The 143,351-nt window shown below is 44.8% G+C and overlaps 4 protein-coding genes and 1 long non-coding RNA gene across 6 annotated transcripts; 3 read left to right on the forward strand and 2 right to left on the reverse strand.

Annotated features, from left to right (window-relative positions):
- Positions 1-14,548: 14,548 nt before the first annotated feature.
- WNT8B (Wnt family member 8B) lies at positions 14,549-19,154 on the forward strand. The gene is given in 6 exon segments (XM_047762374.1): positions 14,549-14,575; positions 16,000-16,138; positions 17,172-17,297; positions 18,219-18,361; positions 18,576-18,995; positions 18,997-19,154. Coding segments are annotated over 6 exon segments (969 nt in total). The 5' UTR covers positions 14,549-14,560; the 3' UTR covers positions 19,123-19,154.
- A 4,105-nt stretch (positions 19,155-23,259) lies between these two features.
- SEC31B (SEC31 homolog B, COPII coat complex component) lies at positions 23,260-56,193 on the reverse strand. Its single transcript, XM_047759651.1, is given in 29 exon segments — positions 23,260-24,342; positions 24,568-24,639; positions 25,093-25,209; positions 25,499-25,645; positions 25,956-26,014; positions 26,261-26,575; positions 26,990-27,167; positions 31,974-32,135; positions 32,634-32,758; positions 32,761-32,806; positions 33,508-33,653; positions 34,027-34,123; positions 34,125-34,154; positions 34,411-34,589; positions 35,105-35,204; positions 35,547-35,645; positions 35,906-35,980; positions 38,180-38,410; positions 40,297-40,431; positions 40,965-41,126; positions 41,250-41,349; positions 42,192-42,334; positions 42,693-42,836; positions 43,754-43,849; positions 44,063-44,188; positions 44,190-44,259; positions 52,282-52,405; positions 52,761-52,847; positions 55,326-56,193. Coding segments are annotated over 28 exon segments (3,537 nt in total). The 5' UTR covers positions 52,840-52,847; positions 55,326-56,193; the 3' UTR covers positions 23,260-24,162.
- Positions 56,194-58,170: 1,977 nt separating this feature from the next.
- Positions 58,171-65,284, reverse strand: NDUFB8 (NADH:ubiquinone oxidoreductase subunit B8). Of its 2 annotated transcripts, none has more exons than XM_047759653.1 (5): positions 65,220-65,284; positions 64,724-64,850; positions 61,557-61,656; positions 60,926-61,081; positions 58,171-58,357 (listed from the first exon to the last, which is right to left on the reverse strand). In XM_047759653.1, exons 1-5 carry the CDS (start codon positions 65,242-65,244, stop codon positions 58,265-58,267), a joined length of 501 nt encoding a protein of 166 aa, XP_047615609.1. In that variant the 5' UTR covers positions 65,245-65,284; the 3' UTR covers positions 58,171-58,264. The 2 variants fall into 2 exon arrangements, with proteins under 2 accessions (XP_047615609.1, XP_047615608.1); XM_047759652.1 differs by having other exon boundaries at positions 65,129-65,264.
- On the forward strand, positions 64,875-65,648 carry LOC125115550 (uncharacterized). Its single transcript, XR_007132133.1, has 2 exons — positions 64,875-65,355; positions 65,459-65,648. It is a non-coding gene; the product is annotated as an uncharacterized LOC125115550 (long non-coding RNA).
- Positions 65,649-68,315: 2,667 nt separating this feature from the next.
- On the forward strand, positions 68,316-79,169 carry HIF1AN (hypoxia inducible factor 1 subunit alpha inhibitor). The gene is made up of 8 exons (XM_047760174.1): positions 68,316-68,543; positions 68,816-69,066; positions 72,425-72,573; positions 75,860-76,005; positions 77,070-77,176; positions 77,592-77,655; positions 77,890-78,000; positions 78,858-79,169. Exons 1-8 carry the CDS (start codon positions 68,367-68,369, stop codon positions 78,900-78,902), a joined length of 1,050 nt encoding a protein of 349 aa, XP_047616130.1. The 5' UTR covers positions 68,316-68,366; the 3' UTR covers positions 78,903-79,169.
- The last annotated feature ends 64,182 nt before the right edge of the window (positions 79,170-143,351 follow it).

Genomic DNA, 143,351 nt, shown 5'->3' on the forward strand with positions numbered 1-143,351 from the left:
CAGAAAGGCAGAGGAGAATTCATAGGGCCTAGAGAAAGAGGTCAATACAATTTTTCTGAAGACAAACCCTCATTTTTCAGAAAGCGGATTTTTCTTCCTTGGTAAAAGATCAGGCTAGGTTAACAGTTGGGGGAACTCTGAGCTTGGTTCACATAAATAACATTCCTCACTGCCTCCCATTTGAAATATACCTACACTCTGAGGGCCTCTCGAAAGAAACTACCATCCACTTTGGACAACTCTCATAAGCCAAACTTTTATGGTTTGTTTTTCTCAATCTTTATTGTCGGCACTTGTTATTGATCATATCATTTCACTGTATGCTTCTAAGGTCAAAGTTTTCTCCAGGCCAAGAGAAATCCAACCATAGGGGGATCATTTTAATTCACCATTATCTGACCAGTTCGAATTCACTTTTCTTAATAGGTTGTTTTCCAACTGCAGCATCCTCTGGTTCCAGCACAGTACAAGGCTATGTGCCAGTAGTTTCAATAAGACCCTGTAAGTGAACCATTAGTTCAATCTTTCTATGCTACTCCATAGATGAAATCCTTATGTTTGCTAGGCTAAGCTTAAACCAGCCAGTATTAAAAGAAATTTCCCTTCATTCAAAACTGTAATTCTTTTTTGCTACCATAAATCGCAGTGCTTTTCTTTACTCAGGCTCTCCAGATTCACTGTATCAGACTTCGAAGGTTTCATTTCACACTAATACCCAAGATAATAAATAGTGAACCATTTTATTCTGTTCGGCATTTCTTCATGTTAATCCAAGGCATCTGGTGGAGCCTAGATTACACAGAGTATTGATTCTGCTCAGATTATTAATTCTGTTGTTTAATTTTATATTATGAACATTTTCACTTTCTTACAAAGACAGAACAGCATACATAATGAACCCCCATAGCTCAGTTTCAACAGTTATCAACCGTTGGCTAATCTTATTTCATCTATACTTTTTGTAGCACTGTCAACTGCATATGTTTCCCTTTGTCTAAATCTTCCAAATGTTACCATGGTTCTAAATAGGAAAAAGAAGGATAGGAAAAGGAAACTTGAATTGAGAGAGATCTTGAGCCAGTAATTAGAGTGAATCTTGAGGACATCATACAGATATGACTGCCCTTGGGGGGGGGGGATCAAGAATAAAAATTAATAAAAGAGAATTTATTCAAATACATATTTGAGCTTATTTCTGTTTGAGCGTGTAGCTGGTTAGTAAAGGCATCAGAAAATTGATAGTTGGGTCAGATTGAGGAAAGAAAAATTCTACCATCCATTTGGATTTAGTAGTGAAAATGGTACCAAAGTGCCAAAGCCTGTCAATTTTGCTACCTTAAACTGGTCATCGGGTTGTTTTGTAGGATAATTCTTAGCTTGGTATAAACAGACTGACTGATCCATCAATGCAACTGAGAACATGAATATTTTCTAAAGTTTGCACCATAGGAACCAACATTACAGTATCTTACAAAAGAAAGAAAGAAAGAAATCCTTTGCCTCCATAACAGTCTGGAAGAGGTTCCTGCAATCCCATGCTTTCTGGGAACAGTGGTTTTAGCTGTTCCTTAGAAGCTTTCTCTTAGAGACCCCGGAACAGAGAATGAGTGCAGCTTATTCCCAGTTAGAGTCCTCATTGACATGCTAAGTGCTGAAATGCTTTTTTGTAGCTCAGTGTTTCTCAGCAGAGTTTGCTACAATACAGAAAGAAGGAAGGAAATGAGGACACGGAATGACAGCCTATCGCTCTATAAAATATCCTGGAATACAAATGACTTTTCAGTTTCAAGGGAAAAGATTATCCCTTGAAAGTTTGTGATTTGCTTGGGAAGGAATCTGCCTGAGAGCCTCATGGTACACAGTGGCCTGTGGGCCATTATATGGTCTTTGCCGGTAGTTACTTGGCAAGGGCTAGACTGGAGATAACATAGGATTTTAGGATACGTAAAGACAGCTGCTAAAACTGAGGCATCTGTTTAACTTTCTTAGCTAAGTGGTTTACAAGACTTTTTTCCCTAATATTTTAGGGTACTGCCTTATAATATAGAAAATTTACATTTCTATAAAACAGAATTATTCATAGGGCTGAATTCCTTTTGAAGAAAGGGAATTTAAAATCAGTGAAATTAATTATGGGGATATGGCTACAACTGCACATTTGTTAATTTGTCCTTTTATACTCATCTTGAAAAAACCTTCACTCAGCCCCATTCTTCACTGCATCATTTCTCTTTCCTTTCACATCTGTATTCTTTCAATGGACGTATACTAGCTCCTTTCATTTCATAACTGCTTCCTTGCTTTACTCTGGCCTCTGTTCTATTTCTCGATCGAAACAGATCCCTCCACTGATATCACCTTTGTCCCCTCTTGACAAATTTTTAAGTAGGAGGAAACTTGTCTTTGAAATTCTGAATACTTCTCTTCCCTTCAAGACTTCGGCTATCTTGTGCCTTCTATTTCCTAATCCCTTCCCCTAACTAAATAGGAAAGAGCCTGATTTCAATTATTTCTACTTTACAATGGATAAGAATCAGTCATGCTGGTCTCTCTTAGAAAAGCTGCATCTCTCTCTAATTGTACAGTGAATTGTTTCTAGCTTAAATATCCTCAGGCATTGTCAACAAAGCTAGCGAAAATTTTGGGGCCAATGAGATATTATTTCACAGTCATTAGTAAGGCTTGCCTTCTATGTACATAACTGTGTGTGTGTACACATCTGTGTGAGCGTGTGTGTGTGTGTGTGTGTGTGTGTGTGTGCGTGCGCTCTGTCGGTGAGACTAGAGTCACAGTGAAACCAGCTCAGAAAGAGCTGTCTTTGGGCTTTCCACGTCCCAAGGCATCTCATGAGTTCTATGAGGTGAAAAACCTAGCCATCAGGCATTTATTCTAAGAGAAAGTTGTTTTACTGGAGCACCTTCTGCTGCAGCTCCAGGCAGCTCCCCTGCTCTGGACTCTCCCCTTAATCTTTTCACCCTTTTCCCCTATACTTTCTGTGCCAAATCACCAGATGGAGATCTGTACCTACATTTATTCAAAACCACTTCTCCTTTCTCTGGGCCATCACCCAAAATTGTAATATCAGAAGATCCCTCCTAATGCAAGCCAACTAGAGCTTCATGACCCAGAGACTTTTATGGCCTTCCAAGGGTAAGGAGAAGCCCAACCTGTTATTCAAGGACTCGTGGGGAAAGTGAAGGGAGACAGAACAAAGGATGGGATCAGAGGGTGCTGAGATGCAAGTCCTGGGCGTTAAGAGGAAAACAAGTTCTGGAGAATTACATTCAGAACCTTTGCTTTTTAAAATATGTAGGGGGAAGGAAAAGGGGAATCCTAAGTTAAATGGAAGCTACATCAACCACTGGAATTCGAATGTATCTGGGAACACTTGGCAAACCGAGTAAGGCTAGCCTACAAGAGGCTTTCCTGGGAGGGAACTCGGATACTGAGAAAAGAGGGAGTCATGCACATAAACTTGGCCCAGTAACAAGGTCCTGGTCATGCAAAGGGAGAAGTAAGTCTGCAGATAGCACGGTGCTGGGGGCTGCTGGTCCTGTGCCTGTCTGTGCCACGGGCTCTACAGAATCGGGCATGTGTCCTCACCATGGCTGCCAAATGGCTCACTGTACAAGGTGCTTCATGGGCTATGCTGGCTTGGAGAAAGCCCCCCAAAAGGAAGATATGGGTCAAACTAATTAGATAGTGGCTTTACCAGCTCGTCCATAATTAGCCATAACTGACAGAGAATTGGAACTTGCACTTCCTAAGGGGGTAAAATAAATTTCTTCAAATGGTATCAGATGAAGAAGGGCTTTGCAAATTTGAGTGTATGGATTTATGGGTAATAAATGTTAGTTAAAAAAAGATAAACAAACAAACAAAAGAAACTTGGAGGTTTTCCAAGAGCTAAAAGAGAAGCTGTGGCATTTGTATTTGGGTTAATCCAAAGTCCCTCCCCTCCTGCCCCAGCTCCCTGGGAAAAAGTTTTGCTGGTGATCAGGCTGAATTGTGCAACAGACAATTCAGGAGGCCATGTTGCCCAAGAGAAAAAGCTGTACATGGTTGAAAGCTATGGGTGTTGGTGCCCTAGATGAAAGAATTTTGAATTGCGGTCAGATTGTAGCCAGATTACAGCCAATGAGGTGAGGCAAGGCTAGAAGATCTCTAGATTAGAGAAGCAATGGGAAAAGGAAAGTCCACAGGGCTCTGCTTTAGCAGTCAGCCACAACTTCAAAACCATTAACACATGTATGTGTGGATGGTTCCTTAACCAGCGTTCAAAGATATTTAGTAACGAAGAAAATAGCAAGACTTAAACACACATTAAAAGGAAGTGGGAAGGAACTTTTAATGTTGCCATTAGAGGACCTGTGGCTACAGGTAGTGAAGATAGGACAACACAATTTGGCCAACCTGCCCAGATGGGAGCAAGTGACAACGAAGCTGCTTATGGTGAAACAGTGAAACATTACTGTGAGAGCTCAGAGTGAATGACAAGTAGAGGAGGAGGGAGAGGGAGGCAGAGAGAGAGAAAGAGAGAGAGATCAGATTGCTGTCTCAAATTCTTACTGTTGGTAAATTAACTTGGGAGAAGAATAAAATAGCATTAGAAGCTTGTAGGGAAAACCGTAGATCAAAAAAAAAAAAAAAAAAAAAAAAGAGCTAAAGACTCACTGCAGGGTTGATTAAAGACTTCCATGAGTAGAAGTAGTTAACATATTTCCTAGAGGACAGAGAGCCCTGGACAAAGATTCAGAATCCTTGCGGGCATTTTCCATCCTCCCCAATATTTGTGTCTTGGTATGGGAATGTGGGCATAAACAGGGCAGCTATAATTGCCAGGAAAATACTATAGAAACCAAGGAAAAAACAGCAGGGAAGGAAAGAGGTCCACAGTTTTAATGCTGAATACAATCAGAGACTCAGTCCCTCAAGGCAGTGACCAGTGAGAGCTTTGGAAGCTACAGAAAACAGAAGGTGCTCCATCCAGGTACAAAGAAGAAAACGTCTACCTATTTGTTACTGTTGCAGTTGGAGTAGCCATTTTCCAGAATAATGAGGCAATAATTTGAGCTTTCCAGGCCCTCACTTTATACCTAGATATCAGATGCTTGTAGGTACCTCCCTCTTCTCCCTCTGAATCAATGTTCCTCAAGTTGGACTCTCAGAATCATCTGCAATATAATTATCTCAGGAAAATGTGCATACAGATTCCTACCACCTACTCCCCCATTACCACTGCTCAGCAAAAGTCTCTGGAGCTGGGGTCTTTCATGTTTAATAAATTCCCCAGAAGAGTCTCATGCACTCTACAGATAATATGTCCAGATTGCTTTCCAAATGCCTTTAATGAAGTCCATTCCCCAAATCTCTGGCACTCCAGATTACATATATCTGAATGTATGTCACATTTTTATTTTTACATAATTACAGATTTGCAAAAGGGTGCAAAGAAATGTACAGGGAAGCCCCAGGCACTCTTATAATTGCTATAATAATTATGTGAGCTTAAAACATGTAAAGCACTAAAAATAGTAGTTTGTGTGCAAAGAATAAATACTCAATAAGTTGTACAGTTATATATGTATAAAAATTGAAAATGATGATACAGGTTAAGCACTCAGAAGAGCTCCTTGCATAGCCAATAAATGTTAGATATTACTGTGTGATAGAAATTAAATTTTATATGGTATCAGTATATATACTTGGAATATTAACAAAAGGAGAAGAAATAATTATAAAATTTTTATTTGGCAGTATGAAAACAAAATTAACTACAGTTATTTATGTAAATTGCTTGCTACATATGCCTACTTACTATGAAGCCCAATGATAATTATATATGGCATTAAGTGTGTCAGATTAACTTTGCTAAAAGTTTTGATTATAACATCAGCCTCTGTGTATATATGCTCTGTGTTTATTGTCTGTTGCTCTTATGGAACAATCTTCTGGTCCTCTGCTTACAACGCTAGACAACTAATGGGAACACTGCCTCGCCACAAACCTCCTTGTCATATCTACCCCCACCCAATCTTTTTTCAGTCCGTATTATCCTAGAAATTTCTGTTGATTCTGATGATTCCTCCATTATTTTTTCAAAACCCTTTAATTTGTTTTTATAGAGAATTTACTATGTTCAGGTACTATATTGGGAGGTGGAGGAGATACAATAATAATTAAGGCAGTCCTACCTAACATTTATTGAGATATAATTCACACATTATAAAACTTACCTCTTCGAATGTACAGATCGATGGGTTTTAGTATGTTCACAAATTTGTGCAATGCTCATCACAATCAATTTTAGAACATTTTCAACACCCTAAAAAAAACCCATATCCATTATCAGTCACATGCCATTCTTCCACCCCTCAACCCCTGGCAGCTGCTGATCTACTTCAGTTTCTATGGAATTGCTTATTCTGGATATTTTGTATATAAAGCTTTTTGTATCTGGCTTCTTTCACTGAGAATACTATTTTCAAGGTTTATCCAAATTGTAGCATTTGTCAGTACTTGATTTATTTTTATGGCCAAATAATATTCCATTGTATGAACAGACCACAATTTACTCATCCATTCATCAGCTGATAGACATTGGGTTGTTTTTACTCTTTGGCTATCATGAATAATGCTGCTACGAATGCTCATGTATAAGTTTTTGCTGGACCCATGTTTAAAATTTTCTTGAGTAAATACCTAGGAGTGGAATTTCTCAGTCATTGGGTAACTCCATGTTTAACCTTTTGAGGAATTGCTAGACTGGTACTGCAAAGCAGCTGTACCATTTTTGTAATCCCACCAGCAATGTATGAAGGTTCTCATTTTTCCACATCCTTGACAACACTTGTTACAGTGTTGGTTTTTTTTTTTTTTTTAATTTTAGTTTAGTGGGCATGAATTCTGATTGTATTTTTATTTGTATTTCCATGGTAACTAATGATGTTCAGTATCTTATCATATACTTAGTGGACATGTGTATGTCTTCTTTGGAGAAATGTCTACTCAGATCCTTTGTCCATTTTCAAATTGGGTTATTTGCTTTAAACATTCTTTGGTTGTAAGTGTTCTTTACATGTTCTAGATACAAGTGTCTAACCAGATATATGATTTGCAAACATTTTCTCCCATTCTGTGGGTTATCTTTTTACTTTCTTGATGATGTCTTCTGAAGCACTGAAGTTTTTAATTTTGATAAAGTCCATTTTATCTATGTTTTCTTTGGTTATGTGTACTTTTGGTATATCTAAAGCACCATTCCCTGACAGGACATGAAAAATTACACCTATTTTCTTCTCAGAGTTTTACAGTTTTAGCTCTTACATTTAGGGCTGTAATCCACTTTTAGTTAATTTTCATATGGTGTGAAATAGGGGTCCAACTTCATTGTTTTGCATGTGGATATCCAGTTGTCCCAGTGCCAATGGTTAAAAATACTAAGAAGAGATAAGATTTAACAGAACAGGAGTTCCCGTCATGGCGCAGTGGTTAACGAATCCGACTAGGAACCATGAGGTTTCGGGTTCAGTCCCTGCCCTTGCTCAGTGGGTTAACGATCCGGCGTTGCTGTGAACTGTGGTGTAGGTTGCAGACGCGGCTCGGATCCCACGTTGCTGTGGCTCTGGCATAGGCTGGTGGCTACAGCTCTGACTAGACCCCTAGCCTGGGAACCTCCATGTGCCTCGGGAGCGGCCCAAGAAATAGCAAAAAGAAAAAAAAAAAAGATTTAACAGAACAGCATGAGCAAATGCACACAGGCATGAATGCATGGATTTCTAGGAATAGCAACTTGTTCAATTTGACTAGAAGATTGGACAATGAGGGATAGTTAATGGGAAATGAGGCTGGAAAGATACATGGGTCAGATTAGGGAGGGCCTTGAGCATCCAGAGCTGGAGAACAACAAAAGATTCTTGAGCAGGATGACATCAGAATTGGGCTTTCAGAAAAGTGATCTAGCTGTAGACTACACACTGAATCAGAAAGGGATAAAAACTGTAAGTAGAGAGGTTAGTTAGTGGAGCATCTGGGTCAGAGGTCACAACTAAGGCTGTGATAATGAAAGTCACTGAGACAGTAAGGAAGAAAATAGGGAAATGGTACAGAGGTAAGATACAGGTCTTAATAACTGATTGCATGTTAAGAATGGATTCAGAGAGAGTTAAGACAGTAAAGTCAGAAGGGGCCTGGTTTGACAGGGAAGAAGAGTTAACTTTTAAACATACTGTCCTTATAATTTGAAACATTTCCAGTAGAGAAGTCTAACATTCATTTGACAATGCAGACCTGGACCTCAAGATCAAAGACAGGGCTGGAGGTAAAGATTTGGGAGACGTTGCATAATCATGGCGTAAGACTTTGGGCATGAATGAAGGATTCTCTCCTTTCCCCCATCTCTCTAGATTGCTGTTCCTTCTGAGTTTCCTCAGATGATACTTCTTCCTGCTCTCACCCCTAAATGTGAGTTCCTTTGCTCTTTCATTCAACAAATATTTACTAAATGCTGACTATCCTCAAGCACTGTTCAAGGCATTGATAATACTTGGTGAATAAAACAGACCAAAAAACTCACAAGAAACTGCCTAATGAAGCCTACAGTAGAGTGGAAAGAGACAAAGAATATACAAATAGAGATGTAAAACCTAGTGTTCTAATGATGAAAAGTGCCATGGAGGAAAATGAAGCAGAGAAAGAGGGTGGGGAAGTTGCAGTTTTAAGTGGATGATTCAGTAAAGCCTTAGAGAAAATGACACATTTGATTAAGAGGCAGCTGCAGGTGGAGGAACAAGCTATGTGGATATGTGAGTAAAAAGCATTCCAGGCAGAAAAGGCAGCAAGTGAAATGGTCAGAGGCTGGAGAGGGCCGGGTGTTTTGGAGGAACAAGGGCACCAGTGCAGTTGGAGCAGAGTAAGTGAGGGGAGAGGGGAAAGTACCAGGAGATTAGGCCAGAGGCATAACTGGGGGCCAGACTGCATAAAATCTTTTTTTTTTTTTTTTTTTGGCTGTGCCCATGGCATGCAGAAGTTCCTGGTCCTGGGATCAAACCTGTGCCACAGAAGTGACCCAAGCCACAGCAGTGACCCAAGCCACAGCAGTGATAATACTGAATCCTCAACCTGCTGAGCCACCAGGGAACTCCCAGATTGTATAGGATCTTATAAATCACAGTAAGAATTTGTTTGCACTCTATGTGAGATTAAAACACACACAAATGAGAGGATTTTGAGCAGAGATGGGCAAAATTTGACATATTTTAAATGGATCACTCTTTAAAGGGACAAGTCATTTTGAGCACAGGATATGTGAGAATAGGATGGAAGCTGGGAGATCGGTTAGGAAGCCTTAACAATAATCCAGGTAAGAAATGATGACAACTTGGACCAAGGTGACAGCAGTGAAGGTGTGAGAACTGGTTAAAATATGAATATATTTTGAGCCGGAGCTGGCAAGAGCTGGTGACAGATTGTATACAGGCTGTAAAAGGAAGGAGTCAAAAATGACTCTAAGATTTTTGTCTGGCAGCTGGAAAAAGTAATTGTCCTTTCCTTAGATGGGGAAGACAACAGAAGGAGCAGGTTTGAAGTGGTGGCAGCGAAGATCAGGAGTTCAGTTTTGGATGTGTTAAGTTTGAGCTGCCTATTAAAGACTAAAGTGGAGATATCAACAGTATAGTTGGATACGCAAGTCTGGCATTTAACCAAAGGTCTGAAAAGAGTTGGGAGGGTCCAGAAGGACATATACCTTTTGACTGATACCCAACCTGAGGGGTAGGACCATCAGCAAATGTATATGGGGGAAGGGGAAGCTTGTGCATCTATTGAGTAGTATACTGCTTGGACCATGTTCCAAAGAGCTGCCTCCATCTTTCACTGTTTATTAACATCTTTCCTTTAATCATATAACTGTCCCTAGGTGGCACCCCTACAAACACTTAAATTCCTCCTTCTTTGACTCTCCTCCCACCTTCTCACATTACACACTCTCTGTGCTCTCCGTAACCTTAATCTCCAAAAGGACATCTTGCCACTGTTTGATTCACCAGCAACAAAGTCCTCTTCCTTTGGTGATCAGGCCAAGGATATACAGTCTTTTCTTCATAATGGATATTTTGGATAAAAGTAACGCCTACCACGTGTTTCAAATATGTCTACAAATACCTTGGGGGTTAACAACCCAAGTCAACTCATGGGAATATTTTTCCATATAAGGCCTACAGTCGTGTCCCATGGCAGATGCTCAATTAAATCCGACTGATTAATCAACTGGGCTAGACCAGCATATTGCACAAATCTTTACATACTGTAGGATCTTCAAGGAAAGAAGAATCCTCTAGCATCTCTGCCCATCACGCCGCGTGACTCCAACTCAGTACCCTCTTACGGGAAGTTCCTTGACCCAGGCTCATAGCAAAGCTTTTACCTATGGTTGCCATTCAGTTTTTGTTTTGCTGCTCTGTTTTCCTTCCTTATACTGTCTTGTGGAATGGCAACCAGCCTCTGTTTGGCCTGGAAATGTCCAAAAGTCTTTGAAAGTTATCCCTCACATAAAGATTGCCCTTCTGAGCCATAGTAAGCTCAGGTTCCTTTCTCTGAGGCACAGGACTTGGCTGACTTCTCTGATACCAGCCTTTAAAGATCAGAAATTTATCTCCATGCAAAAAATTACTTTTAGAAGAGATAAGCAATGAAGTCCTGCTGTATATATAGCACAGAGAACTATATCAAATCACTTGTGATAGAACATGATGGAAGATAATATGAGAAGAAGAATGTATATATATGCATAACTGGGTCACTCTGCTGTACAGCAGAGATTGGCAGAACATTGTAAATCAACTATAATGAGAAACTTTTCTAAAAAAGGAAATAATCACAAACAAGAGCACAAAAAGAAAAAAAAAAAGAAAAGAAATTTATCTCCAAACCCATAATGGCTTTGGCAAATATGAAGTCATTCAAATCGTTTTGAATTTATTTTTTGTGCTCTGCTGGTGCTACTGCCCCAAAGATAATAGTGCTTCTTTTAATTCAACTTAATTTTGCGTGCCAAGCTTTAAAAAGTAGGCCTTGGTTTGGCTAGACTCTAGTCTTTTGTGATTTTTCTAAAATTCTCTTATATTTCTTTCTGAATCTTTTCCATCTTTTCTCATATGGCAGCCCCACAGATCATCAATGCTGTTTTTCAAAAACTCCCCACACTTTAGGTGTTGTGTGTGTTCTGTATGAAGCCAGCCAAGCTATTTTGGCCCCTGATGAGAGACTGAAATTTCTCATTTCCAATTTGCTTTCTGATAATGGCCAGAACCTTACTGGCCTTTAGACACACAGATTACACCAACTTTCACGGAATAATACATAACGATTCCCATGTTACTTTTTATAATAGAAAAAGAAAGATAATAGGTGGCATATTTGGATTAATTTTCAAGTGCCCATACTGAAGTTCATTTGCCAAATCTCCAGCACTCTTCATTATGTATTTAATTTTTAATTTTATATAATTATAGATTTGCGGAAGGTTGCAAAGAAACATGCAGGAAAGTCCCACACACCCTTCCACCAGCCTCCCCCAGCGTTAACATCTTACAATGGATAGAACGATATCCGTGAAGTTTATTCAGACTTCACCAGTTTTGCATATACTCACTCATTTATGTGTGTATGTATATATTAATGTAGGTATGTGTATAGCTTAATGCAACTTTGCCACATGTGTAGCTTTGCAAAACCACACCACAATCAAGACACTTTACTATCGCCATAGACTGTCTGGTGTTACCACTTTATGGGGGTATCCACCCGCATTCATAACCCCTAGCAACCATTAATCTATTCTTTAGCTCCACAAAATGATGTATTTCACTGCTGTTACATAAATGAAATCGTGCAGTATGTATCCTTTTGAGATTGGCTCAAATGACAAGAAAGTGAAACGGCCTTATTGTTGATATAGAGAAAGTTTCAGTGGTCTGGATTGACGATTAAACCACCCACAACCCTCCCTTAAGCCAAAGCCTATCCCAGAGCAATCTTACTTTTTTTAATCCTATGAGGGCTGGGAGAGGTAAGGAAGTTGGAGAAGGAAAGTCCAAAGCTAGCAGAGGTCAGTTCATGAGGCATAAGGAAAGAAGCAATCTTCATAAAATAAAAATGCAACAGGAAATCGCAAATGCTTACATAGAAGCTGCAGTAAGTTATTCAGATGCCAGATCAAGGTAAGAAAATTAAAGAAGGAAGCTACACTAAACAATAGATTTTCAATGTAGAGGAAAGAGCCTTCTACTAGAAGAAGATGCCATCTAGGACTTTCAGAGCTTGAATGGAGAAGTCAATGCTTGGCTTCAAAGCTTCAAAGGACAAGCTGACTCTCTTGTTAGGGATTAAGGCAACTAGTGATTTTAGCTAAAGCCAACGTTCATTTACCATTTTGAAAATCCTAGGGCCCTTAAGAATTATACTAAACCTACTCTGCCTGTGGTCCATAAATGGAGCAACAAAGCCTGAATGACAGCACCTCTGTTTACAACATGGTTTACTGAATATTTTAAGCTCACTTTTGATAACTACTACTCAGGAAAAAAAAGACTCCTTTCAAAATATTACTGCTCACTGACAAAGCCCTTGGTCACCTGAGATCTCTGATGGAGATGTACCATGAGATGAAGGTTGTTTTCATACCTGCTAACACAACATCCATTCTGCAGTCCATGGATCAAGGAGTCACTTCAACTTTCTGGTCTTATTTAAGAAATACATTTTACAAGGGTAGAATTGACATAGATAGTGATTCCTCTAATGGACTTCAGTAAAGTAAATCAAAACCTTCTGGGAAGGATTCACCATTCTAGATGCCATTATGAACATTCATAACTCATGGGAAGAAGTCGAAATACTAATATTAACAGGAGTTTGGAAGAGGTTGATTCCAACCCTTCTGGATAACTTTAAGGAGTTCAAGCCTTCAGCAGAGGAGGTAACTGCAGATGTGGTGGAAATGGCAAGTGGAAATGGCAAGAGAACTAGATTAGAAGTGGAGCCTGAAGATGTGACTGAATTGCCGCCATCTCAGGATAAAACTTGAATGGATGAGAAGTTGTTTTTTCTGGATGAGCAAAGAAAGTGTTTTTTGAGTTGAAATCTACCCAGGATAAAGAGGCTGCGAAGATTGTTGAAATGACAATAAAGGATTTAGAATATTACATAGACTTAGTAGATAAAACAGTGGCAGAGTTTGAGAGGATTGACTCCAATTTCCTTTTTTGTTTGTTTTTCTTTTGACTCCAACTTTGAAAGAAATTCTACTGTAGGCAAAATACTATCAAAGAGCATTGCGTACTACAGAGGAATCATTTGTGAAAGGAAGAGCCAATTGATCTGACAAAATTTATTGTCTTATTTTAAGAAATTTCTGCAGCCACCCCAAGCTTCAGCAACCACCACCCGGATCAGTCAGCAGCCATCAACAACAAGTCCTGACCCTCTATTAGGAAAAAGATTAAGATTTGGAGTTCCCTTTGTGGCTCACTGGTTAACAAACCCAGCTAGGATCCATGAGGATTCAGGTTCAATCCCCGGCCTTGCTCAGTGTGTTAAGGATCCGGCATTGCAGTGAGCTGTGGTGTAGGCCGGCAGCTACAGCTCCGATTGGACTCCTAGGCTGGGAACCTCCATATTCCTTGGATGCAGCCCTAAAATAGCAAAAAAAAAAAAAAAAAAAAAAAAAAAGAAAGGAAGAAAAAAAGATTAAGACTTGCTCAAGACTCAGATGACAGGAGTTCCCATTGTGGCCCAGTAGAAATGCATCTGAGTAGTAACCATGAGGTTGCCTTGCTCAGTCGGTCAAAGAAGACTCAGATGATGGTTAGCACTTTTTAGCAATATACTTTTTTTTTTTTCTTTTTAGGGCTGCACCCGAGGCACATGGAAGTTCCCAGCTTAGGGGTCAAATCGGAGCTACAGCTTCCAGCCTACACCCCAGCCACAGCAGCCCAGGATCCGAGCTGAGTCTGTGACCCATACCACAGATCACGGCTACTGATCAAGGCCAGGGATCGAACCCACAACCTCATGGTTCCTAGTCAGATTCCTTTCCACTGCACCACAATGGAACTCCACAATAAACTATTTTTAAATTAAGGCATGTATATTGCTTTTTGTTTGTTTTGGCTGTGCCTACAGCATGTGGAAGTTCCCAGGTCAGGGAACAAACACATGCTGAAGCAGCAACCCAAGCCACTGCAGTGACAATGCTGGATCCTTAACCCACTGTGCCACAGGAGAATTCCTGTTTTTTAAAGACACAATGCTATTGCACATTTAATAGGCTACAGTATAGTGTAAACATAACTTTTATATGCACCGGGAAACCAAAAAATTCATGTTACTGGCTTTACTGTAGTATTTGCTTGATTACAGTGGTCTGGAACCAAACCAGTAATCTCTCTGAAGCACGCCTGTATATTTGCTGAAATAATCCTTTTGGCAGCAGAAATGAATTGGTGTATCTCTTTTATGCTCTGTGGTTTTTTTCCCTTCTAGGTCAGTGAACAATTTCCTGATGACTGGTCCAAAGGTAAGAAAAAAATTCCTTTGATTTATTTGGATTTCACTCAGCTGCTGCTTTTTTTTTTTTTAGGGCCTCACCTGAGGCTTATGGAAGTTCCCAGGCTAGGGGTCAAATCAGAGCCACAGCCACAGCAATGCAGGATCTGAGCCACATCTGAGACCTACACCACAGCCCACAGCAATGCTGAATCCCTGACCCACTGAGCAAGGCCAGTGCATCTTCAGGAATACTAGTCAGATTCGTTTCCGCTGCACCACAATGGGAACTCCTCATCTTAGCTTCTTAACCAGAGACTATACATGTCAATTTTTCTTCATTATATCCATACCTCTTATTATGCTGGATATATTATAGGGAGAAAAACTGTCGCACAGAAAGCGTTAGGGACACACTGCAAACCACACAGCAAATTAGTGTCAGAGCTAGGACAAGAACTCAGGAATACTGATTCTGAATTTATGGCCAGAATTTCCAGAGCCAGAAAAGTTTTCTTTTACAGTGTCAGGTTACAGTTGGCCATCCTTCTCAGCGCTGGGTGGGATGCAGTCTTCCATCTTTAAAACACTGGTACTGGTGGAGTTCCCGTTGTGGCAGAGCGGAAACGAATCTGACTAGGAACCATGAGGTTGCAGGTTTGATCCCTGGCCTCGCTCAGTGGGTTAAGGCTCTGGCATTGTTGTGAGCCTGAGCTATGGTGTAGGTCTCAGATGTGGCTCAGATCCTGCGTTGCTGTGGCTGTGGTGTAGGCTGGCAGCTGTAGCTCTTGATTCGACCCCTAGCCTGGGAACCTCCATATGCTGCAAGTGTGGCCCTAAAAAAAAAAAAAAAAAAAAAAAGATGCTGGCACTGTACTGCATGATCTTTAAGTACATTTCCAGCTACCAATGCTCTTTTTTTTTTTTTTTTTTGGTTGCTCCTGTGGCACGCAGAAGTTCCTGGGGCAGGGACTGGACCCACACCACAGCAGCAACCCGAGCCACTGCAGTGACAATGCTGAATCTTTAACCCACTGAACCACAAGAGAACTACCAAAATGCTCTTTCTAAACTAGTAATAGAATGAGAACACCTAAAAATTTGTGAACGATGTAATTGGGGCTCATTTTGGAGTGACAGAATACTATAGTGAATAGAGGTAGTGAGATCTAGAGTCTAACTGAAACCGATTTTCATTCCTACTTCTACCATTTGCTAGTGGTGGGACCTTGAGCAAACTGCTTTACATCATTTTCCTGAGCCTCAGGTTTCAAATCTATAAAATGGTACCTATTTCACAAGGTTATTTGTGATGTTAAATGAGACAGCATATGGAAAGTGCTCACTCTCCTAACTCTGGAGGGATGGGAAAAGCCCAGGAAAAGCGCTTGGTCACTTTAGTGCAAATGCCTCCCAAGGTCAGCTGCTGCAAGTCTGAAGTTTGTGTCCCTGCAGGCTTACCTGATCTACTCCAGCAGTGTAGCTGCTGGCGCTCAGAGTGGCATTGAAGAATGCAAATACCAGTTTGCCTGGGATCGCTGGAACTGCCCTGAGAGAGCCCTGCAGCTGTCCAGCCATGGTGGACTTCGAAGTGGTAAGGAAAGCCTTGGCCACAGCTCCCTGGACCCCCTGGCCACAGGTTAGACCTCCACTCTCCAGGGATGGCCCCCTGCCTCCTCTCTCCCCTTGTTCCTCAGCTGGTCTCTCCTCCCAGGTCATCTCCCTCTCTGGGATCTTCGGTTCCTTCTCCAGGTCCTCCTTCCTATGTATAGGGCTTTTTTCTTTCTTTCTCAACACCCTCACTACTCAACAAGTGGACCTTGTCTCAGCCCCAATCCCATACATCCTCAGCCTCCCAGTTGGCTAAAGGCTTTCTCAAAATATAACATCAGGAGGTAGGTAGGGGTCATAAATCTCCATGCTTCTTAGCCTCTTTCTTTTTTTATCTTTTTTTGTCTTTTTAGGGCCGCACCCTCAGCATATGGAGGTTCCCAGGCTAGGGGTCGAAGCCACAGCTATGCCACAGCCACGGCAATGTGGGATTCCCAACCACATCTGCGACCTACACCCCTGCTCACGGCAACACTGGATCCTTAACCCACTGAGCGAGGCCAGGGATCAAACTTGCGTCCCCATGGATACTATTCTGATTCATTTCCACTGAGCCACAATGGGCACTCCCTTAGCCCCTTTCTTCCGCAGGCTCAGCAGCAAGGTACAGACAGACAGGGCAAGTGGGAACTGACTTGGAGACCAGGTTCCCATGGAGAAGAGAAAAAGTGGCCAACTGGTTAGTGAAAGAGCTGCCAATCAGGGATTCTTTTCAGGACTAGTTACCACCTGCCTCTCAGACTTCAGTGTTCCAGGAGGAATTGGGGATGGGTTCTTCACAACCTGGCCTTCAGAGTCTCCCCCATTTCTTTCTCCGGCTCTTTCCCACCTAAATCCCACTCACATGAACAACAATCTAGCCACCTAGTCATAAAAGATGGAAAGGGAAAGGAACAGGGCTGGAGCAGAGGCAATTAGGATGGAGTAGGGAAAGGAGGGTATCAGGATGGTATTAAAGGCATGTCTTTGGGCAGTAACTCCTCCCTCTAACTCGCTCCATTTTTGGTTCCTGCCAGCTAATCGGGAAACGGCATTCGTGCATGCTATCAGTTCTGCTGGGGTCATGTACACTCTGACTAGAAACTGCAGCCTTGGGGATTTTGACAATTGTGGCTGTGATGATTCCCGCAATGGGCAACTGGGTGAGTAGTGATACTGGGGGTGGGGAGGATGGCCCAGTAAAGTCCACCTAAGGAAAAACTTGGTGGGTACTTGGTGTGGTGAAGAAGCATTTTATTCTTCTAAATCTGAGGAAAATCAGGGCGAACCAGTTTGGCCTCAAACCCTACAGGGACAAACCAGGCTAAATGTAGGTGGGGGCCCTTCTCTGACTGTGTGGTTTCCCTAATTTAAACACAATAATGATAAAAGAACACTCTCTGCGGACTCTATCCTAGTATGATCTCGAACATAGGGGAAACGAACGCCCTTCTACGCCGCCTCTCGCTGTCTCCTTTCTACTGTTTACCTTCACTGCCTTGTCCAATCCTCTGCCCTCCAGCTCACCTTCCAACTGCTGCTCCATACTATTTCTTTTTTTTTTTTAATTTTTTTATTGTTATTTCCCCAATACAGTTTTTCCCTACTGTACAGCATGGTGACCCAGTTACACATACATGTATACATTCTTTTTTCTCCCATTGTCATGCTCCATCATAAGTGACTAGACATAGTTCTCTGTTCCATATAATTTCAATTGCGCCTCTCTCTCCCCCTCAGGACTCGCGCTTTCCTCACCTTTTTCCGCGCCATTTTGTCCTGGCAATCCCTGGCGGAGCACGTGCACGCTCTGCGCAAGGGCCGGAAACACTTAGGAGGGCGGGCAAGCACCTGGCTGAGAATTCCCTTGTCAGCTACTTACGTCATACGGCCCTGCGCAGGGGATTGGCTGAGGCTGGAAATAGGAGCACAAAGGTGGCAAAAACAAATCTAGGGTGACCGTAACCTGGAGACAGAGCACTCGCCCCACCTGAATCCTTCCCCAAACCCACTTAGAATCAGTAGCCCAGGAGGCTCCGCGCCCGCCCGCCGTAACGGCCTTTTTTCCCACCGCACGCTTCCAGGGGGCCAAGGCTGGCTGTGGGGAGGCTGCAGCGACAACGTGGGCTTCGGAGAGGCAATATCCAAACAGTTCGTAGATGCCCTGGAGACAGGACAGGATGCCCGGGCAGCCATGAACCTACACAACAACGAGGCTGGTCGCAAGGTGAGTCCCGCAGCCCCTGGAATCAGGCAGCTGGCTCCATGAACCCACTGCCAGAGCTAGGTGCGGACAGCTCATCAATTCATTTATCAGACTGGGGAAATGAGGTACCAGGCCGCTGGCCACGTAGACTAGCTAGACGCTTCGCAACCCCCTTGAGGCCGAGACTCCCCACGCGCTTAATTCCTGGCCTGCTCACTCCTAGCTCTCTCCTCAGGCAGTGAAGGGCACCATGAAACGCACATGTAAATGCCACGGCGTTTCTGGCAGCTGCACCACGCAGACCTGCTGGCTGCAGCTGCCCGAGTTCCGAGAGGTGGGCGCGCACTTGAAAGAGAAGTACCACGCAGCACTCAAGGTGGATCTGCTGCAGGGTGCTGGCAACAGCGCGGCGGGCCGCGGCGCCATCGCCGACACCTTTCGCTCCATCTCCACGCGGGAGCTGGTGCACCTGGAGGACTCCCCGGACTACTGCCTGGAGAACAAAACTCTAGGACTGCTGGGCACCGAAGGCAGAGAGTGCCTGCGGCGCGGCCGGGCCCTGGGCCGCTGGGAGCGCCGCAGCTGCCGTCGGCTCTGCGGCGACTGCGGCCTGTCGGTGGAGGAGCGCCGCGCGGAGACAGTGTCCAGCTGCAACCTGCAAGTTCCACTGGTGCTGCGCGGTCCGCTGCGAGCAGTGCCGCCGGCGGGTTACCAAATACTTCTGCAGTCGCGCGGAGCGGCCGCCGGGGGGCGCGGCTCACAAACCTGGGAGAAAACCCTAAGGGCCTCCTCTCTCCCTTCTTGTTTCCTTATTTGTCCTTGGCTTCTTTTAGAGACCCCAAATAGAGGAATCTAGGGAATAGGGACCCCACACTACCAAGGCCAGGGATCCCGAGAGGGAGAGACTCCGCATTCTCTCCGGTGCTTGCCACTTCCCAACCTGTTTCCACAATTCCTCTGCGCTCTCCTCGAGCTATCTGCATCGTCCGCTCACCACACTTAGCTCTGGGAACCGTTTTGAGAGTCTGAGCTAGTGATTTTTCTCAGACTAGGATGTGTACAGGCGTTCCTCCTCTCTGTCCTCGTTGCCCTAACGCCTGTGGATCTTAGGAACTGGAAGAATGCTTCTGAGATATGCAGGGTCCGGGAAAGCATGGCTTTTCACATTTACTCATCTCTCCCCGCCCCAAGTTTCTGCTGAAAGGTCTCCACTGTAGCCACGTCTTCCTTCTGCAAAGGCCCTCCGCTGGCACAGGCTTTCCAGGAATCTCTGCTTTCTCCCTTCTTCTTCTTCCCTCTTTCCTTGAAGGGATACTGAGGAAACTGACCCAGGCATAAGCATGTCTTTGGGAGTTGGTCCCCAGAGGGACGGGCTGAAGGTGGAGGAGGTGGGGACCCTACAGTGTGGACTTGCAGAAAACCAAGGATGCCACTTGTGATAACATGCCTCTACGGGACTTTGCCAGTGGGAGAAATGACCTTCCTAGACAATCACCCAAGGTGCTCCAGACACATCCCCACATCTAGGAATGATGTAAGACCAAACTGTCAGTCATTTCCTACCCTTTAAAGTAAACTTCTTTATATTTCTAACCTATATCCTCCTAGCAATCAACTTTACCCCTTCTTTTCCCCCCAAGTATCTTATTCCCCTGAGTCAAGACTGAGATAAATAAAGGCAATTTCCCATTGAGAGTTTGCACCTCTGAAGACAGGTCATGCAGAAAGAGAAGCTGTGACCCCTTCCTTTTCACTAACCTGATTCTCAAACAGGCAGGATTCAAGGCATTGGATACCTTCCTTCATTAGGTAAAACCTTGCAATAAAACTGTTGCTAATAGGAATTTCAGCACCTTGAACCTTAATTTATTGCAGTGACTGTGATATACACATCCCCCCCACTCCCTAGGTATTGAACTTGTTCTTGGGGATATAGGGAAGGGCACATGTAAGACATAACCTCTAGGCCCTCTCCTCCCTCCAACCCTGCCAGGATACCATCCTCCCATAAGCCTCACTTCCCTGATGGCCTAAGTAGTACTCCTGGCCTGACTGAGGCTAATCTGCCAAGGTTTAACAAATCATCCCCATAAATCTTCCACTAATACATTCACTCAGTAGTTAGGATCTTGCTGCTTGTGGTGCTTGAGTTTTCTGGTTCTCTTCTCAGAAGGAAGCAGTGCACCAGGGACTTGATGAAATAGGGCTCTGGGAAGGGACAAACTAATCCCTGAAGGACCCTCTGCAGCCCAATGAGCTTCCCAGTCATCTTCCCTCCCGGAGATAATTCCTGAGTCTAGGCACCAGGTAGCTCTTCCAGAGCAGAACTGGTCAAATGCTAGACACCCTCATCTCAACTCTTGCAGAGGAGAGGCGAGCATAGAGGAGGTATGGCTCCAAGTGGCTAAAAGGGGCAAAGGCTCTAGGGGCCAACCTGTGAGAGTGGAAGGGCTGCCATGTTCCGAATTGAGAAACAGCCCAAGCCCCTGGCCTCATCCCTACACATCTTCTGGTCCCACTAACACCGAGGAGAGAGATTCCCCTTCCCTCCTTACAGGGGACACACTAGGGACTCCTAGTGCTTCATTTCCAGTTCAGCCAGCAAAAGGCCTTTTGCTCCTTCTGTCAACTTTGATCTGGGCCTCTTGAATCTCCCAACTTGCCCTCCATCCCTCAAGCAGCTGTTCCACTTGGCAAAATTACTTGATAGTGTACAGTAAGAAAATCTGGCAAGGCAGCTAGAAAATATAAACATACAATGTTGGAAAGGAAAGCTGCATTTTCCAGGAGGTCTCTCAGCATATAAGTAGGAGAACTACTGTGCTTCACATATGATAACTCCAGGTGGTACTCAAAACATGTCATGCTGTCATAAAGTTCTTTCATTGGTTCTTGTTTTATATTCCCAAATGGATATGATTGATATGATTCATTTGCATCTATAAAGAAAACATGACTGAGCTACCTTAGATCTGGATTGCTTTTTTCCTCCTCTTGCATTATCCATTCATTTATTCATTCAACAAACTCTGGAGTGTAAATACAGTGGTGAACAACACACTGACCTCCTCTTTCACGGAGTTTAGATTCTCTCTTATAATCAGTCTCCTGTGCTATATTCTCCTTTACAAATGTGGACAACCAGACCGGTTGCTTGGGAAGACACCTTCGTGGTCAGCTAGTGAAACCTGTTTTACAGATTTTTTTTTCCTTTTTTTTTTATTTTTTTTATTTTTTAGAGCTGCGCCTGTGGCATATGGAAGTTCCCAGGCTAGGGGTGGAATCGGAGCTGCAGCTGCTGGCCTGCGCCAAAGCCACAGCCATGCCAGATCCAAGCCTCGTCTGTGACCTACACCACAGCTCATGGCAACACCGGGTCCCTAACCCACTGGGAGAGGCCAGGAATAGAACCCACATCCTCTCGGATGCTAGTCCAGTTGTTAACCCACTGAGCCACAACGGGCACTCCTGTTTTACAGATTTAAACTGTCACTGAGAAAGATGTGTGGCTTGTTCCACCAACTAGTAAGTAACCATGGGGTGGGTCCTGGAACCCAGGCCCCTTCCCTCCTCCTGTGTGTTCTTTGGTAGAAGTCCATCTGTCTCAGCCAGGGGACAGAAGCAGAGGGAGGTCCTGAGAAGTGACAAGGATGCTGGGTGGAGGGGACAAAACACTGTCTCCTTCCTGTCCCTGGCCTGTGAGCCTAGACACAGACAGGGCTTTCTTTTCTTGAAAAGAATCCCAGCCTCAACTGGCCTTAGCAGCAGGTTAGGGCAAAGACAGAGACAGGGTCGTGCTCAGCGCTGGCGGCGCTGGTGGTGGTGGGAGGGAAGGGCAGGCCAGGGCACTCGCCTATTGTGGGTCTGGATTGGATGCTTCCACTCATTCATTTCCTTTTAATTAACCCGCATTCCTCGAGGAGAAATATTTATGTTGGCTCCCATAGAGGCAATCTGCAGACTGGAAAGAAGGGGGAAGAGAAAGCCTGCCTTAGCAAAACAATATCTCTAAAGAGCTCAGGAAGGGAAAATAAGAGAACAAAATGCCATTAAAATAGCCTTCTACCCCCGCCGGAGTCAATGAAAACTTCATTTCACATGCTAATCCCCCACTCCGCCCCCTTCTCTTCTCACAACACCTTTCCCGAAAGTGTTTGGGAAAAGTCTTCGCAGTCAGTACACAGCTCCCCGCAGCTCAGACTTCTCCTTGTGTTAGTTCAGGGCCCCAAGTGGGGCTCTCGCTCCAGCAGCGGCTTTTTTCTCCCCCCCTTTAATTTAAACAAAGACTTCGGAGTTCATCAACCTCCCACTGAAATTCACAGCTGCTGAACAAACTAATCCCCTCTCCCGGCCTTTCTTCCCTTCAATGGGCTCTTGGCTTCAAAGACACTTTGGGAAAGGACTTTGCTGGGGCTCACACTGCTTCATCAATAGAAGTTAGTGCAAGTATTATCTGAAGAGCAAGTGGCTTTACAAACAAATACTGCCTAACAATCCCTTCCTCCCAAACACACACCATCTAGCCCGCAGACATGATGGGATCTACAACAGGATTAGAGATAGTACCCCAGGCTTCACACCCAGCCCCTTTGTGCAGCTGAGCTCAGCCCTGAAGTGGTATGGGGAAAACCCTGGAGCTGAACATCAGGCACGGATGGAGACAGACAGACAGACAGACAGACAGACAGACACACACACACACACACACACACACACACACCCCTCCCAGACTGACCATATATGTTGCAAGGAGAGAGCCTAATTCAGTGTCACCTCCTTTCTTCAACTCTCCTGAATTCCCATCTGTCCCCCAAGCCTCTCTCCTGCCTTATCAGGGCACAGGGAGCAAGAACAAAGGAGCCTGGGAAGACAGGTAAGGGCAAAATAGGACCCAGAGGACATAATAATTGGGAGATAACTGAGGAAACCAAATTAAAGCAGCTTTATTGCACATTAAGTACATCAGTGCTTCAAACACAGAGTCCAACCAAGAAAGTGCAGCCAGAGAAGGCAGCCCTGAGATGAGTGGGGGTGGGGGAGAAGGGTCTCCAAGCCTTGAGAAGCAGTGCCAGAAGAGTCATTAATATGGCTCTTATTCCAGAACCGGGATTCTAACACAGAATGAATGGTCTAGGCCTTGGGCCAGGGCTCAGTCTAAGTCAGGGGCCATTCCCCACAGGCAGTGTGGTCCTTCTGCTCCTATTCTATAGCCTAAGACAGCTCTCAGCGAAAGGCAGTGCACCCCTTCCACCTTCCATCTCACTTAGCCCACCCTTAACAATGCTGGCAGATGAGAAGCCCCTTCCCCAAAGGGACTAAGATCCTTTTCTCAGTTCTGCTCAGCACCCATCCCTCACATCTATGATTTGTTCAAAGGATGAACAGTCAACTCTACCCCAGCCTCCAGGGCTCAGAGAAATACGGACCTGGAAATGTAAGGTCAGGCTCATGGTCCATAGAAGGGGTAAAACAAAAGACCCACGTGGTGGGTACTGCAGAGGTAGACTTGGAAGCAACGATCCTGCTTACCCCCTCAGAAGCCGCTTAGACAGAATATCCCTGGGGAGAATACATCCTGTGCCGAGCCTTGTCGAAGTACAGTTTGAGGGAAAGTGAAGAAGAACAGGCTGAGAGAGCCCGGGGAAGCTCCCAGAGGGCCAGGTATTAAGGGGTGGAGAACAGGCATTCTGCTGGTTTGGAGCCAAGCTTACAGCATCATACACCCGCAGCAAGGGAAAAAACAAACGGAATCTATTCTCCTTCCCTGCAGGCAGGAGTTAAGGAACAGTCGAAGTGGCCTCCTGGCAGGAGGAGCTGCTGGTTCAGACGTGCAGCTTAAGAGCAATGGTGAGGATAGACTTGAGGGCAGGCATGAAGCTGGAGACCTCGCTGAAGCTGCTGCAGCCCACCACCTGGGCATGCACGGCGAGGCCCTGCTCAAAGCTCCCTGTGTCCGCACATCGGGCAACCTCGTGGAGCCCAGTCAGGACAGGAGGCGAGAGCTGTGGGGGGATTGGCCCAGAGGTTAATCAGCCCAGCCCAGTCCCTGCCTCGGAGGCCCAGGAGGGAGAAGAGAGGACAAGTTCTGGAGCCCAGGCCGGGCAAGGTGTCCATATTCTGTGGGGACTCAGGGCCACTGAGGCCTGTGGAAGGGACACTGGATGCCCTTTGGCCATGGGCGAGGGTGGAAGGGCGGAAGGTGGAGGAGCACCACTGAGCACACTTACTGTCCTCTCGCGGAGCTTCTCATACAGACATTCTAGGCGTTGGGCTGCCTCATCCAGCTTCCGTTTTGTCTTCTGCAAGGAGGGAAATGGATTCCGATTCCAGCCCCTAACACTACACAGGGCTCTAAAGAAGCACGGTACCTTAGAGCTAGAATGGCTTAATGCTCCTTCTTTCACTTCACAGGGGAAGAAATGGAGACCCAAAGAGGGTACGTGACTCGCTCAGGCAGACACAGCCAGGAAGGAGCGGCAGGCTTCCTTACCCCTGTTCTCACCCTCCTTCCAGTACTCCCTGCTGCCTCTCCAAGAGCTAAGTCTCAGTGCTGCTGGCCCTGCTACCAAGGGGCTAAGCTCCAGACCGGACAAGTCCTTCCTGATTCTGCACGGACACCAAATAAGTATAAGATACAGGCAGCATGTCCAGGGACAGTAAGAAGAGTCACACAAGGAACTGGTCTATAACTAAGTGGTCCTGGGTCCAGCTGGGGTATGAGTGGGGGCGTCATGGGAAAGGTTTAGACTCACTAAGTCAGTGGCAGAAAGGGAGCAGCGTTGCAGAAGCGCCTCGAAGCTGATCTTCAAGGACTCATGTTCGGGGGGCAGCTCCTTCCTGTCCATCTTCTCAGGTGGCTGCTGAAGCCGCTGAGGAGGGAGCAGGGAGTAGGAGAGATTGAGCAAGCTGTCCTTCCCATGGCTCATCTCAGGACGAGTCCTCAATGACTCAGCGTCACACTGCTCCCACTCAGGCAGGGCAGAGCTGGGGAGGGGGCACCCACCGTTCTCTGTAGTAGGGACACCTGGTACCTGCCCCTCACCCCCATCTCCTTCGGCCCAGAGTCTGCCTGCACCTTGAGGAATGAAGCCATCTACCATGCGCCCTGCTTTTCTACACCCAAGAAAAGTAGAAGGAGGGGAACATCGCTCCTGTCACCTGCAGGCCGAGTTCTCCTGGGGCTCCAGGGGGAGCCTGACTCACACTGGGGACAGCTGGCTGTGAGGAAAGGAGCCCTCGTGGCTCAGGGGTGAGGCACATAACTGGAGCAGTAATTGGTGCTGGGGGCATAAATGTCTCTGGCAACTAGAGAGAGAGAAAAGAAAGGCACATGAGTCTAAGCTGCAAGACTCCTTTGGCCCTGCTTTAGGGGAGCAGTAGAAATTATGGGTGAACAAGGGGACAGAACAGTGAGTGGGGGACCTGGAAGTGGGAAGATGGGGACTGCCTGTAAGAAGTAAAGAGGAGGGGGCTAGGGGGAGAAGAGTGGGTGGGGAAATAGAGAGGACAGAGTGTATGCCTGAGAATGGGAAGGACTGGGCTGCTTTCTGTAAGCATCTAGCGTGTGAGCCGTGGAGGAATGTACGAGGGGTTAGGTGGGGAGAGATGCACTGACCTTTCTCCTCTGAAGGCTTCCCCTGGGCACTGGAGCATTTTTCAAGGAATCTTGAGGCCCTGGAGAGTAAAATATAGAGGTATTTAGGGGCATGATCAGGAACACCAAAATTTCTGGTCTGAAGGGCAGCAACCTTATGTTAGTTGGAGTGTGCCACAGGTCTCTCTGTGGACCAGCACACTCTTAGTTGACACTCTCCAATCCCAGCTCATGGGCTTGAGGAAAGAGACTCTCAAGGTGGTAGTGGGGGAGGGAGGAGAGAGAGGCCATGACGCGGAAGGGGAAGGCCATGCGGGAAGACTGACCTGGCTGAGGGGTCAAGAGGTCGGTGGCTGGGGGGGCGCTAGCACATGGAGCTCCTGGGCCTCCCAAGGGGTGTGCTGCAGGGAGGCTGACAGGAGGGGCTGGCGGCTGGGAGTTCATGGGACTGAGGCCTGGTGTTCTCACAGGAAGCAGAGGGACCAGTCGAGGAGTCTCAGGCAGGGAGGCATAGCCAGGCGGCATGATGTCTGTGGGTGCCATGGGAGGAGGGGGACCAGGAAGAGGCCATGTTCCAGGGAATCTCACAGGGTTAGGAGCTTGCACCCGTGGCCTTCCTAACAGCTGTGGCTGAGAGGAAGCTGAAATGGGACAGTAACAGGCCATTTGCCACCAAATTTCAATTTGGAAGAGACTCAGAGCACCTCAGGGAGGAGTAAGGTAGTGATATAAAAAAATCTGTAACAATAAATGATTAACACATGTGAATGGAGATCTACCAATTACCACGTCATTTTACTATATTCCTTATTTGACTCTCAAAACAATCCTGTGGGGTTGAAATGACTATAGAACGACTACTATTTTCAAAAGATACGAAGTGACTAGGTATCCTGTCCACAGGTACAAAGCCAGTAACTGATAATACTGAGAATTCAGGCTTCAAATCCAAGCTCCTCTCACCAAGTAGACATACTATCCCCCCAATACATGCTGGCCATGCCAACTGTTTTCCTCTGACCTCTGCCTAGACAGAACTCCACTCAGTCACTCACCGGGCCTTACCCCAGGGCCCAGGGGCAAAGGCTGGGATTCCTGGAAACCAGGTGGCCTATAGTCACTTGTATTCTTCATTCGGGAGCCCTGATAAGGGACAGGATGGGAAGATGTCGAGGGCATCACTAGTGACGACTGAGGTGTGGAAATCCTTGGCCTTACAGATGGAGTCAGAACCTGTAAAGAAAAAAATGAGTCGACATTTGGAAAGGAAAAGAAAGGTAAGTAACTGAAAACAGAAAAACAGAGAAAATGAAACAAAAAGCTAATTTTAAAAATTAACAGAATTGATAAATCTTTATAAAGACTGACACAGATGTAGAGAGAAGACACAAGTCATTAAGATCAAGGATGAAGCAGGAAACATTACAACAGACCCTATAGCCACTGCAAAGATAATAAAGGAATACTATAAATAACATTACATCATAAATTTGACAATGTAGAAAAAATGGACCAAATTCTTCAAGGACCACAAATTACCAACTCAGCCAAAATAAAATGGAAAACCTGAATAGTTCGATAACTATATTCTTTGTGTGTGTTTGTTTTTTTACAGCTGCACTTGCGGCATGTGAAAGTTCCCAGGCTAGGAGTCGAATTGGAGCTACAGCTGCTGGCCTACACCACAGCCGCAGCAACACTGAATTTAAGCTGCATTTGTGACCTCTGCTGCCACAGCTTGTGGCAATAATGGATCCTTAACCCACTGAGAGAGGCCAGGGATCAAACCTGTATCCTCATGGACACTATGTTTGGTTCTTAACCTGCTGAGCCACAGCAGGAACTTCTGTTCTATAACTATTAAAGAGATTAAATTTGTAATTAAAAAGATCCCCACAAAAAAAATCTCTAGGCTTAGATAGTTTCACTGGAGAATTTTACCAAACATTCAAAGTTTGGCAAAATTAACACAAAGTTTACATAATCTCTTCCAGAATATAAAGGAAGGAACATTCCCTAACTCACTTTAAGGTCAGTACTCCCTGATACCAATACCACAAAAAAAAAAAAAAAAATACAGACCAATTTTCTCATGAACTTAAACACAAAGATCCTCAGCAAAATTTCAGCAAATCAAATCCAACGATGTATATAAAAATAATATACCACAATAAGGTGGGATTTATTCCAGGTCATGCAATATATATCATGATATATTTAAAAATCAGTCAACATAATCCATAGGTTAAAGAAAAAAATCATTTGATCATACAAAATGATGCAGAAAAAAACACTTGTCAAAATTCAACACTGATTCATGATTCAGAATGGAATAGAGGGGAAATTTTCCTTAGCCTCATAAAGAACATCTACAAAAAAAATGTAGAGCTACCATCATACTGAGTGGTGAAAGACTGAATGTTTTTCCTCTAAGACGGGAAACAAGGTCATAGTATTCACACTCACTATTCTTATTTTAGGCCTATAACAAGGCAAGAGAAATTAAAAATATACAATTTGGAGAAAAAAAATAAAATTGTCTTTATTTGCAGACAACATGACTATCTACATAGACAATCTCAAGGGGAGTTCCCATCGTGGCACGGCAGAAACAAATCTAACTAGTCACCATGAGGTTGTGGGTTCGATCCCTGGCCTCGATCAGTGGGTTAAGGATTCGGTGCTTCTGTGAGCTGTGGTGTAGGTCACAGACATGGCTGGAGTCCAGTGTTGCTGTGGCTGTGACATAAGCCAGCAGCTACAGCTCCAACTGGACCCCTAGCCTGAGAACCTCCATGTGCTGCAGGTGCGGCCCAAAAAAAGCAAAAAACAAAACAAAAAAAAGCAAAAAACAAAAGCCCAAGGAATCCATTAAACACTCCTGGAACTAATGAGTTCAGGAATCTCATTTCTGAGCACTGGAAAATCACAGGATACAGGATTAACACATAAAAACCAATTACTTTCTTGTGTATTAACAATTAACAAGTGGAAACCAAAATTTAAAGTGCATTACCATTTAATTTCAAATTGTTGAAGACAAATTAAAAACTTACATATTTGTTTAAATTGAACAAAACATGTCAGGAGTGGTATGATGAAAATTATAAAGTGCTGGAGTTCCCGTCATGGCTCAGCAGTAATGAACACAACTATCATCCATGAGGACGCAGGTTCGATCCCTGGCCTCGCTCAGTGGGTTAAGGATCCAGCATTGCTGTGAGCTGTTGTGTAGGTCACAGACTCGGCTCAGATCTGGCGATCTGGCGCTGCTGTGGCTGCAGCATAGGCTGGCAGCTACAGCTCTGATTCAACTCCTAGCCTGGGAACTTCCATGTACCACACTTGTGGCCCTAAAAAGCAGAGAGGAAAAAAAAAACAAAGGAAGAAAATAAAATTATAAAGTGCTGATGGAGACAGTGCTAGAGAGATTTACCATGTTCATGGATAGAAAGACTCAACATAGTAAAGACATCAATTCTCCCTACACGAATCTATAGTTTTAATACAATTCCTGTCAATTTTAGCAAGTTTCTTTTTAGATATAAATAAACTCATTCTAAAATTTATGTTAAAAGGACAAGGTCTTAGAATATCCAAAGCAATTTTGAAACAGAAAAATAAGGTAGGGGAAATTACTTTTTCCCACGTTAAGACTTTCTTATATAGAGGTGGTAATCAAGGCAGAGTGGTATTGGCACAGGAACAGACACACAGATCAATGGAACAGAATAGGGAATTGAGAAATAAGTCCATACAAATATGTCCAACTAATTTTTGACAAAGGAGCAAAATCAATTCAATTGAAGAAGGGCAGCCTTTTCAATAAATGATTCTAGATATCCATTGGCAAAAAAATGAACCTTGACCCAAACTTCACATCTTATATAAAAATTAACTCAAAGTGGAACATGGACTTAAAGGTAAAACTATGAAACTATAAAATGTCTAGAAAGAACATAATAGGAAATTTGGGGGACCCTGGACTAGACTAAGCTTTCTTAGACTTTACATGAAAAGCATGATCCACAGGAGGAAAACTTGGAGCTTATAAAATTTTTTTTTTTTTTTTTTGTCTTTTGCCATTTCTTGGGCTGCTCCCGCAGCATATGGAGGTTCCCAGGCTAGGGGTTGAATCGGAGCTGTAGCTGCCAGCCTACGCCACAGATACAGCAACATGGGATCTGAGCCGCATCTGTGACCTACACACAGCTCACGGCAATGCCGGATCCTTAACCCACTGAGCAAGGCCAGGGATCGAACCCGCAACCTCCTGATTCCTATTCAGATTTGTTAACCACTGAGCCACGACAAGAACTCCAAGGAGCTTATAAAATTAAAAATGTTTGCTCTGTGAAGGACTCTGTTAAAGAGACGAAAAAACAAATTCTTACACAGTTACACACATAGATACACAAATAAGTCTGTGTAAAACCAGTGAAATCTGCATCTAGATTATATGCTAATGTCAATTTCTTGGTCTTCATATTGTACTGTTGTGTGGGACACTGGCGTGGGATGGGGTGGGCTTGGGATGCAGAAGACTTCCCAGTACATTTCATTGTATCTTTCTGTGAATCTATAATTGTTTCAAAATAGAAAAGAGAGAGTGAGAGGGAGGGATAGAGGGATTGAGAGTGAGCAAGTAACGACAGAGAAGGAAGAGGGTGGACTGGGAAGGCAAGGGAGGGAAGAAAATTAGGGTGGGAATTACAGGTGGGTCAGGATGAATCAGACCTCTGCCAGATAGATACCTCTATCTACAATCTCCTTAGATTTTGTTTCCCTCTAGTAGGCTCCTGGTCTCATGAGTTAACAGCATCCTATCATTCTGGGCACTGTGGTCAGTCCCCGCCGCTAGTAGGTAGAATGGACAGAAACTGGTGTCAAATCCCCACACCACTAAACCATCACCAGTTTCCGTACATTCTACCTACTAAGTATCTCAAATCCAACCTCAGTTCCAGCTTTAGATCATCTCATGCCCTAATCATCTCTTGCTATAGCCTCCTAACTGCCTCTAGCCTGCCCTTTCTAGACACATAGCTAGCCTTTCCTATGCATAAGACCAATAGCTCCTGCCTTCAGGCTCAAGTCTAAACTCCTGAATACAGAAGGCCAGGTCTCCCCTGATATAACTACTACCTGTTACCCCAGCTTCATCTAACTCACTTTACTACCATAAAGAGCTGTTTTGTAGCCCCATTAAAATATTAGTCGTTCCTCAAATGGGCTCTAACTTTTCCTTCACTGACTTGTACATGCCATTCCCTCTGCCTGAAATACCCTTCCTTACATCCTCCTTTGCCGAAATAACTTTTAATCTTCAAGATTCTGATCAACCTCATACTCATTCTGAAACATTCTCTAAACTTCCCCCATCCCTTAGCAAGTTGCTTCCTTCTGTGTGATCTCATGGATCTTTTTCATACTCTAATCATGGCATTTACGAATTTTACTGTAGTTATTTTTTACATAACCATCTTTCTACTAGACTATAAGCTAATTAAGGGCAAGAATCATGGTTTGTGTGCCTTTCTGTTCTAGGTGCCTAGCATTTGTTCAATAAACAGTTAATCAAAAAATAACTGGGAGTTCTCGTCATGACTCAGTGGTTAACGAATCCGACTAGGAACCATGAGGTTTCGGGTTAGATCCCTGGCCTTGCTCAGTGGGATAAGGATCTGGTGTTGTCGTGAGCTGTGGTGTAGGTCACAGACACGGCTCGGATCCCTCATCGCTGTGGCTCTGGTGTAGGCCAACAGCTGCAGTTTGATTAGACCTCTGGCCTGGGAACCTCCACATGCCGCTGGGGCAGGCCTAGAAAAGACAAAACAAAAAGAAAAAGAAAAATAACTGAATCTATGCTTTATGAAGGCCAGAATTTTCATCTTTTTTTCTCCTACTATATATATATATATATATATATATATATATATATATATATATATATATATATTCCAAGTGCCTTGATCCATGCCTGACACTTGGTAGACACTTAATAGGTGTTTTTAAATGAATGAACAAGCAAGGTCTTACCTGGTGAGAAGACTGGAATCCCAGTCTGTGAGATGATGTCTCTTGAGAGTTGGGGGTAGCTCCCACAACAACCCGGGGGAAGGGGAAAGGGGGAGACTGCTGGCCCAAGACACCAGAACACTGGGCATGAAAAAGCCGATCTCTGAGCTGCTGAATTGGTGGCTATAAAAGTTATAATAACAAAGAATTGTTAAATAAAATGAAAACAAGCAAATATCTTCTCCTACAAGCCTGGCCCCCTCCAGCATTCAAACGTCAGCTGACCCTCTATAGTCTGGGTTTCCTTCAGGTTGCATAAATCTTTCACCTTTTCAGCTGACCCGCTACACTTCACCCGCCGTACGCGACTCAAAGGTCTTCTAATCCCTGCCAAACCTTCCTCCTTGCTGTTTCTGCCTGGAATGTCTGACACCTGCTGGTGAGCCACTTCTCTCTGAAGGTCCACCTCAACAGTTTTAACCATTGGAAAGCCCTTTTTGACTTCTCCAGACAAAGCCAGCCCCTTGCTGTGGCGTCCCATAGTGCTTTGTATAAGCTACTGTTATGACATGATAAATCACTGACATCTGATTTTTTCAGCATGACTATAGTGCTTGGAACATGGAAGTGCCAGTGTGAGAGGAGTGAAATGGTTCACTCTTTCCACGGGGCCCCACTCACCTGAGCACAGTCACTGGGTAGGTAGCTCATGGCAGCGTTCAGGCTGCCCTGGGCTGCCAGGAGGTGGGCATACTGAGTGACCCTGGAGGTTGTGGCAGGGCCTGGGCTCACCCCATCAGGACCCGCAGTAGCTCCAAGCTCTTGTTAAGGACCATCACCTTCTCCATCAGGTCCTACAGGGACGAGGATAAGGGCAGTCAGCCCTCTTCCAAGCACATCCTGTTCTCGAAACCTGGGTAGCTCATCCAAGGATGTCCCTGTTATGGGTATGAGGGCCCCTGGCCATAGCCAGGCACTGGCAGCGGGTGATGACATATGAGACATGACAATCAGAGAAGGGCCACTTGGCTTCACCTCCCAAGCTGTCTGGGTCTACGCTCTGGTAATCTCTGCCTCTACTTTTTGGATTCTTCACCCCTTATGCTAATGCATCACCAATTTCAATTTCTGTTGAACTCTTATTTCATGTGTGATTTTGTCTCCCCATGAGTCTGTGACCCCCCACCTTCTCTGGATACCCACAGAGTGTCTGGTACAATTTACAACCACAGGACTTTCCCTGGTAGCTAATAGAAGGCCCAAACTCACAATTTCTCAAATATAAACTTATCAAACCTGAAGTGGGAAAAAAATTATGAGGGTTCATATCTAAGCAGCTGCTGCTCAGTCTCCCCTGACTGAGAAAGAGGGAAGGAGATGACAGCTGATCCACGGGAAAAGGTCCCAGACTTTGAGGGCCCTTCTCTCTTCCTTAATACCCTGATTCCAGCTAGGGTACCCCGAAGACTTGCCTCTCATGTCCCTGCACATCTCCACCGCTAGCCTCTGCAAAAGCCTGGTGTGGAGGGACCAGGGCCCTGCAGAGAAGGGGTACCTGCAGAGCCATTGGGGATGAAGCCTGGTGGCATTTTGCCCAGCACTCCACCAACCGCTCCACACTCCCTGAGCACACGTAACAGAGTCTGGCTTCGGAGGTTAGTGCTCTGCTGCCCTCTTGCTCCATGCGAGTTCCCAGCATGTCTGCAGAGAGATGGAAACTTCTGAAATGGCAACAGCTTCCCTGCACTTCTTCTCCTGTTTGAAGATAGGTGGGGGACCATGACCTATGGGACAAGCAGCCACAGCGGCTTTAAGACAACACTGAGGCTAATCCTGCTCTGCAGTGAAGGGCAAAGCTCTTGCACTGAGATGTGACAAGAAAAAGTTAAAAAACAAAACAAACAAACAAACAAAAACAACTGACCCCTACTGAAAGTTGGGGCATGCACTCTAGTCCCTGACAACACGGCTTGGCTTCCCAGAGCTCAGCTGTTCCTCTGCCTCCTCACTCAGCATGTCCCTTGAATCCATGCTAGAGCCACACTGCTCCATCCTGGAGCCGAGGGCCACCTACCACAGAGCTCAGGGAATTTCTCTGTCCCTGAGTAGGTCAGTAGCAAGGCCAGAGCCTCTCTCCAGTTCTTCAGGCTACAGGCACACACCATATCTCTCCCAACTCTTCTGGGTAACACAGGCTAGCAGCTGTAAATGGGCAGAGTGAAAGAGGCCATCAGCCATCTCCAGCACAGGCAGCAGGGGTCACATGCTGTGCTGACAAAAGCTCCTCATAAACAGCCTTCCTGTTTAGACCAATGATGGGCTAGGGGTGAGGCAGTGGTGGGCAAAACAGGAGAGAGAGAAAGGCAGATCCCCTAAACACCAGTTCCACAGTGTAGGCATCTACATGGTAAGGTCCAAGTAATCCCCTGCCCTCCCCTCCTGCATGGTGAGCAGTTACCGGGGCGATTTTGGTTTTCTTTTTGGCCAAGTAACGCTCCTGTGTTTGCTTCAGCAGGTCTGCGCCCCCAGCTTGGGCCAGGATGATGGCATCAGCAAAGCGCTCCTCCTTCAGACACAGCTCCACAGCGGGGCCCAGTTCTCCAAGCAGGAGAGCCTGGCTCAGGAGTCCATCTGTGTCTGCAGACAGAGGCATCCCCTTGGCATCAGCCCGCTTTCAGACCCCAGCTTCGTGTCCCTGCAAGAGCCACAGCCTGCCTCCTATATTCTGTGTCCCTGTCTCCCATGCCCCAAACAAACCCCCAAGATTCATTCATTCACAACGAAATGTAGTGGGGTGTCCTGGGGTGCCCAGGTCCAGTGGTAACTCTCTAAGGACAGGACCCAGGACAAGGGAGGGACTCGTGGCAGTATCACAGGTGCGATGTGCGCTTGCTCAACAAGAACAGGGTCACAGTTCTTTAAGCAAGAAGACAAAAGGATAGGAAAAAACTCCTTGATATAAGACCTTTCATAGGAAGGACCCATCTGTGAAAATCTACAGCCACAGAAAGCTCTAACTAGTACAGAACCACCCAGCATTTGAGATTGCGGAGGGAGACAGGAGGCCGGGGGCAAGGGAATGTCCTCAAGAAGAGAACCCTGAGCCCACCAACTCCTCCGCAGAGGGTTCCTCTCCCTCAGGGTCTGGGTACCTTCTGTGATGGGGATCTCCCATGGAGTTATGTTCTGAGGGACCAGCTCATCAAAGAAGGATGAGGAGGCAGAGGCTTCCTCTGCGCTATGTTCAGAGGTCTGTACAAAGAAAGACAGACAGAGGTGGATACTTAGGAAATGAGCCCAGAAGACAGAGCTGGTTTAGTAGCTCTCTCTGGGAGTGCTAGTAAGAGTTGGCCCTTAATGGGTAAAGCTAAAAGAATAACCAGGTCAGGTTTGGGAAGGGCTCTACTTCAAGGTTAAGATACAACTCCACTCCTGGCCCAAAGCTTCTGGGCTCTGTATGTCACTCTAGTTCCAAGTGAGTGAGGAGTCTGAAGAGCTCTGCCACAGCGAGGCAAAGGTCTAGGCAGGGGAAGAGGCCCTGAAGGCGGGTCTTCTGTGCTCCCTTATGTCAGGCTGACTGGGCTCCTACCAGACCTGGCTGCAGAAGGCCTGTCGTCTGCTACTGTTGGGGGCATCTTCCTTGGGCTGAGGGCTTTCACCCAGCCCCAAATCACTCTTCAACCACGTGGCCACCTGCAAGGAGAGATCTATGAGTCCTTCTCTTCCCAGCACAAGGTCAAATAAGCATTACACTTTCTTCTGATTTCCAGACTCCACCAAATGGACTTGCTAAGATCCTTGAGCAATCTTCCTGGGAAAGAAACTACCTCCAGGAGGTAAAATGCCCAAATATGCATTCATGAAGCCCAGGAAGAGGTATTCTGAGATGGCTTCCACTGGCAGGATTCGCTTCTCCACATCAAGTACATGTTTCTGATGTGAAAGCAGCTTACCTTCTTCTGAAGCTCATCTTTATTGTATCCTAGTAGCTTTAGGAATTTCATTCTGGAGTCCTTCTCTAGGGTCACCTAAGGAACCACAGAACACAGCAGTCTCCGTTAAACGAATATGAATGATCGTCTCCCGCACCAGCTGGACATCTGTGCCAGTGTTCCTCAAATACAGTTCTTGGTACTACCCTAAGTGCCCCCTGAGGCCACCGCCATCTCTTCCTCTTTCTCCCTGGATTTGATTCCCGTTGGGCTGTGGGCAGGTGTGTTAACACACCCTTTCCCTTTTCTGAATGAGAACGGGACCTTCCTGTTGATTTCCTAGATCTGTTACCCTGTAACCTGATAAGAGTAAGATGTCAGCTATGTTTCTGGGCAACAGAGCTCGTGACTGGTAAACTGCATCTGGACTGGAACTACGTAAAACTACGTAAACACCTGAAGTGGACACCATGGTCTAGGCTTCCCTGACTGTTGAGGGCTGTTGTACTAAACAGAACCCTCGCAGGGATCCTAGAAGCTATGGTTTTAGAATCTGTACAAGAGAGATTATTGGCTCTTGAGGGCCTGAGGCTTCTAAACCAGGGCAGATTACACATCAGCCTGATCTATATCTCACCTTCTCGCACCTGACCTGTCTTCCTGGGAGCTGAAGAAGAGAACTCTAAGCTGCCTTATGGGATGCTACAAGGACTCCCACAGAAGAGAACCCCCTGGTGCTGCCCTGCTGACAAGGTGTGGTTCCTGTCCTCTGTCCTTCTGAGGGGACTGATGCCAAGTGAGCCTTTGGTAGTCGAAAGGGCCAGGTGAGAAGACTCCTATTGGAAGCTGCACAGATATAGTAAACAGAATCAGCTTACCCACTCAGTGTCCCAGATACTGAGGGCCAAGGCCTCCTGAAGCCCTGGCCTAATGGGTTTGCTGGTCTGGGCCCTTTGTTCATCCCACACTGAACCATGAATTCTGACTATGATCTTTCTCATAGTCTCTCAGGGTCCCCTCCTTCTTCCATGCCCTTCCCCTGGAAATGTTCATCTGTACTCAGCTTCGGAACCATCATGATGAATGGTTCTTAGATAGCTTTTTTTTTTTTTTTTTTGGTCTTTTTGCCTTTTCTAGAGCCGCACCTGCGGCATATGGAGGTTCCAAGGCTAGGGGTCCAATTGGAGCTGTATCCGCAGGCCTACGCCAGAGTCACAGCAATGTGGGATCTGAGCTGCGTCTGCGACCTACACCACAGTTCACGGCAATGCTGGATCCTTAACCCACTAAGCGAGGCCAGGGATTGAACCCGCAACCTCATGGTTCCTAGTCTGATTCGTTAACCATGTGCCACGACAGGAACTCTTAGATAGTTTTTTAACCCAGATGCCCCTCTGTCCTGTGGGTGTCGCTACCTTTTTGTTTAGCAGAGTAAAGGCTGACCTCCTGCTTATTCCCTCTACTCTCTCCCACCCACCACTCTGGAGCTACTACCTCTCTCCTTCCTGCTTATAACAAAAGCATTATTTCTTACTATTCCCCCCATTTTTTTTTCTTGCTTCCCTCTACAGTTGATCTTTCACAATCCTTTTTTCCTTCTCAGATTCCGGGTATCTACCTTCATGAAGTTCTACTGTCTCTGAAGCACAGACTCGAGTTCTTCTCAGACCCTCCAGGACAGGCCCTGTCTTTCTTTTTTGCATTCTTCTCTATAATCCCCCAAATCCTATCACTGCCTGTCCAGTTATTTCTCTTTCTTCCCCCAGCGTTCTCCTCTCTTTGGCTCATTTCCTTTGACAGGTAGAGCATTCATCCTGGTGTCATAAACAACCTGAAATTAACTTGATACTGGAACTGAAGATATGCCTCCAGAATAGAGTGGGATTTGAGAGTCCTGAGGCCACCACAATGACTTGCTTTGGGTTCCTTGAAAAAACTCAAAGCCTTTCAGCTGATTTTTTCCCCTGCCTTTCCCTCCCTTTCTTCTCCCTTCCCATCACCTTAACTGTCCCAAGGCATGGCACCATGAAAGCCTTCACCTTGGCTGTGGTAGAATCTAGGACATCAGCAACAGTAGGAAAAAAAAAGGCAAATGTCACTTGTACTCCTCAGCTCCTAGCCATAAATGGTCTCTGAGCCTCTAGTAAAGGGTGAAGATTTTGTGTCCAGGGATGGGTTAGGGCCTCTGGACTCTTGGTCACAGGGTGACTGTTGACAGAGATTGGGGGTTGACAAAGGCTGGAGTACCTGGCTTTGGGGAAACAATTCTGAGCTGCCAGCCTTCAGGCTTCTTACCTTCAGGAACTGCCAGAGCATCTTTTCACTTGGCAGTGTCGCTTGCTGGATCTTGTTCTGACAGTAATTCAGGACATTTCCTGATCCCAAGGCTTCCTGCAGCTCAGCTGACTGTGTCAGGAATTCGGGTTCCGTGGTGACCTGACTGATGAACACCAGGTGGAGACGAGGCTGTGGCACCTGATGGGCAGTCGTGCTGGGAAGGCCAAAGGTAACCAGCTTCCCCCCAAACTGGTGAGGAAAAACAAGAAGGGAAAGCCAAAAATTAATACTGGGTCAGGACCACAGGGAAGGCTCTCTATTGGCTGACCCTAGGACAGGACAGCAAAAATAAGAGAACTCCTGGGGGTAGAAAAGATCAGGAAGTGAGGAGCGAATGTGCTCCCAACCCAAAACCACCTCTGCACTTGCGGCACCATCAGCTCCGAAATTCAGGACGTGGTACTTATCTTTTCCTCACCTGTGCTGGTACCACCATCCTCCCAGTCACCTGGACTGAACTCCTTGGGATCATCAGCCTTTACACCCGCTACAGCCAATGACAACAAAGTCTTACCTCTTGTTCAATGTGCCTCACGCTCAGTGCTCGCAAACCTAGATTACTGGAAAATGCTGCTAAGCTCTGGGGTTTTACCTCCTCCATTCCAAGCCTTAGGTGATCACCTTACCCCTGTTCCCATCCTACCCTTGTGTTCTCAGCTGGTACTGGTTTCACAAAGCCATGGGAGACAGCCTAAGCTCTTTCACTCATAGCGCACAAAATATTTCAGAATCAGGACCAGAACTGTTTCGCCAGCACCTCTCTCCCTATTCAGTTATGTGATCGCTCCACAGCCCCAAAGTGCCTGGTTCATTCCTGCATCGTACACCACAACACCCCCCACAAGAGCATCTTTTTCACCAAATGAAGTACTTTATAGAAAGCACCTGGCACAAAAACAGAGCTCAGTAAAGTTCCTTTACTCCAGCAGTTCTTCGCCCTGACTGCACATTACAACCACCTGGGGAACTATCCCGAGTCGCTAGGCTGTACCCCAGACAAAGCCACAGGGGTGGTACAGGGCATAGGGTTTTTTTCCCAGTTCTTCAGGTTATTCCAATTGCGGCCATGCTTGACAACTACTGCTCTACTCCCCAACCATTCATTACAACCCCCTCCGCAGTGAACATTTTCAGCCAGAAGTCTTCTCTTGATTCCTACAGCACAACTTCTACACTACAGATGAGTGCGAAACAGAACCATCTTAACTTTTGGTTTGTAAAACACTGGATAGTTTTACAAAGTTCCTACATATATTCTTATTTGAGGTTCATGGCAATTTACGAACATAACCTTGGCAGGTACTACTATCCTTGTTTTACAGGTAAGAACACAGAAGTCCTGAGTTAAGGGACGTGCCAAGGTTACCCAGCTGCTAAGAGACAGAGCTAAGAACTTGGGCATCTTGACCTTGGAGTTCTTCACCTCTGAAGGGTTAAAGATGGGCATCATGGAGGGGGTGGCATTTAAGCAGGGACCTTGAAAGGCTGCAGGAGGAGTCAATGTTCAGAAGAGAAGCTGAAGAGAACCTGGAGGCAGCAGAGCTGAGTTACTCATGGAAGAGAAAGCAGTCACATGGACCTGGAGCAGAGCAAACCCACGAGAATAAGGGGGGACTAACAACTGGACACACGCGGGGCTCTATGTATATCTGGCCTTGAGTCTATAAGGCAATGGCAGGGGGAAAGGTTTGGAGCAGAGAATGAAATCTACATTTTTTTCTTTCCTGCTCTGTAGTCACCATTTTCTTGCTTTGTGTTCTAACCTTTATATGTCTGGACTCACTACCAGTCCAGGTATGTCGAGGCTAGAGAGATGTCAGATGGACTCTCAGGCAGTTCTCCGTAACTGAGAGTTCTAGAGCAATCAATCTAGACAGGACTGGCACAGGACACAGAGTAAAGGGGTAGAGAGGGAAACTGTAGCAAGTCTCTGCTGGAGCGGTAAAGAGAGACCTGATCTGAGACACAGGCGGTGTGAATAAACCTCTTACAGAACATAACTCCGGGCTCCAGCAGGTTTCATACACACACACACACACACACACACACACACACACACACCCCGCTACACTTACAGCAAACGAAACGCCTGCTGGCCTTCTCATCCATTTGGGGGGTTTTTTCAGAGGAGGTATCAGTGATGCTTGGACCACTTGCTCTGGCACCTGCAATGGTGGGAGAGGCTGGCCTTTGCTGAAGGAAGAAGAGATCTGAGGGCAAGAGGACACCTGCATCACCAATGTGGAGTGGTGGCTTAGCCAGGAGCTCCACCTACAAACTCCATCTTGAGGGGGATCCCTGAGATACCCAATCTGGCCCACAAAGGCAGGACTCTCATATTCCAGGGGACTGGTAGTGAGGATGGAAATCCCATGCATAAGGCTCTGGGAAAGCCTACTACATCCAATGTCTACCGTGGAGTGTGACATAAAATAGGTCTATAGGAGACAGGGAGGTAAGACAGTTCATATTTCCAAAACAATGATGGGAGGTCCAATTTCCCTGATCTTCCACAGGGAACATCCAAGACCAAGAGTCAAGGTAAAGGCGTCCTTTGTATTGGGCAGAAACTGACATCCTTCCAGGAAGGTGAGAGCTGGAGCAAAGGTTCAGCCCTCCCAAGCCCAGGGCCCTGGTCTCCCAAGTCTCCAACAGTCCCCACCTCTTCCCAGGCTTGTGTCCTTCTCACCCCAAAACAGAGACAGCCCCTTCCCTCCAGCATTCTCCGCCAAGCCGTTCAAACCTTGTCAGCCTGTCTCATCTGCTGGACTTCCCAGTTCCTACCCATCACGGAGTATAAACTGATCCAGCCGTCAAAGGAGGCAGCAGAGAACACTGGAGGATCCCGAGGGCACCACTGCACATCAAAGCACCAGCTGCTCTGTGTGGGCAGCTTATACACCACCTAAGAGGAGGGAACACAGCCATTACGGAGATCTTGACTTAGGTAAGGCAACCCAGAACACATGAGTGCATCCAGGATTCCCTAACCATCCCAGCATGCCCACATAAGGAAGGCCCAGCCTACCTCACTGCTCCCAAGGTTCCAACACAAGATCTGGCTGTCCTTGGCACTACTGAGCAGCAGCTCAGCATCAGCCTGACTCCATGATACTGACAAGATTCCCCTAAGAAGGAAAGGAAAGAGGAACTAACATTCATTGAATGCCTATTATGAGTAGGATGCCTTGTGTATCTTGGCTAAATTTCATCTTCCCAAGATGAGCAGTCTGATTTCACTCTGCAAATGAGGAAAGTAAGGCTTGGGAGGAAATTAAGGAACTTTTAGCAGTCATGCAGCCCAAACCTAAGTCCAATCCCAGGGCCTGTGCACCATACACTTTGCCTCCCACAGGTCACTGCAAAACGGCCTGCTTCTCTTCCCAGACTGTATGGTAGGAACTGTGAATCAGCACGAATCAGGCAAGCACCCATCTCTGTAGGTGCTTTTGGCCCAGGAGGGTAACGAGGATCTAACTCTCTAAAGTCCCCAAGGAGCGAGGAAGGCATGGCCCTTGAGTTAGGAACAACAGACCGTGGGGCTGCTTTCTCTGCTGTGGGCCCAAGAGCTACCACTTCAGAGGCAAGCCTGTTCACAGAAAGACCGAAGCCAAGGTTCTTTAACTAAGGAGAAGTCTTGGAGAAGGCAACCTCATCACCTTAAACAAATGAGCACGGTCCTCAGATCCGAGCCTGGGGACTCTTCTGGGGAGACTAAACCTTGGCTCCAACATTTCTCTAGACCCTGTCCTCACTCTCATCTCTGGAAGTCAGATGGAATCACAGGCTCTTTCCCATAACCCCTGGGTCTAAAGGAACTCTGGCTGGTTGGAGCTAGAGCTAGAACCAGGTAACTGTGTGTTCGTTCCCTGGGATGACTCTGAAGTGAGGGAGGAATCTGGTAGACAAAGTGAGGCGTGCATCGGTCAGTTATGCCCTCACCCTCCACCAGGGATGTGGACAGAGTTACCTGCTGTGACTCTCTAGCACGTTGAGGGGCGAGGAGGCAAAGCGCAAGTCCCACAGCTGAATCACTGGAAGACGATCATCTTCTGAACATAGCACCAACTGGGTGGCTATGTCTGGGTGCCAGGCCAGGCCTGAGCAGTGCATCTGTGAACAAAGCAGACCCCAATGGATGGTGTAATCTGACTCTTCTGGTTATGACCTTTCTTGTCCAGGTGAAATAGGACCTCTCTGAGGGCAGGTTTTGTGTTTCTTCTGTGTGACTAGGAACACCACAGCCATCAGGGAATAGGTGATGACCACAAGTAAGGAGCTCTAGAAACCTCCAGATCAGCTCAGTTTAGCTTCCCTAAGCCTTCACCCTCAGCAGGAAATCTGCTAAGGGGCTGAATCCACGTGCGTAACAACTGAAAGCAGAACCCTGGCCTGGAGAAGAGCAGCTCCAGTGCTAGGCCTGAGAGAGACAGCAGAACCTGAGCCTACATTCTGCCTTTATCCAACTTACCCTGTTGCTGTGATCACTGACTTTGATGATAGGTTCATTCTTCCTGAGATCCCACACGACTGCCTTGCCGCTGGGGTGAGCAGAAGACAGAATGTGTTGAACTTGGCGGTTCCAAGAGAGTGCCTTGATGTCTTCTGGGGGCTGCTGAGGCAGGATTGGGATGGTGGGTTGAGGACAAGCCGTCACCCCTGGACCAAGAGACAGCTCATCTCCCACTGCTCCAGCCACCCACAGGAAGACCAAGGGTAGACACGGGGCTGCCCAAACCAAGCCAGTCCCAGGAAGCTGGTGAGTTTTCCGGAGAGGATCCTTTAGGAAACTGTTGTAGAAGCTGAGAGAAGGACAGATACCCTTGGTGCTCCTAGGGCATAGAGTCAAGATTTTAAAAGGGCCCTCCTGTCTATGACAAAGAGAAGGAGAGGAGGAAGGGGAGGGAGGGAAATACAGACACTCGAGACCCGCGGAGAGAGTGAGACAGAAAGAAAAGTCATTCATACTTTTAGGGCCCAAGGTGCTATCAAATTCACTCTGAACTTACCTCACGATACTGTAAGCATAAGATGGAAAAGCCAGGAAGAAAAAGATGGACTCAGTTACAACTGACAAAATAGGTACACTCAGACAGAAGCACAGGAGACCCCCAACTGCATGCGAGAACCAGATACAAAGACAAGGCTGATCCTCCCACAAAAAGGGCAGGGGGTATATCTGGGGGTCCTCCCCTTGCACTGGGTTGGCTGAGTCCAGGGCCCAACCCTGCCTAAACTATCCTACAATGAACAGTACTCTCACTCCTTCTTTCAACGTCTTTCACTCCCCTCACCCTTCTCTTGCCTCCTAGAAACCCCTAGGACACTTAATGACTACAAACCACCCCACCCCCCTCCACACCCCGGGGCCCCCCTCTATCCCTCCCCGGACTGGCTGGTAGGTAGCATGTTAGTCTGTGGAGCTTTATTGCCCTCCAGTGGTAAAGACTGCAATCTCCGGTGCCCTTAGAATTCAAGTCCAGGGAAAATCAGCTGCACCCTCATAAGCAGCAGCACCGGGTGGTTCCTCACCTGTGACTTGGAACCCGGGGTCATTGGCACACTCAAGTTATTCAAATCCCAAATGAAGATTTCAGAATCATTGGCCCCTGAGGCCAGGAGGTTGCCCTGTACAAAGGAATAGGCCTTTGGAGACACAACATCCCAGGAAGAAACGACAGTAAAAAAGGAGGAAAGAGACCCATTGTGGGGCTTCCAAAGCCTCCCCCATAACGACCTGGGAAGGGCCCAGAGTTAGAGACCAGAGATCACAAGTGAATGCCTCCCTTCAGATCTGTTGCTCCATGGCTCAGCCATGTCTGATCAACTGAAATGAAGTACCTGGAAAGGATTAAAGTCAAGGGCTCTGACAGCCCCCGTGTGCTTCTGTCTCTGGGCAATCACAGGCTCCTTTCCCGAAGACAGGATGTGGGTCACATTGTATAGAGTAAGCATGCCATTGTCCCCCGCCGCCTGCAATAACCCCGGAGCCTTCCAGAAGCCCATTGCCAAAGCTCCCCCAGATCAGCTTGTGAAACCTACAAAGAGGAGGAACTGGCATCAGCACCAACTCGTGTCCAGGTCAGTAAGTAGAGACTGGGCATTTTTGTCAGCCTCTGCCATTACGCAGGCATCCCCGCTCTTAATCAGGGCCTGCCTGTCTCCCTCATTTCCCAGACACAGAACAGAGGTCTCCTTTGCCTGGTCCTGCCCTTTGGCTAAAAAGTATTCAACTTATGTTACACTAGAAGCAGGAAGCCACTGCCTTGGGCTTGGGGAAGGGTGCTTTGTTGTTGTTAATATTATTGGGGGTTAATACAAACTTCTGTATATATATAGCTAGTAATTGTACTCCCATTTGACAGCTAGGAAGTGATGGAGTCAAGGTTCAAAATCAGGCCTAGCTCATTGCTTATCCACTGGGAACTACATCTAGTCACTTGCAATGGAGCATGATGGAGGACAATGTGAGAAAAAGAATATATATATGTATGCGTGAGGGGGTCACTTCGCTGTACAGTAGAAAATTGACAGAACATTGTAAACTACCTATAATGGAAAAAATAAAAATCATTTAAAAAAAAAAAACAAACAGGTTTTTTTTTTTCCTTGCTCATTTTATGGCTGCACTTGGGTATATGGAAGTTCCCAGGCTATGGGTTGAATTTGGAGCTATAGCTGCCAGCCTATGCCACAGCTCTCAGCAACGCCGGATCCTTAACTCACTGAGTGAGGCCAGGGATCAAACCCACATCCTCATGGATACTAGTCGGATTGCAGCCACAACTCGAACTCCAAAATCAGGCCTATCTTATTCCAGAGCCTGAGCTACTAATCACCATAAAACACTGTATTCTACTTAAAGGAAGAGCCAAACTCTTCCATAACTGAAAAGAAGTAGGTTCCCACCTAGAAATTATCACACTAAGTAAAGTAAGTCAGACAGAAAAAGACAAATATCATATGAGATCACTAATATGTGGACTCTAATAAAAATGATACAATAGACCTTACAAAAAGAATCAGACTCAAAGATTTCAAAACCAAACTTATGTTTACCAAAGGGGAAATGTGGAGGGGAGAGATAAAGTAGGAAGTTGCCTACTTTATAAATAGATGGGTAACAAGGACCTACTGTATAACACAGGGAAATTTACTCAATACTGTATAATAACCTCTATGGGAAAAGAATCTGAAAAGGAATAGATATCTGTATACACATAATTGATTTACTTTTCTGTATACCTGAAATTAACACAACTCTGTAAGTCAACTATGTTCCAATAAAATTTTTCTAAAAAGAAGAAGCAAGTTCCCTAGGCCAACAGTTGCTGTGCCGTCTTTCCTATTAAGCTGGAAGTGAGAAAAGATCTAAGGACCTCACCATCCCAAGCCTCTCCCATGTGGCTGGCCCACTGGAGCTACCATGTGGATTCAGTGGACCAGCCCTAGAGACACAAAGGCATGAAGAATAAATGCACTGCTTGGGAAACACTCTTCTGGCTTTCTGAGCATCTCACACTGCCAGTTCTTGTACAGTACACAAGAGACAGAGGGTGATCTGTCCTCCTTCACAGCTGCTAGCCAAGGATATTTCCACAGCCCTTTTGAGAAGCCAGATTTCACACTGAATGATGTCATAAGATCCTTAAGTAAAAGGAAATGTTCCAACACCCCGGGAACAGTCAGCAAAGAAACTGAACGGGGTGACCAGACAGGACCTGTTTGGCCAGTCATTAGAGCAGAGCCAGCCTGTCAGAAGTGAAGAGCTGAGCATCAGTACAGAACCAGGTCAGCATCTGAACAAAAGAGCAGAGATGTAACAATTGGTGGATCTAAAGCCACTGTCAGAAAAGCTATGTTTTCTAAGGTTGCGCTGACCTTAACAGAGCAGAAGAATGTGTCCCATGCTGGCTCCAGAGGCTGCCTTGTCATCCAGGGGCTAGAGCTATAGTTCAGCATGGGCAGAGGGCAAGGCAACAGAATAGCCAGAGGAGCCCATAATAGGTCACACAGAAACCAGAGGAAGGTATGGCTAGGGAAACTGGTATGGGAATGCAGTGACCTCACTATGGTCAGAACACATGACACACAAACCAGAGTAAAAGGTACCTGAGACCTCAAGAGGGAGTCACCAAAGGGTCAGAGAAGAGTGCCCAGTTACTTTAGAGTGGCCGAAATGCAGACTATCAGGCGTGGCAAATGATTTTCTTCCTGGAAGCATGCAGAAAGCACCTTCCTATGGTTAACACCACCCTAGTGCAGGTGAAACTGGAGCCCTAATAGATGTGACAGAGAACACCTGGGAGAGGGGGCACACCTGGGACCAGGCAGGTAAGGGCAGAGACTTGATCACTCAGTGGGCTCAAGGAATGGCAATCATCTCTGCCGTGCAAATAGACAGGAAACAAAAGAGCGGAAGCACAGCCATGAGTTGGCTGTTGGGGCTAGTACTATCTCTGTGACATTGAGCTATTACGGGCTCCTCTGACTATTCCATTGCCTTGCCCTCTGCCCATGCTGAACTCTAGCTCTAGCCCCTGGATGAGGAAACAAGAAACAGCCATGTGTGTGTGCGTGCGCGCATGTGCATGTGTCAACAGAGAGCACACAAGCATGTAAGCAAATGTGGCAAAATGCTAATGATTGATGAGTCTACGTGAAGGTATATAATTATTCACTGTACTATTTGCAAATTTTCTATGTTTGAATATTTTAAAAATAAAAAAAAAGTATAGGGCAAATAGGAACTAGGAGATTTAAGGAGAAGGTATAGGGAGAAGAGTTTGCACAGGACGGTGGGAACTTTGAAAACATGAAAATACAGGTGAAATCTTCTGCTAAAGAGATTCCTAGGATAACAATGGGAGTGATGGAGACCATCTAGCATCATAGAATGAGGGGGTGGCACCTACAGAAAATACAGGTTTTGACTCATACCCAGACTTTGTGAAGGAGAATTTCCAGAGACAGGTCCTCGGAACCCGTATTTCTAACAAGAGCCCCAAGGTGATTCTAACAAGCTGCCAAGGTTGAGAAGCACTGTACTAGATATACGAGACTGCATACCAGCCTAGAACAACAGGAAGATGCTGAATGTCATAGAGATAGAACTAGCCCCAACAGCCAACTAATGGCTATGCTCCTGACAGGAAGAAAAAGATAAGGCTGGAAAAAACAGACTGAGACCTCTGAGATCAGAACATCACACCAGCTAAGTTCATCTGAGGCCAAGCTTGAGCTACCTCATGATTAGGAAATACATGCTCTACAAATTCTTGCTCCCATGATTTCTGTTCTTTGTTTTGCATTTTGAGTTCATTTGCTTAGAAAGGTTCCTTTGGAAAAATCTCAACCTCATGTTAGTGGACCAAAGTGAAAATTAGTTTTTAAAGGAAATCTAAGTTTCCTTAAAAGTCAAACAGAGCAGGAGTTCCTGTTGCGGCACACTGGAAATAAATCCAACGAGGAACCATGAGGTTACAGGTTCCATCCCTGGCCTGACTCAGCAGGTTAAGGATCTGGTGTTGCCGTGGGCTGTGGTGTAGGTTGCAGATGTGGCTTGGATCCTGCGTGGCTACGGCTGTGGCCAGCACCTACAGCTCTGATTCAACCCCTAGCCTGGGACACTCCATATGCCACGGGTGCGGTCCTGGAAAGCAAAAAAAAAAAAAAAAAACAAAAAACAAACAGTTAAACAGAGCACTAAGGGCAGTGCTCCAAGCTAGAGAAGGAAAACAGTGGGGTGGAGGGATGGATGTTTGAGAGAACTACTTTTCTGAATGCCTAGTGTGTACCAGGCAACTACATGCTGACTACGTATCCCAAATTTACACTAGAGAAAACAGGGTCAGAGAAGTGGAAATAATGTGTCCAGGAGAGCAGAGAGCAGAGCTAGGATCTGAATCCAAATCTGTCTAACAACAACACCCATGCTCTCTACTCTGAGATCTCTTTTTTTTTTTTTTTTTGTCTTTTAGGGCCGCACCCGCAGCATATGAAGGTTCCCAGGCCAGGGGTCTAATTGGAGCTGTAGCCGCCAGCCTACACCACAGCCACAGCAAAGCACCATCTGAGCCGCATCTGCCACCTACACCACAGCTTACAGCAATGCCAGATCCTTAACCCACTGAGTGAGGCTAGGGATGGAACCCACGTCCTCATGGATGCTAGTGGGGTCCATTAATTGCCGAGCCATGACAGGAACTCCCTACTCTGCGATCTTGATGTCTCGAGACAGCAGGCAAGTCTCTGAAACAAGAAAACTAGGAATTGTGCCAAAATGATCTTTTACTGCTTGGTGCTATCCCCTACACATGCACTTAAAGAGGGGTCAAACTGCACCCCAAGTAGCTAGAAATGAGATAAACGTACTGAAAGATTAATCATCTACTTTCTCCATGTTACTAGGTTACAGAGGCTACTCAGAGATCTAGAACCTCAGTGTAGACAGAGGGTAGAGAGTAGCAAATCACCCATTACCTCTGAACTCATTCAGCCACAGCAGCAATGTTCTCAGCTCAAAAGCCAGTACATAAGCCATGTACTGTTCTCCCAGAAAGCTTCTTGAGGGAGATTCATCGAACAAACCAAACATCACTTGCTTCAGTGCACATGCGAATCCATATTGATTCTGATTGCATCCAGTGGCATTTATCCACGCACTCTCTTCAGTCTATTTACAGCTCTAGGCTGTCCCTCATCTACATCATACTAGTGTTTCAGAACATCTCCCTTTCAGTCACGTATTTCTCAATTTCTCTGATACAACATGGATTGAAGATAAGGGACTCTTCGGGATCCAAATGTGATTGAGGCAGGGGTCTGGTAAAAAGGGCAGACAGTGGAAAGGAGAAGATTTTGAAAAGTATGTTTAGTTAATAATGAAAAGATACAGAGAGGAGTGGGTTTTTGTTTTTAGGGGGGGAAAAAGGAGACTAAGCTAGAAAAACGGAAGGAGAGACTGAATATAAAACCTAAATTTGGAGTTCAGTAGGTTCTTACAAGTCATCCTGTACAACCTCTTTTTACATATAAGTGAGGAAATCTAAGATAACTGATGGAACTCAATTTCCCCAAAGTTACATAGTTTCAGCCAAGGCAGCAATCCAACACAACTATGCTTTCCCTTAAACCATGCAGAAGATGACACAGAAAAGAGGAAAGCATAAAGCAAAGAATGGGCTGTCCTTTATTGACCCTGATCATCTCAATTGTTTGGGATGCTACTTCTGAGAAAGTGACCTAACCCAGGTTGGAATGGAAAGAAGTGGATATCCTAGGCCCTGGAGTGTCTAAGATGATTTCTCCAGAAAGCCCCAACAGGGAGTTCCTGTTGTGGCTCATGGTAATGAATCTGACCAGCATTCATTAGGACACAGGTTCGATTCCTGACCTCGCTCAGTGGGTTAAGGATCTGGTGTTGCCATGAGTTGCAGTGTAGGTTGCAGACAAGGCTTGGATCTGGCATTGCTGTGGGTGTGGAGCAGGCCAGAAGCTGCAGCTCTGATTCTACCCCTAGCCTGGGAATTTCTGTATGCCTTGGGGGCAGCCCTAAAAAGACTAAAAAGAAAAAGAAAGCCCCAACAGGACTGTGTCAAAGGTAATACCTTAGATCTTTGAGAATGAGAATCAATCTTTGGACACAATTATAGAGGTGGGGAAAAAAGTAGAGATGAAATACTACCAAGAGTGTTAACTGTATTTGTTTTGGTTGTAGCCCCCAAGTTCCCGAAGGGAAGAGTATGAGGTGATGCTTCATGATTCCTGAATACGTACTAACATTCAAAAAGGGTCCCTTCAGAGATCCAGTCGTGGTTCAGTAGTAACAAATCTGACTAGTATCCATGAGGATGTGGGTTTGATTCCTGGCCTAGCTCAGTGGGTTAGGTTAAGGATCTGGCATCACCGTGAGCTATGGTTTAAGTTGCAGACAGCCTGGATTTGGTGTTGCTGTGGCTGTAGCGGAGGCCAGCAGCTACAGCTCCAATTTCACCCCTAGCCTGGGAACTTCCATATGCCTTGGGTGCGGCTCTAAAATGCAAAAAAAAAAAAAAAAAAAAAAAAAAAGAAAGGGTCTCTTTCACCTAAGGCACTAAGACTGACTGAAGACTAACTATAACTAACTGAAGTGATGGATATGAACACTCTGTTTGGTAATCTAGAAGTCTCTGGTATCACTCATTTATTCAACAGATACTTACTAACCACCTAATTTCAGGCACTGTTCTAGATGCTAGAGATACAACAGTGACTAAAGCAGTGAATAAAAATCTCTACCTACATGGATCTCAGGAGTCAGTTTCAAGGTTTCTTAAGCAATTAATTACATTGCCTCTGTCTTAAGAACTCATAGCCCTAAAGAGCCATTATTGTGCTGAAGCTGCTGCTTGGCTTGTCAAAGAAAAGAGCCTTTGGAGTTCCCATTGTGGCAGAGTGGAAACAAATCCAACTAGGAATCACGGGGTTGCAGGTTCGATTCCAGGCTTCTCTCAGTGGGCTAAGGATTCAGTGTTGCCATGAGCTGTGGTGTAGGTCGCAGACATGGCTCGGATCTGGCATTTCTGTGGTGTAAGCCAGGAGCTGTACCTCCGATTAGACCCCTAGCCTGAGAATCTCCATATGCCGTGAGTGCATATAAATAAATCAATCTTAAAAAGTAAATAAACAAATCTAAAAAAAAAAAAAAAAGAGTCTTTGCTCACTGCTCCCATCTTATCTCCAAGAGTATAAACATTATTAAATTAGCTCAACCCTTTCAGCAGCCCTCTCTGAAATGCTTGCTTAGGGAGGCTAAGAATATCTCAGCATTATTGGTAAGCCCTCCAAGGCTTACTCTTCAAAAGGTAAAAGGTACAGGTACTGGAAATACCAAGAAATATAAAAAACTGCAAAATAAGGGATACTCTCATAAAGTGCATAAAGTGATATAGGAGCTCAAGAAAGGGAGACGAATAAATAACTTTCATTATTAGGTTAAACTATGAAAAGAAAGGATACTTCTGTCTAAATATCTTAACCTAATTACTCAGATGGAACCAAAAAATGCACAAGAGGATGGACAGCAACATTCTAGACCAGCAATCTCTAAACTGGGATGGGCAAGATAATTTTCTGGGCTATAAAAAAAATTTGTAAGTTTAATATTCAAAAATAGTTGATTAATATCATATTATCTATATTGAATATATACTTCAGTATAGTGAATATTTATATTTTTCCTGATGGTACAAAAATAAGGAGACCATTGATTCAGAGCATAAGCCTCATCTTTACAAAACCTATAAAAGAGCAGTTGAAATAAGGTAGGTTTTGGAGTCAGGCCCAGACATAAATCCTAGCTTCTCAGAGTTTCGGTTCCCTTCTATGTAAAATGGGAATCATGGTATTTACTGCTTAGGATCATTTTGAGGAATGAATAAGATAGGCAGAGCCTCTAGCACAGTGCCTGGCATGTATACATGTGCTCAGTGAATGCTGGAACCCAACCCTGTAAGCCTGCCAGAGCCTAATCAGTGCCCAACAGCAATGAGGAGAGGATCATTCATTCATCTGCCATTGGCAGAAAAGAAAGATATTGTGTAAGGCTGTTATCTTCACAAGAGCCAAGGGAGGAAGGAGCCATCATATCTGGGTTCAGAGAGAGACCAGGTACTCGTGGGTCCAGGCTTGTGTGCGGCATCTCTACCGCATGATTCTTTTTTTAAAATATATATATATATATATATTTTTTTTAATTTTCCCACTGTACAGCAAGGGGGTCAGGTTATCCTTACATGTAAACATTACAATTACACTTTTCCCCCAGCCTTTCTTCTGTTGCAACATGAGTATCTACCGCATGATTCTGCCTGACACTGCTGCTGTGACCACAAGGGGGGGGTTTGTTTTCACCATTCTTTTGCAAAATTAACCCAGAGTTAACATCTCTTCAAATTAAAGATTCTTCTCCCCTCACTTGTCTCCTCATGAGCCCTGAGAAGCACACATGACTCCCAGGCCCCATCACGGTCTACGTCAGGATCCACCCTGCATACTCATTAACAGGTCAGACATAGTACCTGCTGGAGGCAGAAAGGATGCCCTTGCGTTTCAAGTCCAGAGAGGGGTCCCTGAAATCAACCTCAAAGATTTCCAATGTGCCATTTGTGCTAAAGGAGGCATCTAGCTGCTGCGCAGATGTTCCTAGGCATAAGAAAAGTCAGGAAGAGGCAGCATATGAGCAACAATCTATGTATGGATTTGAGGTATAAATGGTTAGACAGTAGGGAAGAGCAGGAACAAAAGAGGACTGGAAATACCCTTTTTTCAAATGGTTTTCTAGAGAAAGCAAGAACGCGTGACATGCTTAGCCCTGAGTCATAATCCAAGGCTGCTCCCAGGTACCAAAACCCCCTAGTATCCCCTTGCTTATGCTGCTAGCCAGCCCCACCTTTCCAGGACTCTAAAGTTTTCTCTGAAGCACAATAAACAATTCTGAACATGAAGTTCCCCTCAACCTATGTACTTCAGCAGACCCTCATCTACTGTATCATCATACCTGTGGCCAGATACACAGGGTACTGGCTGGCTGGGCTCCACACTTGGACAGCTGGTCGCTCAAGTTCCTTCAACTTCATCGTCTGTCCTGTAGGTAAGCAGAAAACTGTCATGGTCCTCCGCCTACTACAAACGTTTCACAAGCAAGCTTAAGGGCCAGGTCAAAGAAGCACCTGTGGACACAAGAGCTTGTTTCTCTACCATAGGGTGGGGAAAGTGGGGGCAATATGGGGTGACAAATACATGACTGTCTGCATAGCTGTAATGACAGTTCATACTTAATTACTGAAATGTAGTCCTTTAAACCCCAAAAGATACACAACTGAGTTGGTGGCCACAGGCCCAACGGTGATGATAATGAGAAAACAGATAATTTCCGTGACTTTATCCATTCCCTTGGCTTTAAATATCATCCATATGCTGACAACTCTCAAGTTTATATCACCAACAGAAAGCTCTCCTCCCTGAGCTACAAGTTCTTATATACCATTGCTAATCAAATATATATAAAAAAATTAGTCTAAAATGGAATTCTCTAGTCCACCATCTCCCCACTCCACCCTGAACCTGTTCTTCCTCCAGTTTTCTCCATTTCAGCAAACGGTATCACTATCCACCCCACTGTTCAACCCCCAAACCTGAAAATCATCATAGATCCCTTTTTCTCTTAATTCTCATCTAATCCATCATTAAGTCTTCCAGATTTTACCTCCAAAATATATCTTAATCTGTCTATTTTTCTCCATCTTCACCACCACCCCCTCTACTTGAAGATATTACCATCTCGCATCTAGATTACTGGTCACTTCCCTGCTACTCATTCCCATCACCTAATTCATTCTCTCCATAGCAGCTGGAGTACTTTTTAAATCAAAAACAGGATTTTGGTAGTCCACGCTTAGAGATTTTTCAGTGGCTTCTAACACACTCAGAATGGAATGCAAACCCCTTTGAACTTTGCTCAAAGGTTCCAGCCACCACTTCAATTTCATCTCTTGCTACTTTTTCCCCTTTACTCATTGTGTTCAGCTGCATTAGCCTTTTTTCATTTCCTGGCTTTTTTCCCACTTTAGAGCTTTTGTAAATTGTTTCCTATCCTTTGAAGGCTTTTCATTTCATTCTCCGCATTACTGGCTCCTTATCACATCTTTCTGGGCTCAGCTTCTCACCTCCTCAACAAAGTGAACCACCGGATCCAAAACAGCCTCCTTTTTTTTCTTCTTAGCAATTTATAATTCTATACTTATTTACAGTCACATTGTTGGTGTTGTCCACTAATAAGTAAACTCAATGAGAGCTAGCTAGCACTGTTTCTGTTTTGTTCACCATGTTATAACTAGTGTCAGAACAATGTCTGGCACACCGTAAGTGCTCTACAATATTTGATGAATGAATGTAGACATCTATTTTAACTCTGTAGTTTCCAAACCAATTCTAAAGCATACTCAAGGTGCCATCCCAACAGGCTAGCAAAGCATCAGAGGTTAAAAAAAAAAAAAAAAAAAGTAACACTGAACTTGAAGGAGCAAACTTGAGACCCACTGTGACCTGCTTGAGCAAGCCACAGCCAGGTTAGTCCCAACCTACAAAAACAAGATTAGTATTACTTAATCTCAAATGTACTTTCTAGCTTGAAGAAAGTTTAAAGCTGCCAACTCGGCCAAGATTTCCTGGGGGCCTTTAAACCCTTTTTTACAGAAGGAATCTTTGAACAAGTCTGCACATCATACCAGTCACCAGTGCCACCTGCCGGTCAAAACCATTTTCACGTTTCTGGAAGAAAGCCTCTGATAAGTGGGAGCTGTAATTAGCACTGTTCACTTGACTTGCGTATCTCTTAATTCTCACAACGGTTCTGTACTGTCCATCCTATTACCATCCCCATTTTACAAAGAAAACTGGCGAGGCCAAGATGTGAGCCCTAACCAGCCTTCAGAGCCCACTGCTTTTAACCTTATACCAGTCTAAACTCAATTGCATAAGGTGCTTAATTCACAGACAGCCTAGAAATTGGGCAGGTGAGCTTTTAATCAACCCTGTTCAGACGTGTTCACAAGGAAGGTCCTTCGCTTTGGTCAGAATGGCGGGGGCCGGGGGCGTTAAAAGTGGGCATCTACGACCCTTTAACCAAGAGCTGACCACACTCTTGCAGTGAAGGAGGACGCCAGCTACCTCCAGTCCCTCCAGAGGGCGGTCAGCCTTCCCCGAAGCGCGGCGCGCGAGCGTCAGCACTCACAGGCCTACCAGCCCGGGCAGGACGCAGACACCCGTTGCTGTCTCTGAACCCAGGCCACGTCTGGGCCCAGGACGGACAGGGAGGCGCGAGGGCAGAGAGAGACCCTCGTCGGGCTGGGGAAGCCTGGGCGCGCAGCAGCGGGAGCGGAACCGGGTGCAATCCGACGGCCGGCGTCGCGGGCGCCCCTGAGAAGCGCACTGGCCGGAGCGCCTGGGGCGGAGGTCTCCGCGGAGGGAAAGCCCTTCACCCCCGGCGCTCTCCCGACAAGAGGAGCGGCGGTCGGGGCCGGCCTCTGCTCTCAGGGGCCCCGGACAGGCGGAGAAAACCAACCTGCACGGAGAGCGGTGGTGGGGGTCTGGCAGTGCGGAGCGTGAGCCGGTCCTCTCCAAGGGCTTTGGGGCTCAGCGGGGCGCTGTGGACGGCGGCTGCGAAGGGCCAAAAGTAGTCCTGGCCTGCAGGACGCCGCGGCCCACACGCCGCTGAGTTTGGGGCCCAGGTCCCAGGTCCAGGTTGACTTAACGGAGCACGTTCCCTAATAGAATTATGGCTTTTAGTCGACCCTCCCTCACCTGACCTGTGATCACGCAGTGGGTCAGATCTTGTGACGAGTATGTTCTGGCCTATTCAATTTGAGTCAGGCTCCAGGAGCAGCCTCTTAAAAGGAAAAATAGTAACTCATCATTTACTTACTGAAGCTGAGAAGAGCTGGCCCTAGCTCCAGGAGCTCTTGGTGGAATCCACTTACTTGAAAAGGCAAAAAGCAATCTAGACCATAAATAGCGGTGAGTGATGCACCTCATCCCAGCAACAACTGGTGCCCTCAAGCCGCTGGTTGAATGAATTAAGGGCTATTGATGGGTGGAGGGCGAGGTACTGCAGACCAGGGACTTCCTGTATCTCAGGGACAAGAGAAAAGTGCTATTCGTTGAAGCTACAAGAAGACAGGTGAAGTCCCAGCAAGGAGGAAGAGGACAAACCAGCTAATAGACGCCCTGGCATTTCCCATACCATGAATGAAAGAGGTTACATTTGGAGGAGTGAGCTTGATACAGATTATGGACTACCAATTCAACGCTGCAGGTAATTGGGAGTTACTGAAAGTTATGGGAAGAAATGCATTGAGATTATATCAGACTAACACATGGATCCCTTTGGCGAGAGAACAGATCTGGAGACAGGGAATCAAATTAGGAGACTTAAAATAGAAGAATCCAGGTACCAGGTGATGAAAAGTCACCTTAATTAATTTAGCGGCAATGACTGTAAAAGAAAGCTCTATAAACTCTTGTGACTGATTAAGGTAAGGAGTGTAGGGAGGGGGGTATCATATATTTTTTGTTGACTGAGAGAATTATGGCATTTCCAAACAATGTTTTGTAAGCAGCTGAAAATCTTAGACCTAAGTTGATTCAAAACTTTAATGCATGAATTTTACTGTATTCCCACTTGATATACCTCCAAAGATGGTGAGCTGGCTGTCTTATCATGGGGCCCCAAGTCATTGACACAGCTCTCGATTTCCTTTTTGTGTGGACTTGGGAGTTTTTAAATCAGGACAGAAAACAATTTAGGGTATTGGTGGTACCTGCCTGCTCTTTCTACGCACTAAGTACTTCTTGACTTCTTAACTCCATAGCAATGGGTGAGAAACAACCTCAGGCAACACCCTGAAGTAGGGAATGAGGCCTAGGTGTCACTAGAATGCTCTGAAAGATAGCTGAACCAAAGACATAAGGTCAGTTTCAAGTAGGACATGATTTAAAAAAAAAAAAAAAAAAGGAAGAGAAAGTTCTCTTATAGAGCAGCAGCAGCTTAGGGATCAGGCCTCCTCACTGAGGTGGACTGGGTTCGGCCCCTGGCCAAGATATTTCCACATGCCATGGACCAGGCCAAAAACAAGAAGTGCACTCTTCCCTCAACTCAAACATCTTATTAACGCTTTTCACTTTGTTTTGTAACTTGCCAGTCTCCTCTTCTAGGTAACTTCTTGAAGGCAATCTTTTGTTCAACTTTACATTCCCAGGGCCCATCAATGTCTGAGATTAGGCAGATAGATGTTGGTTAAATAATCATCAAATGCGCTAAAGGACAGAAAATGAAGACATACAAAAAGCAGTGGAGACCTTCAGAGAGGCATTTCTGTAGAAGTACCCACATCCTGACCTTATGAAGGTCTTGCACTGCATGGACTTTTCACTACTAAAGGACCTGCTTCCACAGATCATGTTGGATGTATGTGTGTGGGGTTTTTTTCTCTTTCTTGGCCACACCTGTGGCATATGGCAGTCCCTGAGCCAGGGACTGCATCTGAGCTGTAGCTGTGCCCTAGTCACAACTGTGGCAATGCTAGATCCTTAACCCACTGTGCTGGGCCAGAGACAGAACCAGCAGCACCACATAGACAAGCCGGATCATTAACTCACTATGCCACAGCAGGAACTCCTGAATGTATGTTTTATAGGACACATTTTCAGGCAATCTGATTGTAATTTAAGACATCACCAAAGGGAAGAACATAAATGGGTTCTCTTTAAAACAGATGCATTAGAGCTAGACCCTCAAAAACATGGTTTTTCTCTAAGACTGTTACAGGAGCTTGGATGAATCATTAAGGTAATGAAAACCATGCATAGGTTCAGTAATAACCTCCTCAATGACCCAATAACTTCAATGACTATCCTTTAATTCATAAATATATGGAATGTCAACTTTTAAGTCTAGGATTCAGAAGTTGCTTTGGAATAAATACATATTCTTGTAAGAGATGCTAAGATTAGAGGCAGTCACAGCCCTAGGGCAGTCCCAAAACAACTATATATTCTATAATATACTTGAAACATGTTAGAGTATGTACTTTTTAAGTTAATCATTATTATTTAAAGTTTTTTTTTTTTTTTTTTATGGGAAATTCTGTTCCAACATGAGAAGTCAGGAACATATCTTCCTTCTTCCTCAACCCTGTAAATTGGGGAAGGAGCTACCCTTACACCTGCGGCACAACTAGAATCTTCAGCTACCTTTCCCAGCAAAATTAACAAATGAACATCTTCTTGTGTTACCCCTGCCCCCATCCCCTATCCTTCCAATCTTGGAGACAGCAGGCAGGGGAAGAAAAAAAAAAGGAAGAGTGAAGTTCCTCACAGCAGTGGCTACTCCTGGGAAAATGAGGCACAGATACCACAGCACTATGTTTTATTAGGGATTTCACTAAGGTTAAATCTCTAGGATTGAAGGAGTCAGTCCAGGGGCACAAAGCCCACAAAGCCTCCTCAGATCTCATAGTGAACCACTGGCTCAGGTTCTTTGGTGGGATCGCCGCCTCGTTCCAGGTACAGATCATTGTAAGGATATTGCTTTGGCCCCTAAGGGAAAAAACACAGGTCAGCAAGAACAACATATATCCAGGTATTGGCCTGGCTACACCTTACTCTGGGGAAGAATCACACACAGTACTTGGGTACGTGGTAGCCTCTGGTCAGACCTGGGCTGGCTAGAACAGCAGGCACAGCACTCTTCTTCTACGCTCAGCCCAAGGCAGAGCAAAAGCCTAGACTGTAAGAGAAGTGCTGCCTACCCTGTGTGTGTGTGTGTGTGTGTGTGTGTGAGAGAGAGAGAGAGAGAGAGAGAGAGAGAGACAGAGAGAGATGGGTGGGGGGAGAAAGGAGAGAGAGAGGGAGTGTGAGGGAGAGCTTTCTAAATGAGACGATGCATCCATCCATCCCACTCTCTCTCGGGGTCGAGACAGACTCAATCTCCTTTAAGTCACTCAGCCTCTAATGGTTCCACCACTAAAGTGGCCTAGCAAATGAGGCGTGCAGGAGCAGCAGTGGGGGAAAGCACAGAGGAGACACAACTGGGACGTGCTTTAGGGGCTGCTGGCTTTACCAACAAACAGCTGTCAGAGAACACAGCTCAAGAGGAGGAGAGAAGGGTGATGTGCTTACAGAACTGAAAGACGGGAGAGCCACACTGTGTTTCTTGCTCTCCTGAAATGAAGTTAGTGCTCACACCAGCCCTATGTGCACTCTCTAGCCTGGGGCCCCTGGGGCTCGGTAGGAAGGCTTGTGTCAGTGCACACAGACAGACCCGCTACCGTTAGGACACTGATTCTCTCTGCAGAGGTAGCAGTGTGCAGCCAGCTGCAAACACAGCAGCCTCTTGCTTCCAAGTTCCTTTCCTCACAATCTACCCTGTAGACTACTTCCAGATTAACCCTCCTAAAAACCTAGCCTTCATTATGGCATTCTTCTCTTCAAAAACCCAACATGGCTCCCTGCTGCCTAGAGACAGACCAAGTCATCACTGTATCCCCAACCCCAATAGCACCTTCTGTACTTGCTAAGTGATAGGGGCTTCATAAACATTTACTGAATTAATGCATTACTATACTATCAAGTCCAGATCTCTTGGCCATGCAATAAAAGGCACCCAACCTAACCTAAATGATCAAGTCAATTCGAGATATTTTTTAACACAGCAGTTTCTACACCTGATTTTCCAGGACATCAGAATTACCTGGGAACTTGTTAAATATTGATTCTAGAACCCCATGGTAGAGGCACTGAATTAGGCTCTCCAGGAAATGGAGCCTAGGAATCTGAATTTTTAGCAGCTCTCCAGGTAACCAATACAGCTGGTTATCTAGGAACTCTTTATAAGCCTATTCCACTCCAGCTAATTCCCTGTCCCCTTCCTTCCTTTGTTCTATTTTCTCCTGCCTCAAATGTTCTCTTCAACTTCGCCCCACCATCTTAAAAAAAAAAATATAAAGAGTTACCATCATGGTTCAACGGTAATGAACCTGACTAGTATCCATGAGGGCGCGGGTTTGATCCCTGGCCTTGCTCACTGGGTTAAAGATCCAGTGTTGCCGTGAGCTGTGGTATAGATCACAGATGTGGCTTGGATCCTGCATTGCCATGGCTGTGGTATAGGCCGGCAGCTGCAACTCCCTAGCCTGGGACCTTCCACATGCCATGGGTGTGGCCCTTAAAAAAAAAAAGGCAAAAAATATAAATGTGTGTGTGTGTGTGTGTGTACATAGCCTTCTAATATAATCCTTGTCCTTAATTCACCTGATAGCCCCCAGCACACATTCACCACACATATGCATAAAAATGTGCCAAATTCCTACATATATGTTCCATTGTTGCTCATGTCATTTATCTAAATTTTCTTCTTATCCAAATTAAACTTTCTTCAAGCTAGATAGTATATGTTCTATGTCCTTTACGTTCTAAAATCTAATGATAGGAGTTCCCGTCGTGGCGCAGTGGTTAACGAATCCGACTAGGAACCATGAGGTTGCGGGTTCGATCCCTGCCCTTGCTCAGCGGGTTAACGATCCGGCGTTGCCGTGAGCTGTGATGTAGGCTGCAGACTCGGCTCGGATCCAGCGTTGCTGTGGCCCTGGTGTAGGCCAGCAGCTTCAGCTCCGATTAGACCCTCAGCCTGGGAACTTCCATATGCCACGGGAGCGGCCCAAGAAATGGCAAAAAGATAAAAAAAATAATAATAATAAAATAAAATCTAATGATACATGCTGTAGTAAACAATTGCTTCCAATATCCTACAGGAAGTGCCCTTCACACCAACAAAGGTGTGAACTCTAGATTGACTCTAGACTCTTTGAAAGATCACTTGCTGAAATATTATCGGTAAGCAGAGGCCCCACATGACAATTCTAGAGACTAGTTGGCTTCCCCATTCTCATTCCTCACCTAGTCCTAAATTCTTTCTCACTCAGACTGACCCAGGATGTAGGCAGGAGCAGTCCTCTGGTGTTTGCACCAGGCCAGTGGGTGAGGAGCTCAACAGGTCTTCCCAGGAAGCCAAGCTTGGTATGGGCTGGATCCCTACTTTGGAGCCTTCATTCCCTCAGGAAATGGGCTAAGTAAGTGAGGCTGAGGAAGCACTTCTCAGATACTCACCACAGGCTGGTAGCTGGGGTAAATCTCTCCTACCCAAAACATGAACAGCATGAAGGCCACGAAACCGAAGAGGTGCTTACACATAGTATTCCAAGAAACAGGAGTCGGGGATGTATCCACACGGTTCCTGATATACATGTCTAGGTCCCAGTGTATCTGAGGCAGAAAGGCAGATAACGGTCACACACTGTTCTTCCTGCAAAAGGCAGGCAGTCAGAGTGATCAGGGCCTCATCCAAGGCTTGAAAGGCATTCTACTACCCTGGGCAGTATTCGGAGAGCTAAAATATTTCATGCAAACGGGGTTCAAAAGAAAGCTGGAGTAGCAATACTCATATCAGTATTCTGAGAGCTACATCTGAGATACTGGGGCCCACAGGACTGGATGCTGACTTATGTCTAGGTTCGGCTGACCAGAGACAGCCCAACCATGGGAATGCACAATACAGAGCTTTGATAATCCCCAGAAGTCCTATTCCTCATGCCACACGGAACCTCAGATCTCAGATAGCTGGACTTTGTTTCCTTGGGCGGAAAAGACTCAGTGTTACTTGGGCGGGAAAGTGCCATTTGAGCTACAGGATGACCTTAAGGAAAAGGAAAGAAGGTCAAATGGGATATGTTCCTCTCACCGGTTCACCCCAGTTCAACCGCAGATCTGGGTGGTCCCAGTCATACCATGGATCCCTCTCTTGCTGTGAGCGGTCAGGGAGCTTCGGGTAGTCACCATACCTGAGAGACAGCAAGAACTTCTGGACAAGGCTCAAAAGAGTAGCCTCACTTAGACAATTCAGTCACCTCACCTCATCTCAGAGATAAGAAACCAAATGATAGAGATAACTGCCTCACTCAGGGACAGAAAATATGATCTTCAAGTCAAGATCTCAATATTTTTTTTTGTCTTTTTGCATTTTCTAGGGCCACTCCCACGGCATATGGAGGTTCCCAGGTTAGGGGTCTAATCAGAGCTGTAGCCGCCAGCCTACGCCAGAGCCGCAGCAATGCGGGATCCCATCCACGTCTGCAACCTACACCACAGCCCACGGCAACGCCGGATCCTTAACCCGCTGAGCAAGGGCAGGGATCGAACCCGCAACCTCATGGTTCCTAGTTGGATTCGTTAACCACTGCGCCACGACGGGAACTCCAAGATCTCAATTTTTACTAAACACAGAACTAACTGTAGAAGTCCAAACTGTCATTAAGAATTCATGTCAGGGGAGTTCCCGTCGTGGCGCAGTGGTTAACGAATCCGACTAGGAACCATGGGGTTGCGGGCTCGATCCCTGGCCTTGCTCAGCAGGTTAAGGATCCGGCGTTGCCGTGAGCTGTGGTGCAGGTTGCAGATGAGGCTCGGATCCCGAGTTGCTGTAGCTCTGGCATAGGCCGGTGACTACAGCTCCGATTCAACCTCTAGCCTGGGAACCTCCATATGCCACAGGAAGCGGCCCTCGAAAAGGCAAAAAGACCAAAAAAAAAAAAAAAAGAATTCATGTCAGGGAGTTCCCATTGTGGCTCAGTGGTAAGAACCTGACATGGTGTCTGTGAGGATGTGGTTTCAATCCCTGGCCTCACTCAGTGGGTTAAAGATTCAGTGTTGCCGCAAGATGAGGCACAGATCAGATGTGGCTTGGATCTGGCATTGCTGTGGCTATAGCACAGGCCGGCAGCTGCAGTTCTGATTCAACCCCTAACCTGGAAACTTCCACATGCTGCAGGTGTGGCTGTAAAAAGAAAAAAAAAGAATTCATGTCAAGGAGTTACCTGGTGGCCTAGTGGGTAAGGATTCAGCATTGTCACTGCTGTGGCTTGGGTTACTGCTGTGGTGTGGGTTCAATCCCTGGCCCAGGAACTTCCACATGCCACAGGCACAGCCAAAAAAAAAAAAAGGATATACACAAACTTTATTTTTTTTTTTTAGGGCCACGCCCACGGCATATGGAAGTTCCCAGACTAGGGGTCAAATTGGACTTGTAGTTGCTGGCCACAGCCACAACCACAGCCACGTAGGATCCAAGCTGCATCTGCAGCTTACACCACAGCTCACAGCAACTCCAGATCCTCACCCCAATAAGCGAGGCCAGAGATCGAACCTGGGTGCTCACAAATACTAGTCGTGTTCATTGACCACTGAGCCATGATGGGAACTCCTATTTATTTATTTATTTATTTTTTATTTTTTTGTCTTTTTGCTATTTCTTTGGGCCGCTTCCGTGGCATATGGAGGTTCCCAGGCTAGGGGTCCAATCGGAGCTGTAGCCACCGGCCTACGCCAGAGCCACAGCAACGCGGGATCTGAGCCGCGTCTGCGACCTACACCACAGCTCACAGCAATGCCGGATCGTTAACCCACTGAGCAAGGGCAGGGACCGAACCCGCAACCTCATGGTTCCTAGTCGGATTCGTTAACCACTGCGCCACGACGGGAACTCCCCTATTTATTTTAAATTGCTGCATCCACAGCATATGGAAGTTCCTGGACTATGGATTGAATCAGGGACTGGGGAAAAAAAAAAAAAAGAATTCATGTCAAACTCTGAAACATTTTAATGTACATAAGCCTTTTTTTTTTTTTTTTTTGCTTTGTGGGGCTGCACCTGTGGCATATGAAATTTCCCAGGCCAGCCTTGTCTGTGACCTACACCACAGCTCACAGCAGCACCGATCCTTAACCCACTGAGCAGGACCAGGGACCGAACTCGATCCTCATGGATGCTAGTCAGATTCATTACTGCTGAGCCACAAGGGGAACCCCCTACATAAGCTTTTCTTACCTCTTTCAATAAAAAGAACAAAAGGAACACAATGTTGTAATGTTAGCACTGGAAGGAAATTTAGCACGAAATCACTGTTTCCGTCATTATAAAATAAAACTGAAGTTTAGAGTCTAAACATAAGTTCACCCAGCTAATCAGAATAAATAATACAGATAAGAAGAACACTCATTTCATTACAACTATGTTCCTCAACCACGGAGTTGGCATACATCTCCAGATCTCAAACACTTCATGGGATTTCTTGATAAGATGGGTTTTCCCCCCAATAATTCCAGGTTCAACTTATACAGACTAATCAAGAGGCTAGTCTTCTCCACAGCACAATAAAATACATAGGAAATGATGACAACTAGATATGTGTCACAGAAAGTGATTGGAAAACAACAAGATGAATAGGAGCTGCTAAAACCACGACTGAAAAGAGTGATTCTAGGACAGAAGAGGACGGTGCTGGTAATCACCTCAGATAATTAACCATAGGGATATTATGGGGTTCAGGGGAATACTATCAACTGTAGTAAGGGATTGGCTATTTAATCTGCTTTAAAGTCGTTATGATTTCCACGGCCTTATGGCAAAGATATTGTTAAAAAAAAAAGATATACACATAAATGTAGCGTATTCCATCTATAAATAAAGCTCTCATGACAGGAGTCCAGCTCCAGCCTGGTCACGTGCCTGGATGACAGCACCTGAGCCCAGCAGATGCTCAATCTAAATGAAACCTTGCGCTCTGGATGGAGCCAAGGAAGGTTCCTGCTATTCAGGGGCCCTCAAGGGAGCTATTAAAACCTCGGCTTCCTCATTTGAGGAAACTGCCTGAGCCAAGGAGAAAATTGAAGTCCTCTCGGCTGCAGCTGCTCACCCATCCCCTCCCACCTCCCGACAGATCGAGAAAGGCACCCACACCATTGACTTTGAGGGATCAAGAGAAGGTTCGGGGGAAAAGGGTCAGAGTAGAGCCACCCAACCCAGCCAACCTTCTTCCACAACTGCCCAAGGGCGAGGAGACCCTGTCTCACCCCATGCCATCATCTGGGTAAGGCTCGTAGTCTTCTACCCGCATATTATACTTCTTGGCGGCGGCAGCCCGTTCTTCCGGGGTCTTGGGATAGGGTCCTGGGAACATGTCCTTGGTAATATGGGAGGCTAGAGAGCAAGAGAGGGTAAGTCAGAAGCGCCCCCATTCCTCCTGCCGCTCTGAAGGCTTCGAGGTGCAGTGGCTGCAGAGGTCGAAGCCCGAGACTTCAGAGGACCAGCAGACCCGCTACCTGTTTTTCTGAAAAGTACTAACTCCACCTCCGCCCCCGCCCGGACTCAGCCGCCGCAGTATCCACGATAGGCACCCTCCATTCGACACATCAAACCTCAGGCGACCCCTCCCCTCAGGCGACCCCTCCACTGAGACCTCGGTGATTCTCGCGGACCTGTACGTGCACCCAACGGCACCACTTTCCGGGCTGCCCTTTGCAGCCATCGCACTCCCAGTACCCCCGCCTTGGCCGCCGCCATCTTCACCTTCTTCCAGTTTCACCCCGCACATGCGCAAAGGCCTGTCACGGCGGCTGAGCTGGGCCAAACGCGATAAGGGAGAAACATCTCAAAGGTTCAATAAGGGCGTGGCTTAAATGGTGCTGGGAAGCCATGGGGGAAGGTGAGCGGATGGATTGAGGCAGAGAGGGAGGGCAGGAAGGAGAGAAAAACAAGCCGACCATTGCTTTGACATTTAAGATTGTTGTGTCCTTTTTCTCCCTCAGTTGAAATCAGAGGCATCCAGGGATAACAGGAACTCAGAACCGGGGCATCACAGGTGGACGGCTGACCCACCTTTCCCAGGAGCTCTACAAGTAAAATGACCCTTCCTTAATCTCTAGCTGCTTGCCTTTTTCCTCTCCTTCACTGGCCCTTTCTCCTTCCATTTCCAAACATGATCATTATTGAAATTCAGCCCTTGGTCTCGTTTGTTCTTGTTCGGCTTTCTAGATTAGTTACCTCCTTCTGTTAGACGTACAGTGCAACACAAAAATCGGCGCCGAACTGGTTCTTCAGTTTCAGTCCATGTTTACATCCGAAAGTCTCTGTCACCTCAACCTATGCTATCATCTGAACCTGCCTCAGATTTGCTAGGACTTGGTTTTCACTTAAAGCCGAACCACAATTAACAAACACTAGCCTAACAAAAGAATAGGGGGCATTATGGTTTGCATATGAATGTTTTTATGTACTTAAATGGGATTTAATTTACACGGTATAAATATGCTGATATTTCCAGGAACTTTTAGGGTGATTTTTATTTGGAGCAGAGCCCATAATTAAAGACATTCTCATATTTATCAGCGCAATAAGAACTGTTATGTAGTATTCGGTATATGAATTTGGAGGAAGAACTGCTTCACAGCAACTTGCCCTAATTAAATGAGCATCTAATTAAAGTTCGGAATGGTTGGATGACATTTGTATTCAATCAATAGCAATTTCTGACTAATTTGGTAAAGAAACAGAGTTGGCCTAAATTGTTTATTTTTATTAATATATAATTCACATACCAAAAAATTCATCCCTTTAAAGTGGACAATAAAGTGATTTTTAATATGTTTACAAAGTTGCACAATTACCACTACTCTCTAATTCTAAGACTTTTTTTTCAAACCCCAAAAGAAACCCTATATACACATAGAGTATCCTTCCTTCTTCCACCCCCTGGCAACCACTAACTTACCTTCTATCTCTGAGGACTTGCTTGTTCTGGACATTTTATATAAATGGAATCATACAATATGTGGCTTTTTGTGTCTGACTTATTTTACTTAGTGTTTTCAGGGTTTGTCCATGTTGTAGCATGTTTCATTTCTTCATTACTTTTTATGGCCAAATAATATTCCATTATATGGATATATAACATTTTGTTTATATGTTCATTAGTTGATGGACATTGGGTTCTTTCAACTTTTTGGCTATTATGAACAATGCTGCTATGAACATTCTTGTAGAAGTTTTTGTGTGGATGTATTTTCTTAATTCTCTTGGGTATAAACCCAGTAGTGGAATTGCTGGATCATGGGGTAATTCTGTGTTTAACTTTGTGCAAAACTATAAAAACTATTTTTCAAAGAAGCTGCACCATTTTACATTTCCATTAGCAATGTATGAGAGTTCCAACTTCTCTACATTCTCACCAACATTTGTTATTAATCTGTCTTTGTTATCATAGCCATTCTAGTGAGTATTAATGGTTTCTCATTGTGGTTTTGATTTGCATTACCCTGGTGATTAAAGATATTGAGCATCTTTTCACGTGCTTTTTTTGTTTTTTTGTTTTTGTTTTTTTAGGGCTGCACCTGCAGTGTATGGAGGTTCCCAGGCTAGGGGTCAAATCAAAGCTATAGATGCTGCCCTACACTACAGCCGCAGCAACATGGGATCCGAGTAGCATCTGCAACCTACACCACAGCTCACAGCAATACTGGATCCTTAGCCCACTGAGCCAGGCCAGGGATCAAACGTGCGTCCTCATGAATACTATTCAGATTTGTTTCTGCTGAGCCATGATGGGAACTCCAATTTTTTTTTTTTTTTAAGAATACTTTTTTAGGAGTTCCCGTCGTGGCTCCGTGGTTAACGAATCCGACTAGGAACCATGGGGTTGCGGGTTGGGTCCCTGCCCTTGCTCAGTGGGTTAACGATCCGGCGTTGCCGTGAGCTGTGGTGTAGGTTGCAGACGCGGCTCGTATCCCGCGTTGCTGTGGCTCTGGCGTAGGCCGGTGGCTACAGCTCCGATTCAACCCCTAGCCTGGGAACCTCCATATGCCGCAGGAGTGGCCCAAGAAATAGCAACAACAACAACAACAAGACAAAAGACAAAAAAAAAAAAAAAAGAATACTTTTTTAGTAGTTCCCGTCTTGGTGCAGCAGACACTAATCCAACTAGGAACCATGAGATTGTGGGTTCCATCCCTGGCCTTGCTCAGTGGGTTAAGGATCCGGCATTGCCATGAGCTGTGATGTAGGTGGAAGACCCGCTTGGATCTGCCATTGCTGTGGCTGTGGTGTAGGCTGGCAACTGTAGCTCTGATTAGACCTCTAGCCTGGGAACCTCCATATGCTGTGGGTGAGGCCCTAAAAGGCAAACAAACCAACCAACCAAACAAAAAAAGAATAGTTTTTTAAATGTTTGATGGAATTCACCAGTGACTCCTGGGCTCTTGCCATATATCTTTTGCTGAGGCCTTCAGAGCAACCTTTGCCCAACGTCTATCCATCGCTTTTCCATTCTTCTTTGCTTTTCCTTCTGACTTAGGTAGGTCAAGTTTGTGTCTCTCCCCATCCATGAGTGTAAAATTTAATGCCTCACTAAACTTGCCTCCTTCTTTGCCTGTTGTGTATGCCTTGCAGCAAAAAAAAAAAAAAAAATTGTGAATTGGTTAACCCAATGATCACCCCTAATCAGTGGGAATAATATTTCGTCCCCGTCTTCCGGGGCCGATTGTAGGGTGTAGAGCTGTAGGTCACCATTAGGAGGCGCTCCCCCAGGACTCGGAGCCGCGTTCTTAGTGTCTCGGCCTCTCTCGCGCGCGCGCGCGCGCAGCCTATCTCTATGGTTTCCGTTGTTTTTCTCCGGAATGGGCGGAGCTTCCGGTTCCGGTGGGGCCGGCCCCAGCGGCGGAGATGGCGGCGACGGCGGCGGAGCTCGCGGCCTCGGGCTCAGGAGAACCCCGGGAAGAGGCTGAAGCCCCGGGCCCCGCCTGGGATGAGTCCCAGCTGCGCAGTTACAGCTTCCCGACCCGGCCTATCCCGCGTCTGAGTCATAGCGACCCCCGGGCGGAGGAGCTTATCGAGAATGAGGTAGGGGGCGGGGCCGTGTCCGAACAGGGAGGGGGAAGGGACCAGGATGGGAGGAGAGGTCAAAGGCGAGCGGTGATGGAAGCGTGGGACTAGCCGGGCTGAGGAGTAGGGCCTAAAGGGAGATGGAGAGGGAAGCGAGGAGAAATGGGACTTGCGGGGTTCGTGCTGGTTAACAGGAGAAATTATTTTGAAGTTGGGAAGTTGTTGGAATCTTGGGCCAAAACCCATCACCTCTTTGGCACGACTTCACTTTTTTTTTTTTTCCTTCTTAGGAGCCTGTGGTGCTGACCGACACAAATCTTGTATATCCTGCCCTAAAATGGGACCTGGAATACCTGCAAGAAAATATTGGCAACGGAGACTTCTCTGTGTACAGTGCCAGCACCCACAAATTCTTGTACTACGATGAGAAGAAGATGGCTAATTTCCAGAACTTTAAGCCGAGGTCCAACAGGGAAGAAATGAAATTTCATGAGTTTGTTGAGAAATTGCAGGATATTCAGCGGCGAGGAGGTGAAGAGAGGTAAGTTCCCAGATCATGGTTTTCCATTGGATCTAGGGCATCCATTTTCCTTTCTTGTACTTATTTGAGGATGTGTTCTCTAGCTTGAGGAATGAGGGAATGGTTAGACTTGAGTTTCGATTCTCAAATTTATCGTATCCATACAATGAGAGTCAGGAGTTACCTAGCAGAATCTGGGTGGGGGCGGGGGTGAATGGAATGAGTGAAGTCGTTGGGGTGAAAACTATGATGAAGCTTAAGGCACATGTCCTATTCAGAGTGAGAAATCGTTACTTGACTCTCACTTGGGAGTGCAGTCCAGTGTTGCCAGATAGTTTGATTTTTCATGAGAAGTCAGAAGTCAGGATGTTTATTTAAAGTCTTTGACGTCTAAATATGGGCAACTAATTCAGATTTTTTTAAAATGCTGCAAGGGGGCAATTAAAAATGTTTGTCGTTGGGTTTTTTGAGATTGCGGGTTTGTAGCCTTTGTCCTAAGGCACTGGAGGCAGTGTAAGCTGGAAAGTTGTATAGGTGAGGGTGAGGAATATTGATACCCTGCATTTTATTGATAGTAAACAGAACACCCACACACAGGGCTGATTCCTTAGCTCCCTCTTGATCTCTTCATGAGGGCTGCCTCTTTTGTAGGTCCCAGACAGCATTCAGTCCCACACTATAACATTGTCTCTGGGAAATTGCAGTCACTGAGTACTTCATGGTGAATAACCAGCTCCTTGTCACTTTTGGTGCCCAACCCTGGGTTTTTCTTCATTTTCCTGCCTCAGTTCTTTTCCTAACTCTGTTAGCAAAATGTGGCAGAGTGAGAGGATTTGAAATACCTCCCCCCCACCCCCACCCCGTCTTTTGTCTTTTGAGAGCCACACCTGCAGCATATGGAGGTTCCCAGGCTAGGGGTCTAATCGGAGCCACAGCTGCCGGCCCAGGCCAGGGCCACAGCAATGCCAGAGCCGAGCCACGTCTGTAACCTACACCACAGCTCACGGCAATGCCGGATCCTGAACCCACTGAGTGAGGCCAGGGATCTAACCCGCAACCTCATGGTTCCTGTGTTCCTGTTCGGATTCATTTCTGCTGTGCCATGACAGGAACTCCCCTTTTTTCCCCCCCTGGCTTCTTGACTCTTAGCAGTTGTCTTTTTTTTTTTTTTTGCCTTTTCTAGGGCCGCTCCCGTGGCACATGGAGGTTCCCAGGCTAGGGGTCGAATCGGAGCTGTAGCTACCAGCTTACGCCAGAGCCACAGCAACGTGGGATCTGAGCCTTGTCTGTGACCTACACCACAGCCCACGGCAACGCCAGATCCTTAACCCTCTGAGCAAAGCCAGGGATTGAACCTGCAACCTCACTGTTCCTAGTTGGATTCGTTAACCACTGATTCACAACAGGAACTCCTTAGCAGTTGTCTTGATAGGACTTTGACCAAAATAGTTTCCAGGATCTGAACTATGATTGATTTGTTTCTTTATGTTTTATAGAGACTGGTTCTGTTGACCCATCTCAGACATTATTAATGTCCTCAAGTTTACCATAGCATACATGTGCATTTATGCACATGCACCCAATTAAGAAGAGAGCTTGATTTAAATGGTGCTGGTGCAGTGTAAATCTATTTATTGAATGAATCCTTTGGTTCCTCAGTCACTTTAAGTTTCTTGCTTTCCATAGTGAGCATTTTGCTTAAGTATGAGCTATGGATGTAATGTGTACTTTATGACTGATTTAAGGAAACTTTTTTTTTTTTTTTTACTGTGTAAAAGTTTTGCTCTACCAGCTGACTTTAGCACCAGCCAACTCCATTATATAACTACGTACAGGTTGTTATGATTCTGGGGTAAAGAGTATTAGGATCCTCTTTACATTATTTTGAGCATTGACTGTTAAGTTTTAATAGGATTGCTTAGATTCATGTTTGGGGGGTATTCCTGACTCTTTCAAAGTTACTTGAAAAATATTTGTATGAACATACATACATCATAATCTAAGGAGAGTTGCAAGGTTGCATTTGAGTCTTGAGGGTTTCTTGTCCCCAGACAGACAGCTGTTTCCAAATTAGCAAGATTTTTAATTAATGTTGCTTTAAACATCATAATTGCAGGCAGTGAGATACCTTTGAGCCTTTTTTTTTTTTTTTTTTTAATGGCCACACCCTCAGCATATGGAAGTTCCTGGGCCAGGGATTGAATCCTATGCCACTGCTACAGCAGTGCTGGATCCTTTAACCCACTGTGCCAGGCCAGGGATCAAACCTGTGCCTCTGCAGTGACCTCAGCAGCTGTGGTTAGATTCTTAACCCCCTGTACCACATCGGGAAGTCCACCTTTGAGCCTTTTGAAGTAATGTTCTCAGGACCAGGAGGGAGTGTTTCTGTTACTTTTCTTCATGTTTGTCTCCTAATCAATGTTTCTTGATCAAGGGCTTGACCAGGTGTGTCTGGGTCTTCACATCCCTCAAGTAGCTTCTGCCCTTCCTCAGACATGTTAGGAGCCTTAGGTCTGCAGAAATCTGGGTGAGATATCCTTCTGCTATAGATGGCTGCTGTAGATAGGTGGCTGAATCAGTTAAGATAAACTAGGGTTCAGGCCAGAGCTTGGTGACTTGAAGCAACAAAGGTTTATTTCTCACTCATGCTACATGTCCATCTCAGGTGACCCGGAGACTCTATTTTTATATCTTCTCTAGTTTGGGACCCAGATTGCTCCAGTAGTTGCTGACTGAAACTTTGAAGTGGCTGTGGCAGAGGGAAAGTGATGTGGTAGTTTGTACTGGTTCTTAAAATTACGGTTTGGAAGCGGCACCAGTCACTTCTGTGGACATTTTATTGGCAAAGCAAGTTAAATAAGCAAGCCTGATTTCAAGGGGGTACAGAAGAATGACTCCACAGGGAGAGAACTAGCTCTTGGTAAATAGTGATAACAATCTGCCACCGTAGCTGTCAAGGGTGAAGAGGATGTCTTGGGCTCTGAGAGTTTCTGGAACAAGGCAGAGTCCCTTCATTCTAGGGTCTATGGGCAGGCCTTAAGGCCTGTGAAATTAAATGAAAGTTTCATGTGTATGTGCATTTTTATGGGGAACCTTCCTTGGATTCTGCCCCCCCCCCCCCCCCGCCCCCGATTCTTAAAAGGATTCATGCTGTGACCTAGAAAAGGTTAAGAATCACTTCTTGAAAATACAAAATTTGGGGTTGAACAGAGCTCAGAGAAGGATAGCTAAGGATTCAGTTCTGTGAGGTTCCCATGACTGCAGCTCTTCTCTGTAGGAAATGCTGGTGTGGGCTTGGGTTTGGATTTCCAGGTGTAGGGAGGCCATGCCAGGGACAGTGTATATGCGCTAATGGGATTTTTTTTCTTGGGGAACATAGGTTGTATCTGCAGCAAACACTCAATGACACTGTGGGCAGGAAGATTGTCATGGACTTCTTGGGTTTTAACTGGAACTGGATTAATAAGCAACAGGGAAAGCGTGGCTGGGGACAGCTGACCTCTAACCTGCTGCTCATTGGCATGGAAGGTAAGAAATCTTTCAGAAAGCAGCATGGCTTGGAGTCCTATGAACAGATTTCTAATCCTTTCTCCACCACTTATTTGCTCCATGACTTTGAACAAGTCATGTAATTTTTTTTTTTTTAAGGACCACACCTGCGGCACATGGAAGTTCCCAGACTAGGGGTCGAATCAGAGCTGTAGCTGCCGGCCTACACCACGGCCACAGCAACACAGGATCCATGCCACATCTGTGACCTACACCACAGCTCTCAGCAACGCCAGATTCTTAATCCATTGAGCAAGGCCAGGGATCAGACCTGAGTCCTCATGGATACTAGTCAGGTTCATTACCACTGAGTCACAGTGGGAACTCCGAGTCGTGTAACTTTAAGTCTCAGCCTCCTGAATATAAAAGGAACACAGTGATATAATGAACTATGAAGATTCAGTGAGATGTAACAAATGTTACATCTTTAAGCTCGTTTCAGGCACTCTAAAAAGAAGGTTTCCTTTTTTCTTCTTCAGCTGCTGTGTGAGTGCATATACACAGATATTAAGGAGCTCTAAAATTCTGCTGTTTTTCTATTGGAGCTGTCTGTATTCAGATTTTTTTTTTTTTAATCCTAGTAGAAGAGGGAACATTTTTTCCAGTATAAGTTGAACCTTATCTTTTTTTTTTTGTCTTTTTGCTATTTCTTGGGCTGCTCCCAAGGCATATGGAGGTTCCCAGGCTAGGGGTCCGATCGGAGCTGTAGCTGCCGACCTACGCCAGAGCCACAGCAACACGGGAACCTACACCACAGCTCACGGCAACGCCGGATCGTTAACCCACTGAGCAAGGGCAGGGACCGAACCCGCAACCTCATGGTTCCTAGTCAGATTCGTTAACCACTGCGCCATGACAGGAACTCCAGGAACCTTATCTTTTGAACAGATAATACATTCATGGGGTTATATTCAAAAGGTATGAATAGGTAAATAGTGATAAGTCTCTTTTCCACTTCTGTTTTCCAGCCTTCCAGTTTTTCTTCCCTCCCTGGAGGCACTCACTGTATGTTATTAGTTGCTTTTGTACCTTGCTAGAGGAGTTAATGCATACATGAGCAAATACGTGACTACTATTTCTTTTAGTAAAAAGAGAAGCCTTTAAACTCCATTGTCATTGGCTTTACCAGCCAATGTCATCGTCTTATTCTTATTTTTATTTCTGTCCCTAGCTCAGTGCCCCGCCCATAGTCTGTATTTAGTAAATGGTGAGTAAATTGGATTGAACAAGGTAGCAGAATAATTATTGATTGTTATTCATCACTGGGCTCTGAAGTCTCTTCTTTGATTCTTCACATTTATATCCTTTGCTGCCAGTATTAATAAACATTTTCAGTGTTGCAGCTCATGAACTGACCCTTAACCTGCCGTTTTGAAACTCCTGGTTGACTTGCCGAGAGCCGGTTCTTGTTTACTTGACTGAATTTCTTCCCTTTCCCTTCCTCCTCCCTCCTTCCTTCTTCCCTCCCCTCTCCTTCCCTTCTCTTTCCTTACCTGCAGCATATGGAGTTCTTGGGCCAGGGATCAGATCCAAGGCACAGTTGCAAACTGTGTTGCAGCCGCGGCAACGCCAGATCCTTAACCCACTGTGCCAGGCCAGGGATCGAACCTGCATCCTAGCACTGAAGAGACACCACCAAAAGCATGGTGGCATGCTTTTGTGCCACAGCGGGAACTCCACTTGACTCTGAATTTTTATGTTCCCTTCCTGTCCTGTGGTAGAGGACAGGGAAGCAGATCCCTCAGGTAGAGGTGAGAGAACACATCTCCTTTGAGGATATACCTGGACTCTCTGCATTCGGGAAGGCAGCGTCTTGGCTCGCCCAGGCAGGCCTGGGAATGTTTCCTAAACCCCATACCCTGCAGAGGGCCCTTGAGCTCTCAAGGATTATGCAAAGGATAAACATCAGATGCAGTCCCAGTTATAGTGGATGGAGCATACATACACTTGGGCAGAACTATTTCAAGATGGCATTTTAAATAATTTGCCTTATTGAAAGTATACAACATTCTTCAGGAATCTGATATGCTTGCCCTTGATGAGAGTCAACAACTCTGGTGCTGATCTAAAAAAGTAGTGCATCCTATAGGTGTGTTGAAGTGGAGCAAAGTTTGAGTATCTTTGAGCTGTAGAAGAGCTACCCAAAGCAAGTACATACTCATTCAACTTAAAATGACTAGTTCACTCTATCAAAGAAGATTATGCATGCATTATTGATATCAGTCATTTCAGTTGGTTCTAGCTTGTTTTGCTTCCCATAGTCAAGAAAAGTGCAAGTACAGACTCCCCCCGCTACCCAAAAGTAGAGCATTCCTGCGAAACCTTCCATAAGTTGAGATGGTGTAAAAGAAGCAATTACCTTAGGACGCATCTCGCTAATGGATGCACAGTGTAAATCAAGATGAAGCACAGATGCTCACAGACACAGTTCAAAGCTATGGTGCCTTGATGCTGAGATGCTGAGTGTAGTTGCCAGGGAAGGAGATCGGCAGTGCTAATATAATGGCTTGCTGCAAAGCACTGAGTGATGTTTGTGCTGTTTTTTTTTTTTTTTGTAAAAATGAAAATCCCGTTTGGTTTCTTGTTGTTGTTGTTGTTAGCAAAGACAGGTACTAATGTAAGTCTTTGTAAAAGCAAAGTGGAGTAAAGTGAACTTTTGAAAAGCAGGGCATACCTGTATGCAGAGTGTATTATTTTGTCATATTTGTGTTATTTTGGTTTGTTTGTTTGTCTTTTTGCCTTTTCTAGGGCCGCTCCCAGGCTAGGGGTCCAATTGGAGCTGTAGCCACCAGCCTACACCACAGCCACAGCAATGCTAGATCCCAGCTTCCTCTGTGACCTACACCATAGCTCATGGCAACACCAGATCGTTAACCCACTGAGCAAGGTCAGGGATCGAACCCGCAACCTCATGGTTCCTAGTCGGATTCATTAACCACTGAGCCACGACGGGAACTCTGCATTTGTGTCATTTGATGTGCAGTTGCTTCCATTAAGGGCACAGGCATCATTTAAGTTTACTTTGCTAATTGATGGTAAACGCTTTGCCAGTGTTGTTTGCTGCTAGACTTATATCACCCATTAAAAGTATGATACCTAATTTGCTCAGAGTCATAATTACAGTCTCCCTGATTTTGCTTGAAATTTTGATTTGGAACCCTTTGCTTAGAGGGCAGATTGGGTTTCTCTTCAGCATTGGGGCCTATCTTCCAGCCTGTGCAATAGAGCTACCACTCCTAATTAGAAAATGTTTTTCTTCCCACAGGAAATGTGACACCTGCTCACTATGATGAGCAACAGAACTTCTTTGCTCAGATAAAAGGCTACAAGCGATGCATTTTGTTCCCTCCGGATCAGTTTGAGTGCCTCTACCCGTATCCTGTTCATCACCCATGTGACAGACAGAGCCAGGTGAGTTCATGTGGTCTGAGGAAGGTGCCTTTGGGATCAAAGGCAGGACTGTCTCCCCTTCTCTGTGGTGGCATGCCAGATTTGAGCAAACTCAGAAGATAATTTCACTGTATGGCTTGCAAATTCCAGGCCCCTGTGGTGGTCCCCAGATGTTTAGGGCAGACCCCGTCACTGATGTTGGTGGACTGTGGATTAGATTATAAACTTATGGAACAAAATGTGTACATTTCCATTGGATTTAATAATGTTTTCATTTGTCATGGGTGCTTCTTTTGATTACAGAAGGATATATAGAATTGGGGTATGTCAGTGTCTTTTCTGGATCTCAGTGAGGTATGTGTTGACTTTGTGGCCAACCAGAGAGCTCTTCTCCTTTCTTTTTTTTTTTTGTCTTTTTTGTCTTTTTTGCCATTTCTTGGGCTGCTCCCGCAGCATATGGAGGTTCCCAGGCTAGGGGTCTAATCGGAGCTGTAGCTGCCATCCTACGCCAGAGCCAGATCAACGCAGGATCCGAGCCGCGTCTGCGACCTACACCACAGCTCACGGCAATGCCGGATCGTTAACCCACTGAGCAAGGGCAGGGACCGAACCCGCAACCTCATGGTTCCTAGTCAGATTCGTTAACCACTGCGCCACAACGGGAACTCCTCTTCTCCTTTCTTGAGGAGAGGACTGCTTAGCTACCTCATTGTCGGAGTCCTTGCTGGTTAGAATATGTGTTTGGGAGCACGTTTCTGAAGGTTTGGGTGAAAGGTGAGTCCTAATTGCTCAGCTCTACATGCCATGAGCAGGTGTACCTTGGCCTTGCAAACCGATGATCTCCTTCTGACCTCAGGAGCACTGAGGCCTGGAATTCTTTATCATTTAACATTCAGCAATGCCTGCCTTCTAACATTCTCTGAGAGAGGGAGAAGGAGTTTGTGTATGTTTATTGTATGTTGTGTCTTTGCTAGATAAAAATTCTAAAGACTTTTTAAGGCATCTTTCTTGATTACCAAAGTAACTGATTAAAAATTTGGTGATTGACTGATTTTTTTTTTTTTTTCTTCTCTTGAACCTCTCAGGTGGACTTTGACAATCCTGACTACGAGAGGTTCCCCAATTTCCAGAACGTGGTTGGTTACGAGACAGTGGTTGGCCCTGGTGATGTTCTTTACATCCCAATGTACTGGTGAGGATGGGGCTAGGACTGGGGCTTTCTGGGGAGCTTTCTTTTGCATGCCCTGGAAAGCCTTATCCGTGTCTCTTCTTTTGAGTTATGGCAGGATTGGTCTTAGGCGATAGGCAGGTTGGCATATCCAGATGGTAAGCATACTGGACATGGGGGAAATGACAGCCATGTCTCTAGACATGACAGTTCCTCAAGTCCAAAGAGGTTCCCAGATTTGAAGCTGGAAAAACTGTTACTGGTTCTTTGGTATTTGGAGACTGAACGTGATTGCCTTTAGCCCCAGGGTGTGTTTGATAGGATGAGTGTGAAGATACTATCTTAATTATTTCCCTTAACTGGACTCTACCCAGTTTCAGAGGTTCCCTCTCTCTGAAAAGTACTGGTGGCAAACAGGAGCTTGTTTATTTTCTTGCAGGTGGCATCACATAGAGTCATTACTAAATGGGGGGATTACCATCACTGTGAACTTCTGGTATAAGGTGAATATGGGTTTGTTTTTTTTTTTACTAGATGGGACTGGTGTGAGGTAGATATAATAAATTATTTGGGGCAGGGCGGGGAGGTTGGATATCTCTGGAAGCGATCCCAAGGTCTTTGGGGAGATGAATAGGGACGGGGTTAAACTGGGTTTCTTAAGGGAGGATGGTGCTAGGAACAGTGGGTGACACTGAAGCCTGCTAAAGACATTTCCTGAGCTGCTGCTTCCTTTGCAGGGGGCCCCCACCCCTAAGAGAATTGAATATCCTCTCAAAGCCCATCAGAAAGTGGCCATAATGAGGAACATTGAGAAGATGCTTGGAGAGGCCTTGGGGAACCCACAAGAGGTATGTGGCTGCCCCAAGGTTGCACTCCTGTGGCTCATTGGGCAGAGTGACCAGGAAAAGTCAGGATTGGTGTCACATTGTCTATAGCTCTTCTATTTCAGTATTTGCTGTCCTCTCTCTCCATTAGAGGTTATGGGTATGTTTAGAAAACCCTTATTTTCTGGTGAGAGCTGGGTTTGACTGGCGGATCAATTATAATCTGTTCCATGCTAGTAGTAATGTTCCCCATGGGGCTTGTGTGCCAGCTGGGGACCCCTGAGGGGATTCTTCTGGAACGGGAAGCGAACAGTAACGCATCTCCTCACATTCTCTCAGCTGTGCCAAGGCTGCTCTAGATAATGGTGAGACCTGCTTCCCATGCAGGTGAGCCAGTGGCCCATTGGGTAAATGAGGGAGGTTTGTGTTTGTAGTTCTCTTGCCTCCGTCCTGGGGACAGCCTCAGCATCCAGAGCACCCGTGGGGGTGGGTGATAGCATCAGCCCCCATTCCAAGTGACCTTTCCAGGATGTAGAGCCATTTAACATTCTTAAGGCACATTTATGAAACATGCAGACAAACACTCTGGGCTGTTTGGGGATTATTAGCTCCTCTGACTTTCTGTCAGTTTGGTGCTGCTTACAGATGTTGGGTGTTGTGAGAGGGAAGGTAAGAGAGATGGACCCAGAGGAGAGGGCCATGCCCCACAGAACTGAGTTGACCTCCAGGAAGAGAGTTGGTTGGAGGCTTTACAAGATTAAATGAAAGCCTTGTCCTTGACCTTGGCTGGACATCTATGCCTCCAGATGCACCCCATCCGGCTCTGGGGCCAGGGGCCAGGGGACAGGCAGTTCTGACTGGCTCCTCATGTCTTTTCACAGGTGGGGCCCTTGTTGAACACAATGATCAAGGGCCGATACAACTAGCCTGCCAGGAGTCGAGGCCTCCTGCCAGGTGACTGCTAGCCCGTCCACACCGCTTCATTGATGAGGACAGGAGACTCCAAGCGCTAGTATTGCACGCTGCACTTAATGGACTGGACTCTTGCCATGGCCCTGGAGGCAGGTGTTTGGGGCAAGGCAGGGTGGTTGGCACTCCACTCCCATTCGGAGGGACTTCTTACCCTTGCCGCTGTGCCCCAGCACCTTCCCCCCTGCCCCCTAAAGTCCTGCATTCAGTGTGTGGAGTCCCCAGCTTCCGGTTGTCATCATGTCTGTGTTTCAGTCTGTCGACCTCGGGGTGTGTGTGCGTGCACACGCGTGGATGTATTTGTTCCTTGATCTCCCCCTCTGGGTCAGGATGCCACTTCTGGCTCTCAGCTCTGTCTCCTGCAACCTCAGTGCCTCAGCCTGAGAGAGAGGAGAGCCTCTTGTACACCCACTACATCTGGGCTGCAGGGCCACAGCTATCGTAACCATGCAGTCAGTCTGTCCCCTCCCAGGTTTCCCAGAGTGAGGTTCCAGGCTGGTAAGGATGGCTGCTGGGACTCCATTGAGGAGAGGGAGGGTGGCTTGCTTTTGAGAGCCTAGATAGTGTCCTAGGAGAGCGAATCAGACTGGGTTCCAACTTGGACCTTCAAACTCAAGCCATACACAGAAAAGCGCCTTGGGACACAGGAACCAAGGATTGTGCATAGCTTCCAGATTACAGACACATAAGCTTCTCTCTTCCAGCACCAGCTCTTGCTCTCTGTCCTGGGTGTCAGGAGAGCCCTCCTAGCAGTGGCTTCTCTAGGTTCTAGGAGTGCAAGCCTCTGTGTGGATGTGTGTGCCTGTGTGTGTTCATGTGTGTCCACACTGGCCTGCCTCTTCTCTTTACCATGTTTGTACTACTTCACCTCGTGCAGTGGGACATACAACAGGAGCCCCAAGGCAGTACTGCCTGGCCTGATCTAAAGCTTTTAAACTCATTTTTAGCCATTGGGTGTTGGTCAGGTCTCACTACAACCTGCCTGAGGCTGACTGGCTAGAGCCTGCAGGTCCTATGACCCTTTTGGGCCAGGCCACGTCCTCTACGTCTGCCGAGCTTCTTGGCCGAGTAGACAAAATGGGGTCAAGCCTGGGCATCTAACTCACCACCCTGTCATCCACCTCATGGCAAGGGCAAAAATGTAGCCTTGCGTCTTAAAGCCAGCGCCTCCATCAGACCCCACTGCAGTGTTCCAGTAACACCCTCAGAAGTCAGGGCAACTTGTGGAGCATGGAGTTGAACTTCCTTTTCTGTTAATCGCTACTCACGGGAACCCCTCTCAGGGCTGCAGCTTACAGCGAGGCAGCTGTGCACTGCGCAACTCAAAGGGCCATTTGTCACAGCTGTTCAGTGAAAGTGGGTCCCCTGGAATTGGGCAGTGTGGTGGCCCTGCGTCTACTCACCTCCATCCCCATCTCCATGCCGCTTCTCTCTGGAAAGAAAAAAGAATTGGAAGTGTCTGGGTTCATTTTTCTCCTTTTTTTTTTTTTTTGGCCAAAGGTTTACTTCCAGTGTCTGAGCTTGGCCCTTACCCCCACAGCTCAGTTTACAGTTACAGTGCACTGACCGACTGAGAGGATACGTGTGTGTGCATGTGCGCACCTGTGTGTATTTTGGGGAGGGGTGTTTATTTTTAGTACCCCATCCTGGGGGTCTCTGATGCAGTGTGGGTGTGCAAACACGGTACCTTCTCAAGTGTAGTTCTTTCAAATATAGCCAATGCTGGAAAATGTGATTGCAGTGATCTCCATCCCTCCCTACATCTTTTTTGCGAAAGGACCGCAGCACAGAAAACAAGGCAGACGGTAAACTTGACCACAATCACACTTGGAAAGATAGCAGATTATTTCTTTCTCCTCAGCAGGTCTGCTGCATTCCTGGCTTATTCCTTAAAGATGTGGGTGTTGGGTGGCAGGGAGGCATGTGCTACTCAGCTGGTCCTCTCTGGGTGCTATGCTAACAGGCCACACCGAAGGGGAGGGCCCTTCACAAATGGGTCCTGATCCTTGGATAGTATAATAGCGACCCCAACTTAATAGACTCCTCATACGTACCTAGTGCTTTTATCTTTATCCTTCACTATGCTGCAAGGTAGGTATTTTCATTTTACAGCTCAAGAATAAGTGATGAGTGTCAGTCAGGATTCACTCCTAGTACTGTTTGGCTACAAACCCCCTGCTGCTCTTTTCCACCAAACTATGTTGATTCTCCTACCTTACCTCCTTTGGACTATAGGCTGTTCTCAGGTCTCACCTACTGAGCAGTATCTAGTGCAGATAGACTTAGGCCAAAACAATATAGAAGGTATAGCTCAAGACAAATGCTCTTCTGGGCTCCAGCTAAAGACTTCTTGGGGAAACTGAGTTCTGGATCCCACTGAATTACTTGTGTGTCCTTGAATAGGTCCCATAATTGCTCCCAGTAGGCTTCTGCATCTATAGGATTGAAGATGTGGATCTAGATACTAAGAACTTTTGATGCATGTTCTGCCTCCATTTCTCCACATGAAAGTGATTGAGGCTCTTCCCTTCACATACCTAGGTTAGGGCTGTTCAAACTCAAACTCTGCTCATAGTGGGGGAAATATTTCCTCTGTTGCTTAGTCCTATCTGGCAGTGGGAAGGCAGACATACCAAGGGAAGATGGGGGTTTGGGCCTGGATGAGGGTTAGCCATGTTGCAAGTGCCTATTTGTTAACACCAGCAGGTACAGAAGAAGCTACTGTCTTGTGAAGTCAAATATTTGTTGGGGGGTTGGAGTTTGGGTGGTGGAGGAGGGGCTGTTCTGGGCATCAGTTGAGCAGATGCCCAGGATGCCTGGGGGAGACCAGCTTCCCCTACAAATCAGAGCTCTAAATTACAAGGTTTTTACCAACGCGAACAGTTGGGGGAAGTCGTCTGCTCTCATTTGCGTAATGGTTTCTGTCACTGGTGATTAGACACAGGATGAAGGAAAAGAAATTTGACAATTAGGAATGAGCAATCATTAATCTGAATCTGTTAGGAGACAGGGGAAGGATCCTTATCAATGGGCCAGCCCAACGTGAGGAGACCTTCCTGCCCTTCAGAGACTTTGGGGCCATAAACCCTCTCATTGTCCCCACAGCAGGCTGAACTGATGCTTCTTAACAAAGATTAGGTGGGCCCAGTCTCCGGTTTGAGGTGGTTGATGGAACAGACATCTAGAGGCCCGAACCAACAAAAACAGGTGTCAAATGCAGGTGATAGGGCAAAGAATGACAGTAGAATGGTTTTGACATGTGTTCGATGTTCGTGGAAAATATTTTTATAATCAACACTAAATACCCCACCTGTGGCAAGTATTTGTTACTTTCCAACACTGCAGGGTGTGGAGACAACCTGCTCTTTATCCTCTAGGAGCTTCTGCTTAATTGGAGAGGAAACCACACGAAACAGGCAGAGGTTATGAAGCCATGTATTGTGTATCCTGTGAGGACGAGATTAGAGACTGTTGAGAGAGGAGGAAGGTCAGGAGGGAGCAGAGCTCAGCCTCCACTCCCACCCCCCAAGCCCCTGGGCCCTCCAGGAAGGACTCTCCATCCTAGGCCACCCAGCAACGTTGCTCTTACACTCCCCACCCCTGCCCAAATGTGTGAGCAGGTGATGAGATGAACAGGCTGAGCGTTACGGTGTGGAGAGGCCCAACTTGGATCTTCCTAGGTCTCCATGTCACCTCACCTCTCATCCATCTCTTCAAACATCAAGGACAGTATTTGCATCAATTATTTGTTTCTCAGCTTTGTGACTTGTTGGGCTCCCTCAAGGATTGGAGGCAGCAGTGGCGGTACTTTGTCTCCTCTCGGAATGTGAACTTCTGTGGACAGGGCTGTGTCTTCTGGGAAGTTCCGTACCTGTGGGTCTTCTCCCCTTCAAAATACAGTGCAGGGTTTAGTGGGACTGCAGGGCATGGCCCTCTGACCAGTTTTACCCAAACAGGGTGAATACTGGGATGCACCCAGCAGTGATCATGAGGTTCCAGAGGCCATGGTTTTCTGTCCATGTTGTCTTCCCTTTTTCTGGGACCTCCAGTGCTCCCCCCACCCCCAAATCCCTGCCCAGTTCTCTGGTATCCTCTCAAGTTGCCTGCTCTGAAGAGATGTACCATTTTCCTTTTCCAGGGCACCCCAGTTTTTCCTACTTCTGCCTGGTCTCTCCAGCAGCCCCTTCACCAAGGTCATTTTTCCTCAGAAGTTCCATGGGTGCAAGTGGTTAAATATTTTCTTTAGGATCCATTCATCTTTTTTTTTCTTTTCTTTTCTTTTCTTTGGTTGCACCTGCATTTATGTAGAATTTCCTGGGCCAGGGATCAAACCCATGTCACAGCAGTGATGCATGCCACTATAGTGGCAATGCTGGATCCTTAACCTGCTGTGCCACAAGGGAACTCTCATCTTCCTTTTCTGATCAGCAATACTTTATTTACCCTGGGTTAGTCCATCTGTTCTGTGTCTGCTCTGTTCTCTTGCTTTTCTTTTGTCACTTCTGTACATCCTGCTTTAGCTTTTCTCACTCTGGGGGCCCTTTCTGCTAGTCTTCAGCCAGTTTGTTTAATCCTCATAGGGCTTAGGATCCTCAGTGGAACCCTGATGAGCACTTTTGATGCATTTCTGGGAAGTGAAGCCTCAAATACCAGCAGCCTTGAGGCCCAGAGATCTGTGGTTGGGCCTCCAGAGATAAGGGGGGGGGGGGAACGTAGAGAGTCGTAGGCAGTGGAGAACCAGTAAGGGGAGATTGAGCAGGAGACTCCCTGGGAGGGAGGCTGGGCCTGGGAAGCCAGGGGCAGGGGAGAACTGAATTTTGTGTTTCTGTCTAATGCATCTGTGTGCCTTAGTGTCCAACAGTTCAGGGATGGTGAGTGTTTTGTGAATGTCACCTAATTTTTCTCAGGTGTCTTTGGTGATGCTCCAAGTCACCAAATTTGGCTGACTTCTGCATTTCACTGTTTGATGGAAGGAAAATAGCATATTGAGTAGTCATGTGTCAGGAGTGGAGGTCTTAGATGAAAAAGGCCTTGGAAGGTGTGGTAGCAGGAGAAAGGGACCCAGTGCTTAGCTTATTTACTCAGACTTGCTTCACTCCAATGTTCAGTACAATAGCTGATTAAAGACGTTTAAAAAAACTGGGCCTTAACTTCTTCGCCACCTAAAATCTGTTCTTCGGGAGTATTTTGAGGAGCCTGTGTCCTTTAACTTCACTGAGAAACAGTCTATAGTGTTTATACCATGGATTTGGGAGTTAGATGTATTTGGTTCAGATTTCTAGCTTTGCTACTTACCATCTGGGTTTGACCTTGTTGATTGACTTGACCTCTCTGAGCCTCAAGTTTCCTCAACTGTAATGGTATGTGTATAGGGGAAGGGGGGTGTTGAAAATGTCTACCTCAGGGCTGATGAATTGATTGAAACAATGTTTGTAAAGCTTTAGCACAGTGCCTGGAAAGCACTTAATAAATGGCTGTGGTGGTGGTTGTTACATTTATTATATGGCTTATTCAGAAACCTGATCTCAGTGATTCCTTCCCTCTGAAGCATAGGGGGAAATAAGGAAATTATGCTGGAGAAACTCATATTGAGTTGGGGGCAAACAGAAGAGCCTTCATACTTAAACCCCCCTGAGAGGGAGGGAAACAGGGAAGAGACTGATGCCTTGTGCTGGGTCAGCCAGCCTTTCCCACTGTCCACACCAGCCCAGGGCCACTATGAGAAGCTGGCAGGTGTGAGCCCTTCTTACACTGTGAGGTGGGTGAAGGCAGCTGAATGTGCCCATTACACCTGGAGAAGCTGTTGCCAGCCTCATATACTGTGAAACAAATCAGGCCCCCATGGTTCAGTTTTATTTCATGCCCTTCTGTGTATTCAAGTTATATATGGGTTGAGACTATTTTATGCGAGAGGAGCATTCAGAAGAGAATTCTGAAAAATTTAAAGGTGAGGTCTTAAGAGCTATCATTTGTGGAGCCTGGAGCATTTCTGTTCTAGAGCCAGTGCTGGTCTCTACCCATGTGCTCCCAGTTCACTGGGGTGTCGAACAGCCAATCAGTGTTATAAGGTCGGCGGAGGAGAAGCACCTGAAAGCTCAGGTGTTCACGATAGGCTTCCTGCAAGAAGTCACAAGGTCTAAGCTGGTATCTGGAAGATAACCAGGAATTGGTGAGTAGTAAAAGACATGTTTCTCCTCTAGCTTCTGTCTCCCAATCCCAAAGCAAGCACTCTATTCCTCCATATTTAAGGTTTTCACAAATCACTCCTAGGAAGGAGCCAGACACCCCCCTCCCCCCCCCCCCCCCCGCACACACACACACACACACACACACACACACCCCTTAGGTTAGCCACAGAAACTTTTGAAAATCATTTTGGTTGTCAGCCCATTTGTCCTGGAGTACAGATAGATTGGACTTGCTCATTTGTAACCCCTTCACTGTCTGCTTCCTCGGAAGACTACATTCTGGCCTCTGAAGTCTCACCCTGCTTGGAAGAATGCTAGATCCAGTTTCTCAGTCACCAGCCCGAGGTGACTGCCTGAAATTCTCAGCCTCTTCCACACTGATAGTCTATCCCTAGTTGCTCCCCTCACCTCCATGTGAGCCATGCCTCTCTGCGGCTTCCCTCTAACCACTCATGTCCTCTTGCCTCTGGCTGTGGTCTCCAGCCCCTTGGGTGAAGAAGACCCCTCTCTAGCTAGTGCTACACCATCTCTGGACTGCAGGCCATTCTGTAGTCACTTTGCAGTCATCTCTTGGCCTCTAGATTTCTTGGGCTCTGGGCTTGGAAGCTTTCTCTTTGCCCCCAGAGAATGTTACTGTGTTTATTCAGTTTGCTTAAAACTTAATCACTTGGTCATTGAGGTCAATCCTGCCCTTCAGGGAAGCTCTGATTCATGACTCAAATCCAAGCTGCTTCAGGGCTAGGTTTTTATTACTTCCTGAATGTATAGTGAAGGGTGCAGTATGGAGTAATGGTTAAGAATGAAGGCTTTTATTTAGCTTTGAATCTTAGACCTTCATCCTGTGTGACCTTGGGCAAATGACAAACTGCCTGAAACTCAATTTCATATATGTGGGGATAACCCTACCTTGCCAGGGTTATATGACATAAGGTATGTAAAGACTGAGCAGGGTGACTGTTCTATAGCAAAGGCTCGGTTGTCATTGGCTTCTGGTGGTCCAGCCCTTGCTTCTTCCAGACTGTTTACTTCTCTTCCCCATCCAGCTTTCTGAAAAAAGTACTGCTTCTACTCCCAGAGCAAGTCTCGTTGTCAAGTCATAGGCAGAGCAGAGGTATGAGCATAGATTTCCTGCTCGTGTTAGCAGTCTCTACCCCTGCTCAGTGACACCAGCTCACAAGGGCTCTCATACTGCCATCACTAGGGAGTAATCTTCCTAAATTTTTTATGGTATTAAAAATACCTGAAATAGAACTTCTAGTTGTGGCTCAGTGTTAACGAACTCCATTAGTATCCATGAGGATGAGGGTTCTATCCCTGTCGTTCAGTGGGTTCAGGATCCTGTGTTACTGTGAGCTGTGGTGTAGGTCACATATGTGGCTTGAATCTGGCGTGGCTGTGGCATAGGCCGGCAGCTGCAGCTGATTTGACCCCTAGCTTGGGAACTTCCGTATGCCACAGGTGTGGCCCTAAAAAAAAAATAGACAAAAAAGAAACGTTGTCAGTGAACGTAGAAGACATTAGACCTGCTGCCACCAAGGGGATAAAAGGCACTAGAAGTGTGTACGAGCTGATGGCACAGCAGTCGTGAAGGGGTTGCAGTAAGCAGAGACACAGGAGGTGAGAGGAGCAAAGAGCTATCGTGCTAGTCTAGAGGCAGCAGGACCATAGGCTTGCAAAGCTTCCCTCCATGTTTTTGAATTGAGCTTTTGATTATGTTTGAGCAAAACCGCACCCACTTTACAATCAGTGTGGTCATTGTTCCTACAAGGGTTTATGTGATGTCTTGGCAAGAATGGAAGTATAAGTGTGATTCCTGGGTTTGAATTCCTATTGGCCACTTTCTAACTGTAACCTCATATCCTAAATTTAGTCCTTAGGTCTCTGCCACTCACCATGTTGAGTGGAAAATAGCACATGGCTTGCAGCACTGCTATGAGAATTTGGTTTCTCTCTCTCTCTTTTTTTTTTTTTTCTTTTTTAATGAGTACTTGCTTGCGATGATTCTAAAGCACGAAATTCAATGGGCGCACTCAGGAAATGGTTTGTTATGAAGACCCAGTATCTACTGCTTGGAGAGCTGGGCTTTTTTGGTCCTACTCTCTCAAGATAATGATGCTTGAAGTGGAATCACAGAAGAGATGACTTCTGTGGGGGTGGAGGGTGCAAAATGGAAAAGATCACCCCAGCTTGTGGAAGAGACTGGAAGTCTGTGGAAGGCAGGGCTGAGCACAGAGATGCTTTTGCTCAGGTGGGGGCTGGAGGAGCAGAAGCAGAGACCTAGGCTCTGGGTTACACCTGATCCCCAGAAGAACAAAGGGAAGGGCAGGAGGGTATCTGGGAAGGACACTGTGCGGCTAAGTGGAAAGGACGCAGGGTTCAGGGGCATGAACCTGTGTGTAAATCTTAGATGTCCTTTTTACAGGCTGGGTGACATTTGTCTCTGTGCTTCAGTCCCCTCATCTTTAAAGGTGGTTAGGTTATACTACTACTGCCTTCCTTGCAGGGTGGATGGGACAATATATGTGAAAATGCTTTGTAAATTGAGCACTGTATGTTGAGTGGTGGTTGGGATGAGGGTTTAGGGAAGCTTTTCCAGAGTGAGTGGGTCATAGAATTACTGAAGTTCACAGATAAGAGCCTCCTACATTTCCAGCAGGAAACAGTAAAGCAGCATTTCCCACCCAGACATTGTCCTTTCATTCTGCCAACATTTTACTGATAAGGATTTTATTTTGATTTAAGAAGGAAAAGCAGTGTGCTGAGAAAGAGCATAAGTTATGGAGTTCTATGGATGTTGGTTTCACCATAGCCAACATTGAGATTGTCAGATTACTTAATGTCTCTGAGCTTTGCTTTCTTAACAGGCCCTTTCATGTGGCTGTTGGGAATGGATGAGACATTACAAGTGAAACTGAGTGCCTATTGCCCAATAAATACAGGTTTGCTTTCTTTTTCCCTTAGGAAGCATCTATTTTATGCAGCATAAAAGAGACTCAGTTGTCTATGCCTCAGTGTGAACAAGTAATATCAGAATTCCCAGAGTTCCCGTCGTGGCGCAGCGGTTAACGAATCTGACTAGGAACCATGAGGTTGCAGGTTCGATCCCTGGCCTTGCTCAGCGAGTTAAGGATCCGGCGTTGCCGTGGGCTGTGGTGTAGGTTGCAGACGAGGCTTGGATCCCGTGTTGCTGTGGCTCTGGCGTAGGCCGATGACTACGGCTCTGATTCGACCCCTAGCCTGGGAACCTCCACATGCGTGGGAAGCAGCCCTCGAAAAGGCAAAAAGACAAAAAAAAAAAAAAAAAGAATTCCCTTTTCTAGGGTGAGCTCAGTTGCCCTAAAGGAGTGAGAGTGTGAGTATGGAAAAGTCATGGGATAAGGGGGCAGGACTCCACTATGTTGGAGATGGAGCAGAGGTCCTCTGGTCATCTAGTTGGCATGGAGGTGGTTGAAGAAGCATGATGTTGAGAAGTGAGTTTGAATCAAGAAGTAGGTGCCGAGTGATAGAGGGAAAAGCCAGTCAAGGAGGGGCAGAGTGGATAGAACAGATGAAACCAGAGTTCTGCCAGGAGAACCTTAGGAAGTATGACTGTAAGTCAAAGTTGATAGAAAAGTCCTACATTCAACCAACTGTTGTCTCTAAGAGTTGGGCTCCTCCCAGAAAGGAAAAATGTAAAAAGATAGCAGAGATCTTCAAGATGGAGCCAAGGAAATGTACCACCCAGTCAGGGTATATGGCAGCCTAGGAGGGGATGTCTGAGAAAATGCAGTTAGGTACAAAGTGCATCAATCTCAGGGATGTGGGCTGGGTGACCATCTTCTTAGGTAATGGAGGCCCTGTGATAGGGGTTTCAGAGACCACAAATAGGAATTTCTGGGTCCCTTCTTAGAATCCAGCCAGGAGCCCAACCAATGTTCCTGGTTATTTTGCCACCTCAGCCATCTGAGGAGGCAACCATCAAAATACATGGGGCAGCATCAGTTGTTTCCTTGATATTAAGCATCTTTTAACCCTGGAGAACTTTGAGTGAAGGATAGTCATGTTTAAGAACCTGGAACCTATAGCATTACTGTGTTTTCACTAAGGAATCAACACAGTTTGTTTTTATTTTTTTATTGTTTAGCTTTTTAGGGCTGCACCCACAGCATATGGAGGTTCCCGGGCTAAAGGTCAAATTGGAGCTGTAGCTGCCTGCCTACAACACAGCTCATGGCAATGCCCGACCCTTAACCCACTGAGCGAGGCCGGGGGTCGAGCCCACAAACTCATGGTTACTAGTCGGATTCGTTTCTGCTGTGCCACCGTGGGAACTCCTGCAGTGTTTTTTTGTTTTTGTTTTTTTTTCTTAAATCCTTGACATATGGAGGAGAATTTGCCTTTTAGTTTGATAAGTTTACCTAGTAATACCAACTAAAGAGTGTTGAATAATTTGTCTAGACATGAATTTTAAGTTGAAATCTTGCTAAGTTTCTATATATATTTTGGAACATTTAAAATGATTTGAGATTTGCTGTATTTGTGAACTTAATTTATTGGAGGTATAATAAGTACTTGGGAGGGTTTGTTTTAGTCAGATAAATGAAATACTTAAAGATATGAACTTTAAGCTCCTTTGTTTTATAAAACAATAAGATTTATAATCTGAACTTTTTAAAAGCTTAGACAAGAACTAGAATTTTGAATATGTAAGTTTGAAAATTGAGTGTAGCTCTAAAAATCAAAGCAATTTCTGGATAATTATTTCTACACACAAAAGGATTCCTCACGGATATCAAAAACAGGTCTTTCATTCAGAGAAACTCTACATGTAGTGTTATCACAAACCCAAGTCAGGAGTTCCCTTTGTGCTGCAGTGGAAATGAATCCGACTAGGAACCATGAGGTTGCAGGTTCTATCCCTGGCCTCTCTCAGTGGGTTAAGGATCCAGCGTTTCAGTGAGCTGTGGTGAGGGTTACAGATATGGGTCGGATCTGGCGTTGCTGTGGCTGTGGTGTAGGGCAGCAGCTACAGCTCCAATTAGACCCCTAGCCTGGGAACCGCCATATGCTGTGGATGCGGCCCTAGAAGACAAAAAGGCGGAAAAAAAAAAAAAACAAAAAAAACCCAAGTCAGTTGTTCTCAAGGCAACTGGCAGCAGTCAAGATGGCCACCATGGGTCAAATCATAACTACAGACATGTTTTTGAATTTTTTTTATTGGATTAAACTTTCTTTGGAAAAAAAAAGTTCAAAAGCTTTTCGCTTCTCTAGAAAATTAGAAGCTCTGCAATGAGAAAATCACATTTCCCATATGACAACAGTTTTCTCAAGCCGAGTAGCTACCATCCCTTTGGGCATGTTCCTTCCAGTTTGCCACAGTCACCTCTCTTCATTTTGGTACTTAATACCTGGTTTATCTCACTTTTGTGGCTTGTCTGACCCACGTAGGTTTTTGCATGTGACCCTTGAACTGGAGTTTTTCTGAGGTTCCTAACAGCTGATTTATAGCCTGGGATAAGAGCTCAGGAAAAGTGCAGCACTCCAACCCCCCTGGCCCCCACTTCTGATCATCCCATTTCAGGTGGTGATCTTTTCCCATCCACCTGGTCCCAGGGGAAATATGCAGGAAGTTCCTAGGCTCAGACTTCTATGTGCTGCTCTTGTTTGTAACCAGACTGGTTCCAGATCTTCTCTTGCCCACACAATTTGGGCTCTAACTTCATGTCTCAGTTCCTACGAACTTCCTGCTTACTTTCATTATTTGACTGCAGCCTCACTTTGGAGTGTGAGGGGTCCCAGGCTCTGCTTTGTGAAGCTCTCATACCTGATTATACCTGGTCTGTCAGGCTTGGTTGTGAACCTTCTGACTCAGACTCCCAAAACCAACCCCATCTCCACCATCACTGCTCACTCTCTGGGTAATCTGGTTACTCGGCTGAGGCTGAGGGATAGAAGATTGTCTAAGGTTCAGGAGATATGGGAAGTAAGGTTGGAAGTGTTTGCATATTCAAGAGAAGGGCGGAGGCAGAAACCAACCACAGTTTAAGGAGGCAGCCAGTAGAAGGCTTTTTAGTTGAGAGAGGCCACTGCACATATTTGTAGGCAGAGGAGAAGGCAGCAGGAGAGAGGTTTCTGAATTCCTGAGTCAGGATTCAAAGTTCAGAAACAACACCTCCAGAGACGCAGGAGTGGGCACTGTTGGAAGTCTTTAATCCCCTGGAGTTAGGGTTAAGTAAATGATGCTAGGGGTTTGGGGAGTAGGAAGAGGGCATGGCCATGATGGACCAATAGCCTGGGGCAGGAGAGATTTCCAGCAATGCTGCTGACAGTCTCTCACAGTATCTGTAGACACACACAAACAATCTGAACCAAATGGTCATGAAGCTTGGTGAGAAACAAGACCCAGTGAGGGCTGATTAATACATCCATGTCAGCCTAGACTAGAGGGATATCTCCAGCACTATGCCTTCGGGCTCAGTCTGGGCCTATGTCCTGTCTGACATTTTTATTGACAACTGACCAAGGTGGCAGGCTCATCAAATTTGCAGGTGATAGAGCAAGGAAGGGGCAGCTAATACTTTGCATGAAAGAGTCAGGATTCAAAATGATTTCAACAGGCTGGAACACTGGGCTGGAACCAACAAGATTAAATTTAACAGGGATAAATGTAGAGTCCTGCACTTAGGTTAAAACAAAATCAATGACATAAGTACCGGGTGGGTGGTGGACCCAGCTTGACAGCAGTTCATGAAGAAAAGACCTGGGGGGTTTAGTTGACTGCAAGCTCAATATGGGTCAGCTGTGTGATGTGACTGCTAAAACCTCTAATACAATCACGAATTGCATTAACCAAAAAGGAGCAGCCAGATCAAGGGAGGCGCTTACCCTACTGCTTTCTGAGATTGACAGGCCACCTCTGGAATACTGGGTCCAATTCTAGGGTCCTTTTTCAAAAGGATTTCAGTGACAAATGAGAAAATATTTTGGACAAGCAGCCAGTATGGCCTTGGCCCTGAATACTACCAGAAATTCTGTGGTGCTGAAGGGTCTGGGATGAAGAGCAGGAGGGTATGGTCTGACCCCAGGCAAAATCAGTTGTATCTGGAGCACTATTCTGTTATTTGGGAGAAAATACAGGGCCTGCTTTTCCTTACTTCCCATGGGTACCCAGAGGTATTGGTCTGTGAATTTCATCCCAGGCTTTCCTGAAGTCGAGATTAGGGGTTTCTTAGAAGGGGTCTAAAGATGGGGATCAGTGTGGGAGTGGGTAGAAAACCGCGCAGTATAGTAGGAAGAAACCTGCAAATTTGGACCTCAAGCAAATTTGGACCTCCCCCGGGACGTGCAGTCCTCACTTCGGTCACAGTGTGGCGCCCTCGCTCCATGAGGGGATCCTGAGTCAATAGCGGGAGCAGAGTGGGTGGCGAGGCCGCAGGTGCGCTTCCCGCACTCCCCACTGCGGGGGAGCCCAAGGGGCCATTCTTAGGCCCACCTGGCCTGGGTCTCCTGTGCAGCAAGACTGGGCGGGGGTGGGGGGGTGGGGGGTGGGTCCCCTGGGGGGGGTCCCCTGCAGTGCAGCAAGTTAAGGATCCCGCCTGTCACTGCAGCAGCGCAGGTCGCTGCTGTGGTGCAGGTTCGATCCCTGGAAGAGCTTGTTCTTGGCACAAAGGCACATGGAGCCCAGGTGTAGCTCCTGTTAGGGCCACACATTCAGGCCTGAGCAACACTACACATGGCCTATTATCTGCCTTGGCACAGAGCCCACAGTGCATAGGCCTACTCCTATGGCAAGAGGATTCCCTGGCTCTAAATGCCATCTCTGTGGAGTCATGGTTCAGCGAGAATCCACTGCTACTGGCTGGCTGAATGGCTGTCACCAGTTTACCTAAACTGAGTTCCGTTTTTCTTGGGTGTCTTAACTGTTTGAAGTAGAATAACACTGCCAAGTTCATAGAATTGTAGAAATGAATGATTCCGGTATCTAGGGCAATGACTCTGAACTGCTGTAGGAAGTGCAAGTTTGGGGTTCCACTACCAGTCATTTAGTAGTTCTAGAGGGAGCTCAGTAATCTATTTTAACCAGCTTCCCCGGTGTTTCTGATGTCCGTGGCCCTCTGGCCACATTCTGAGAAACTGACCTAGGTCATATGAAGCTACCTAGTATGCATTAATTCTCTTTCTCAGAGCCCATAGAAGGACAGAATACACTGATTTGCTCTCCAGATGACTGTAGCCAGATGGTGGGGGGGAGAAGGATGGGTCTGGAGATGGGGACAATTATTGAAGCCCCAAACGGATGTTTGATACTTGGGGAGGTTGGGTGTACTGCAGGCCATAGAGGAGTTGGGGCGCTGGCCCCAGGGATAGGGACACAGTGGTGGGGTGATGGGACCGTGACAGTGTATTGGAGTGCTGAGCGTAATGCGCTGTTGAAGGGATTGGGGTGAGAGTGTACTGGGAGGGGAAGGAGCTGAAAGATGGGATGGTGTCCTTTGGGGTTTTCTTGAGAGGCTAGAGAAGGTTTTTTGTATCATGATGGCGCCAAGAAGACAAAGTGGCGGAGACTGTGATGCTCATTGAAACCCCACGGGGGCAGCCATGCTTTGTGATTTATGGTGAGACATTGAGCCCAGGCTTCTGTTTTCTGGCATAAGAAGGAAGGAAGATGCTCCGTAAGCTTCTGGGAGAACTTTCCTGCCCCCAGGGTGTATAGGTCAAGTGTGCATTTGTGTATGTGTGTGTGTGTGAGAGAGAGAGAGAATGAGAATGGGGAGGGGAAGGTGAGCTTATGCAATGAGATTTTCAAAAGTCCTTTTCTGGATTTCCTGACTGACTTGAGGAGAGGAAGTCAGTCTCCAGGACACTCTCCTCCCCTCTACCTTCACATACAAAATAATGTTGGGCATGCCTGGTTTCTCTTGGGGCTCAACTCTCCAAAAGGGGGCACTCTTGTTGGCAGTTCATGAACATGTGGGTGTCTGCTAACTGAAAACACCTTCCAGAAACTCTGAAGACCTTCCTAGAGGAACATTCTAGAAAGAATCTTCAAACTTCAACTCCTTGAACAATGGAATTGGAGAGAACTTAGATGCCATCTGATGCCATCTCCCTCAACTTGTTCCTAGGGAATCGACACCTTGTGAGGACACCCTGCTTTCTGAGCCTTTGGGCATCCCAGAGTCTATTGTGGGAGACAAGACTCATGCATCATCTAGGGAGAGGGAGACAGCAGAGTCAGGTAGGGCTCTGTGTTCTGCTGGTGAACGCCAGGAAGTCAGAGGTGGGTGAGCGCCTACAGAAGTCTCCCTAGAGCAGGGCAGCTGGAGCTGCACATTAAAATGTGTAGAAGTTATTTTTAGTTAACTTTTGTTTTTACTATGATTTTATGAAAAATGAAGGAAACGAAAAATACTGCAATGAGAGGGTGAGGCATCTTCCTCCATCTGTAGGGAAGGAAAGCTACAGAGGTCTAAAACCATCTCAGGTTTGGAGCCAGTAGGGAGATCAGCTTGGTTAGAGGGCTGGAACCCCTGTCAGGGCAAAGTAAGAGAGAAGGTCAGAGAAGTCTGGCTGTGGTGAGGAACGAGGCTGGAAGCCAGAGGAAAGAAACTCAGGGTTGGACTCAGAGTAGGGACACAGGATTGAGGCTTGAGGAGCAGATGAGAGCATCCAAAGAGACAGAGAAGAGGGTTCCAGAGGCAGGCGTGAACATGTGTGTCAGAGAAGCACTGCCCAAGTGTGCAGGAGTGGAACCCAGAGAGTGGAGGTCATTGAAATAGAGGGGATCACAGGAGAGGGGGTTGCAGGCTTAAACTAGGGAGAGTACTTTGGGGTAGGAGGTGAGAGTGAGGACCCAGTGAAGGCCATTAGAATTTGTGACTAAGAGGTCAGCAGGACAGTAAGGGTTAAGGAGTGAGTTGGTGGAGAAGAAATGGGAACCAGTGTAGACTACTACTCTAGGTTATCCTTTGAGAAATACACAGAGGACTGGAGAAGAGCAGTATTTTGAAAAAAAGAAACTGCAGCAAAACTTTATTAGCCAGGGGGAGAGGAACAAACTTATGGACAGGGCAGAAGGAGCTGTTGGAGAGGAAGAGATTGAGCAGACACTGGGAAGGGCCAAGTTACAGACAGGAAGGAAAGGACAGGACGCCAGGTCCTGGAAGGGGTCAAAGCTGCAGGTGGGAAGAAAGGGGTGAAGTTGTGGCACTCCAGTTGGACCTAGACTTTGACCTCTTGGAAGTAGGAGCCAAGGTTGAAGTCTTTTCCTTCAAGTAATGGTGGGCAGGATGGGGTTTTGTCTTGGATCAGGTCTGATGCTGTGCTTCTGGGGGCAGGGTAGAGCAAGCAATCCATGGTGTGACAAGATTACAACAGTCTCAGGGGCCTAGAGGCCAGGCTGGCATGAGATCTAAGAGGGGCCTCACTGGGGAAGGGAGGGACAGCTGCCAGAACAGGCCTGGGAGGGCTTGATGGAACAGGGGCAGCCAGTGGACGGGGGGAAGAGCCTGAGTTCAGATGTGAGGCATTATCACTGTTACTATTTTTAAGTGTCTGAGATGAGTCTGAGTGGAGAGATGAACACAAGGAGATGCAGAAAGGGAGCACTGCTGTGTGCCAAACACCGTTCTAGATTAACTCATTTAACCCTCACAAGACCGTCCATGAATTAGGTAGGTACTATTAACATTTTACAAAGGAGGAAGTTGAGGTCCAGAGAAGAGAAGTAGCTTGGCTGAGATCACACAGCCAGTTGGTGTCAGAGTTAGTATTTGAATTGTTTTTCTGACTCCAAAGTGTATGCTTTCTGCTATGCCTTTTAATTAGCTACTAACTAGTCAGTGACCTTGAACAGATACCGAATTTTTTCTTCGCTCTCCTTATCTGAAAAGTGGGTATAATAATAATGTTATAGATTTTTGTGACAATTAAATAAACTAATATAAGTAAAGGACTTAAAACAGTGTCTAGTAGATGGTGCTACTTAAAGGGCCATTATTTTTATTATCATCATTATTATTGTCATTACTCCTCAATAGCCTCCAGTCAGAAGCCAGGCACTTCGAGGAAGGTGAAAGAAGGTCCTGGAGCATCCTGGAAATTTAGAGAGGGTCAGCTAGTTGGGGGAAGGTAAAAGAATAGGATCTGACCAGTGGTTCTCAATGAGGGATATTTTCGTTGATGTGGCCTGGAGGAGCTACTGGGCTTTGGTGGGCAGGAACCAGGGGTGTTAACAGCGATCAGTAATGTCCCAGTTGAGAATGTGCAGGAGAAACTCAGGAAGGATGTTTGGAATTTGACTCCTCAGAAGAGTAGCAATTACAGGGATGGGAGCAGCTTGAAGATCTGTTGGGCTGGGAAGAATTAGACCTTGTTGGAGGCAAGCTTCCCTAGAGGGAAGGGCAGGGTTAGGGCTGCAAAGGAGACAGGAGCACATCCCAGAAGGCCAGGCTGAGGGCTCTGGACACTAAGCAGAGAAACGGCGACCTGTGTGGTTCTGGACAAGGACACAGCATATTTAGGAAGACCACAAATGCAGTCGGAAGACACTGGGTGAGAAGAGGAAAATCTGGGCCAAACCCTGGAGGAAAGGCACATGAGTTGAACTGGGTTTGGGGTGGAAGTGTACACATAAGGGGTAACACTAAGGCATGTTTGAAAGGAAATTTCCATTGTGAAGATTTATGAATGGAGAGTGGGCTGGGCCTGATCTAGCAGCTACATGACCTGGGTGGAGAATTCTGGGAGAGATCGGTTGGTTTGAGACTCAAGGTGATCACAGCAAATATAATGTAATGATAGGGAGACTGGGAGATGTCTGGCAAGGAACTAGAGATGCTGCTTGGAGGTCAGGGCTGAAGTGCCAATTTGGGAGTCATTAATCCATGTCTATTGAGTCCTCATGATACTCAATACACATATGAAATAGGACCCCTTTGAGGGTCATTCCTCTGGGGTTGCTAGTTGAATCAAGTCCTGCTTTTAAGTTCGTCATGGGAAAGAGTGTGGAGGGGAAAGCACTAAAAACCTTCAGGCTGAGCCTGGGCCCCTTCTGTAGCTAACGGAGAAGAAGAGTTGTTGGGGGAGAGTCTCAGAGGTTGGAGAACTAGGAGAGGGCAGAGAGCTTCCAGGAGGGTATTGCTGGCACCAGGTCCCCCAGAGAGAAGCTGAGGAGCTGGTGACTTCAGGACAGCAGCCAGTGGGGCCCGAGACAGGCAATGGAGCTTCTGAAGGAAGGAGGCAGTGGGTGAAGATGGCTGGTGGGCTGAGGAAATTTGGGAGTTCCAGGAGCGAGGGAGAGAACCGAGGTTCCCAAGGTAGATGGAAGAGGGTGTGTGTGATAGAGAGGAAACCCTGAGGCTGCAGAAGGGGTGGAGCAGGAGGAGAGGTTCTTCTCTGAGCTGAGGGGTTCCCAAGGAACCACGCCTCCCTTACGCATAAGGCAGGGGATTTCTCCAGGTTCTGTTCTCTGGCTTTTTTCTGCTCCCCTTTCTCAGCCCCCAGTTTAGGCTCTTTCATCTGCCCCAGGCTCAGGGAACACAGAAAAACAGCTCACATCCTGAGCTATCCTGATTTATCTGGCTTTCCTACCCTGCCTTCCACACTCAGCGATTCTTAACTCCTGTGCCTTCAGCCTTCCCTTCCCAGGATAAAGTTCAGCTCCTATAAGGAGACTTGACTGTAGAGGTTTTTTCCTGTTTGCCATCCTCAGTGCATGTGGGCTTTTCAGAAAGCTTGAAGACCACCCTGTGCCCTTCTCCCCCTCCCTCCATTGTCTTCTGCTCCTCCTATTCAGGCAAGACTTGCCTGTTTTTTCTCAGTTGCTTTGATCACAGTCCCTTTGGGGAAGTGGTTCCCTGATCCCTCCCCCACCAACTCCCTGGTCTCTTTGAGTCTGTCACCAGAGTTAGGAATCAGCAGAGGATGTTGAAAACTCCTCTCCTCAAGGAATCCTCCTCCAATTGGGCTCATTCAATTCTTACTGCTCCTTTCCTCTGCCGATTCTGCAGATGGGGGTCCACTTAGATAACTTTGCCGATAAAACAGCGTGTGCTCTGGCATCTTCCTGTCTTGGAATCCTTCTGCTTCTGTTGCATTGTAACATTCTGAAAGGCACCTAGAGATCACCTAGTTCAGGGATTTCAAAGAATATTTTATTTTATTTATTTTTGTCTTTTTAGGGCCCCACCAGTGGCACACGGAGGTTCCCAGGCTAGGGGTCTAATCGGAGCTGTAACCGCCAACCTACGCCACAGCCACAGCAACGCAGGATCCAAGCCACGTCTGCAACCTATACCACAGCTCGGGGAACGCTAGATCCTTAATCCACTGAGTGAGGCCAGGGATGGAACCCGCAACCTCATGGTTCCTAGTCGGGTTCGTTAACTACTGCGCCATGACGGGAACTCCTCAAAGAATATTTTAAACTTCATATCCTTCTGTTTAATTCTGAAAACACACACATATCCAGATAAAAGCAGAAGTGCTGTGACTGAAGCGTGCTCATCTTCACTCCCACCCTTGTATAGCACCTTGAACGCTCCTGAACCCCTAGAGCTCCACAGAGCACATTCTGAAAGTCTGATACCTTCACTTACAGGTGAGGAAACTGAGGCCCAGAGAGATGGAGAGACTTGCCTAGAGCCACATAACAGGAGCAAAAACTCAGGATTTCCCCATATTCCTCCCTGTTCTAGCATCTAGGACTTATTAACTTCTAGCCAATCTGTCTCTCTAGTGTTCTTTTAGGTACGTTGTGTTTGTCATTCACTCATTTCGATATTTATTGAATACCTACTATGCTTTGGGTACTGGGTAGGCCCTCAGGACTATTAGGTACCAGTCTTGGAAATCAATGGAAGCAAAAGTAGAACTTGTCTGCCCTTAGAGGGATGTCAGTCTAGTACTGGGGGCAGAACAGCCTATCTGTGAAAAGTGCCGTAAAGAAGAGATCAATGGTGTGATAAAGTGGGCTTTTAAGTGGGGTCCTTTGGGGCTGTTAGAACAAACAAACAAACAAGCAAAACATAGGCTGAGTGGCTTTTAAACAACATAAATTTCTCATAGTTCCAGAGGCTGGGAAGTTCAAGATCTAGCTTTGAGAGATTTGGTGTCTGGTGAAGGCCCATTTCCTCATTCATAGATGACCATCTTCTCACCTGGTCCTCTCATAGCAGAAGGGGCAAGGGAGCTCACTTGAGTCCCTCTCATACAGGCACTAATTGCCTTGCAAAGGCCCCACCTCAAAATACATCATGTTAGGGATTAGGTTTCAACAGATGGGTTTGAGGGGAATGCACACCTTCAGTCCATAGCACGGGGGACTTAACTTAGGAAGTGACTTGCAACCAAGAGCTAAAGGCAAACTAGGAGAACCGAGGAGAGAAGGGTGTTCCTGGTGGAGGGAGTGGCGTACACAAAGCCCTGTGGCAGGAGGGAGCAAGGTGGGATGAGAAATGAGAGGATGAGAAGAGGCAGGTGTGGCTGGAATGCAGGCAGGGAAGCCTTGGCCTGGCAGGCTGCACAGACTGTTCAAGACAGGGCTGCATAGACTGTTGCCAAGTGCTGGGGGTTTAGTCTAGGTTTATTCTTTAGATTTGTGGGGTTTTTTTTTTTTTTTTTTGCTTTTTGCCTTTTCTAGGGCTGCTTCCTGTGGCATATGGAGGTTCCCAGGCTAGGGTTCTAATTGGAACTGTAGTCACTGGCCTACGCCAGGGCCACCAGCAACTCAGGATCTTAGCCACATCTGCGACCTACACCGCAGCTCACGGCAATGCCAGATCCTTAACTCACTGAGCTAGGCCAGGGATTGAACCCACAACCTCATGGTTCTTAGTCGGAGCTGTTAACCACTGAGCCACGACGAGAACTCCCTAGATTTGTGTTTTGAAAAGCTGTCTCCAGTTGCAAAGGGTAACTGAATGCCCCATCCCAAACCCTGTCCCAGCTGGATTCCTTTCATTCCATCTCCTCCTTCTGTCTGCTTTTCTGACATCAGTCACATGCTGCTTGGGGTGTTCTTAGCAGGGCTTGTTTCCACTTTTTATGACATTTTTTGGCTCTAAGGTATATGTGTACATTGTCATGTATGAATGTGCTGCTACTGTATCATTTGTTCATTCAATAAATGTTAAGTTTTTAAGTACAACTATGGGGCCAGGTACCATTTGATTATTGCTATGGGCAACCAACAGACTGGGATCCTGTGTTCTAGTGTGTGATGTTGGTGCATTGTGTCATTATGTGTGGGTGCCTGTGTGTGATTGTCTTGAACCCTGTACTCCAAATGATAGCCACTGCAGCTGGCTGTGTTATCATATGGCTACCGGTGTCCATCTCCTCTTGGTGACCTTGTGTGTGACTGTCACTGTGGGTGTTGTGTGTAACTCAATGTAACAGCAGCAGGGTATGGCTGAGGGTGTGGGTGTGTTGCTGTGCTGTGTGAATGTAAGTCTGTCGGTATGTGGCTTGTGTGTCCTGGCCAGGTAAAGCTTAGTGTGTGATGTGTCTGTGTGTCGGTGGGGGGCATGGGAGACCCCCATCTCCTGCCGTAAATCTGGAGGAGAACAAGCTTCCCTGGATTGTTGGAGGCACTCTCTGTGGCCTCTGGGATGATTGATGCAAGGAACAGAGACTCCGCCTGGTGCAGCCCTGGGATGCTGGGGAGCCAGAACCTCCCCCGATGGTGCTGGAGGGAAGAGGGGTGATGGGGGCAACTGGGTGGGGTGAGGCTGACTAGACAGGGCCAGATTAATAAAGAGGGACCTGGGGGAGGGAAGGGCAGGGCAGTGGCTAAGGCAGGAGGCGGCTGAGATGAAAGTGGCCAGACTGGCAAGCAGGCAGGTGGCCTCTCCCCTGCCCTGTCAGCACTTTTTAATGTCCCCTTGGTTAGAGTGAGTGGGAGGAATGGGGCGAGGGAAGCTGGAGCTCACCTTTCCCAGGCCCTGGAGGGGGGCTGGGGCAGCCAGGAGGTGGGGTTGCTCTCAGTGGGATGGGAGGAATGTGGTCATAGGTGTAACAGAGAGGAAGAGCCTGGCTCTTGCCCCATCTCTGTCCCCTAAAACCTTATCTTAGCTCAGGCTTTCCAGGGGCGACAGGATTAGGGAGTAGCTGGAGAAACAGAAAACCAGAAAGGGAGTAGAGAAGGGGGTGACAGTGGACACAGCACGTGCAGTTTACTGTGTTTTGTGTGTGTGAAATGGAACCTGAGTATGTAAATGAGTGTGAGGCTGAGTTCATGAGAACGTGTGAACAAGCCCAAGACCCTGTGTGTTTGTGTTTGTTCAGCTCTCTGCGGGTGGCAATTTAAATTTTTAAACAGGGGGCTCTTGTCCTGGCTTGGCCTCTTGCGGGTGTGTGGCTTTGGGCAGGTCATTAACCTCCCTGAGCTCTGTTACTTCATCTCTAAAGTAGGGATAAGGGTATCTGTTTCACAGGATGATTGTGGGCCTTAAATAGAGTGAAATAAACGTTCAACTGTAAACCTCTCTATAAACGCTCAGAATCATTGTTAATAATTGCACAGGGGGCATGTTGGGTGGCTGTGTGTGAAGGTGTGGGTGTGTCTGGAGGCCTGAGTGTCTTTGTGTATCAGTCATCGTGGGTGTGTGGGCGAGAGAACAGGTGTGTTCAGAAATGGGAACTTTATTAGTGACGAGTTTGTGGCGGGAGTGAGCATACAGGTGTTTGAGGTGTATTTGGTAGTTGCAGTAATATCTGTGTGGATCCAATTGCGAGTGTTTTTGTGTGAATGTGTGTTTGTCTTTGGGTATCTGCATCATTGCATGCATCTGTTTGCACGAGGTGATTTGGGGTCTCGGGGTGTATCCGAGTTTCCCTGGCACCCGAAATGGATGTGTGTGTCTTGGAGTGAACACTGGCTGAGTGGGGGACGTGTGGGGATGGGTTTGTGTGTCTGTCTTTCTCTGGGTGTGTGTCCCAATGCAAGTGTGGTTGAATGTGCCTTTGTCTCGGTCGTGTGAGTGTGATGGCGGTATGTGGTGCCTTGGTGTGGCTGTGTGTGACAGTGTGTGTGTGTGCATGCGTGCGAGAGTGTGTTTGGTGAGCGGCTCTGCTGCCTTAAGCACCTTTCGAATACATTGGCCACAGCTCATTGAATCCTTTAACAATCTGACTCTGCTCTTCCTTCCCCGTTTTTTCTAATTCAGTTCCTCTTATTACAAAAATAAAAAATAAAGCGCTGCCCCTTTCCAGTGGCTGGCCCCGCGGAGCCCCCGCCTCGGGACCAGCCTCGTTTCACTCCATTTCGGAGAAAACGGGAAGTCGGTAATTTTAAAAAATATTTTCTACTTTATTTGGGATTTAATGTTCTTACAGAATCCTGCTGCCTCCCTCTGTCCCCCGTCCCCATCCACCCCCAGCCCCACATGCAAGAGGTGTAATGGCCCGTTCAGCATATTAGGGGAGCCAAGCGCGTGCCTGTGTGTGTGTGTGTGTCTCACGCACACACACACATACACACACACACTTGGATAAAAACACAGAGACCCACAGCAGACACACATCGGAATACACACGCCCAACCATATACTCAGACAGGAATTCAAACACTCTATCCTAACACTCAAACACCACACAGGAGTTCCCGTCGTGGCGCAGTGGTTAACGAATCCGACTAGGAACCATGAGGTTGCAGGTTCGGTCCCTGCCCTTGCTCAGTGGGTTAACGATCCGGCGTTGCCGTGAGCTGTGGTGTAGGTTGCAGACGCGGCTCAGATCCCGCGTTGCTGTGGCTCTGGCGTAGGCCAGTGGCTACAGCTCCGATTCGACCCCTAGCCTGGGAACCTCCATATGCCGCAGGAGCGGCCCAAGAAATAACAACAACAACAATAACAACAACAACAACAACAACAAAAAAAAAACCACACAAAGACAGAGACCCAGAAACAGTCACACTCTGAAGGGAAACAAAAAAGCAGAGGCACTGTCAGGGGATACCCTCTGGAGACATGAAGGGAACCAGACAAGCAGAGAGGGGAGGCAGGAGAGAGACATACTGCCAGTGACAGACAGATCAGAAGCAACTTTCGTGCCACAAAGGAACGTGAGTAGTTCAAGGGAATGAGGCGAGGTTTGATCATCTCTGGGCCAGGCGTTGCCCATTTTGTACAAGGGGATACTATGAGGTCAAGAAGTGATTATTCAAAGTCACAAAGGAAATTAAGCCTAGATGTGGGGACAGAAATAAGAATCCTGTGCCCTGCCTTTGGGATCCCAGGGCAGTAAACTCTGGGCATGTGCACTCATGTGTGTGTGAGACGTGCTTTTAAACAATACTAACTTAAGTACCATATACATATTAGACTCAACACATGTTTGCAGAGGCTGGCAGGGCCTGGGCATGGCTGTGTTTGTCTTCAGATATGTGTTTGAGAACCTGTGTGTGCACACGCAGGGGAATGTCCATTTGGTATATAATCCTGTGTAAGTATGGCTGTGTCTATGCATAGACAGTAAGCCCCACAGAGGCGAGAACTGTGTATCCCCTCTGGATCCCCATCATCTAAGAAAGGCCTGGCACAGAGTAGATACTCAATAGATATTCAAGAAGGAATGAATGAACAAAGTCACTTTGGGAACTCGGGGAGCTTAGGAAGGGCCTGATCATCACAGATAGAGACCATGAGCAGCCCAGCTTCCAGCAGGACCTGGGAAGAGGGGAGGTGCTCCATGGGTGGAGAGGTGGGAGCTCTGGTCATCTTTCCCTGCTGCCATGTCTCTTGCTAGGAGATGTCGGCCCAGTGGGCTGTGCTTTGTCCAGAGTGATGAGTTTCAAGACTTACTTCACACTGTTCTGTGGTGAAAAAAAGGAATGTGCTATCCATTTAAAAAATATGGGACAAGTAAGGGAGAGAAGGGCAGTGGTGGACAGAAATTCAAGATGGATGGATGGACAGAGACAGGTAGGCATACTGACTAAACACAAACTCAATAAAAGATTTATTTATAGACCAAAAGACAAATAGAGACACAGATAAATAGATGTACAGATAGACACACAGACTGATGTGGATCGTCTGGCAGGCAGACAGTCTCGAGGAATGACTGGCAGACCAACAGACAGGCAGACCAATCGATAGACAGCCGGATGGACAGCTGATTGCACAGAGCAGATGGATGTGTACCTCAGCGTATAGAACGGGCCTACCCAACAGCCATGCCCCACACTCCGTCCTCCCTCCTTTCTGGTGGAACCACTCTTTTGTTTGGTGTTAGGAGACCAAGTGCTTTGGGGAAGGTTGAACCTCTTCCTTGCCCTAGAGGTAAATCTCATTTTCTCCAGGAAAATCCTTGGAGAATTGATTTAGGAATGGATATATGATATAATTCTTATCATTGAAAGTGAGAAGTCTTTTAAGGAGACTTTGGGGAAAATTCACCTCCAACTTATATAAAGACTCATGGATGAGCTGTGCCCACTTCTCTCCTTTACGATTTTGGACTTTGCTATGTGAAGGTGTCATGTGCTGAGTTGAAACAGCCTTTTTGAAACACTGAGCTTCCTCTTGAGTCAAAAGCTGATGTGCCAGGGATGACAGAGGACAGCTGGGAAAATCTGGGTGCCAAATGATGCCCCTGGGCCACATTAACCAATTTTGGAATCTCTCTGCCCCCAAACTTCTTGTTATGTGAGATAATATTTTTCTTATCATCAAAGCCACTTTTGATAGGGTCATCTGTCACTTGCAGCCAAAAGCATCCTAATTGTTTCACAAATCAATTGACAAGCTGGCAGACAAATGGTTAGGTAGCTCAAAAACAGGTAGAGAAACAAATGGGCAGATGAACAAAGACAGACAGGTAGTCAAACCTAGGACATGTAGATATCTGGCTAGACAAATGTAAGAGTAAAAAGAGAGAAATGAGTACATTAATGGATAGATAGAGATGGACAGAAGTAAACAGATAAAGTGAGCAGCAGACAGTTTGAACGGCCATCAGGCTCAGTGACCCCAGTGTTTATCACCTGTTAGTTACCTACCTATTTCCATTAACTATGCAATTTTATTTCTGGGGGAAAATTCTGTCTTTCTGCCCACCCCCCTCCCTCCCTCATCTCCCTTTTTCCCCATACTCTCTCCCATCTCGTCCCTATTCCCTCTTTTCCACTCTTTTTCTTGTTCCCCCATGTCCTCCCACCTCTGCTTTCTTCCCCCACCTCACCTGTTTCTGTCCTTAAAAGTCCCCATACTCATAGCTGACCCTCTGCCTCCCATGAGAAGTCACGTTACCTGTGTGACAGAAGCTGCCTCTGAGCTGGGCTAGGATTTGGGATGGTGAAGAAGCATGGGAACCATGGAAGGCAGAGAGCCAGTTTTCACTCCCACCCCACCCTCGGCCACCCCAGGTAGGATCTCTCCAAAATCTGACAACGAAGTCCTGGCTTAGGGTTCTTTTCCTGACTGTCCCTCCCCATCCCTGCCCGCTCCCTGCCAGAGAGTCCAAGAACCTGGGGTTAGGCCTTTGAAGTCTTCCTCTGAGATCTCTTCACTTTCCAGGTTTGAGGAAAGGGAGCAGACTCAGGACTTACTTTTTTGTTAAGGCAGGGAAATAGTGACAAATATAAATGGCCGCAGGGAAGGGAGATCCACCAGGCTCCTCTACCCCAAACCTCCTCCTTTCCACCTTTTGTGTCCATCTCAAGTATTGGCCCCTTTCTGAGTCTCCTTTTAGTCTCTTATTTCAACAAATAATTCTTTTTTTTTTCTTTTTTCTTTTTGTCTTTTGGGGGCTGCACCTGTGGCGTATGGAGGTTCCCAGGCTAGGGGTCAAATCAGAACTATAGGTGCTGGCCTACACCAGAGCCACAGCACCTCGGGATCTGAGCTGCATCTGCAACCTACACCACAGCTCATGGCAACGCCAGATCCTCAACTCACTGAGCAAGGCCAGGGGTCGAACCCTCATCCTATGGATACTAGGCTGGTTCATTAACCACTGAGCCATGACAGGATCTCCCTCAACAAATAATTCTTACCTGGCTCATCTCTGTGGAGGCACTAGCTCAATCCCCAGCCCAGAGCAGTAGGTTAGGGATCTGGTGTTGCTGCACCTGTGGCATAGGTCAATCCCTGGACGAGGAATTTCCATATTCCACAGGGTGGCCAAAAAACAAAACAAACAAACAAAAAAGCAAACATACACACACAAATAATTCTTGAGCTTCTATGGTGTACTGCCTGGTGCTACAGGAACCAAATGGGGAATAAGACAACTCCCTCTCCTGGAGGCACCTTTTCTTCTTCTTCCCTTTCTGCATATCTCTGAGTATCTCTGTCTATTAGTTAAGGGATCAAGATACAATGTGGCCACTATATGCCACACTTAGGCTCTCTCTACTCCCGTCTTTCCACACCCGTCCCACCTGCACTCTCAGGCTCCAGTTCCCACTTGGGCTGCAGCCAGTGTAGCAGGCACTTTCCAAGAATAGGAGACCCAGGAGACTGACTCTGTGGTGCCCCCTTCTCCTTTCCCCCAGGATAAACATTCAGTCAGAGGACCAGGGAAGAGGGGGAGAGGACTTCATACGGATGCAGGGAGTGGGTGGTTCTTAGGGTATTCCCCTGTCAGAGCCCCTCCTCCTTATCTTTGCCCTTCATCTGCTGCTGCCTGATTATTCTTTCTGAAGCATTACTCTGAGCAAGTGCTCTATTGACCAAAACAATTCAGCATGGCATTCAGAACTCTCTACAATGGGCCTCAGCTTACCCCTTCCACCACTCTCACTCCCACCCCTCACAAGCCCTTCAGGACTGGCCACCTTCCTTGACAGGTCTGCAGTTTCCTGCTTTCCCACCAAACACATTCTATATCTTTTAAAGCCACATTCAGATGCTGCCTCTTCCAGGAAGCCTTCCCTGATTTCCCCCTGCAAGAGGCTCCAGTTGAGACCACAGGCACTAAATACAGCCTTGTATACATGCATGCACACTGACCTCCAACTTACAAATGTTGATTATATCACCAAGACATTCCACCACAATGTCGTGTGCTCTCTGCCCTGCTCTGGTCAGAGTCCCAGCTCCTCCAGGCCCAGAGATGGCCTATCCCCAAGACCTTTCATATTCTCAGTCCCACTCTTGCCAAGCAGGCCATGGTATATTTTTTGGTTGATAGCCCTTCACCTGTTCCCTCAACTTCCCTTATTATCTGCCCAGACAGTCACCCTTCCTTCCGCCTCCTCTTCCTTCTCAACATCAACAAGCTTCCTTGAGAGCCTACTGGGTGTAGAATGTGCTCCTTCCACCCTCAGTGCATTGATCCAGAGCCAACTGCCTCGGTTATAATTCTGGCTCCACCTCATCCTAGCTGTGTGACCTCAGGCAAATTCCTTAACTTCTCTGTGCCACATTTCCTCATCGACAAGATGAGATTAATAGTGGTACCTACCTCACAGGATTGTTGATAGGATTGACTTGGAATTAGTAGGGTGCTTAGAACAGTGCCTGATACATAGTTTCACAACTCTATGAAAGTGAGAGTTCTGCTTCTGACTTTATTATGCTTCCGGCTTTAGGGATGCAGAATTCTCAAGTTTAGAAGACAAGAGCTATCAGCTACTGAGCAGCCCCTGTGTGCTGAGTGTCTTACATGTGGTGCCTCGATTAAAAACAAAACAATGGGAGTTCTTGTTGTGGCTCGGCAAGTTATGAACCCACCTAGTATCCATGAGGATGCAGGTTCGATCCCTGGCCTCACTCAGTGGGTTAAGGATCTGGCATTGCCATGAGCTGTGGTATAGATTGCAGGCACAGCTTGGATCTGGCATTGCTGTAGTGTAGGCTGGCAACTGTAGCTCTGATTCAACCCCTAGCCTGGGAACTCCTATGCCATGGTTATGGCCCTTAAGCAAAACAAAGAAATGAACAAACAACAACCTTGTGAGATAGGATTGTCACCACATCTGTTCCATGAACAAGGAAATGAGGCTTTAGGTAGCTGAAGTGACTCATGCAGGGAAGACTTAGGAGTTGAACTCAGATTTAGTTGATTCCAAAGCTGTGCCTTTTCAAGACACTGTGCTATTTCTTTAATTCGAGGATCAAGAGTTCAGGATTTGAAGTTAACAATTCAAGGATGTGAGGTCTGAGGGAGGGGGTCCACATTATCTTGACTGAGAGCAGTTGGAGTATGAGTAAGTTTTTTTCAGAGAGGTCACAGTGTGTGATTGGGATTACAACCCACTGCCATATATCCCCACCCTCTGCCTTCTGAAATGAATGCTCTGGCCTCACAGTATGGGGTTTCCGGGGGGGGGTTAGGGGGCAGGTGAGTACTGGAGGTCAGCAAGAGTCACCAAATTAATGGCCCGCCTGGGGTCAGGAAGTCCAGGGCCACCTGGAGATGAATTATCTGGTTAAGAAGCCATGACCAGGTGGATCAATGGAGGCAGAAGGTTTTGTCACTTACTGCCCTGCATTTAAAGAGCTGCACCCCTGGGGTTGGGGCTCCTGGGAACTGGTGCCTTTTTCCAGTAGTGCCCCAGCCCTGGGTCACTGAGTCCTCAGGGAGCCTAGCTGGGGAGACATGAGCACTGAGGGCTTCCCTAGGAAGCAGATTCAGAGATAGAGATTAATGTGCAGGTGTTCAGAAGATCTTGGGATCAAAACTTAGGGAAGAAGAGGGAGGAATCGGGACTGGTCAAAGGCTGACCCTTTGGGTAATTCAGGGCCTAGAATTGCCTTTCAACTTTTCCCCAAGTTGGGGCCAGGGGTCTCAGCTTTTACACCCCTATTTGTTGCATCTTGGGACAAGAGTAGCCCCAGAAGTGGGAATGACTTTGGGTTGGGCAGCTTTCTTCAGCTGAAGCCATTCTCCCACAGAGCTGATAGCTGAGGACTGTCTGCTAGCACCCTCAGTAACTGGGCTAAGTCCTTCATCAAAGGGGATCGGGCAGCACACAGTGTCTACCACAGGCAGCTACCTGAGCTGCAGAGGGCAGAGCACTCATACAAGCAAGGCATCCACCTATGAGACAATTCTTTTAGAAGAATGAATAGGGGTTATAAGGCATAAAGAAAAGTCAGGAGGGGGAACATGTAGGGTAAGGGGAGTTTCTGGCTGAAAAAAACAGCATGTACAAAAACCCAGAGGCAAAGCTGGCACAGGGGACAGACATAGACAGGGCTTGGATCTTATGATCTGTACCACTGTGCTAAAGAATTTGAGTTTTTGTATTAAGAGGATGGGGAGTCTTTAAGGGTTTTAGACCAATGTATGGCATAATTAAAATTTGTGTTTTAGGGGAGTTCCCATTGTTGATCAGTAGAAATGAACAGACTGGTATCCATGAGGATGCAGGTTCGATCCCTGGCCCCACTCAGTGGGTTAAGGATGTGGTATTACCGAGAGCTACAGTGTAGGTCACAGACGTGGCTTGGATCCAGCGTAGCTGTGACTGTGGCTGTGGCTCCAATTTGACCCTAGCCTGGGAACTTCCATATGCTGCACATGTGGCCCTAAATAAACAAATTTGCATTTTAGAATAATCTTGGCATGCAACTTACTATCTATGGTACTAAAAAATGACTTAACCTCTCAGTGCCTCAATTCATTCATCTGTAAAAGGGGATAATAATAGTACCTGTCTCTTGGAGTTGTTAAGAATGAAGTGACATAACATGGAGAGAACTGGCATGTGGCAACCCCTGGTGAAGATTAGCTGCTGTTATTAGCTGTTACAGGCTGGATTGGGATGAGCAGAGGCCAGGAGAAAGAGCTGGCTACTGCAGATATTCAAAAAAGATATGGTAAGGCCATAACTAGGACAGGCCGCAGAGGTGTAAAAGGAGAAACCAGTTTAAAAGCTTCTGAGAGGTAAAAGTCATAGGACTTAGTGATTGCTTGGAGGAAAGAGGTGATGAAAAAGATGGCATTCACAATGACTCCCAGGTTTCTGGTTGGGTGAAAGATTCTGGGAAACACAAATGCATTTGGGGGAAGTGGTAAGCTCCTGGTGGATGAGTCGAAATGGAGATTCTTAAGGAATTCAGCTGGAGATGCTGGTAAGGTGTTCAGAATTGAGCTTTGAGAAAGGCTGGATGAGAAAAAAATTGTGGGGACTGTGTGAATGTGGTCAGGGGAGCCATGGCCCTGGATGAGGTCACTGGGGTGAGCACATGGAAAGGGATGAGTTGTGGGCTGTGGATGAAGTGGGGTAAACACCATCATTAAAGGGAGCTTGGGAGTGAGACAGAAGTGATCCCAGAGGAGCAGGAGAAAGAAGCAGATGCTGCTTCATGAAAGCCAAGGGAGGAAGGAGACCCCACATGTATCAGCCAATACAGGTCAGTGTCTCAGAGCACCAAAGTGGCAAGGTCTGTTGAAGAGAGCAAGGGTTTCCTGGAGGTTGACCTTGAAGAGAGCATTTCATCAAAGTGGTAGGTGGAAGGCAAATTGTGATGGTTTGAAGAATTAAAATGAAGCTGAGGGCTGTACATCTCTGAATGGACAGACCTATGGATGGAGAGAGCCACCAAAGTGCATGCCGGGACAGTCCAAATGCAGTCTTCCCAGATGACCTTTGCTTGTGCCCCTTCTCTCATGTTTCCCATCGTAGACTGACTCTACCTCTCATAGTTATCTCTGTCCCTGGCCTCCTCCTCTACTTACTGCAAGCTCCTTCAAGCTGGGATCCTCTTCCATGTTGGGGTCCTTCCCTGTACCAGATATATGGTGCCAACTGGACCTACAGGTGATCAGCAGCTGTTTATGGAGTGAATGAATGATCTGAGGCGAGACCATGAAGCAAGTTTCCTGATGTGCAGACTGGTCAGTCACAGAGAAATAGTAAAACTATGCTCTGGAAGAAGATGTGTGATGGAAAGAGGGATGGCTGAGAATATGAGGAGGCAGCAGTTCTTAACCTTTTCAGATCCTGGATCCCTTGGAGATGCCAATGAAAATAATGAACATTTGCTCCAGGAAAAACATGCATCATGCATTCATATCCAGTCTGCGTATAATCTCAGGAGTCTCACACCCGCTGAGGCACATCTATGGATCTGTCCAGTGGTCCCATGGGTTTCAGTTCAGGAATGTGCTTCCAAATTGAGTCCTGCGACCTGAGGTATATCACTCCCTCGCTCTGGACCTCCGTTTCTTTTTATGTAAGATGAGGAATCATGAGAAGGAGGTGAAGAACATAAAGAAACGAACAACTTTGCAAGTCATTCGGTTCGAGTATTTTATATACCACAAATATTCCATCCTGTTAGTGGGTAGAATGATCTCCATTTTGAAAACAAGAAAATAGAGACTCACTGCAAGAAACTTGACAAAATGGACACATGAGTAATCGAAGGAGCTAGATTCTACCCAGACCTGTTCAACTCCAAATCCTGGGCTCTTCCCTGCAACTGTGCTGCCTTCCAGGTGTACTATTATTAATGTCTGCCTGCCCAGTCCTGACATGATTAATGCATTAATTTCTGGACAGCACTTATGCAAATATGTTAACCTCAATGGTATCCTCGGTATTGATCACCCCCTATTTTAAAATACCTTCCTTAGCATCTGTTAGTCCTTCCTTGCTTCTTTCACCTGCTTCTCCTTTTCCTCCTGTTTCCTGAGGATAGGTTTTCTCTAGTCCCCACCTCTTGCTTTCTGTTTTTTACACCCTAAACCCTGTCATCCTACAATTTCAGCGATGACCTTCGAGCGGGTGACTCTCAAATCTATACTCCAGTCCAGAGCCTTATTTCAACCACCTGCTGGAAAGTTTATCACCTAAGTCACGTGTCTCAGACATTGCCATGCATCAGAATCGCCTGCAGTATTTGTTGAAACACAAATTTCGGGGCACACTCCCACAGTTTCTGATTCGACAGCCCTGGGATGGAGTCTGAGAATGTTTTTTACAGCACTATTCAAGGTATATTTGACATACAATAAACTGCACAAACCTAAAGTGAACAATTGGATAAGTTTTGACAGGTGAATACCCTCATGAAACCAGCACCACAACCAAGATAATGACCATATCTCTATCTGCAAAAGGCTCCTTGTTTCCCTTTATAATCCCTTCTTTCTCTCTCCTCAATCTCTATTCTCATCCCCAGGCAACCATTAACCTATTTGTGTCACTATAGATTAGTTTGCATTTTCTAGAGTTTTGTGTAAATAGAATCATAAAATATGTACTCTTTTTTATTTCTGGCTTATTTCACTCATCGTAATTATCTTGTTGCATGTATCAGGAGCTCATTCCTTTTTCTTACTGAGTAGTAGTCCGCTGTATGAATGTATAGCAGTTTGTCTCTCCATTCACTAGTTGATAGACATTTGGTTTTCTAGTTTGGGGCTATTACAAATAAAGCTGCTGAGAATATTTGCATAAGAATCTTTGTGCATTTATTTCTCTTGGAAGTGAAATGGCTGGGTCATATGGTAAGTGTATGTTTGACTTTTTAAGGAACTGCCAGACTATTTTTCAAATTGGTCACACCGTTTTACACAGCTACATGCGGTGTATGAGAATTTCATTTAATCCACATCTTTGTCAGTGTCTGGTATGATCAGTCTTTTTAATCTTAGTCTTCCAGTGGGTATGTAGTGGTACCTCACTGTAGTTTTAATTTGTATTTCTTTAATAACTAATGATATTGAGCAGCATTTCAGGTGCATATTTTCCATCTATTTATCTTCTTGGGTTAAATGTTTGGATCTTTTTCTTTTTTTCCTTCTCTTTGGCTGCACCTAAGGCATGTGGAAGTTCCCAGGCTAGGGATCAAACTCATGCCACAGCAACCCAAGCTGTAGCAGTGATGACGCCAGATCCTTAATCCACTGAGCCACAAGGGAACTCCCTCTTTTGCTTATTTTGTTTGTTACGTTTTTTGTCTTTTCTAGGGCTGCATCTGCGGCATATGGAGGTTCCTAGGCTAGGGGTCCAATCAGAGCTGTAGCCACCAGCCTATGCCAGAACCACAGCAATGCATGATCTGAGCTGAATCTGCATCCTACACCACAGCTCACGGCAACGCAGGATCCTTAACCCACTGAGCAAGGCTAGGAATCGAACCTGCAACCTCATGGTTCCTAGTTGGATTTGTTAACCACTGAGCCACAACGGGAACTCCTCTTTTGCTTATCTTAAAAATTAAATTGTTGTCTTTTTACTGTTGGGCCATTAGTTATTCTTTATATATTCTAGAACACATGTGCTTTGTCACTGTATGTTTTACAAATAATTTCTGTCATATATATATATATTTCTTTTTCATTCTTTAAATATCTTTTGAAGAGCAAACTTGATGAAGTCTTATTTATTGTTTTTAAAAATTATTTGCACTTTTTTGAAGAAAGCTTTGCCAAACCCAAGATCACTAATATTTTCCCCTACATCTTCTTATAGAAATTTAAAGGTTTTAGCTCTTTTATTAGGTCTGTGAGACTTAATTATGTGGTGTGAGGTAAAGATCAAGGTTGGTTATGTATGTATGTATTTTTTATTTATTGCATATGGCTATCCAAATATTCAAGCATCATTTGTTGAAAAGATTCTGTTTTCCTCCATTGAATTTTGGTGTTTTTGCCCAAAATCAATTGAGCATTAATGCATGGGTTTATTTCTGGACCCTGTACTCTGCTTCATTGATCTATTTTTCTATCTTTATACCAGTGGCACACTGTATTGCTGTATCCTGATAAGTCTTGAAATCAGGTAATGTAAGCCTTCCATCTTTGTTCTTTTTCAAAGGTGTTTTCACTTTTCTAGGACCGTTATGTTTCCATATGCATTTTAGATCCATTTGTCAATATCTGCAAATAAAAAACCTGCTGGGATATTGAAATGCTTTTTGTCTATAGATCAATTTGGTGAGTATTGACAGCTTAACAATATTGAGTCTTCCAGTAGGGACCTAATGTTTATTTATTTGGGTTTTCTTTAATTTCGCTGAGCAATGTTTTATAGTTTTCAGAGTATAGCCTTGCATATCTTTGGTCAACTTAGGCCCTAAGTGATATTTTTGATGGTACTATAAGATTTTCTATTTCCTGTTGTTTATTGCTAGTTTCTAGAAATACAATATATGTTTGTTAAAACAGATTGGTAGGCCTCAACTCCACAGTTTCTGATTCAATAGGTCTGGTATATGGTCCCAGAATTTGCATTTCTAACAAGTTCCAAGGTGATGCTAATGCTGTTTGTCTGGGGACCACACTCTGAGAACTGTTGACATAAGTTTTATGCCTGAACCTATTGTTCCAAACCAAGCTCATCACCTGGACCCAGTTAAGTTCTTCTTCTGACCTCCCTCTTGGATGCGGAATTGGCCCCACATCCAATTCCAAGTCCATTGTCAACGGTTTGAATTTCCCTCTGCAAAAGTAATCTGTGGTTTATTTTAACCCTCGCATCCAATCAACTGCCATAATACACTCCTGAAATATGTCTCCGCTCTGTCATCTTCACTTTCCCTTTCATATCTTCATCACTTTCCTCCTTGCCTAGTGAAGTTGCCCTCTAACTGGATCTCTCTTCCTCTAGTCTTATTTTACTACAGTCTGTTCTACATACTCCCAGACCAATCTTTGAAGTCAGCAACTAGAATTATGCCAGGCTCCTGCTAAAAAATCCCCTATAGGGTTTCAGTGCCAGATGAATTAAGTCCAAACCCCTTACTCTGATGTTGCAGAGACTTCCAGTTGCCTATTTGATATTCATTCTCCTTTTACCTTTAGCAGTAGAAACCACATCTTATCCAGGAGAGCAATATGCCCAGAGTTTTAAAACTTATATTTCTTGGTATCCTTGCAAATAAATGGTCATGTGATTAAATTCTGACCAAAAAGATGTGAATGCAAATTGTTGGTGCCACTTCCAGAAAGGTTCCATAAAGAGGGAAGATAGCTGGACAGAGTCTATGTCATCCCTTACTTTTTTCCCCATGTCTGGAATGCTAGAGCTTCAGGAGCCATCTTGGACCATGAGACAACTTTAAAGATGAAAACACTTGCTTATGATAGAAGGAGACAGGGTCCCTGGTGGCAGTAGAGCTGCCATACCAATCTCAGATCACCAAACTCTGAAGTTATTTAACTAAGAAAAAAATAAGGCCTTATGAGTTTAAACTACTGTAATTTGACTGCTTGCGGTCAACCCTAACCCTGACTGATATACCTGATGTTCAAAGCTCTCCAAATACTAGCCCCAACATACTTTCCAGTCACCTCTCTTTCTAACCCCTACAAATACACCATGTTCTAGTTAAACCATACTATTTTCTTTTTTTAAGGGTAGTTTGTACCTTCCTTCTCTATTTCTCTGCTCATCTTATGCTCTTCCTCCATGTCTGCTTTTTTTTTTTTTTTTTTTGTCTTTTTGCCATTTCTTGGGCCTCTCCCGCGGCATATGGAGGTTCCCAGGCTAGGGGTCGAATCAGAGCTGTAGCTGCCGGCCTACACCACAGCCACAGCAACGCGGGATCCAAGCCTCGTCTGCAACCTATACCATAGCTCATGGCAATGCCGGATCGTTAACCCACTGAGCAAGGGCAGGGATTGAACCTGCAACCTCATGGTTCCTGGTCAGATTCATTAACCACTGCGCCACGACAGGAACTCCCATGTCTGCTTATTGAAGTCAAGCTCAGATGTGCCCTCCTCCATGAAATCCCTTCTTTTTTTTTTTTTTTTTTTTTGTCTTTTTGCTATTTCTTTGGGCCACTCCCGTGGCATATGGAGGTTCCCAGGCTAGGGGTCAAATCGGAGCTATAGCCACTGGCCTATGCCAGAGCCACAGCAATGCGGGATCCGAGCCACATCTGCAACCTACACCACAGCTCACGGCAACGCCAGATCCTTAACCCACTGAGCAAGGGAAGGGACCGAACCCGCAACCTCATGGTTCCTAGTCGGATTTGTTAACCACTGCGCCATGACGGGAACTCCGAAATCCCTTCTTGATTCTTCTATCCAAATGTGATTTCTCTCTCTTCTGAACTCTCAGAATATTCTAATTGTATCCTTCTTGGCACTTCGAGTTTGCCCCAAATTATCATTACTTAGGTGGCTATCATGCTAGATTATAAGCTCCCCACATGGTTCTAAGCACAGGGTTATTATTCAACAAAGATTTGCTGAGGAAATTCATGAACAAATAAAGCAATGAATGAGTAAAAACAAATAGTAAATATTATATTCCCTCTTCATTCCATGCAACATCCGTCTCAGTCCCTTCATGAGGTTGAAAATGTTCCCACAATTGATCAAGGAGATAGGCAGTGGGCATGAAGTAAGCCAGAAGGCCTCCTCTGTCTAGAGAGGACAAGGCTAAGGGAGAATTATTACACTTGGCCCAGTCTGCCTTGTAATAATGACAACAACACCAACTAATATTTACTAAGTACTTGCTATGTGCTGACACTATGCAAAGTGATTTACATGTACTATTTCATTTAATCCACTAGGAGTCTATGAGATCAGTGCTAATCTATGCCATATTTTACAAGTGTGGAGACTGAGGTTCAGAGAGGTTAACTCATTTATTCAGGGTCACAGAGCTTAGAAGTGGCAGAGCTGGAATTGGGATCAGTCCTATCTAATTCCAAACCATGCTTCCGACTAAACAGGACATGGTTGTCTATCCCACTAAGTGGTAAGGTGCTGGTATATAGGAGCCAGGATTTATGTATTTCTGCCACCCTACAGTGTCTACGCAGTGTCAGCTATGTCCTGAAGGCTTAGCTAATTGATTGGCATCAAAACTATTGGAGTTCCCTGGTAGCCTAGCAGGTTAAGGATCTGGCATCATCTCTGCTGTAGCCTGAGTCAGTGCTGTGGCCTGGGTTTGATCTGTGGTATGGAAACTTCTGAGTGCCATTGACATGGCCAAAAAAAACCCAAAGTTATAAAAAAAAAAAGGAGGTTTCTATCCGAGAAATACTTTCCCCTATTTCTTCCATTAATTACAACTAAAAACTCTGGACACAATGCATAAAAGAAACATCAGAAAACTCTGGAAGGTAGAGGGAAGAAGGCAGACCGGCTATGGAATTTGAAACCCAAGGAACAACATGGTGGTGAGTTCCTAGTGTTTTCTTTTTGTTTCACCTCACATATCTCAGACCTGGAGATAGAGAAGCCAGCAACCCAGAAGCATCAATAAGTATGGATTCTCGGAGTTCCCATCGTGGCTCAGTGGTTAAGGAATCTGACTAGGAACCATGAGGTTGTGGGTTTGATCCCTGGCCTCGCTCAGTGGGTTAAGGATCTGGCGTTGCCATGAGCTGTGGTATAGGTGGCAGACGTGGCTCAGATCTGGCATTGCTGTGGCTGTGACCTAGGCCAGCAGCTACAGCTCCGACGGACCCCTAGCCTGGGAACCTCCATATGCTGTGGGTGCAGCCCTAGAAAATAGACACAAAGACCAAAAAAAAAAAATAAAGTATGGATTTAAAAAAAAAAAGTTCAGTGAAAGCCTGCTCTTTCATCAAAGGACTGGGAAAGGAGCAGACTAGCAACACAGCTTTTAGACAATACCTGCTCAACTCCAGCTGAGTGCCACAGAAAAACCTGTGACCCCACTCCCACCCATGTCTGCAAGTAGACTTCTACTTTCACCAGTCTGTAAAGAGGCATCCCCACCACCTGCAGGATGGTGTCAGAGAAGGCTAAGAAGGGAGCCTGGATGTTCATACCCACTAGTGGTAACAAGCTCCCTACCCTCACTGCATAGTGTCCTCAGAGACCACATGTAGAGGCTGGACTTCCATCCACACCCAGCAGCAGTGAAGCAACACATCCGCCCCACAACACTGGGGTGGTATCAGAAGAGGCCTAGTAGAGAGTAAGGACTTTTATGCCTCCACGGTGTCAGTGGAAGCCATGTAGGTAGCAGTAACAAAGCACTCCTACCCTACCTTGCAGCCAGGGAGGTATCAGAGGAGGCCTAGTGGAGAGCTGGAGCCTTCACCTCCATCCAGCACTAACAAAGAGAGAAGCCAAGTGGGGAACCTGAACTTCTGCTCTGCATTGCAATTAGAAAGCTGTGCTCTCCCCCTTCTTTGGCTAGAGAAGTGTCAAAGGAAGCCAGCAAAAACCAAAGATTTAAATAAAATCAAGAGTCTTATAATACCCAAAACATTTAAATTTCAATTAAAAAATCATTCATAATGCCAAGAATAAGGAAAATCCCAAACAAAATGAAAAAAGACATTAAATAATGCCAGTACTAAGATGAAAAAAACGTTAGAATTATCCAACAAAAAGTTTTAAAGCAACCATTACAAAAATGCCTCAGGGAACCATTAGGAACACACTTGAAACAAATGAAAAAATAGAAAGTTTCAGCAAAGGTATGGAAAGCTTTAGCAAAGAAATAAAAAACATAAAGGAGAAACAAATGGAAATTTTAGAATTCAAAAATACTATTAAACTAAAGGTCTTTGAAATACTTTGAAACTAAAGACCTCAGTGTATGGGCTCAAAAATGCAAACACAGAATAGAGAGAATAGAGGAAAGAATCAGTTAACTGGATGAAAGAATGGTAGAAATTACCCAATCTGAACAACAAAGAAAATAGACTGCAGGACTATAACAAAAAGTTGCACATTTTTGTCATTGGATTTTCTGACAGTGAAAAGAAAGAGCAGGGCTGAAAAAATACTCAAAGTGGCAGAAACTCCCCCAAATTTGGCAAAAGATATAAATATACAGATATAAGAAGCTGAGTGAATTCCAAACAACATAAACCCGAAGAAATCCACACCAAGACATCATAGTCAAACTTCTAAACACCGAAGACAAAACTCTTGAAAGAAGTTAGAGAGAAATGGTACCTATAGAGGAAAATCAATTCAAAAGCAATGGACTTCTCATCAGAAAATATACAGGTGAGAAACAAGTGGCAAAACATTTTTTTAAGTGCTGAAAGAAAAGAACTGTCAACCTATAATACCCAGTCAAAATATCTTTTAGAAATGAAGGGGAAATGAAGATATTCTCAGATGAAGGAAAACTAAGAGAATGCATCACTAGCCGACCTGTGCTAAAAGAATGGCTACAGGAAATACTCAAAATAGAAACTGATAAAAGAAGGAATCCTTGGAATATCAGGAAGGAAGAAAGAACATGCTAAGCAAAAATATGAATAAATGGGAGTCCCCTGGTGATCTAGTGGTTAGGTCTTGGCACTTTCACCACTGCAAGTTTCAGCAAAGGTATGGAAAGACCCAGGTTCAATCCCTGGTCTGAGAACTGAAATCCCATATCAAGCGGCTACATGTTGGGGGTGGAGGAAGGATAAAAAAGGGACAAATACAATAGATTTTCCTTCTCCTCTTGAATTTTCTAAATTATGTCTTTTGAAGAAAAAAAATGTAATAACACTCTCTGATGTATGTAAAGGAAATATTTAAGTCTGATATAAGTGAGAGAGGATAAAGGGATGTTGAATGAAGTAAAGTTTCTATAATTTATTTGAACTGGTAAAATAATGACACCAGTAGACTGTGATAAGTTATGCATATATAGTCCAATACCTAAAGAAACCACTTTTTAAAAAGCTATACAAAGAGATACCCTGAAAAACACCATAGAAAAATAAAAGCAAGGAGTTCCCATTGTGGCCCAGCAGTAGGGAACCTGACTATTATCCATGAGGACATGGGTTCAATCCCTGGCCCTGCTCAGTGGGTTAAGGATCCAGCATTGCCATGAGCTATGGTGTAGATTGCAGACGCAGCTCATATCTGGTGTTGCTGTGGCTGTGGTGTAGGCCAGCAGCTACAGCTCCAATTTGACCCTTAGCCTGGGAACTTCCATATGCTTTGGGTACAGCTCTAAAGAAAAGAAAATAGGGAGTTCCCCTCGTGGCTCAGTGGAAACAAATCTGACTAGCATCCATGAGGATGCAAGTTCAATCCCTGGCCTTGCTCAGTGGGTTAAGGATCTGGCGTTGTCATGAGTTGTGGTGTAGGCCACAGATATGGCTCGGAACCCATGTTGCTATGGCTGTGATGTAGGCCAGCAGCTACAGCTACAATTTGACCCCTAGGCTGGGAACCTCCACATGCCACTGGTGAGGCCCTAAAAAGACCAAAAAAAGAAGAAAGAAAAAAAGCAGAATTCTAAAAAATGTTCGAGTAAGCCATGGAAAGGCAGGGAAATGAAAACAGGAAAGAAAAACAGAACAAACAAAAGAGAAAATAAAAAGGCAGATAGGCTTTAATATATAATTTCACTAGATGTAAATGGTATAAATAGACAAATTAAAAGACAGATTGGGGAGTTCCCATTGTGGCTCAGTGGAAACGAACCCAACTAGTGTCCGTGAGGATGTAGGCTCAATCCCTGGCCTCGCTCAGTGGGGTAAGGATCTGGCATTGCCATGACCTCTGGTGTAGGCCAGCAGCTGCAGCTCTGATTCGACCCCTAGCCTGGGAACTTCCATATGCCTCAGGTGCAGCCCCCCCACCCAAAAAAAAGAAAGAAAGAAAGAAGACAGATTGGCAGAATGATTAAAAATCATGACCTAATTATATACTAGCGGTCTACAAGGAATTCACTTCAAGTGTATCTCATACATATAGAGGTAGATTGAAAGCAAAAGGCTGGGAAAAGGTATGTCATAAAAACATTAAAAAGCAGGCTCACCAGGTTGTGAACCTGACAAGTATCCACGAGGATGCAGGTTCTATCCCTGGCCTTGCTCAGTAGGTTAAGGATTCAGTGTTGCTGTGAGCTATGGTATAGGTCTCAGATGTGACTCAGATCCCATGTGGCTGTGGCTGTGGTGTAGACCAGCAGCAGCAGCTCCAATTCAGCCCCTAGCTTGGGATCTTCCATATGCTGCAAGTGCAGCCCTAAAAAGCAAAAAATAAAAAAAATTAAAAGCAGAAGTTCATATGTATATCAGTCCATGTGCCATATTAACATCAGATGAAGTAGACTTCGGAGTAAATAAAATTACCTGGGACAGGGAGGTAATATAATGATAAAAGAGTCATTTCATCAAGAAGATGTGTGTGTGTGTGCACCAAGCAACAGAGCTACAAAATATGTGAAGGCAAAAACTGGTAGAACCGAAAGGAGAAAGAGGCAAATGCAAACCTATAGTTGTAATTGAAACTATTGTCGAACACTTCAACATCCTCTCTCTCAATAACTGATAGAACAACTAGAAAGAAAATCGGAACTCAACACCAGCACCAACCAACAGAATCTGACTAATGTTTACAAAACACTCTATCCAACAACAGCAGAATACACATTATTTTCAAGTGTACCTGGGACATACACCAAGGTAGACCGTATCCTGGGGCATAAAACAAACCTCAACAAATTTAAAAGAATCGAAATCGTACACAGTGTATTCACTAAACACAAATGGAATTTTATAAAAATGGAACTGATAACATAAAGCTAAGAAATTCTTCAAACATTTAGAAACAAAACAACACACTGTATATAATCCATAGGTCAAAAAGGAAGCCTCCAAACTAGCCATGTGTAGGATGGATAAACAACAAAGTCCTACTGTATAGCACAGGAATTATATTCAATATTATCTGATAAATGATGATGGAAAAGAACATGAAGAAGAATATATATGTGTATAACTGAGTCACTTTGCTGTATGGCAGAAATTAATACAACATTGTAAATAAATTATACTTCAATAAAAATTTTTAAAAAGGAAATCTCAATGGAAATTTTAAAAATACATTGAGAGTATTCGATCCGGACCTCACTCAGTGGGTTAAGGATCTGGCATTGCCATGAGCTGTGGTGTAGGTGACACACATAGCTCAGATCCCACATTGCTGTGGCTATGGTGCAGGCCAGCAGCTACAGCTCTGATTTGACCCCTAGCCCGGGAACTTCCATGTGCTCTAGGTGCGGCTATGAAAAGAAAAATATAAGCTCCCACTTCCAGAATCTAGAGAAAGAATAGCAAAATAAACATAAGACAAGCAGGAGAAGGAAATAATAAATACAAAAGCAGGAGTTCCCGTCGTGGCGCAGTAGTTAACGAATCCGACTGGGAACCATGAGGTTGCGGGTTTGATCCCTGCCCTTGCTCAGTGGGTTAAGGATCTGGCGTTGCCATGAGCTGTGGTGTAGGTTGCAGACGCGGCTTGGATCCCACGTTGCTGTGGCTCTGGCATAGGCCAGTGGCTACAGCTCCGATTAGACCCCTAGCCCGGGAATCTCCATATGCCGTGGAAGCGGCCCAAAGAAATAGCAAAAAGACAAAATAAATAAATATCCTGTGAACAGTAAAATGGCCCAAAGAAATAGAAAAAAAAATTATAAAAAAAATTACAAAAGCAGAAGTCAATGAAATTGGAAACAGTAAAATCAGTAAAACAAAGATCTGGTTCTTTGAAGAGATCAATAAAATTGACAAACATTTAGCAAGACCAACAAAAAAAGGAGGGGGGAGAGAAGACACAAATTATCAATATCAAGAATGAACAGGAGATATCACTACAGACCCTGCAGACATCAAATAGATAAGGGAATAATATGAACAATTCTACATATATTGAAAAACACAAACTACCTCAACTCACTAACTATGGAATAGATAATTTCTAATAGCATTCTTGCTATTAAGGAAATTGAATTAAAAATATTAAAACTCCTAACCTTTGCGAACATGGCATGTGAGCAGTGTGGAGCTTGCAGGTCACAGTCCATGCACAGTCTCTGTGCGTGCCATGGCCCTGGGGGCTGCAAGCTGACATCTTCTAGGTGCAGCGCATTGGCCCCACTCTACTCTCCATGCACAAATTCAGACAAACATGAACAGAAAACGGTGTTGGAACCTTGGGAAGTGTTGATTTAGCAATTTTGCACAGGAAGCTTTGGGAGATGTTTACTGTAATCTGCTTGAAGTTGGAACAAAATTGAACAAACGAGGAGTTTGATGCTTTGGAAAGTGTGAAAGCTGTTAGTGAACTACCTGTGTTCCTCCATCAGGAAAAGCAACTGAAATTAATGAAACTCTAGCAGAAAATCCAGGATTTGTCAACAAATCTTGTTATGAAGATGGTTGGCTGATCAAGATGGTACTCACAGAATATATATGTGTGTGTGTAACTGGGTCATTTTGCTGTACAGTAGAAATTTACAGAACGCGGTAAACCAACTATAATGAAAAACCACTTTTAAAAAGATGTTAATCAGTAACCCTTCAGAACTTGAAGAACTGATGAGTGAAGAAGCATATAAGAAATACGTAAAATCTATTGGGACATAAAAGTGGAAGCCCTAAATAAACTAGTTGAAATGACTTTAAAAAATAATTTTAAAACTTCTATAAAAGAAATCTCCAGGCCCAAAGATTTTCACTGTAGAATTCTACCAAATGTTTAAAGAATAAAGAGGAGGGAACACTTCCAAATTAGTTTTGTAAAGCTAATATTACCTGAATAACACCAGACAAAGATAGTATCCAAAAAAGAGGAAACTACAAACCAATATCCCTCATGAATATATGCAAAAATCCTTGACAAATACTAGCAAAGAAAATATAGCAGTGTATAAAAAGAATTACATGCCCTGACCAATTGGAGTTCCAGGCATGAGATGCTGGTTAAATATTTAAAAATCAGTCAATGTATTCTACTCTATTTACAGGCTAAAGAAGAACAATCAAATGAACATATTAGTTGGTGCATAAAAATCTTTTGACAAAATTCAATACCCATTTATCTTTTTGTTACTCAATGAATTTTATTACATTTATAGTTGTACAATGGTCATCACAACCAAATTATAGCATTTCCATCCCCAACCCCTAGCGCATCCTCCCCACCCCACAACCTGTCTCATTTGGAAACCATAAGTTTTTCAAAGTCTATGAGTCAGTATCTGTTCTGCAAAGAAGTTCATTGGGTCTTTTTTTTTATATTCCACATGTAAGTGATAGCATATGATGGTGTCTCACTGTCTGACTGACTTCACTTAGCATGATAATTTCTAGGTCCATCCATATTGCTACAAATGCTGCTATTTCCTTCCTTTTAATGGCTGAGTAATATTCCATTGTGTATATGTACCACATCTTCTTGATCCACTCCTCTGTCGACAGGCACTTAGATTGTTTTCATGTGGACCTCCTCTTGGCTATTGTATATAGTGCTGCAATGAACATTGGAGTACATGTATCATTTTGAGTCATGGCTTTCTCTGGATATGTCCAGGAGTGGGATTGCTGGATCAAATGGTAATTCTATTTTTAGTTTTCTAAGTAATCTCCATACTGTTTCCACAGTGGTTGCACCAATTTACATTCCCACCAACAGTGTAATAGGATTCCATTTTCTCCACACTCTCTCTAGCATTTGTTGTTTGTAGACTTTTTGATGATGGCCATTCTGGCCGGTGTAAGGTGGTAGCTCATAGTAGTTTTGATTTGCATTTCTCTAATAATGAGTGATGTTGAACATCTTTTCATGTGTTTTTTGGCTGTGTATATGTCTTCTTTGGAGAATTGTCTATGTAGATCTTCTGCCCATTTTTTGATGGGGTTGTTTGTTTTTTGGTATTGAACTGCAGAAGCTGTTTATATATTTTGGAGATTAATCCCTTGTCAGTCACTTCATTTGCAAATATTTTCTCCCATTCTGTGGGTTGTCTTTGTGTTTTGTTTAGGGTTTCCTTTGCTGTGCATAAACTTTTAATTAAGTCCCATTTGTCTTTTTTTGTTTTTATTGTCATTACTCTAGGAGGTGGATCTGAGAAGATTCTTGCTGTGGTTTTGTCAGAGTGTTTGGCTTATGTTTTCCTCTAAGAGTTTTTATAGTATCTGGCCTTATATTTAGGTCTTTAATCCATTTTGAGTTTATTTTTGTGTATGGTCTTAGGAAGTGTTCTAATTTCATTCTTTAACATGTGGCTATCCAGTTTTCCCAGCACCACTTATTGAAAGGGCTGTCTTTTCTCCATTGTATATTCTTGTCTCTTTTGTCATAGATTAGTTGGCTGTAGGTGCATGGGTTTAATTCTGGGCTTTCTATCCTGTTCCACTGATCTATATTTCTGTCTTTGTGCCAGTACCACATGGTTTTGATGATTGTAGCTTTTTTTGTGTGTGTGTGTCTTTTTTGCCATTTCTAGGGTCGCTCCTGCGGCATATGGGGGTTCCCAGGATAGGGGTCTAATCAGAGCTGTAGCCACCGGCCTACGCCAGAGCCACAGCAACGTGGGATCTGAGCCACATATGCAACCTATACCACAGCTCACAGCAACGTCAGATCCTTAACCCACTGAACAAGGCCAGGGATCGAAGCCACAACCTCATGGTTCTTAGTTGGATTCGTTAACCACTGTGCCATGATGGGAACTCTAGATGACTGTAGCTTTATAGTATATAGTCTGAAGTCAGGGAGCCTGATTCCTCCAACTCCATTTTTCTTTCTCAGGATGGCTTTGGCTATCCTGGGTCTTTTGTGCTTCCAAACAAACTTTAAAATATTTTGTTCGAGTTCTGTGAAAAATGTCCTTGGTAATTTGATAGGGATTGCATTGAATCTGTAGATTGCCTTGGGTAGTATAGTCCTTTTGACAGTGTTGATTCTTCCAATCCAAGAGCATGGTATGTCACTCCATCTGTTTCTGTCATCTTTGATTTCTTTCATCAGCGTCTTAGAGTTTTCAGAGTAGAGGTCTTTTGTCTCTTTAGTTAGGTTTATCCCTAGGTATTTTATTCTTTTTGATGTGATGGTAAACGCAATTGTTTCCCTAATTTCTCTTTCTGATCCTTTGTTGTTAGTACATAGAAATGCAGTCGATTTCTGTGTATTAATTTTGTATGCTTGACTGCCAAATTCACTGATGAGCTCTAAAAGTTTTCTGGTAGCGTCTTTAGGATTCTCTAGGTATAGTATCATGTCATCTGCAAATAGTGATAGTTTTACTTCTTCCTTTCCAATTTGGATTCCTTTTATTTCTTTTTCTTCTCTGATTGCCATGGATAGGACTCCTAAAACTATGTTGAAGAGTAGTGGTGAGAGCAGACATCCTTGTCTTGTTCCTGATCTCAGAGGAACCATTGGAAATGATGTTAGTTCTGGGTTTGTCGTATATGGCCTTTATTATGTTGAGGTAGGTTCCCTCTATGCCCACTTTCTGAAGGGTTTTTTAACAGAAATGGGTGTTGGATTTTGTCAAAAGATTTTTCTGAATCTGTTGAGAGGATCATATGATTTTTATTCCTCTGTTTGTTAACGTGGTGTATCACACTGATTTGTGGATATTGAAGAATCCTTGCATCCTGGGGATAAATCCCACTTGATCATGATATACAATCCTTTTAATGTATTGTTGGATTCCATTTGCTAATATTTTGTTGAGGATTTTTGCATCTATATTCATCAGGGAAATTGGCCTGTAATTTTCTTTCTTTCTTTCTTTCTTTCTTTCTTCTCTTTCTTCTTTCTTTCTTTCTTTCTTTCTTTCTTTCTTTCTTTCTTTCTTCTTTTTCTTTCTTTCTTTCTTTCTTTCTTTCTTTCTTCCTTTCTTTATTTCTTTCTTTCTTTCTTTCTTTCTTTCTTTCTTTCTTTCTTTCTTCTTTCTTTTTTTTTTTTGTGGTATCTTTGTTTGGTTTGGGTACCAGGGTTATGGAGGCCTCATAGAAAGAGTTTGAGAGTGTTCCTTCCTGTGCAATTTTTTGGAATAGTTTCAGAAGGACAGATGTTAGCTCTTCTCTAAATGTTTGAAAGAATTCACCTGTGAAGCCATTTGGTCCTGGACTTTTGTTTGTTGGAAGTTTTTTAATCATAGTTCAATTTCAATACTAGTGATTGGTCTGTTCATCTTTTCTATTTTCTCTTGGTTTAGCCTTGGAAGATTGCACTTTTCTAAGAATTTGTCCATTTCTTCTAGGTTGTCCATTTATTGGCATATAGTTGCATGTAGTAGCCTTTTATGATCCTTTGTATTTCTGTGATGTCCATTGTAAATTCTCTTTTTTTCATTTCTAACTTTATAGATTTGAGTCCTCTCTCTTTTTTTTCTCAATAAGTCTAGCAAAGGGTTTATTAATTTTGTCGATCTTTTCAAAGAACCAGCTTTTTGGGGGGGGGGGTCTTTTTTGCCTTTTCTAGGGTCGCTCCTGTGGCATATGGAGGTTCCCAGGCTAGGGGTCTAATCACAGCTGTAGCTGCCAGCCTACGCCAGAGCCACAGCAACACTGGGATCCGAGCTGCGTCTGCGACGTACACCACAGCCTGCAGCAATGCCAGATCCTCAACCCACTGAGCAAGGCCAGGGATCGAACCCGCAACCTCATGAGAACCAGCTTTTAATTTCATTGATCTTTTCTATGGTTTTCTTTGTTTCTATTTCTTTTATTTCTGCTCTGACCTTTATGATTTCTTTCCTTCTGCTAACTTTGTGTCTTGTCTGTTCTTCTTTCTCTAGCTGCTTTAGATGTAAAGTTAGGTTGTTTATTTGAGCTTTTTCTTGTTTCCTGAGGTAGGCTGGTATTGCTATAAACTTCCCTCGTAGAACTGCTTTTGCTGCATCCATAGGTTTTGGAGTATCATATCTTTGTTGTCATTTGCATTTAGGTATTTTTTAATTTCCTCTCTAATTTCTTCAGTGATCCATTGGTTGTTTAGTAGCATGTTGTTTAGTCTCCACGTGTTTGTGTTTTTTGTAGTTTTTTCCTTGTTGATTTCCAGTTGTATAGCATTGTGGTTGGAAAATATGGTTGATATGATTTCAATTTTTTAAAGTTAATGAGGCTTGATTTATGGCCCAGAATGTGATCAATCCTAGAAAATGTTCTGTGTGCACCTGAGAAGAATGCGTATTCTGCTGCTTTTGGATGGAATGTCCTATAAATATCTATTAAGTCCATCTGGTATAATGCTTCACTCAGGGCCTGTATTTCCTTATTGATTTTCTGTCTGGATGATCGGTCCATTGCTGTAAGTGGGGCATTAAAGTCCCCCACTATTATTGTGTTATTGTCAATTTCTCCTTTTAAGGTTGTTAGCAGTTGCCTTATATATTGAGGTGATCCTATGTTGGGTAAATATATATTTATAATTGTTATATCTTCTTCTTGGATTGATCTTTTGATCATTAGGTAATGTCCTTCCTTATAATATTCTTTATTTTAAGGTCTATTTTGTCTGATATGAGTATTGTTACTCCAGCTTTCTTTTGATTCCTGTTTGCATGGAATATTTTCTTCCATCCTCTCACTTTCAATTTATATATGTCCCTAGGAGTGAAGTCAGTCTCTTGAAGACAGCATATATATGGATCTTGTTTCTGTATCCATTCAGCCAGTCTATGCCTTTTGGTTGGGGCATTTACATTTAAGGTAATTATTGATATGTATGTTCTTATTGCCATTTTATTAACTGTTTTGGACTTGTTTTTGTTGCTCTTTTTTCTTCCCTTCTTCTCTTGTTTTCTCCTCTTGTGGTTGATGATTATCTTTAGTGTTGTATTTGAGTTGATTTTTTTTTTGTCTTTTTGCTATTTCTTGGGCGCTCCCACGGCATATGGAGTTTCCTAGGCTAGGGGTCTAATCGGAGCTGTAGCCACCGGCCTACGCCACAGCCACAGCAACACGGGATCTGAGCCGCGTCTGCAACCTACACCACAGCTCACGGCAACGCCGGATCGTTAACCCACTGAGCAAGGGCAGGGACCGAAGCCGCAACCTCATGGTTCCTAGTTGGATTCGTTAACCACTGCGCCACGACGGGAACTCCTGAGTTGATTTTTCTTATTTGTGTGTGTATCAATTGTAGATTTTTGGTTTGCAGTTATCCTGAAGTTTTGACATAGGAGTCTATATATACACATGAGATTGTTTTAAGTTGTAGGTCTCTTAATTGCAAGTGCATCTCTGGTGTCCTGCATTTGTACTCTCCTCTTCTCGTGATTTCTGATTTTTGGTAGCATATTTGTTTGTGGATGATTTCCTACCTTTACTGTATATATGCCTTTACTGGTGAGCCTTGTCATTTGTGGTTGCTAGCTGTGGCCTTTTCTTTTCTGCCTAAAGAAGTTCCTTTTAGTACTTGTTGTAAAGCTGCTTTAGTGTTGCTGAATTCTCTTAGCTTTTGCTGTCTGTGAAGCTTTTGACTTCTCCTTCAAATCTGAATGAGAGCCTTGCTGGGTAAAGTAATCTTGGTTGGAGGTTCTGTTCTTTCATCTCACATCAAGTTATCATGCCACTCCCTTCCGGCCTGCAGAGTTTCTGCTGAAAAACCTGCCAATAACTTTATTGGGGTTCCCTTGTATGTTAATTTGTTTCTTTTCCCTAGCTGGTTTCGATATTTTCTCTTTGTCTTTAATTTTGGTCAGTTTGATTAACATGTATCTCAGGATGTTCCTCCTTGGGTTTGGATTGGAGCTATAACTACTGGCCTACACCACAGCCACAGCAACATGGAATCTGAGCTGCATCTGTGACATACACTACAGCTCAAGGCAATGCCAGATCCTTAACCTACTGAGAGAGGCTAGGAATCAAATCTGCATCTTCATGGTTCCTAGTTGGGTTCATTAACCACTGAGCCACAAAGGGAACTCCTATAAAATATTTTTAAAACCTCCTAGAATTAATAAGTGAATTTAGCAAGGTTGCAGGACACAAAATAAATATACAAAAATCAACTATTTTTTATACTATCAATAAACATGAGAACACTGAAATTTAAAATACTGTGCACAATTGCTCAAAAATAAAGTAGAATACTCAAGTGTAAACCTAATAAAACATGGGCAGGACTTGTATGCTGAAAACTACAAAATACTAATGAAAGAAATCAAAGAAGATCTTTTTTTACAAAAATGGAGACATACCATATTCACAAATTGGAAGATTTCCTATAGTAAAGATGTCAGTTCTCCTCCAATTGATGTACAGGTTTAACACAATTCTTATGAAAATTCCAGCAAGGTATTTTTTGTAAATATAAACAAAGTTATTCCAAAATTTGTATATAAAGGCAGAGAAGCTAGAATAGCTAAAACACTTTGAAAAAGAAGAATGAAGTAGGCGGAATCTGTCTATACAGTTTCAAGTCCTACTATAGAGCTACTGTAACAAAGGCTGTGGTATTTGTGAAGGTATAAACACATAGATCAATGGAGCTGAGTAAAGAATACAAGAATAAACACATTTATTCCCAACTGATTTTTGACAAAGGTGCCAAAGCAATCTAATGGAGGAAAGATAGTCTTTTTAACAAATAGTGCTAGAGCAAATGAATATCCATAGGTTAAAAAAAAACCCTTGACCTATATAAAGGTGAGCTCAAAATGAATCACAGATTCAAATGTAAAATATAAAACTAAAAATATTTTAGAAAAGAATATAAGAGAAAACTGTTAGGGTCTAGAACTAGGCAAAGAGTTTAGACTGGATACCAAAAGTGTAATCCGTTCAAGGAAAAACTGATAAATTGAACTTCATAAAAATTTAGAACTTTAAGCTCTGTGAAAGACTCTGTTAAGAAGATGAAAAGACAAACTACAGACCAGGATAAATTAATTGCAAATCATATATCCAACAAGTAATTAGTATATAGAATATATAAGAAACTCTTAAACTCAACAGTGAAAAAAAAAAAAAAAGGCAAGCAATCCAATAGAAATGGGCTTAAGACATGAAGAAAGACATTTCACCAAGGAGGATATACATGTGACAAATAATTACACAGAAAAATATTCAGGGTAATGGGGAGGGGAAACCATAATGAGAGATTATACACCTATTAAAATGGCTTAAAATTAAAAAAAAATTCTGACACTACTAAATGCTGGCCAGGATGCAGAGAAATGATCACTCATACATTGCTGGTGGAAATGTAAAATGGTATAGTCACTCTGGAAAATGGTTTGGCAGTTTCTTAAATCTGTCTGTCTGTCTATCTATCTATCTGCCTAACTACCTACCTGCCTGTCTATTTATTGATTTATCATATGACCAAGCAATTGTAATCCTAGGCATTTATCCTAGAGAAATGGTAATTTTTGTCTACGCAAAACCTGTACGCAATTGATAATCATAACCCAAAACTGGAAACAGCCCAAATGTCCTTCAAGAGGTGAATGTTCTTCTTTGGGGAAATAAATTGTGGTACATTCACACCACAGAATACTACTCAGCAATACAAAAAGGAATGAACTATTGATACATAACACAACCTGGATGACTCCAGAGAATTATGCTGAGTTAAAAAAATAAAAGTCAATCTTCAAAAGTTATATACTGTGGATTTCATTTATATAATATTTTTGAAATAGCAAAATTACAACATAGGAGAACAGATTAGTGGTTGCCAGTGGTTAAGAAGGGAATGAGGGAGTTCCTGCTGTGGCTCAGCAGAAATGAATCTGACTAGCATCCATGAGGATGCAGATTCAATCCCTGGCCTTACTCAGTGGGTTAAGTATCCTGCGTTGCTGTGGCTGTGTCATAAGCCAGCAGCTGTAGCTCCAATTCGACCACTAGCCTGGGAACCTCCATATACTGAGGGTGCAGCCCTAAAAAAATTTTTTAAAAAGGGAATGAAGGCTGGAAGGAAGTGGGTGTGTATATAGAAGGACATAAGAGATCTTTGTGGTGATGAAAATGTTCTGTATCTTGCCTTTATCAGTGTCAATATTCTGATTATGATATTGTGCTACAATTTGGTAAAATATTATTGAGTCAAACTGAGTAAAGAGTATTATATTATTTGTTACAACTGCACGCTAATTATCTCAAAATAAAAGGTTTAATTTTAATTTTAAAAAAAATGATCAAAGAAGATCAGCAACTGCTTTGTACAAGCCCTTCATAACCTCACCCTGGGAGATGGGGCACAGCTGAAATCAAAGAATCAAAGAAAATCTAAATAAATGGATTTAGATAGGTCCCTAAGGTATTATATGTAATGCTTGGGACTCTTTCTTAATACCAGGGAGGGCAGCCACGTGCCCTGGATCACTCTGTGGGATTTTTGTAGGTATTGGGACCTGAAATTAAAGGAACTGTATTGCAAAGCTAGAGGGCAAGTCTTGGGTTTTTATGTTGGAGGACGATATGAAAGGAGTTGAAGGACAGATGTGAGGGAAGACAGAGCCAGCTTAGGAGCCACCTCCTTCAGGAATCCTCTGCATAGTTGCACAAGTTAGGTATCCCTCCCATCTGCTCCATTAACCTGCATTACAATCCACTACGATTAATAATTTAACTTTTCTGTCTCCTCTTCTAGACCGCACATTTCTCAAGGGCCGAGATCACCTCTCAGTTTGCCTCTGCATATCTTAAATGTTTTATTTTTAAGTTAAAACAAATAAAAAAGACTATTTAGTCCCTGGTTTTTAGGTATAGGGCCAAGCCCTTTCTTTGCGAATGGGAGTGCCAGTTGGCATTCCACTATCATCTTTCTTGCATGAGCTGCACCCAGAATGCATTGACTTCTATTTTCAGTTTTGATTTCAGTAATATGGACTGGAAACTCAAAAAGTATCTGAGAAATAATCTGAATTCAGAACCTTAGATTTTAAACGATTTTTTCTCTTCTTTTTCAGTTGTGTCACCAGTACATAATTTGATAACAAATTTTTTTTTTAGCAACTTGCTGTTATGGAATCATTCCAAACTGCAACATTAGTTTTGCATTCATTCGATTAGTTTATGTAACATTTAGTTAAATTATATAATAAGAATAATATGCACAGCTGGCATAAACAGGCGGAGTTAAAAACAAATGATTCCTGATAAGCATGCAATTCAGCCAAATGGGGGAGCACAGCATCCTAGCCATGAAGGTCTGATGAGCCATGAGTATAAATCAGTATGTTTTACAAAAGAATTGATGGTGTCATTTAAGCCAGTGAGCCAGGTAAGTGCAGGTTGTTTAAAGTTCCATTTTAATAATGTCGGTAATAATAACTTACACTTATCAAGAGCTTACTTTGCACCAGGCATCGTATTAAATGCTTCTATACATATCTCAATTAATCACTTTCTGAAGAAAGTATTATCCCCATTATATAGATAAGGAAACTGAAGTTCAATGAAGTCCAGTAACTCTCTCAAGTTCTCATAGCTATTAGGTGGTAGAGCTGAGTTTCTGGCAAATTTTTAAATCTGTGCTTTTTTGCACTACGCTAAATTATTTCTAGTATTTGTCTTATGGATGAATGAGTGAATGCAGAGAACAGGGAAAGGCTTGAAGTTGGGAGACATTTTCCTACAGTTGGGAAAATGTCCCCTTAAAGACCAACTGGCTCATTCCTGGCAGTTTTTTTTTAGGGCCTCACCCAAGGCCTGTGGAAGTTCCCAGGCTAGGGGTCACATTGGATCTACAGCTGCAGGCCTATACCACAGCCACAGCAACGAGGGATCCGAGCTGCGTCTGTGAGCTACACCAAAGCTTGTGGCAACGCCAGATCCCTGACCCAGTGAGCAAGGCAGAGGATCAAACCCAAATCCTCATGGATACTAGTTGGATTCATTTCCACTTCACCACATGGGAACTCTGTCATTCCTGGCAGTTTCCTGAGGTGAGAGGGTGGAATGTTCTTGGAGGAGTTGGGAGTCAGGGGAATCCCCCTGAGAGTGATGGAGGAAGCCTACACCTGCTGCTGGGACATGTGGGTTCCCTCTCTTTTATCTATTCTAGACTTCTGAGAGCCATCAACACTGGCCTCCCTTTAGTTCAATTCTGCCTTCTTTTATTTCAACTGAATCTGGCCAGAATTTTAAAATCTTAATTGCAAAACAAAGGGAAGACAACAAAGCTACACTCTCAATGCCTGGACTCATGATCCTGACATACCAGAAGCTAAACTTGGCTGCCAAGGTTTGTGGGCCAAACACCTTCTCATTTCAATTTCTCACCTCAGCCCTGGGTGGATCAAGCATGATGGATTCAGGCTGGCACCATGATCGGACCTGGAGCTGGGGAGGCTCAGTTCTTCCCCAGATCTCCTTTTTAGCAGTTCTCTCCAAGCATCTGTCTTCTGGCCAGATGAGCTGTGGTGGAGGTCGCAGACTCGGCTCAGGTTGGCTGTGGCCGCCTGGAGTTCTAGTCTCCCAGCGAGGAAGAACAGTCAAGGTTTGGCTCATTCTATGTTATATTTCAGTCCCCTCTGCCTTCCTCCTCCCCACCCATTCCCATGTCTTCTGCTTCTTGGGTAACATATCCTTAGAAGAGGCCCTTCTCTTACCCTCAGGCCGATTTCTTCCTATTCTTTTATTTATTTTATTTATTTAGTTAGTTAGTCTTTTTTTCTTTTCTGGGGCCGCTCCCACGCTAGGGGTCTAATCGGAGTTGTAGCCACCAGCCTACGCCAGAGCCACAGCAACATGGGATCTGAGCTGCATCTGCAACCTACACCACAGCTCACGGCAATGCTGGATCCTTAACCCACTGAGCAAGGGCAGGGATCGAACCTGCAACCTCATGGTTCCCAGTCGGATTCTCTAACCAGTGTGCCACGACGGGAACTCCTTTTCCTATTCTTTTAAAACCCATTACCTAAAGCGCACTTACTTAGACTTACTGGCTAAGGCTTAAGCTAGTTTTCTCCCTCACTCAGATTCCTGGCTGATATTTGGGTCTGGTGTCTCCTTTGCCTTGTACCTTGGAGAAGGCAGTGTGCTCCCTGGTGCCTCACTGTCTCTTACTAGATCCCTCCCACAGTCTGGAGCAAATTATTCACCTCCTGCAAGTTGCTCCTTCTTCCTGGAATGCCCTTTCTGCCTTCCTTACCTCAATACCTTTTAATTATCATCTGGATCACAGCTCAGATGTCACCTCTTCCGAGAAGCTTCTTCAATCCCACATCTGTATTGCATGCCTTTTTAGCTCTTAAAACACTGTACTGTAATTGATTTGTTGTTTATGTCTCCTTCTCTGGGCTCTCAGCCCTGAGAACTTACGTCTTGTTCACTGGCATGACCTAGCCCCTAACAGTGTTTGTCATGTAGCTCAATGAATATTGTTTATTGTGTAGTTCGGAAGTCTTTGGTTTGAAAGTCTCACCATCAACGTTCATCAGCTATATGAGCTATATGATCATGTGTGGGGCAAAATGATGCTTATACTCCCCACCCCCCCCAGACCCTAGTAAATGAGCAAGTGCAGGTCACCCAGCTTCCTCAATGGACTCATTCTCCATGGGAAACCTTCTGGCTTTCTATTTCTGAAGATTTTCCAATATAAAAAACACTGTCTATGGATGATGTGCTAGTCAGGATAGACTGGGGTATGTGTCCGTAACAACCCCCAGTCTCAGTGGTTTAAGGCAAGGATCATTTCTCACTCTTACTATGTGTACATCGTGGTTGGGCTGGAGTTCTGCTTTGGTTGGGCTTGCCATCTCTAAGGGAACCAAGCATAGCTCTAAGAAATCTTACAGTCAAAACAAAATAACAAACAAAAACAAAAAAAGTTAAAATCCTGTTTACAGAGAGTTCCTGTTGTGGGGCAGAGGAAACAAATCTGACTAGTATCCATGAAGATGTGGGTTCGATCCCTGGCCTTGCTCAGTTGGTCGGGGATCCGGCATCACCATGAGCTGTGGTGTGGGTCACAGACTCGGCTTGGATCCTGTGTTTCTGTGGCTGTGGTGTGGGCCAGTAGCTGTACCTCTGATTCAACCCCTAGCCTGGGAACTTCCATATGCCACAGTATGGCCCTAAAAAGAAAAAAAAAAATCCTGTTTACATTTGTTCAACCTTCTGTTTCCTGAATTTTTGATCACAGACCCCTTTTTCACATGCAATACACAACTATTTATATCTATGGGCCTTGTGCTCAGAAATGCCAGTCTACAGAGTTTGTAGCATGACAAACCTTTGTAGCACATCTAATACATGAAAATAAGAGTAAAGCAGTCTCTGCTCACATATATTGACTCTTGAAGTATGTTCAACAAATATCTGTGAAGCCTTTACTTTGTGCTGAGTGCCCTGCCGGGTTCTGGGGATACAGGACTTGCTCAAATCTATATGGTCCTTGCTCTTATCAAATATCCCTTACAATGGGGAAGACATGTATTAAACCACAAACAGCCACCCTCACTATGCATACAAAGTAAATATATTCCAAAGTGCTATGGAAGAAAGGAACAGGGGATGCTATGAATGTGTGTAATACGGTGATCTTAACTCTTCATGTTTGGGCTGTCCCACGGAAATTAATCTGATATTGATAAGGTGAGAAGATAGGCAAAGTAGGAGCAGAGAGTAGACGTTATGAGCAGAGGTGGGAAATGTACTAGGCAGAGAAAACAGCATATGCAAAGGCCCCGGGGTGGGAACAGAGAAGCTGGTAAAGTTGGAACACATTGCAAAAGAAGCAGTGAACATGAGGCCTCACAAGTTAAGATGGCATTTTGAGTTTTATTCAAGGAACGGTTGGATCCAACGAAGGGGCTCTCTAGTCGGATTCATTAACCATTGAGCCACGATGGGAACTCCATTTTTTTTGTTTTAATGTTTTTTAACAATAAGATATTTCAGGAGTTCCTGTCGTGGCTCAGTGGTTAACGAAACTGACTAGTATCCATAAGGTTGCAGGTTCGATCCCTGGCCTCGCTCAGTGGGTTAAGGATTCGGCATTGCCGTGGCTGTGGCGTAAGCTGGTAGCTACAGCTCCAATTTGACCCCTAGCCTGGAAACCTCCATATGCCGCGAGTGTAGCCCTAAGAAAATTGGCACAGCTCTTTATGCGTTACAAAATACTTTAATGTCATTATCTTGTATCTTCCTTACAGCAGCCCCCGGAAGGAGATAGTTGAAGTATTAGTATAGATGGGGAATCTGAAGCTCAGAGAGGTAAGTATCTTGCCTAAGGACATACAGTGACAGTGAGGGAGCAGGCATCCACCCTCTAATCATTTCACTTTTTAGGCCAGTCACACAGAGAAAGCACTGGATCTGCATGAGTCAGTCCTAGAGTCTGTGTCTTTACTAGCAGGGAGGCCCCTTTATTGAAAGACTATATGGAAAGTGGTCAAGTGTTCAGGCCAAGGGTCTGTCAAGCTAAAATTCACATCTCAGCTCAGCAACCACTTGGTAGCTGGGTAACTTCTAGCAAGTTATTTAACCTAACTCTTACACTTATTTATAAAGTGGGGATAATCATACTAACCTTATAGGTTTGCTATAAAGATTAAATGAGATAATGCATGGAAAGTGTCTGACATGTAATAGAAGCTCAACAAACATCAGTTTGATTTTGAGAGAGATAACTGGCTCTTTCTTTTATTTTGGATCCTTGGGATATAGTGAATGTGGAAGTTAAATGAGGCTCAAATCCCTTCTTGCCAGGGATCATTGTATATGAAATGGGTTGAATCTCTGTGTGATTTGCAGACGTTCAAGAGGGTGCAGAGGAGGAACAAGTGCTGGGGCTCTTCTCAATATTCTGATGCTCAAAGTCTTTACAGCTGACACTTCTACCTTCTAGACTGTGTAGGGGGAGTTCTGCAGATGACAATATCGGTGGATGCTGAGTGCAAGGGAGTAATTGCCCAGTTGTCCTCCCAGGTGGATACTATATGGTGGCCCTGAGAGCTATATTCAAGGAGTTGTCTGGGGTCAAGACCCTAGAGAAGCTGCATTTAAGGGTCTCAGAGGCCTGCTAAGCATCAGCTGAAAGGCTTGTCCTGAGAGTTGATAAGGATATTAGTGTGAAGTTTGGGGGCCTGGGGCACAGAGAATATCTGTGATTCACAGGACTCACTGGGTATTCCTGAACACTCGTGGGGCTTCCGGTATTGGGCAGTGTGGATCTTTGTGGGACCTGCCCTCCTCCCTGGGGCATGACATCATACTCTAAGAACTTCATATGAAAAAGATAGGCCTAGAGTTTTCCTGGTTTTGCAATTAATTTTTCCTTTTGAAGATGGGCCTGCTAGAAATGGGTGGTAGGTTGAGTGGGCTCAGGAAAAAGTTTAATCGGTGAGCCTCAAACATTTTTACTCTGATTTACATCCTGAAATACATTTTGCATGGTGACTCCCTCAGCCCACAGGCATGCACAGCACACACACACACACACACACACACACGCACACACACACACTACCTGAAACAGTTTCAGTAAGTAGTACCTACACTTACATATGTGAAGCATCTTGGTATTTTATTTTCTATTTTATTCTATTTCATTAAATTGATTTCATGACCTGCTAATGGATTGCAGCTTGCACTTTGAGAAACATTGGTCTAATAGATGATGAATTGTCCTTGAAAGTGATTGAGGAAGATGTTGTTCATGAATAATGAAATTCAGATGAGCAATACCAAAGGCTGAACAAACTGACTGTATACTTTAAATGCTCATAGCAGGTCCAGAAGATGGTTTTCTGTCACCCCTAAACAGTGAGGTTGGAGATAGTAAAAATAAGAAGAAGAAAAATAATAATGTTTACTGAGGACTTACTCAGTACAGAGAATTGGGCTAGGTACTTGTATAGTATAAAAATATAAATAGTAAACACTCTCCGCCCTTAAAAGAGTTTATAACCTAGTAGAAAAGATTGACTGGAACATAAACACAAGAATATAAAGGGATTTCAGGTCAACATGGCAGACTGAACTGATATAGGAAAATGTCCCATACTAGAAGTAAAAACTTTATAATTATATATGTGATAAAATTTAAAATGTATAAAATAGAACAATTGAAAAGTATATAACCACATTCCAAAGCAATAAATGGAAGTGCCTACATGCCAGGACTGAAAAGTAAACTCAGAGCCAAAGTAGCCAGGAGGATTTCACAGAGTTCTTGGAGCCAGTAATATGTCCTAAGAGCTAGAGTTTAACACTGATGAGGATAGAAGAGCACGCTGCCGGCCTCTGCATTTGGGGAAGCTGAAACTGAACTCCCTTCATAAAGTTAGGAGCCATGATGTGTTACTTATCTATGCATCAGGAACCAGAAAACTCCACTCACTGATAAGGATACCGTAGAGAAGCTTGTCATCTTTCTGGGAGTGGGGGTACAATAAGTTATCCATGAGAAAGTAGAACCCTGAGTTTGTGCCAAACATGGATGTGCCGTGCAAATTTTGTACTACTCACATGGTGTGGGGAACTCAGTTCAAGAAAATACCAGATAAACTGATGGTAAGACCCATAGAATCTCACTAGATGCAAGATTTTGATGTGACATGATGTTCTCTCCATGGCCAATGGCATATAAACCTTCCACGGAAACTAAGTCCTGCTAGAGATGAGTTGACAATCAAAAACTGCAAACCTGAGTTCCCGTTGTGGCACAGTGGGTTAAGGATCTGGCATTGCTGCAGCTGTGGCATAGGTCACAGCTGTGGCTGGGATTTGATTCCTAGTCCAGGAAATTCCATATGCCATAGATGCAGCTGAAATATTGAAAACAAAACAAAAACAAAAAACAACCTACAATCCACAGCAGTGGGTTAATATCTGACATTTTCACTCCAGCAGCCTGGGGTTGCTGCTGTGGTGCAGATTTGATTCCTGGCCCCAGAATTTCCACATGCTGCAGGTTCAGCCAGAAAAAAACCAAATAAACACCCAAAAAGCTACAAACCACAAGAAGAAATGAATCACTGCAAGAAAGAGAATTAATAAACACAATACATTGGAGAATTAAAATAACTCTCTAGGTAACAAAACAATATGGGAAATACTTTAAAATGTTGCCACAAAAAAAAAGGAAAGAACAAGATCCAAAACAAATAAGACAGAATGGAAAAGCAGAGTTGAAAAAGAACCAAATAGAATTTCTAGAAATAAATAATATTTACATAAAAAAGTTCAATAGAAAGTCTAAGCAGTTGATAACACTGCTCAAGAGTTAGTGAATTGGAAAACAAATTCCAAAGTACCCAAAATGCAGTTCATAGAGCTAAAATCATGGAAAATATATGAAGAAGTTGAGACATGAGGAATAAAATGAGAAGGTCCAATAGAGATATCAGAAATTCCAGAAGAGAGAACAAAGAGAAAGAGAGAGAAGCAATATATGCAGATACAACAGTGGAGAATTGACCAGTATTGAATGCAAAAATTTTCAGTAAGAAGGAACACAACTGGGTTTCTGAGAAGAATAAAAAAAAGTTTACACTTAAATACATTGTCGTAATACTGCAGAATATCAAAGAAAAAAGTCTTAAAAGCTAACAGCATAATGACTATTAAACAGGCCGTAGGCTTCTCATTAGGAGCAACAGAAACCAGAGATAAATAATTATTGTCTCAAAATACTGAAGGAAAATAACTGTCAGCTTAGAATACTATAATCCAGATAATTATTGTTCAACACAGAAAGTGTGAAATAAAGACAATTTCAGAAACAAATGAAAGAGGATTTACTATTCACAGATCTTTGCTGAAGAAATGTTTAAAAGACTTTGGTGAGAAGGAAATTGAACCCAAAAGGAAGAATTGGTGTAATATAAGCAGTAGTGAGCAAAGAAATTTGTGAATGTGTAGGTAAATCTAAATAATAATAATAGTAATAATGATAACTTGAAATATATTTTTAAATATGATGGAACTAAAATACTAATCAAAAAATAACATGGGGAGTTCCCGTCGTGGCACAGTGGTTAACAAATCCGACTAGGAACCATGAGGTTGCGGGTTTGGTCCCTGCCCTTGCTCAGTGGGTTAACGATCCAGCGTTGCCGTGAGCTGTGGTGTAGGTTGCTGATGCGGCTCGGATCCCGAGTTGCTGTGGCTCTGGTGTAGGCCGATGGCTACAGCTCCAATTAGACCCCTAGCCTGGGAATCTCCATATGCCACCGGAGCGGCCCAAGAAATAGCAAAAAAAGACCAAAAAAGAAAAAAAGAAAAAAAAAACGTGAAAAAATGGAAGAGGTTTGTTTGCATTCTAAGATACTTTTATTATTTAAGAGAACAGAAATATAAACTTTAGTCTTTGTTCACTAAAAAATGTTAAAAATGTAAAAATGTTTAAAAAATTGAGTATCTCTATTTCTTTAGTAATAAAATGTTTAACTTCCAAACTATTAGAAAAGAAAAAAAACAGAATGAAAAAAATGTTATCATGTTACAGGAGGCATAAAAGAGGGAAAACAAAGAGGGAAAGAGGAAAAGCAAAGAAAAAGCAGGAAGAATAGAAAACACCAAGTAAGATGATAGAAATCCAAATGCATTAATCACAATAAAGGTAGACATAGCAATTTTACCCATTAAAAGAGACATTTAATGTAGATTTTTTAAAAACTCAGGTGTAGGCTTTTCACAAAAGACATCTAAAAAAGTCACAAAAAGATTGAAAATGGAAATATGGAACAAGATATGCTAGGCTAATACTAACCAAAGGAAGGTGGACTAGCAATATTGATAACAGACAAGAATTTAAGAGCAACAACATTAATAGGGATAAAATGGGACTTTATTTATTTATTCATTTGTCTTGGTCTTTTTAAGGCCGCACCCGCGGCATATGGAGGTTCCCAGGCTAGTGGTCTAATCAGAGCTGTTGCTGCCATCCTACACCACAGCAACGCCACGCCGGATCAGAACCATGTCTGCGACCTACACCACAGCTCGTGGCAATGCCGGATCCTTAACCCACTGGGCGAGGCCAGGGATCAAACCCGAAACCTCATGGTTCCTAGTCAGATCCGTTTCCACTGCACCACGATGGGAACTCCCTGGGACATTATTTATTGATAGAAGGAACAATTCAACAAGGATATAATGTTCAACTGATATCACGTTCCTTTCAATATGGTACACTGAGAAAGATACCTCATTTGGTACGTCTGCCCCCACATGTTTAGACCATAAGGAAACAAATCCAAATCGAGGTACATCCCGCAGCCTGGCTTTTACAATTACCAAATTCATGAAGGACAAAAAAGTTGGAGAATGATTCCAGAATAAAGGAGGTTTTAAAGCAAAATAACTAAATGCAATGGGGGATGTTGGATTGGGATGAGGAGGAGCAGTTTTAAGGGACATTACTTGGGCAATCAAGGAGTTTTGATATTTTAGACAAATATTAAATTCCCTGAAAGTGACCGTTGCACTGTGCAGTCCAGATAAATGTTCTTGTTCTTAAGAGATAAATGCTGAAATATTTAGCGGCGAAGTGTCATTTATGTCAGCAAAGAACCCACATATGTTTCAAAAAGAGAAAGGGAGATATAAACCAAATATGGGAAATAGTTACAAATTGTTCATTTATGTCAGAGTATGTGAGTGTTCACTGCAAGGGTGAACTTCTCTGTAGGTTTAAGGTTTTTCAAAATAAAAATCTGAAGAAAAGAAATAATTATAAAACAAATACAACAATCCCTAATGAAATAATGGATCCTAGTCAAAGATAGTAAATGGCTGTTAAAACCATTAATTGAAAAACTGATAAGAGGGGAAAAAAGCTGAAGGGAATTTTTTAATGGGTATATCTGGTTAACAGCTATTGGACCTGCTGATTAATCTTAACATCATAAAAGGGAAAAATGACAACAAATATGTGGTCCTCATGTGATGTGATAGGAAATCCTCACTACCTGTAAAACATTCTTGCCAAAAAAATCAAACCTGAAGTGAAGCAATTCCAGAATCTACCAATTTAAGGGACAGAGAAACACGTTAAATGATACCATAGGGATGCTGTCAGTAAAATCCAGAATGAAGGAAACTTCATAGGATAAATGGCCCACAGTTCCTTCAATAAATAAATTTCAAGGGGAAAAAAGGAAAGAAAGCGTGACTTACGGAATAAAAGAAATTTGAGCCTCATCAACCACACACAGTACACGGACCTTGATTAAACCTTATTCGGGGACATTTGAACATTGAATGGACATTAGATGAGAGTAAGAGATGAGTTAATTTTTATTTAGGAGCGATAATAATATTGTGATTCTGTTAAAAGAGTCCTTAACTGGTAGAAATGAGTATTGAAATATTTATGGGTGAACTGATTTGATGTCTGTGACTTGCTGCCAAACAATCCTAGGGGAATAAGAAAGGGGTATAGAAGACATACGACCAGCTGTGTGTTGATAGTTGTTGAAACTAGGTGATAGGTACATGGATTTTAAAAAACGTATATATATTTGAAATTCTCCATAATGAAGTTTTAACAAATAAGTAAACCCAAGACACCCTGTATTTTTCCAATATATTCTCCAAAGGAGGGGTGTTAGAATGAATATCCCCTCACAAGTAGGGCACAGGTGAGTTCGGAGAGAGAATTCTAAGGGGAGGGTGAAACCCAGAGTATTGTGGGAGACCTAATCCTCTTTCAAGTGGATTGCTG

This window comes from Phacochoerus africanus, chromosome 15 (genome assembly GCF_016906955.1).
Source record: "Phacochoerus africanus isolate WHEZ1 chromosome 15, ROS_Pafr_v1, whole genome shotgun sequence".
Lineage (NCBI taxonomy): Eukaryota > Metazoa > Chordata > Mammalia > Artiodactyla > Suidae > Phacochoerus > Phacochoerus africanus.

Coding starts and splice junctions, on each gene's coding strand:
- NDUFB8 (XM_047759652.1), bottom strand. CDS start 65,213: ATGGCGGCGGCCAAGGCGGGGGTACTGGGAGTGCGATGGCTGCAAAGG. Junction 64,851..65,128: donor GCCGTTGGGTGCACGTACAG/GTCCGCGAGAAT, acceptor CTTGCTCTCTAG/CCTCCCATATTACCAAGGAC. Junction 61,082..61,556: donor GGTTGAACTGGGGTGAACCG/GTGAGAGGAACA, acceptor TTTCTGCCTCAG/ATACACTGGGACCTAGACAT.
- HIF1AN (XM_047760174.1), top strand. CDS start 68,367: ATGGCGGCGACGGCGGCGGAGCTCGCGGCCTCGGGCTCAGGAGAACCC. Junction 72,574..75,859: donor GCTGCTCATTGGCATGGAAG/GTAAGAAATCTT, acceptor TTCTTCCCACAG/GAAATGTGACACCTGCTCAC. Junction 76,006..77,069: donor CATGTGACAGACAGAGCCAG/GTGAGTTCATGT, acceptor TGAACCTCTCAG/GTGGACTTTGACAATCCTGA.